The sequence below is a fragment of the Erinaceus europaeus genome, chromosome 19 (genome assembly GCF_950295315.1).
Source record: "Erinaceus europaeus chromosome 19, mEriEur2.1, whole genome shotgun sequence".
In the NCBI taxonomy this organism is placed as follows: domain Eukaryota; kingdom Metazoa; phylum Chordata; class Mammalia; order Eulipotyphla; family Erinaceidae; genus Erinaceus; species Erinaceus europaeus.
This window is the reverse complement of record NC_080180.1, coordinates 1,889,773-1,994,772: the sequence shown is the minus strand read 5'-3', so window position 1 is coordinate 1,994,772 and position 105,000 is coordinate 1,889,773. Positions and strand designations below refer to the sequence as shown.

Below are 105,000 nucleotides of genomic sequence, written 5' to 3'. Positions count from 1 at the left end.
TCTTGGGAGCAGAGCACACCTGCGCATGGAAGCCCCAGCTTTGATCTCTGCACTGTGCACGGCAGAGTCAGTCCGTGGTTCTCTCCTTCACAAATGAACGTGTGTATGAAAAATCTTTGAGAAGGAGGAAGAAACAAGTTTGTGGTTTTTAAATACTCTCATGCCACCACCTTGGTCCAGACCCCCATCACCTGTCCCCTGGGACATTCCAGCCCTCCCCAGCCTCCCCTTTCCACCCTAGCCCCACACCCCTGTCTGTCTGTTCCCTCAGAACTGGCCTAGGAGGACACACTGGGCCACATCACTCTGCTGTTCAGAACTCTGAAGTCCCCAGGCTCCAGCCAGAGTCCCCGCCTACTCCCTCTCTGTCACCCACATGCCCCAGCCCATAACTTTCACAGACATGCCCGGCCCCATCCTCTGCTCTGCTCTCCCACGGGCCCTTCAGCAACTCAGGTCCTTATAATCGATTCATTTATTAATGAGAGAGAAAGAAGGGGCATTCCTCCGGCTCATGCCATGCCAGGAATGGAACTTGGGACTTCACGCTGGAGAGAACAATGCTCTAACCACTATGCCACCTCCAGGACCACTGTGGTCTTTGTGAAGGTGCCATCTCCTCAGGCTCCTCTCCAGGCACCCCTAGAGATGCCCTCCGTCCTCTTGTTCCCTCTGCATCCTGGAGCCTCTCTGCTGGCCCTGGAGGCAGCTGAGGAGAGGCCTCCAGGAAGACTTCCTGCCAGACTGGCCATGCCCCTCAGGATGCCTGGCTCCCAGGGCCACAGCAGGAATCCTGTGCAAAGGGCAGAGCTTCAGATAGCAAGGTCTTCAGATGCTGGTCTGCAGGAAATGCAGCAGCAGAAGGTCCCCTGTCAGGACTTTCTTTCTTTTCTCTTTCTTTTCTTTCTTTTTCTTTTTGCGGGGCGTGGAGGGCGATTTTTTTTTCTTTCTCACTGCCAGGGTTTCACCTTGGCTGACTTTTGACAGATGGAGACAGAGAGACAGAGAGGGGAAGACACCACACACTGAGGCTTCCCTGGCCTGGTGGGGACCAGGCTTGAACTCAAATTAGGCACTTGACTGAGCAGGCACCTGCCCAGGAGAGCTATCTTCCTGGCCCTTGAGGAGGGTCACGAGGGAGGTCATTGGCTGTGGTGTCGCTGCAGAGAGCACCCTGCTCCCCACGGCCTCGCTGGAGACCACGGGCACCTTGAGGGCCCAGTGGGAGCTGGTTATGGGCCCTCCAAGCTGCCTGCAGAGAGACCGGGCCACCTCCGCTTCTGCTGGATCAACAAGCCCAGAACTTTCTCCTAACTCCTCCAGGAAAGTGGTTTTCCATGGAGAAAAACCTCTGGGCAGATTCTCTGGCATCATGTAGGTCATAGATTTCTCTCTCTCTCTTTCCCTGTCTACCTTTTGGAGTGAGTTCCCACTGTTTCCTCGAAAGGTCAGAGAGCAGAAACAGATTCCGTTTCGGAAGAGAGAGAGCTCAGTCCCAGTCAGACGTGGGAGCCGCTTACCCAGGCCCTGCCGGCTTACCCAGTCGCTGCTGTGGCTCGGGGTTTGAAGCCACATCTAGGAGCCTCACGGTGATGCCAGGCAGGGCAGGAGCTGGCCCACACTAAAAGTCACCCACAAAGTGTGGTCTGTATACACAATGGAATACTACTCAGCTATAAAAAATGGTGACTTCACCGTTTTCAGCCGATCTTGGATGGACCTTGAAAAAATCATGTTGAGTGAAATAAGTCAGAAACAGAAGGATGAATATGGGATGATCTCACTCTCAGGCCGAAGTTGAAAAACAAGATCAGAAGAGAAAACACAAGTAGGACCTGAACTGGAATTGGTGTATTGCACCAAAGTAAAAGACTCTGGGGTGGGTGGGTGGGGAGAATACAGGTCCAAGAATGAAGACAGAGGAGCTAGTGGGGGCTGTATTGTTATATGGGAAACTGGGGGATGTTATGCATGCACAAACTATTGTATTTACTGTTGAATGTAAAACATTAATCCCCCAATAAAGAAATTGAAAAAAAAAGTTGCCCCACACACCTGGGAAGTGAGCGGGACTCTAGCTGCTGGATGGTGAGCAGGTGGAGAGGGAGGCAGGAGACCAGGAGAAGTTGGACACCCAGTGGGTGTGGGGATGGACACGTGGCTCTGGCTCTGTCACCAATGTCCCTGTCATTGCTTCAAATTCTGCGGCCGAGTGTCCTCTGCATGGCTTGGTGGGACAGGCAGGTATGAGGTGCAAATAAGGGAAAGGGGGGTCACGTCTCACAGTGTGTGGTGTGCAAGTCCTGGGGGTGCCTGGAAGGGGAGACTGGAAATTTAGTAAAAGCAGAAACTCAGCAGCAGCATGATGAGCTGTGATGTAAGATCCACGCAAAACTCTAGAAGCACGGGGTGGGGGGGACAGGTGTTCTTGTTTGCCTTGCTTTATTTTTCCCTAGACAGAGAAAAACTCAAACCAGTCCTCATGCAAACTGTAAAAGAACTAGCTGGGCCCGGTTAGCCGAGGTCCCGAGCCGACTGAGGCGGCTGTTTTGTTAGGAGAAAAGGCCTGATGTGCATCTTCAGGCTGGTGAAACTCACCTGGACAGGGGGCAAGGTGGGAGGAGGGCAGCACAGAGCCGAGGCGGCGGGAGGCCAGGGGAGGCGGCTCAGTGACTCCAGGAGGGAGAGGGCGGCCCCTGGGGAAGCATACAGGCTTCTTCTGAGGACTGAGTACAGCACCCGCGGCAGATGAGGATTGGGGAGACAGAACGAGGGCAGTACACCTGTCAGTGTCCTTAGCAATGTCCCCCAGGGCTCCTTTTCTGAAAGACCTAGGCAGGATTTGACAGATACACTCTCCCCCACTTCTCTCTCTCTCTGCCCCAGTGCAGCACCAGGGTGCCTGCCCCAAGTTCTGGCTCACAAGCCTCTGCAAGGTTGAATCAGAGCGCACTTGCGGGGGCAGGCAGTGGTGCACTGGGTTGAGCACACGTGTCACCACGCATAAGAACTAGTGCCCATGCCCCCACTCCCCACCTGCAAGGGGGACAGGGACACTTCATGAGAGGTGAAGCAAGTCTGCAGGTATCTCTCTTTCTCCCTCTCAGTTTCTGTCTTGTCAAATAAAATAGAAGAAAGGAAGGGAGGAAGGAAGGAAGGAAGGAAGGAAGGAAGGATGGAAGGAAGGAAGGAATGGAGGAAGGAAGGAAGGAAGGAAGGGAGGGAGGGAGGAAGAAATTGGCCACCTGGAGCAGTAGATTCCTAGTGCCAGCTCTGAGCCCAAGCAATAACCCTGGTGACAAATAAATAAACAAATAAATAAAATAAAAAGAGTGGGGGTAGATAGCATAATGGTTCTGCAAAGAGATCCTCATGCCCGAAGCTTTGGATTCCCAGGTTTAACCCACCATAAGCCAGAGCTGACAAACAAGCAAAACCCACTTGAATCCACCCGGCAGAAGTGGGTAGCTCTTTGGAGTCTGACATAATGGAACTCCCCTTCCCCAAGAGGAAGCCCAACCACTAGACACAACACCGAGATTCCTATGCAGAGAGGCCCTCAGGTTTAACCACCTGCCTCCCCGTCCCCCCGGTCCAGCTCTTCGAAGTCGCACTGGCCGCTGGCGCCCGGTACCTGCTCCGTGACATTGATGCTTATTCTGACGGGGGCAAGCCTAGGCTTTCAGAGACAGTTTCTTTCCCCGTCTGCCCCTTCCCTTCCCTTCTTTCCCCTTCTCTCTTCTCCTCCCTTCTTCTTCCTACACCTAGAATCCCAGCTATTCCTCTGTTTTCAAGTCTCCATCTCTCCCCATGGTGCAGAGAGAAATGCTCCGTTCCCCTGCCCATCCTTGGAACAAGGTTTCCCTGTGCGGAGCTCATGGCTGCCAGGGGCCAGGCCCTAAGACTCTCGCTGGCTGTGCTCTGCCCAGGATTCTGAGGAGACTTTGTCTGCACATGAGCTCCTGAGAATGTTGGCGGTGCGCTTGACGGTGAGCCCAAGGCTCCCAGCCCTCGGTGGTGGTGGTGGTGGGGGCGACTCATCAAGGCCCTCGGTTGTTAACCCTCAGCTTCACACCGAGGTTGTCCTTCTTGGTGTGGACATGGCCCCTGCCCTCCTCCGATGACCAGGACGGGGGCCTTGACAGCCACTGCTGTCCTCCGAGGGCTGGGCTAGTGTGAGGCCTCTCGGCGCTCAGCCCAACCCTCGGGGCTGCAGGGTATCCAGGATGTTCCACCTGCCCCGGGTGCCATGGCAACACAGCCTGGCAGGCTCTCCTCACTCTACCCAGCCTCCACACCCTGTGCCGCACTTGGTGTCTCCTTCTCTGGGGCCTTGGACTAAGGTGCGCACCCAGGAGATGGGCCAGACTGGTGGTGCTGTGGTTCTGAGACCTGGGTACTTATTCTCAGTACCTTCTGCTTCAGCTCCACAGAACACAGCAGCATGACTGAAGGGATGAATGAAAAAGATGCCATCTGGTGCACATGTCACCATGTGTAAGGACCCGGGTTCGAGCCCCCACTCCCTACCTGCAGAGGGGACACTTCATACGTGGTGAAGCAGGGCTGCAGGTGTCTCTCTTTCTTTGGGATCACTGTGGAAATGTCCCGACTCCAAGAAATGAAAGTTAGAGATATTTGGTTTTCTACAAATGATCTCTAACAGGGAGATAAAATTTTTCACTTATCAGATGGGCAAATATTTAGAAGATTGATCTCTTCCAGTGTTGGTGTGGGGACAGTGAAGAAACAAGAGACTTCTTTATACTGCCTAACAGTTCGGACAGGCTCACACACTGGCAGGCGGAATTTCTCAGAGCCTGTGGAAGTCAAAGCCTAAGGCTTGTCTGTAGGACAGTCTGTTCAGGAGTGCACAGTCTGAATGCAATCATGTGGCCGTAGGTGATGACGGAGGAGAGTTTGTAATGACAACCCAGCAATCTAAGTCTTTTTCTAAAATTATTTTTATTTATTGGATAGAATCAGATAGAAATCAGTAGGATGGTGGGGGGAACAGAGAGCGGGAGAGACAGAGAGACACCTACAACATTGCTTCATCACCCACAAAGCTTTCCCCCTCCAAGTGGGAACCAGGGACTCAAACCCGGGTCTTTTCACATTGTAACGTGTTTGCTTAACCAGGCACCTTACCACCTGGCCCTATCTTTTTATTATTATTATTGTTGCAGTCACTGTTCCCAGTGGCCATTTTTTCTCTCTTTGGCCAATTTTCTCTTTCTTTCTTCCTTCCTCTCTCTCTCTCTCTTTCTACTTTATTTGATAGAACAGAGAGAGGCTGAGAGAGGAGAGGGAGATAGAGAAGGAGAGAGAGGGGCCAGGTGGTGACACACCTGGTTAAGTGCTCACATTACAGTGCACAAGAACGCAGGTTTGAGCCCACACTCGCCACCTTCAGGGGGAAAGCTTCACGAGTGGTGGAGGAGGGCTGCGGCTGTCTGTCTGTCTCTCTCCCTCGCTGTCTCCCTTTGCCCCCTCAGTTTCTCACTGTCTCTGTCTAACACATACATTTAAAAATTTTAAAAAGACAGAAGAGAAAGAGGGACAACTGCATCCCCTCAGAAGGTGGGGAGCAGGGGCTTGAACCCAGGTCCTGTGCAGGCAGCATGTGTGCTCAACCAGGTGTGTGTCTGCCCAAGCAACCTAAATCTGAAAGCAAAGTGAATCTAGTTCAGGAAGTCACAGGATATCCACATCATAGAATATTATGCACCTGTTAACAGGGGACCACTAGCTGGGTGGTAGAGGTGGAGACGGCACCTTTGCATGACTTAGAACAAGACACACACACACACTCTGCCTTTTGGGTGGATGGACTAGACCCTGGCATTTGAGGAATGGAAGGTGGGCTGGAGTGTCATCCCTCTGGCCCCTCTGTGCCAGGCCACCCCGACTGCTCAGTCATATGTTGACACCTGGACCCCATTGCTAGAAGGGTGCCCCTTGGTGGCTGTCACCAGGCCAGCACAGCCTTGGCGGTGGTCTCCGTGGGTTCTGGGGCCCCGACAGACAAAATGCCATGAGGTTCAGTCCAACACAAGGGGCCTGGGAGCTGCTGGGCCCTCACAGCGGCTGCGGCCACCGGGGGACTCCAGGGTCCCTGCAGCCCATCGCCGTCCGAAGCGTCACCGCGTGCCACTGGCCATTGGGAAACATGCAGGCTGTGTGTGTGAGCCTCCGCTCACAGGACGAGGAAGTTCATCTTCAGGAGAGGGAGCTACTTGGGAGAAGGTCTCTCTGATTTACTTGCCTAGTGAGCCTTCCGCAGTCTGGGAACACAAATACTGTTATTCACGCTGTCCTCCCAGAGGCCAGGGACTCGGACACCAACAGGCCCCTGACTCAGGGGCCCTGGGATGCCCACCATCGGAGTGCTGGCTAGGGCTGAGCTAGGTGTCCGGCCCGGTCTGCCTGTCTCCAGCACCGCATGCCCCACGCCCTCTGCATGTCCAGAGGGCGGTCAGGTACCCTGAGATAACTCCTGGACGCCAGCTGAGGGTGGGGCTGGATGCCACAGGACTGGCCACATCACAAGGGGGGGCACGTGGAGCTGTTGGCCTCACCCTCCCACCTCCAGGTTCAGGGCTGGGGGCCTGGCTCAGGCTCAGGTGGCCAAAGAGCCCACCGACCATGCTTCTGGGACCACCACGGCCCAGGAGGACAGGGCTCAGGTGGTGGGCAGAGGGAGACTCCAGAGAAGGGGCAGGGCCTGGGGCAGGGGCAGGGCCAGGGCCTGTCAGCTCCGGCAGCTCCTCCAGATGCTGCCCCAAGCCCCTCCCCTGTCTGCCCACAGCAGATCTGCAGTCACTGGGTTCTGGGAGGCGCTCTGGCAAATCACAGCCCACAAGCGAGAGGCCCCGGGGACAGCTGGGCCTGTGGCTGCAGTGGAAGCTGGGTGGCCGGGGTGGCCTTGGAGGACAGAGGCCCTGACCTAGGGAGACGCACACTGGCTCTGGGCACACGGTGTCCAGGTGGGTGGAGCTGAAAGACAGCCACTGGCGGGGTGGTGGGGGGCCCTCCCCCGCAGCCGGATCTGGGTTCCAGAAACACCATCTGCTCCACCTGCCTCGAGTTCTCTCTCTGCATGTACAGCTTATATGTGTCATCTTTGTGTTTTTTCTGAAACCACCTGGAAGTTGGAAATATGTCCTTCATTCCTTCGTTTCTCCCTTCCTTTCTTCTTTTTCCCTTCCTTCCTTTCTTTATTCTTTCCTTCCTCCCTTCCTTCCTCCCTTCCTCCCTCCCTTCCTTCCTTCCTTCCTTCCTTCCTTCCTTCCTTCCTTCCTTCCCTTTCTGTCATTCCTTCTAAATAGTTACTCCTGCAAGGGAGCATGGAGCCCCACTCCAGCTATCAGACCCGGGACCTCGTGCATTTTGCCCCCATGTTCCACGGTGCCACCTTCTCATCACGTTTTCCATCTCTCCATATCACAGTGGTTATTTTCAAAGAGCAGACCTTTTCCTAACACGACCGTAGGAAGACCTCAGCATTAGAGAGTTAGGAAGCCAAGCCTGAGTGCTCTGCTGTCACAGAAGCACACCCCAAGGTTACAGTAACGCTCTGGCATTCCTTTCAGCTTGGCCCAGGGTCCAAGCCGGGCCCACTCCTCCTAGGGCACGTCCTTGCTGTGTCCTCCTTGACCCTGACATGCACTAGAGAGACCAGACTGGCTTGGCTGCAAGCCCCCGCCCCCCAGTTCGTTGTCGGCTCAGGGCTGAAATCACTTCACGTTGCCAGGAGCACCACAGGGAGTGTGTGTGAGGGGAGGGGGTTTGCTTTGAACACACACTGCTCCTGTGAACGTGTGCCCCTCACCACAGAAGATCTGCCTGAGCCCAAAGCAGGGAGGCTGATTTCTCCTTGCTACCCATTGCACCACCCTGCCCTGTGATGGCTACACCTGGTGTTCACCCTGGCCGTGACCTTGGGCTTGTTTGTCCTCCCCACCTGGTCAGACATTCTCATGCTTGGGGGCTGTGTGGAGGGGAACGGGGTGCTGGGCACCAGCGAAATGAATGAGGCCTTTGGAAAAAAAGCTGCACAGCTTGCTCAGCCACTCAGCTGTTGTTGGTCACCTGGGCTGCTTCCAGGTTTTGGCTATGACAGACTGTGCTACTGAGAACACAGGTGTACACAGGTCTTTGTGGATGGGTGTGTTGGGCTCCTCAGGATCTATCCCCGGGGAGGAATTGCAGTGTCACAGGGCAGGTCCATGTCTAGCCTTCTGAGAGTCTCCAGTCTGCTCTCCACAGAGGCTGGACCCACTGACATTCCCACCAGCAGTGCAGGAGGCTTCCTTTGACCCCACACCCTCTCCAACACTTGTTTATGTTACCTTTTCGGATGTGTGACATTCTCACAGGAGTGAAGTGGTGTCTCCTGTTGTCTTTATTTGCATTTCTCTGACAATCAGTGACTTGGAGCCAATGTCTGTTGGCCTTTTGGATCTCTTCTGTGGTTAATATTTTGTTCATATCCTCTCCCCATTTATTTTTTAGATGGGAGTAAGTTTATACACACACACACACACACACACACACACACACACACACACACACACACACCATGGAATACTACTCAGCTATTAAAAACTGTGAATTCACCTTCTTCACCTCATCTTGGACAGAGCTTGAAGGAATCATGTGAACTCACATCAGCCAGAAAGAGAAGAATGCAGATGGGGCGATCTCACTCAGGGACAGATGTTCAGAAATAAGAACAGAAGGGGAGCACACAGCAGATCTCGGGCTGCATTTGGTGTGCTGCAGCAAAGTAAATTACTGTGAGCAGGGCCTTCATGTGCTAGGCATGATGGCAGAGGACCTAGGTGGGGGGTGAGAGTGTCTCGCAGAAAACCAAGAAACTTTGCACATATACCAACTACTGTATTTACTGTTTATTGTCAACCGTTGATCCCTCCTATAAAAATTGAATAAATAAATAAATAAGAAACTGCAGCTCTGGGAACTGTTGTTTTCGCTGGGCTGGCTTCACGGGTGGGTAACAGACGACCAGGGACTCATGGTTGAGCTGTAGGCAGTATCTCTTTATTCATGCAGGACGCAGCACAATCTAAGCCGAGCTAAGCTAAACTCTACTAAAACGAACAATGTTGTCTTTATAAATACTTCCCAAGTAGGGCGTGAACAGGATGTGACATAGAGAGGGTGGAGAGAAAAGTGACTGGTGAAAATCAGAGTGTGACAAGGAGAGGGGGCAGAGCAAAAACATATCATGAAACAGTGGGGATTGAACCAATGCCCTGGAGGGAGGGTGGTGCTTGTTAACAGCGGTTATGTAAATAGAATGAAGTGGTTATGTAAATAGAATAGTGTTAAGCAGGGGGGATTTAAACCAAATGAAACAGAAGGGGTTTTTAAAAGCATACCAACAGGGAATGACCGAGTAACCTTCTGGGATGTCAGCAAACGTGCCCCTGGGGGCCACAGTGTCAGCAGCCTGTGGCAGCTTCACTTCTAGGCAGGGCAGGGGGATGGGAGGGAGGGAGTGGAGGCTGGGGGGGGGAGGCTGGGGGTCACGCCCTCGGGAGGGATGGTTCTCTCAGGGGACGACGTCTTACCTCCCCCTGCTGGATAGGACCCCCCCTTCCCAGATCGCTCACAAGGCAGACCAGTCATCACAGATACACAGCATAACCACAAGTGTCTGACCACAGCCAGGCTTAGATATATTTGTATGCCTTTTCCTCCAGGGTTATCTCTGTCACGCCAGCACTATGAATCCATGGCTCCTGGTGGCCATTTTTCCCATTTTACTGGACAGGAAAGAGAGAAATGGAGAGAGGAGGGTAGACAGAGAGGGAGAGAGAAAGACAGACACCTGCAGACCTGCTTCACCACTTGTGAAGCGACTCCCCATGCAGGGGGCAGCCAGGGGCTTGAACCCGGGTCCTTACACGGGTCCTTGCGCTTAGTACTAACCAGGCGCGCCACCGCCTGTCCCCCACCCCCCAGCGTTTGATTTTTGCACCCTCAAGGGGCCTGGAGGACCCCTTCCAGAATGTTGCCATGGGCACTCAGCCTTCAGACTTGAGACTGGGCGACCTCTGGCTTGTCCTGGGCAGGGTACGCCTGCTGGGTGCTGGTACCTTCTCCCTAGGGTGAGCGGGGGTGTTGGCTTCTGTGGGCAGAGCTTCCTGATCTCTCTCCTCCCGGGGGAGGGGTGCAGGTGGGGTGGGGAGGCCTGCCTGGGGGCCCCTTCCCGCTGGCTCCCACCCCCTTGCTGCCCTCTGATGCTCAGATGCACGCTCCCCTTCCCCCGATGGCGGGCTGGGAAAGGGCTTGTTTTGGCTGCGATGTGACAAGGCACAGGTGGTTTTACCAGCTGCAAGGTCTTTAGTTCTTGTTGGCCGTCCACCAGCTCTTGGTCTTTTCACAGTTTTCTCGGCGACGCTGGCGGGGGAGGGGCAGGAAGAGATGGCGGGTCCTCGAGGCTGTTGTTCCCCTCAGCAGCTGTCCCAGGTTGGCACCGGGTCCAGAATGGCTCTTCAGGAAGGCATTTTCCCTCCGACTGTTGGTTGTCTTTTTCTCCTGCCCCCCTTCCTGGGATGAGTGGGGAGAGAGAGAGAGAGAGGAGAGGGAGAGAGAGAGAGGAGAAGGAGAGAGAGAGGGAGAGAGAGAGAGAGGGAGAGAGAGAGAGGAGAAGGAGAGAGAGAGGGAGTAAGAGAGAGAGGGAGAGAGAGACAGGGAGAGGGAGGGAGAGAGGGAGAGAGAGGGGAAGAGAAGGAGAGAGAGGGGGAGAGAGGGAGGGAGAGAGAGACAGGGAGAGGGAGGGAGAGAGGAAGAGAGAGAGGGAGAGAGAGACAGGGAGAGGGAGGGAGAGAGACAGGGAGAGGGAGGGAGAGAGATAGAGAGAGATAGGGAGAGGGAGAGAGAGAGAGAGAGGAGAGGTAGAGAGAGAGAGAAAGAGAGAGAGTAGTGTGAGGACCCGGGTTCAGGTCCCCGGTCCCCAGCTGCAGGGGAGGTTGTGCTGTAGGGGACCTGAACCCGGGTCCTCACACCCTGCAGTGTGTGTGCCACCGGGCCCTTCTCTCTTGGTCCTTGCCCCTGGTGCGGGTGTCAGCCCCGAGGGTCTCCAACAGTGAGCCGCGTTGGCCCCGGGGGCTGAGTGAGCTCTTCAGGGCGGGGCAATCCACCTGCCGTGCGAGGCCGTGCAGCCCTCTCTCACTCCTTCCTGCTTGCTCTGCTCACCTGCAAAGCCCAGCTTTTCTCTGAAGCCCAATCAGCCTAGAACGAGGTGCAGGAAGAAGGGGGAGGGGTCTTGTGGGTGCTGAGAGGACAGATGGGCCATTTTCCTGAGAGAGGACACGGGGTGTCACCGAGGGCTGTGTTTGGACTCCCAGGGTAGCAGAGACACTTCTTGGCAGAGAGAGAGGGAGACGAGAGAGAGAGAGAGAGAGAGAGAGAGACGCACCTCCTCCAGTCTGCCCTCGCAAGTCTGGGGCTGCTGGTGGCCTGGGACTCGCTGACCTCCGTTTCTCTCTTGTTCTCTTCCTCCAAACCAAGCAGGCTCGATCTGGCCAGTGCCAGCATTTGTTGTTGTTTTTTTTTTAAAAAAAACAAAGACCAGCAAGAGTTCCAGCCTCCTTGCTGAGTCTGGGTGGCCACCCCCAGAGAAAAGCCCCGCCTGCCCCCTCTTCCTTGTCCCTGGGCGGCCCAGCTCTGCTCATCTTCAGCAATATTCTTCCCCCAGTAAGAGCTCACATCCCGTCTGAATGCTAAATGATGTTGTCAGGAGGTTGCATGGGCACTGGTTAAGACCTATAATGAATCTCCCTCCCTGCAGCGGGGACCGTAGCCAAAACTCGGCAAGCCGCCCGTCCTCCAGGGAGGGATGGGAGGAGACGGGGAGATTGTGTTGGACCCCGTCCTGGACGCGTCTTCTGCGAACCTCCCCGTGCAGTCCCAGCCGGGGCTGGGCTGGGCAGGCCTGGTGGCTTCCCAGTGACAGATTTATGGAGGGAGGCCTAATTAGATCACGGCGATTTGTGGCAGGACAGTATCTCTTGCAGAGGCCTGCCTTCTGAGAAGGTGGGGGAACAAAGAGCTGAGGCCGGGGGTAGTGTCCACGGGGTGGGGGGCTCCCTTCACATGGGAGCAGCCGGCAGTGGTGCTCAGAGAGCAGGCTAGCGTTTCACACACCCCCGGGCCCCAATTTGTACAGCTTGGTTCTCTGCTGAATGTCACAGAAGCCAGAGGTAAAGACAGAATGGGGGGGGGGGCGCTCTCCCATAGACGGAGGGAAGATGGCGTCTCCTGTTGGCTCAGCCCTCCAGCCCACACCCAGATGGACCAGCAGTGTCCCCCACCCCACCCCACCCGCCCCCAGAAGTGGGTCTATGGCTCAGAGTGCCAGGGCAGGGTCCACCCTTCAGACCCCGCGGCCCATAACTAGGCAGGTAGGCTCAGGCCGAGAGTGACACGGAGTAGAGAAGCCACAGAGGGTGGGCCCAGGACATGGGACTGCACAGCCCAGCGTGTGGGGCCATGGAAGCTTCCGGCTTGCACACGTGGCTGCCTGGGCATGGGTCGGAGGGGACCCCGTGCTGGGATGGTATAGGGCTGTGGCGGCGACTGTGGGCCGCACAGCCCCACCCGGGGACCCCCCTTCCTGTGGCTGCCCTGAGGCCTGGCAGTGACCCCTGCAGGAGGAGGCAGAGTGGGTGCCCCTGTGAGGGCAGACCAGGTGGCAGGTGACCCTGCAACCAGGACCGTGTGGCCTGATGTGTACGGGGCGGGGGGGGGGGGGGCGACTCCTCATTCCAGGGGGCTCTGCCGGGGCCAGGGTTTCCCTCCCTCTGACAGACACTCTCCTCCATCTCCCTCCTCTGCCGTTTCTCTCTCTGCGTCCCTCCCTCCATTCCTCTCTGTCTCTCTCCCTATCTACTTCATCCTCTGTCTGTCTTTCCCTCCCTCTTTCTGATTCTCTGTGTGTCTCTCTTCCCGTCTGCCTGTCTGGTTTTCTTTCTTGTTTTCCTCTCTCTGTCTCCTTTCTCTGTCCTCTTTATCCTTGTGTCCCCCCCCCCTTTCTGTCTCTCTTAGCATGAATTCACGGCCGTGAGACCCTCCACCATCCAGTGCCAATAGCAGAGAAGTGTCCCCTTCTAGTACCTGCGAGTATTCCAGGTAGGGCCTGCACCCCAGGCTGGGGATGCCGGGAACGACCCCTCATGCCACAGGACCTCCATCCAAGCTGCTGCCACTTAGACCTGACCAGGGAGGGGGGTGACCTGGTGGATTTTCCTCACAGGACGAGAACAGGTGGATTCTAACCAAGTGGTCTGGTCAGGCTGTCAGAGTGGGAGGTGGGTAGCCAAGGAGACCAGGGGGAGTGGGCCAGTTAGAGCAGGGAAGGGGAGAGAGAGCCAGAGTATCCCTCTAAAGCATACAGCTCCTGGGATTGAACCTAGAGCCTCAGGCATGCCGGGCCTGTGCTGACCACTGAACTTCCCCAGCTGCCAGCTCCTCTTTCTTAGGGACCCCAGGCCAGGACACCCTCGGGACCATCTGTGGAATGGACGCTGGAGCCTGAGGGGCCCTTCCTGTGACCAGGGCTCTCCAGGGCAGCCCCCAGGCAGGTGTGTGTCGCACAGGCTGCATGTCCTCTGACGTCTGCACCCGGTGCCACTGTTACCGCCACCTACTGTGGTGGCCACCGCTGAGCCCCTGGAGCGAGAGCCTGGCCACAGGGGCGCCAACCTTGAGCCAGGCTGTGCGTGAGCCTGGTAATGTGTGTGCTCAAGCGGGTGCACCACCAGGGTGATCACTGAGCCCTGGCGCCTCCGTGACCCCATGCTCCTGGAGTGTTTTTATTATTATTACTCTATAGAGGCTGACAGGCAGAGAGAAGGAGAGACACCTGCAGCCCTGCTTCACCACTTGTGAAGCTTCTCCACCTTCAGGTGGGGCCGGGGGCTTGAACCCGGGTCCCCACACGTGTTGATGTGTGCACTCCACCGGGTGAGTCTCCACCCGGCCGCAAGGAGCCATTTCTGAGAGCTAGAATGTAAGCATCTCAGGAAAGCTTTAATCTTAGTCTAAAATATTTCTTTATGTGTGTGTGTGTTTGGATAGAGACAGAGGGCAACTGATAGAGGGAGGTGGGGATGAAGAGGGAGAGAGGCAGAGACGCCTGCAGCCCTGTTTCACCACTTCTGAAACTTTCCCCCTGCAGGTGGGGACTGGGGGCTTGAACCCAGGTCTTTGTGCACTGTAATGTGGGCGCTCGACCAGGTGCACCACCACCGGGCCCCGGAGAAAACTTTGATTTTCTGTGCCGATTTCCAGGCCACCCCCAGACCTCTCCGTGGCTGCTGGTGACTGTGTTTCAGTGTGTGCACCTGTCTGTCCTTACCACCTTCTCTGCAAGCCAACTCTTTCAAATAGGAAAAGAGACAGAGAGACAGAGAGACAGAGAGACAGAGAGGGAGACCCACCTTCGCAAGTTCCCACATGGCGCGCCGGGAATGGAACCCTGGGGCTTCGGGCCTGTACTGCTCCACCATTCTCAGTGGACCCTTTCTGGTAGAGGAGGTGGCTGAAATCATCACAAGCCTCCTGGCTCTGGGGTGTGGCGTGGCCCGCTGCAGTGGGAGGGAGCCATCAGCCAGGGAGTCACCCCCATGTCCGCGCAAGCATGCCTGGCTCTCTTTCTCTTCCCCTTCCCTCTCTACTCGCTCTTCTGTCCCCTCCCTTTTTTCTCTCCTCTCCTCTCCTCTCCTCTCCTCTCCTCTCCTCTCCTCTCCTCTCCTCTCCTCTCCTCTCCTCTCCTCTCCTCTCCTCTCCTCTCCTCTCCTCTCCTCTCCTCTCTCTCTCTTATCTCTCTTCTCCTCTCTCCTCTATCTCTCCCTGTCTCTCCTCTCCTCTCTCTCCTCTCTCTCCTCTCTCTTCTCCTCTCTTCTCTATCTCTTCCTCTCTCTCCTCTCCTCTCTCTTCTCTTATCTCTCTTCTCCTCTATCTCTCCCTCTCTCTTCTCTCCTCTCCTCTTCTCTCTTTCTTATCTCTCTTCTCCTCTCTGCTCTATCTCTTTCTTCCTCTCTTCCCCCTCGTCTCCTCTCTCTTCTCTCTCTTCTCCTCTCTTCTCTATCTCTTCCTCTCTCTCCTCTCTTCTCTCTCCTCTCTCTCCTCCCTCTTCTCTTTCTTCTCCTCTCTTCTCTATCTCTTCCTCTCTCTCTTCTCCTCTCTTCTCTATCTCTTCCTCTCTCTCCTCTCCTCTCTCTTATCTCTCTTCTCCTCTCTCCTCTATCTCTCCCTCTCTCTCTCTCCTCTCTCTCTGCTCTCTCCTCTCCTTTCTCTCCCTCCTCTCTCTTCTCTCTCTCCTCTCTCCCCTCTCCCTCTCTCCTCTCCTTTCTCTCGTTCTCATTTCTCCTTCTCCCTTTCTCTTTCCTCTCTCTCTCTCTGCCAGGATTCCACCGCTACCAGTGTTGCAGACAGATGCCCTCTCTCCAGCACCCTCACCCATTCCTCTCTGTCCCCGGACTCTGGGGTGCCTGCTGCCTGTGCTCCCCCAGCCACACCTCCTCCTGCTTGCACCAGCAGCCCCTGCCCACCCCCTCGGCCCTGCCTGCCAGCTCTGCCCCTGCCAGGCAGCTCTGTTCAATGACTTCTGCAACGGCCATCATTGCAGCCCAACTGCCTGGACGAAATTAAAATTCCCAGTCTCTGTTTTAGTGCCCGCGACCGTGTAACACAAGCAAACACGGACAACATCTGCCGGGGGCGGCCCAGGCCGGCGAGGATGCACGTTGCCGTGAAGCCCGCACACAGGCGCGGCCTCGGCCTCCCGGGGGCCCTCCGGCTTCCACTCCACCATTTGTTCAAGCGTACTTGAGCTGGGGAAGCCGTCCGCTGATGCCCCCCCTGGCTGCCGTTTGGGCTGGAGTGTCATTCTGAGTAATTGGGGGATGGCCGCCGATCCACTTCCAGGTTTCTCATTGGCGGGCGGGGAGCACTCTGGCAGCGAGGAGGACTTTGCCTGTCCCTCCCTCATGCCCGGCCACGGGGGGCGCCCAGAGGGCCGTCTCCGAGGGTTGGGGGCTGGGGTCGTCCGCAGAGGCAGCCCACGTGCCTGGGCACCTGCCGGGGGGAAGGTGGGCCGAGCCCGCTGGAGCCAGTGAGCTGTGAAAGTTTCTGAATTAGTTTTTAAAGCTTTGTTAAGACCAGAACGCACAGATGTTGAAAACAAGTTCAGATGTAGCGACAGATGGTATTTGATTATGAAGCAGACTGTTCATATAATACAGAGATGCCGCTTTTGCCCGTCGGCCGCGAGGCATTGCCGGCCCGGCGTGTGTGTGCGGGAAGGAGGGCCCAGCAGCCACCACTTTCCAGTCCTGCTCTGAGTGGTGGTCCTCCCCCTTCCTGCCCCCCACCAGGACCTCTCTGCCGTGTCTGCCTCCCCACCAGCCTCTGTCCCCCGGCTGGGAGCCTCTGGTCCCCTTTCTGTGAGCACCCTGCCCTGCCTCCCTTGCTGGCCTGGAGCATGGAGCGCGGCACAGGGGACATGGTGCATTGTGGGTACTGTGGGTCGGGGAAGCAGGTGGCGCTTGGCGACGCTTCCAAAGGTGGTCTAGGGACGGTGTCCCGTGGGTCACACTTTGCTCGGAGGATGCGGTCTGTGCCAGGAGTCCAGGGTGGCTTCTGGCCGTGCCAGCGGGGCCTGGCTGCCCTAGGGTCTGAGGGGCATGCAGGGGTGTTGTTGCCCTGCCTGACTCGCAGGGTGCCCAGAGAGCTCTGGGGTGTAGCAGGTGTCCCAGGATGGCCGAGGCCCTTTGTATGCCCATGGGTGTGGGTGTCACGATTCCCCTGGAGAGAGGGCGAGTGTAGCGTCCCCTCCATTTTATTAGGCAGAACAGAGAAATTGAGAGGGGAAGGGCGGTAGAGAGGGAGAGAGTCAGAGAGACACCTACAGCGCTCCTTCACCTCTTGTGAAGCTTTCCCCTGCAGGTGGGGAGCGGGGTCTTGAACCTGGGTCCTTGTGCTTGGTGATATGTATGCTTAACCAGGTGCGCCACCAGCTGGCCCCCACTGGGGAGAGTTTATGATGGTATCTGGCAGCAGGCCCCGTGTCCTGGGAGTCCTTTGAGTGTCAGCTCAGGAATAGGGGGGCGTAGAGAGAAGGCATGGAGGGCGGATGGGGTGGGGGGGCTGCACACATCCTCCTGGTCTGGAAGGCTGTTCTGTGACGCCTCACCTGTTTGGTGTATTTTCTTAGTCAGAGAAACCGAACTAGTACTGAGGAGATAGCTCAGCAAGGAGGGTGCAGGCCTTGCCGTGGGTACAACCCCAGGTTCATGGGAGGTGCCTGTGGTGCTGGGGGATGGCCTGGCACTGTGGTGGTACAACCTCTCTCTCTCTCTCTTTTTTTTTCTCTCTCTCTCTCCTCTCTCCTCTGTCTCCTCTCTCTCCCCCTTTCTCCCCTTCTCTTTCTTTCACAAGCTGTCTCTCTCTCTCGCTCTCTCTCTCTCTCTCCCTCCTCTCTCCCCTTCTCTGTCCCCTTCTCTCTCTCCCCCTTTTTCCCCTTCTCTTTCTTTCACAATCTCTCTCTCTCTCCTCTAACTGAACGAAAAAGTGACCCAGGAGTGGTGAAAATGTGTAAGCTCCCCAGCTCTGAAAAGAGAGAGGAAGAGGGAGCCAGTCAGCTTTGGAGGGAGTCCGGCCGGCGGGCTGCTGTGTGACAAGGACTGGGCTTCTCTCATGGGACGCCGACCTCCTCCACGTTCTGCAAAGGCGCTCACGGCCCCCCAGACCTTTATTGTTGGAGGAGGTCACCGAGGGGATGTGACAGCCTGCTGACTCTTGAGACTCATGGAGGGAGGCGGGTGGGGGACAATGGACACTCCTTCCCTGGCCCCCCACCCCCACCCGGGGGCCCTTCCGCCCCTGTTCCCCGAACAGGAGCCACTTCAAGGGCATAACCTTGGGAGAGCACTGTGTCCGTGAGACCATCTGGTCCGAGCGCACAGCCAGTCCCTTTAAGGCTTCGGCACCCACCCTTGGGATCCCGGGCAGGCAGGAGGGCGGTGTGGACATCCACAGGCAGGCCTTGAAGGCAGCCTCCCTGCTGTGGAGTGAGGGCTAGCCCTGACCGGTCTGGCGGGGGCTGGGGGGCTACTTCTCTCCTGTCTCCCCTCGACCTTGGTTTCTGGAGGCCTGTGGTCACCTCCCTCCCTCAACAGAGAAGGACAGGACACGACTGCCTCAGGAGCTGGCCTTGGACACACTCTCCTGAGGAAGCTGGGCACACCCAGGGTGGCTGCCTTAGCTGGGTCTCACAGCTGCCTCCCCCTCCCCCACATAAGGGCAGTGCCCCCTTCCCAGGGTCCTCTGGCTGGGAGACGGGCACAGCAGGGGCAGTTCTGCATGAGGCTGAGGGGACAAGCGGGTGACAGCTGCCTGTCACGGTCACTGATGGCCTGGGGTCTCCTTGGAACTTTGCTGCCCTGTACCTTCTGCTACTTTCTTCTTGGCTTTGACCTGGGAGTGAAAAAACATCGCTGATTTTTAATTTTTTTCTTTTTTCTTTTTTTTTTTAATTGGGGAATTAATGTTTTACATTCAACAGTAAGTACAATAGTTTGTACATGCAAAACATTTCCCAGTTTCCCATATAACAATACAACCCCCACTAGGTCCTCTGTCATCCTTCTTGGACCTGTATTCTCCCCACCCACCCACCCCAGAGTCTTTTACTTTGGTGTGATACGCCAATTCCATTTCAGGTTCTACTTCTGTTTTCTTTTCTGATCTTGTTTTTCAACTTCTGCCTGAGAGTGAGATCTTCCCATATTCATCCTTCTGTTTCTGACTTATTTCACTTAACATGAATTTTTCAAGGTCCATCCAAGATCGGCTAGATAGATAGATAGACAGATAGACAGACCTGAAGCCCTGTTTCACAGATTGTGAAGTTTACCCCCAGAGGTGGGGAGCAGGGGCTTGAACCTGAGTCCTTGGTCATTATAACACATGTGCTCTACCAGACGCACCACTGCCTGCCCCCCCCCCCCAGCCTTTTCACTTGGATTTGGAGTAATGAGTAACTATGGAGGCAGCTTTCAGATGCTCCTTTGCTGGAGGAAACTAGGGAGTGAGCACATGCTAAAGTGCAGGGAAGAGTTAAGAGTGAGCACATGCCAAAGTGCAGGGAAGAGTTAAGAGTGAGCACATGCCAACATGCAGGGAAGAGTTAAGAGTGAGCACATGCCAAAGTGCAGGGAAGAGTTAAGAGTGAGCACATGCCAAAGTGCAGGGAAGAGTTAAGAGTGAGCACATGCCAAAGTGCAGGGAAGAGTTAAGAGTGAGCACATGCCGAAGTGCAGAGAAGAAATCAGAGCACAGCTCCAGACCGAGGAGGGACGGTCTCACTTCTGCCAATGCCCCCCTTGGGCAGCCTCTTCGGTCTCAACCTCCTGAGTTACTGTGAGATTCTTGTATCTGTGCACCCCGTTGAGAAGGTCAGGTGTGCTGGGCTATGCAGACCAGCTGGACTCGCTATGGAAACAGACGCTGTGATTCCCATCCACAGAGAGAGTGACACCCCAGAAGACACAGGGAGGTGCCATTCCCCATCTCCCCATGATGGGTGTCTGCAAAACACTCTTCCCCCAACATGTGTCCTCTCCCACCACCTGCACCAGGACCCCAAAGCAGCCCCCGCCTGCTCCCGTGCCCTCCTCCCCCAGAGTCCTTTGCTCTGAAGCGAGGTCCCACACCCAGTGCAAACCCTGTGCTTCCTCTTCTGTCCGTGTCTCTTAAGTTCCTCCTGGGAGTGAGGTTGTCCCAGATTCATCCTCTTTTGGGCTGATCTCACTCAACACGATTACTTCCAGCATCCAGGATGAAGTGAAGGAGACTACTTCATCTTATTTATTGATTGACTGATTTATCAGCTGAGTTCGATAAGCCATTAACCCCTTAATAAAGTGAGAAGAAGAGGTTGGGGGATATTTACATTCATAAGAATTTTTTGGAGGGGAGGAGACAGGAATGGAAAGTCGGGGCTGAAGGTGGCTGAGTTTCTGGTAGTTTCTGTTGACATGGGGAAGGCCTAAGAGGGAGCAGGGGTGGAGGGAGAGACCTGGGAATACTTCCCTGGGCTGGAGCTCTAGCCTTGCTTGCAGTACTGCATCCAGAGATGGCCAGAGATCCCACGTACTTCTCATGGCTCTGTCCTTTCAAGAGGGGTGTCTTCACAGGGGCTCAGGTGGGAGATGCTTAGCTTGAAAGGTCTAGCAGATACCCAAGTGAAAAAGGGGAGAGGACAGTTGGATGGGAGCATTTGGGAGGTGACCTTACAGGATCCCCCATTTGAGAGTCATCTGTGATGAGACGCCATTCCAAACAGGGTCACGTGTGTGCTCACCTGGGATGTGCTCTCCCAGCCCCCCAGGAGTGTGTCTGCTCCTCCTGACTCACCAGTGATCCTTAGACTCCTCTGTCCAGCCAGGTCTGTTTCTGGACCCTCCACTCTACTTTCTCAGGCTGATTTTTATCAGCCCTTGTGTTCATAAGATAATAGTTCATCGGGTGTTGGGCGGTAGTGCAGCGGGTTGAGCGCACGTGGTGTGAAGCACAAGGACCGGCGTAAGGATCCCGGTTCGAGCCCCTGGCTCCCCACCTGCAGGGGAGTCGCTTCACAGGCGGTGAAGCGGGTCTGCAGGTGTCTGTCTTTCTCTCCCCTTCTGTCTCCCCCTCCTCTCTCCATCTCTCTCTGTCCTATCTAACAACGACGACATCAACAACAACAATAAAACAAGGGCAGCAAAAGGAAAAATAAATAAATATAAAAAAGAAAATAGTTCATCACTTTGAGTGTGTGTGTGTGTGTGTGTGTGTGTGTGTGTGTGTGTGTGTTTGAAACCAGGGTTAACACTGGGGCTCAGTGTCTACACTATAAATCCACGACTCCTGGCGACCCTTCCTTCCTTCCTTCCTTCCTTCCTTCCTTCCTTCCTTCCTTCCTTCCTTCCTCCTCCCCTCCTCCCTTTCTTCCTTTCCTCTCCTAATTCAATAGGAGAGAGAAACTGAGAGGGGAGAGAGAGCCCTGCAGACCAGCTTCACTGCTCATGAAGCGCCCTACTGCAGATGAGGAGCGGGCGTGGGGGTGGCTCGAACCCGGGTCTTTGCTCAGATCCTTGCATGTGACAGGTAACCAGTCTGCCACTGCTCGGCTATATTTTGTTTTTTACACCCTGTGGTGCGAATCATAGTCCAACAGGCAGGAATGTACCTAAGTTCTCCAGCTGTCTGTTGAGTGTGCTCTAGGCCCTACTGTAAGTAAACTTAGTCAACTTGGGTACAATCTTAGTTGTCTTTATTTTATTTTATTTTTTAAAAAATATTTATTTATTTCCTTTTTGTTGCCCTTGTTGTTTTATTGTTGTAGTTATTATTGTTGTTACTAATGTTGTTGTTGTTGGATAGGACAGAGAGAAATGGAGAGAGGAGGGGAAGACAGAGAGGGGGAGAGAAAGACAGACACCTGCAGACCTGCTTCACTGCCTATAAAACAACTCCCCTGCAGGTGGGGTGTCTGGGGCTTGAACTGGGATCCTTATACCGGTCCTTACGCTTTGCGCCACCTGGTTTAATCCACTGCGCTACCGCCCGACTCCCTTTAGTTGTCTTTGAAATCGTTTCTCTTTTGCCAGTATTCTCTTGGTTGGCGTCCCGTCTCCTCCTCCCCACCCCGTGGCACTAGTCCTGGCGTGCACTTCCACGGCCCCAGACCGCCCCCTTCATGCTCTGCGACCCCTGGTCTTAACGTCAACTCCAGGCTCACGCCTTGAGCCTGGGACATGCACGTGGGTTTCTTCTCTTGTCTTGAGCACTTTGTCTTCTAGGTGAACCTTGGGATCTTCTTCTCTCTTTCTGTGATACCAGCTGCTTCTGAGCAGGTACAGACTTTTAGCCCCGGGATTCTCTCCTTGAGCCCCTCTGTCCGTGAGCCGCAGGGGTTTGCATTCACCCCCGGCTTGGAGGGATCCTGGAGTGATCCTAGTCCTGTCTTGTTGCATTCTCAGGTGAGCCTCTTTGCTATTCTGAGTCGATCCGTTTAATTTTATTTATTTATCGTTTTCTTTTCTTCCAGGGTTATTGCTGGGGCTTAGTGCCAGCACTACAAATCCACTGCTCCCGGTGGCCATTTTATTTCTTCCATTTTATTGGCTAGGACAGAGAGAAATAGAGGGAGGAGGGGAAGATAGAGAGGGGGAGAAAGACAGACACCTGCTGGGGGCTCAGACCAGGATCCTTCCGAGTGAGGGTCCTCACGCTCAGCGCTGTGTGCCTGGCCACTCACATTTCTACTTCTAATGTTTTGTAGGTTTGCTTGTTATTTTCCTTTTCACTGCATATTCTAGGTGTTCATTGCTAACAAACAACAGCAGCAAAGGAATATACTTGAGTTCCGCACACATCAGGAGTAAGTGCTGCATGTGATCACTGTGTGTGTTCCCAGTGTCTCTTCCCACTGCTCCACCCAGCCTGGCTCCGGGCACACCGGGAGGGACCAAGAATGTGGAAACTCACAGAGGGGCGTGTTTTCGCTGTACACTCAGACACAACTGTGCGCTTGATATCTGTCGTTAAGCCCGTGACAAGTTTGGATACATTGAAGCATTAGCTGTCCTGGGTGATTCTTTGTCACCAGAATCTTTGAATCCTGGCAGATGACACAAGGTGGACTTTCACCATGGGCTTTGCTAAAAGCCTTTTTCTCTAAAGGCTGGGAAGCACATTTTCTCAGGGACACCTAGCAGGGAGGGAGGGTAGGAGAGAGGGAGGGAGGGAGGGAGGGAGGGAGGGGGTGGGAGAGAGAGAGAGAGAACTCAGGGTGCCCAAGAAGGGATCACAGCCTGTTAGGCTACATCTATTCTGGTGATGCTGAGAGGGCTTCCGGGATCTGAGGGAACTTTCCAGGGCCATAATCTCAAACTAGAGAGTTTGCTAGGTCTCTGGAGCGGAACACGGCAGCCCAGGCTAGGATCCAACAGAATACCGTCTCTCCCGTCAACAGTGACCCGGGGGTAACAGACACGGGGCTGACATCACAGGGAGAACACAGTGGCCCGTGGAGTGCAGAGAGGGACCCCCCAACCCCAGCCCAGCAGACATCAGCACACAGATTGATTTGCTGACTGCGCTCAGGCCTCATGGTGACATGCTGGATTCTTTCAAAGGTCCGGGAGCAACCGTGCACCACACCTTAGTCCTTTAAAGCAAACGTCAAAGACCTGAACAGGGTTCCACCTCTCCCCTTCTCTCCTCTGTCCCTCCTTGCTGCGGTGAGTCCCCTGGTGACACTGGCCTGTCAGATGTATGTGGCAGAGAAAGGGACACCCGGCAGCTGGACTTGAGCGGAAGGAAGGGTACTAAAGCACATTAATCCCATCTGAGGCAACAGGCACTGTGCCGAATGCCTTCAGATACGATACAATGCCCCTCTAATCCCCAGGGCCACCATTGTGGGGATGAATGTCCATCCAAGAAGACACAGAGGCCCCAGAGGCATGGAGATGTCACCCTGGGTCTGTGTAAACACCACCTCTGGGGCCAGGCGCGGAAGGAGTCTGGTTCTAGCTGGAACTGCTCTGTCCCCCCCCCCCCCCCAGTCAGACCATTGAGATAAGGTGGGGCGGGGTCGTAGGATCAAAGAGGAGTCTCAGAGGCTGGCCTTGGCCACGCAGCGAGGCGTCTATCTGCCCGGAATATTCTGCCCGTCTCCCTCCTGCTGGCAAGCCAGACTTCACCAGAGGGCTCTCCTGCCCCTCAACCCTTGCACTGATAGACCGACTGACCGCAGGGAGCCAGGGCAGGGACTCTGTAGGGCTGAGTGAGGCCGAGGAAGCTGTGGGCAGGCAGCGTGAGGGAGCGAGCGTTCCTTCCCACAATCCTGCAGGCCATTCTTCCAGCATACCTCAAGTGCATGCCCTCGGCCAAAGCTGATCTGGCGAGAGAGAGCTTAACAGTGATGACAAAAATAGGTCCTGACTCGATAAAGCAAACAGCAGCGGGGCCAGGGCACGAGGGCTGAGGGCCGCCCAGAGGCCCAGCCTTGGGGTCCGTCTGCTCCTCCCCGGGACGGGCCATGCGATTGCACCAACTTAAGTATTTCACCTCATGCTGACTGGAGTTCACTCGCTGCCCTTGAACTCGGTCAATATTTGCAAACCGTGGAGGCAACAAAACGAGGTTACAGATCATCTGGGGGTGGGCAGTTGTGGGGGGGGGTTGGAAGAAATGCTGGGATGGGACTGGGGAGACAGCATAATAGTTCATGTAAACGACTCTCATGCCTGAGGCTCCTGTGGTCCCCAGGTTCAATCCCCAGCATCATCTTAAGCCAGAGCTGAGCAGTGCTTCGGTCTTTCTCTCTCAGTAAAAAACAAATAAAATAGATTTTAAGGAAGAGAGAAAAGAATAAATCAGTAAATAAATTCTGGGATGTCCTGGGCACACCCAGCAGCTCCCAGCTGCCTGGCCACTGGTCTCGGGGCCTCCCCTCTGCAGTGGCCTCTCTGCGGCCGGGACAGGGTAGTGGACGGAGCTGGAACTGTCTTGTCATCACATAAAGTGTCGCTTTGTCTCAGTCTGGGTTCCCCAGTTTTCCCTCAAGATCAAGAGAAGCTCATCTGAGCCTGTCCATGCCTGGTCAGTAAACACTCTGCATGGGTCAAATTCCAGCTTGGACCCAGGCTCCGGCAGGCCCTTCAGAGCCCATTGATTTTCCCTTTCCTGAGGCTTTGTTCAGGGTGAGAGGTCAGGGCAGGCAGGGGTGCCGGCGGCCTGATCTCCCCCACCTCTGTCCACACCCAGCCCGGAGACTGTGTGCCCACGGCTTCCTGCCCTCTGCTCAGAGGCTTAGCTTCCCGTGGGACGCTGGTCTTCCTTGGGGAGACGCCACGACCACACCCCACACCCTGCCGGCCGGAGCAAGCACACACCATCTGGGTACCCGAGGTCCTGGGTGCCACCCCCACCCTTGGGTGTGCTCCTGGAAGGCAGGGTGCACATGCCTTGTGTCCTCCATTTGCTGACTCTCAGGGGTGCACAGTGAGGGTGATTTGAGCTGTTACATCAGGAGGCAACGAAGGCAGCCCTGGATGCCCGGGGCCCACTCGCCAGGCGTGACAGTCGTCCTTCCCCCAGACCTTCCTCTTCCTCCTGCCCGTCACGGAGAGTTCAGACTCGTCATTATTTATTCTGCACCTGCCTCTGCCCAGAACACCTGTCGCAAAGGCTCAGTGGGGAAGAGGGTTTGTTTGGTGAGAGAGCAAGGACTCAAGAGAGACTGACCACCAGCAAGCCAGGGCTGAGGACCCTCAGTGTAGACAAACCACTGGTCCAAATGCAGCCCGACAGTGGGGGGCTGTGCGGACACTCCCAGGCTGGGAAGGCGCTTTCTACAATTTCGTGTGTATACAATTTATTTATTTTAGTGTCTGCCTGCTAGTGGCAGGGGTTGAGTCAGGGACTTTGGAGCCTCAGGCATGAGACTCATTTGCAGAACCACTATGTTGTCTCCTCAGACTGGGAAGGCACTTCTGTCTCCTGATCTCTCTCTCTCTCTCTCTTTCCTCTCTCTCTTTTCTCTCTCTCTCTCTCTCTCTTCTCTCTTTCCTCTCTCTCCTCTCTCTTTCCTCTCTCTCTCTTTCTCCTCTCTCTCTCTTCTCTCTCCTCTCTCTCTCTCCTTTCTCTCTTCTCTCTCCTCTCTCTCTCCTTTCTCTCTCCTCTCTCTCTCTCCTCTCTCTCCTCTCTCTCTCCTCTCTCTCTCCTCTCTCTCCTCTCTCTCCTCTCTCTCCTTTCTCTCTTCTCTCTCCTCTCTCTCTCTCCTCTCTCTCCTCTCTCTCTCTCCTCTCTCTCTCTCCTCTCTCTCTCTCCTCTCTCTCTCTCCTCTCTCTCTCTCCTCTCTCTCTCTCTCTCTCTCTCTCTCCTCTCTCTCCTCTCTCTCTCCTTTCTCTCTCCTCTCTCTCTCCTCTCTCTCCTCTCTCTCCTTTCTCTCCTCTCTCTCTCCTCTCTCTCCTCTCTCTCCTATCTCTCTCTCCTCTCTCTCTCTCCTCTCTCTCTCTCTCCTCTCTCTCTCCTCTCTCTCTCTCCTCTCTCTCTCCTCTCTCTCTCTTCTCTCTCTCTCTCTCTCCTCTCTCTCTCCTCTCTCTCTCCTCTCTCTCTCTCCTCTCTCTCTCTCCTTTCTCTCTTCTCTCTCCTCTCTCTCTCTCCTTTCTCTCTTCTCTTTCTCCTCTCTCTCTCTCCTCTCTCTCTCTCCTCTCTCTCTCCTCTCTCTCCTCTCTCTCTCTCCTCTCTCTCCTCTCTCTCTCCTCTCTCTCCTCTCTCTCTCCTCTCTCTCCTCTCTCTCCTCTCTCTCTCCTCTCTCTCTCCTCTCTCTCTCTCCCTCCCATCTCTCCTCTCTCTCTCTCTCTGCCTCTAGGGTTATCATTTGGGCTCAGTGCTGACACTATGAATCCACTGCTCCTGGCAGCTGTTTTGTCCTATTGTTTTGCTTGTTTTGTTATTAGGTAGGACAGAGAAATTGAGAGAGGACAGGAAAGCAGAGAGAGGGAGAGACATAGAAACATATGCTGACCTGCTTCACCACTTGTGAAGTGGACCCCCTACAGGTAGGAGCAGGGGCTCAAACCTGGGTCCTTGAACTTGGTTATGTGTGTACTTAAACAGGTGTGCTGCCCCCGGGCCTTTATTTTATTTTATTTTATTTATTTTGGATAGAGATAGAGAAAAATTGAGAGGAAAGATGGAGATACAGAGAGACAGAGATGTCTGCAGACCTGCTTCGTCACTCATGAAGTGAATCCCCTGCAAGTGGGGAGTGCAGGCTCAAACCTGCGTCCTTGCTCTTGGTAACAGGTGTGCGTAACTGGGTGTGCCGCCACCCGGCCCCCTTGTCTCCTCTCCGTCCCCTGCAGAAAGAGATCCAGGCGGGACAGACATGGAAAAGAAGGAAGATGGAATCAGCAGCTCGCTCTCCATGTGTCCTTGCTGGGGACACTTCCCGGGGTGGTGTGGGCCTCACAGATGGTGTGTCTGAGTCTCTGTGTGTCTCTGTGTGTGAGTACGTGCACACTTTGTAGATGCAGAATGTAAAAGTGCACCAAAAAAAAAAAAAAATAATAAACAAACAACTCAGAGCTGGCATGGGTGGCTGGGTGGTAGAATATCCTAGCTGGAGACCCTGGGCTTGATCTCTGTGTAGGAATCCCAGTGCACACACAGATTCCTGCGCTTACCTTCAAAGTGTGGCATTTTATCAGGAAGAAATTCTTTTCTTGCCGCTGCTAAAGCTTTTGCCCTCAGACTGCCAGTGAGTCTGGAAATATCCCACAGATCACGGATTCAAAATACAGAGTCACAGCTCAGTCCAGAGTGTTCATCACGCCATGGAACCGCTAAAAAATTTATAACTCAAAGCACGTGCGTGCGCGCGCGTACACACACACACACACACACACACACAACTTGTTTTTTTTTTTTTTTTTTTAATCTGGTGGTACCAGGGTAAATCCTGGGACCTCTTGTATGCAAGTCCCATGTTCAACCACTGTACTAGCTCTCGGCCCTATAAATACAACTTTCATTTTATTTTATTTTTATTACTGGATAGAGACAGAAGAATTGAGAGGGGGAGTGGAAGACAGAGAAAAAGACACACAGAGAGACCCCTGCAGCCCTGAAGATGTCTCCCTGCAGGTGGGGACCAGGGGCTTGAACCTGGGTCCTTGTGCCCTGTAATGTGTGCGCTTCGCCAGGTGCGCCGCTGCCTGGCCCCCAAATACAACTTTCATTGTTTCTTTTTCTTTTCTTTTTGATCCCTAAGTCTTAAGCGCGCATGAGTCCACTGCTTCAGGTTCCTCCTCCCGCCTTCATCTTGAGAGAAAGAGAGAGAGAGGGGAAACCTTTTGGAAGGCATAAATGTTGGTGGGATTGGGAGTCAGGCAGTAGCACAGCTGCTTAAGCGCAGGTGGCGCAAAGCGCAAGGACCGGCAAAAGGATCCCGGTTCGAGCCCCCGGCTCCCCACCTGCAGGGGAGTCACTTCACAGGCAGTGAAGCAGGTCTGCAGGTGTCTGTCTTTCTCTCCCCCTCTCTGTCTTCCCCTCCTCCCTCCATTTCTTTCTCTCCTATCTAACAACTATGACATCAATAACAACAACAATAATAACTACAACAATAAAACAAGGGCAACAAAAGGGAATAAATAAATAAATCTCATCATGGGTGAGAATGGCAGGAGGGGCCTGCATTGGGGGTGGAGGACACCCAACAGAGCACACACATTACCAAGCACAAGGACCCAGGTTCAAACCCCCCGACCCCTTGCGACTGGAGAAGCTTCACAAACGGTGACACAGGGCTGCAGGTGTCTCTGTCTCTCTCCTTCTCTCTCCTGTTTTCCTCTCAATTTCTTTCTGCCTCTACCCACTAAAATAGCTTCTTCTCCTTGTTAAAAGGAGGAGGAGGAGGAGTGGCAGCAGTTCCAGATGGTATCTGGAGAAGCATTTTCCTGATCCTTTTTTGTTTATTTATTTTTATTTTCCCTTCTTCTGTTTTTTATTTACTTTTTGTCATCTCCTGGGCTTCACCACTCTGGGCTGACTTTTCCATATATATGGAGAGAGAGAGGCCACAGCCCTGTAACTCCATGCAGTGTGGTGGACTCAGACACGGGCCTGGGCCCCGACAGGGCAGGCAGAGCAGGCACGGGGAGGTCGGCTAGACTGCTGTCACTTCTCTTGCTTTTTTTCAACGCAGAAGTCTAAATTCATCTCACTTTCTTACAGCTCTTACTTTTTTTAAATTTAGATCATTTACATTTGTATTAATAGGTCTACACATCATGAAAAAAATTGGGTAGTCTACACACACATATTCAGACACAGACACACACCTCTACATGTGTTCACATAGGGATTTCTTTATGGTCTGAACTGTTGGCACAATATGGTCTGGGTTTTTTGTTGTTGTTGTTCACACTAGAATCCACACATGAAACTCTAAGGGCCAAGTGCCGTTTTCAGGCAAGGAGGCTGTTTCTGTCTGTGCTTTGAACTTTTGGGCTTAATTTCAGCTTCTATTCCTCTTTCCTCTCTTATTCTTTATAGTTCTTTTTACATTCACTTCCCTGTCACTTCTCCCTGACTCAAACCAGTGTGGATTCCACAGACTCTTGCTTATCTGGTGAAAAACAGATGGATGTGACACTCCTCCAGTGCACTAGGCTTTCTTTCTTTTTTATTTATTCATTTGTTTATTTAAAAAAGGAGACATTAACAAAACCATAGGATAAGAGGGGTACAACTCCACACAATTCTCACCACCAGATTTCTATCCCATCCCCTCCCCTGATAGCTTTCCCATTCTCTATCCCTCTGGGAGTATGGACCCAGGGTCATTGTGGGATGCAGAAGGTGGAAGGTCTGGCTTCTGTAATTGCTTCCCCGCTGAACATGGGCGTTGACTGGTCGGGTCCATACTCCCAGTCTGCCTCTCTCTTTCCCTAGTAGGGTGGGTCTCTGGGGAAGCGGAGCTCCAGGACACACTGGTGGGGTCATCTGTCCAAGGAAGTCTGGTCGGCATCTGGAACCTGGTGGCTGAGAAGAGAGTTAACATACAAAGCCAAACAAATTGTTGACCAATCATGGACCTAAAGGCTGGAATAGTGCAGATGAAGAGTTGGGGGGATACTCACTGCAGACTCTTGTGTACTTCTGCTTTCAGGTATATATTTTGCCCTAGTTTATGGAAACGTGTGAACATATGCTCTATCTCAGGGGACCTGGTCTATATCTAGGTTTTGGGACTTTGTTAGGAAGTGAACCACCTGGAATGGAATTAGAGAATGCTATGAAAGCAAAGGTCTCACCGGAGTAATGAAGCTGAAGGGTTGTCATTCCACACCTGAAGTCTCTGGACACAGTCTGAAGTGAAGCATGCTGGGGTGGCACTCGTTGTGTTGATTAGGTTGTGATCGTCGGATGCAGTATCATTTGATTTGAATTGAGAGAAGCATGCAGGAAAGTGAGCCCCACCCTAGAGGTTTCAGGACCGGGGGAAATATAGGTTCTATAGTGGAAATGTGAGGTTCCTGCTGTCTTAGGGTTCAAGAAGACAATGGATAGTTATTGTTATCATCACATTATTTGGTAATTGGGTTAACTTTGACAAGTCCCATTGTTAGGATTTTCTAATTCAGGATTTGTTTCTACAATACAGACACATGACCCAGCCTGTGTTTGGGTGAGTGACCAGGGGTCCTCATAGACCTGCCTCTGGGCTGAAGCCCAGGCTTCTCTCACCTGATCTCACTCACCGCAAGTCGCTGAATTTGTTGTGTGGGAGAGAGGTTAGGGGCTAGGGGAAAGGTTTCTCTTGGTGATCGAAGCCTTTAGGGTTATGCACAAGTAGCAAAAGCACCGTGGGTTTCTGGAAGGCTTTCCCACTGGGTCTGGGGGGCCACCAGGGGCCAGGCGTGGCTGGCCGGCTCTCTTGGCCTAAGCATTGCTGGGGCACTGCCAGCAGCTGCCACGCACTAGGCTGTTTGCACTCACACTGGGAAAAACCAAGGGCTTTCTCCCCGGATGGATTTGTTTGCAGAGACACAGGCATTTCTTTCCAGGGTGTCTGCCAAGCTCTCCCCTGAGCTTGTCCAGAAAGCACCTGGGCCACTCAGCAGGGGGCTTTGCAAATACCGCCCCCCTCCCCCACTGCCAGGACTGAGGCAGCCCATTGGGGCTCAGGGCCCCACTTGTCCGTGGGGCTGGCTCTGGGCCGGGGAGTGAAGGCAGCGACAGGGACAGTGGAGGCAGGAGACCCCAGTCCTGGAGCTCACCTGCCCCCCCAGATCTGTCTTGGGGAGTTGGGGTGGGATGGGGTGCATCTCACACATCACAGCTGGATACACGTGACTCAGTGATCAGAGCCACCAAGTGCGGGACAAGAAGGGAACCCACAGTGACTTGGGACACCAGGAGCCAGCCTCCCTGCACTGTCTGTGTGCAAAGTGACTCCTTTAAAAATATTTGGGGGGAGGACAGGGGGTGGCAACCCAGTTAAGTGCACTAGTACAAAGTGCAAGGACCTGCACAAAGGTCTGGGTTCAAGCCCCCACGCCCCACCTGTAGGGGTGACGCTTCACAAGAGGTGAAGCAGGTCCGCAGGTGTCTCTTTCCTGTGTTTGTTCTTTCTTTCTGGGGGGGTGTTGCCCTGGGGAGCTGGGGTGAGGGCGGTGCTGCTGGAGTGCTGGAGTCTGCACAGTTGATGGCTCAGGGAGACTGGTCCTCAACATGGGAGGTAGGGCCCACCATCACACACCACGGACCACACTGCTGTCCCCGACCTGCCCTGAGCCCGCACCGCCCTTTGCAGGAGGAGCAAGGCACTGGAGCACACGGCCCCCTCTCTCCCTCTCTCCCTCTCTCCCTCTCTCTCTCCTCTCCTTTTGTCGCTCTCTTCCCTTTCCTTCCATCCTTCCTCCTTCCTCCTTCCTCCTCTCCTCCTCTTCCTGTCTTCATGTAGAGATTCTCTGAGAATGTCATTACAATGGCTATCCGGATTCCAATAATCCTTTAGCTTTATTTATTTATTTGAAGTATTTTCATGTCACACGAGACAGCTCTAGTTTCACACGGCAACAGAGAGAAGCCAAAACACCACTCAAGAACACATGTTGCTGGGGGTGGAACCTGAAGCCTCGGACATGAAAGTCCTGGGCTCTGTCTCCCCAGTCACTCCCTAAGTTTTTGATAAGCCGCCCTGAGTCTCCTGAACACTCAGACAGGAAGGGTCCTACTCAATTTTCCTGGCTGGGGCATGCAACAGTCTGTAGACTTGAACCTCCCAGAGGTTCTTGGACCCACAGAACAGCGGCCTCTTATTGAGTCTTCCCCCTGGGTGCTCTCCCCCTGTGTCTTCAGCCTCACTTCAAAGGGTCATGTTTGGGGGTGGCCCTGTGTAGTCGTCTTTCAAAAAAGACATATGTATTAACAAGAGTGGGGGTGGACACAGATAGGGAACCAGAGCATCAAGGGGCTGGGTGGTGGCACACCCAGTTAGTCACACATAGTACTATGTGCAAGCACCCACGCAAGGACTGGGTTCAAGCCCCCGCTCCCCACCTGCAGGGGGATGCTTCATGAGCGGTAAAGCAGGTCTGAAGGTGCCTCCCTCCCTCCCTCTCTACCACCCCTTCCCCTCTCAATTTCTCCCTGTCCTATAAGATAAAAATAAATTAGAGAGAGAACATCATTCAGCCACATTAGATGCCAGACACCAAACACTCAACACTCTAGCCACTATGCCATTTATTTATTTCTGCTTAAAAATATTTTTGGGGGGGTCAGGTGGTAGTGCAGTGGGTTAAGCGCACATGGTGCGAAGTGTAAAGACTGGCATAAGGATCCCAGCTCGAGCCCCCAGCACCCCACGTTCAGGGGAGTTGCTTCACAGGTGGTGAAGCGGGTCTGCAGGTGTCTGTCTTTCTCTTCCCCTCTACCTTCCCCTCCTCTCTCCATTTCTCTCTGTCCTATCCAACAACAATGACATAAATAACAATAATAACCACAACAATGATTTAAAAAAATTTATTTTAATGAGATACAGAGAGAAAGACCAGAGCTCAGCTCAAGTGTTGGGGGTTGAGCCTGGGAACGTGGAGCCTCAGGTATGGAAGTTCTCTGCGCAACCTTGGTGCTGTCTCCCAGCCCCTGGTCTCTGTAGTTAACCCCAGTTTTGCTCTGACATCACCTGAGCTGTCTGAACTCTTGTCAGCTCTCGCACACCTCCCCTCCCCTTTGAAAGACAGGTGTTTCTGGACCCCGGAACTTCACCACGTGTGGCGAGCACTGGCTTTTTCTTACTGCTCTCCCTGGGCCTCTCACATGCGACCACACACCCACACCACAGCACACCTGTCAAGTTAACTGTGGGAAGGTGATGCCTTTTAGCTGCTGGTCTTCAAGGAAAACACGCGACTCATTGAAGATTCTGGGTGTAACGAAGGGGACGCTGAATGCAACCAGCTTTTCCCTTCCTGCCCGCCTTGAGGCTCCCACCTCCATGCAGCATGGGGCTCCCCTGCAGGGAGCTGAGCCAGAGAGGGGTGGGTCTGTGCTGAGATGAGAACAGTTCTCTCCAGAGGGAGCTGGCAGGCACCACGGGCAGTGCCAGCAGGGACCTGGAGCCGCGTGTGAGGCAAGGAGTCTCCTCTCCAAAGACTCCTGCCCCCGTGCAGCGTGTCAAGATTCGCTCCTACCTGGTGTGGAACACCCAGTGCTGGGGAGGACGGGGACACTGTCATTCTCTCCCTGTCTTTCCCTCATGAGCAGGCAGAAGACCAAGCCTCCACCCCTTTTTTTTCTCCCCTGTGTGTGTGAGGGGGGAGGGCCTCTGCACATTGCAGCACATTTTATCTAGGAAGAGGGATCCTCAGGGGTGCCGTCACTAGAGAAAGGCTGCAGAGGGGGCTGGGTGGTGGCACACCTGGTTGAGCACATGTTACAGTGCACAGAGGACCCAGGTTCCAGCCCCCAGTCCCCTCCTGTAGGGGGAAGCTTCACAAGTGGTGAAGCACTCTGCAGCTGTCTCTCTGTCTCTTTCCCTCTCTACTTCCCCCTGCCTCTCAATTTCTGGCTGTTTCTATCCATTAAGTAAATAAAAATAAATTCAAAGAGAGAGAGGCTGCAGACAGCAGGCAGGACTGCTTTGGCTGGCGCTGGGTTCTAAGTCCCCTGGCATCAGTGGAGTCAAGCTATGATGCTTTTGTTTCTGATTCGTTTAGGTGGAAAGACTTCTGCGACCTGCAAGAGTCTCATGCAAAGGAAAGGAAGGGAGCTGAGAGGAGCGGGTGCCGGCAGCTCAGGTAGGCAAGCATGCTTTGCTCGTTCCGTTCGTTCCAGACTCAGGGGTGAGTAGCGGAAAGAGCTGGAGGCAAAGGCACTGAAGGGAATTCTAGAAAAAGCCAGAAACCAACGCTCCTCAGATAAGATGCACCGCGAGTCCTGCCTACAAATGAGGAACTCTGAGGAAGGGTTTGAACCCGGCTTCCGGAGCCCCAGATTCCAAGGCACAGATTCTCTCTCTCTCTCTCTTAGATTGGACAGAGAGAATTTCAGAGAGGATGGGGAGATAGAGGGAGAGAGAGACACGTGCAGACCTGCTTCACCACTTGTGAAGTGGACCGCCTGCAGGTGGGAAGCAAGGACTCAAACCTGGATCTTTGAGTTTGGTGACATGAGCATTTAACCAGGTGCACCACGGCCCAGCCCCCTGACTAATTCTCTAATTTGTAATTTTGGGGTTGGGGTGGGAGGGGACAGCTGTCTGTAGTCCTTGAGTAGCTGAGGCACCAGCGACTGTCGAGATGAACTCCAAACGTTGCTCTGGGCCCGAGATCTTGTTGTGCTGGAATTCTGAGGGCTGAGGGCGGACCTGTTCCAGGGAGAAGCCGAGCGTCTCATCACAAGCGTTCCGTTTCCATTAGCCTTCACGTTCCAACTAACCTCACCCAGACAACCTCGACTAACAGGGCTCAGGCTCAAAAACAAACAAACAAACAAACAAAACAAACCGAAAACAGATGCCCCCTGTTAACAAAAGAATCAAAGGCCCTGAGCTTGTAATGTATATTTTATTTTGCACAAGCTTGCATATATATACTGCACATACATTCAGTTTGAGAGGAGATGAAAGGCACACGAGGCAGTCGGACTACTGTTCCCCTTTAGGTGTACAAAGCAAAAGGAAAGAGTCTGGAGAGAGTCATACAAAAGCTTAAAACACACAAAGGAAAACCCCTTCCCTCCCGCCCTCCCCCCAACAATGTGTTTTTTTTTTCCTTTTTAAAATTTAGCTGCCAAACTAACTTTTTTTTTCACTTTAACTTTAAAATCAATTGTCTACTGCACCTTTTTATTTCCTTTTTTTAATATGGACAGGGAGTCTCATTGTTTTTTTTTTATCATATCAATTAATATTACAGTACATCCTTGGTAATACAAAATTGTACACCTTCATCAAATAAATTAGGATAAATTAAACCAATAAATTATGCAAAGTCTTCAGAACAATAGACAACAACAAAAAATCCACAATTGAAAATTGCCTCTAGCTAAAAAAAAAATCAAAAGTTGACTTTATCAGTTCGGTTATTGTACTATATTCAAATCAAAGGGTCTTTATTACAAAAAAAGAGCTTAACAATGCTATTTACAACATATTGCTAAATAATATAAAGGCAGTGTTTGTCACGGTTCATACTATATACACACGGGAAATGGCTGGGACAGTATCAGGGAAGCCTTGGCCTTTGCTTCTCCCAGTTAGCACTGAGACCAACCCCAAACACACTGACTTTTTTTTTTCTAATTTGCATGTCAACGTGGTAACGTATGACTTTGATTTTTATCGTGATTCCTTCCTCCAGCTATGTGGAGGAAGAGAATATGGCGCATCCATCCGCCCTTCCAGTTCATGTTCTCAGATCTCAAGGGGTGTCAGATTCAAGATGGGGCTCAGTGGGAAAGACTCAAAGCTCAGACTCTCCCTCCCCGGCTCTGTTACATCCTAGCAGGGGATCTGAACAAGATGCAAAGGTGAAAAGGCCAGTGCGAGTCCCAGCTCTGACCAGGGCATTTTCACTTGAGTTTCATGGGTAATTTACAGGTCTACAGAAAACAAAACTGCATTCCTCCAACAAAACATTTTAAGTGCAACACAGTAACTGCTTATTCAGAGAAACCAGTTACATTCTTTAAGGGGGGGGGGTGTCGCGCTTTTAGAAAACCACGCTTCTTACAGCTTGCAAACACAGAGTTTGTACCAGAAGGGAACATGGGGGCTATTCACACCAAACAGATATCCTATAATATACATGGCAAAGAGGTCACTCTGGTGTTGCTCGGCCTTCACAGAGACACTGCTGCTTGCCAGGGAGTCTGGGAGTCTGGGAACCCTTTTTCCTTGGATGAAGTTATGACTGTTTCTAGGGAGCCATGCGGTCTTTTAAAGCCCCCTGAGTCTTTATGACTCAGTCTTGTGTGTGTGCGCGTGTGCGTGTGCGTGTGCTGGGAGGGGGGGGTAGATACTCAATGTCTTCATGTCCATAGAAAAGAAATTCTCATAAATATACAGAAACTACATTCCTTTCGCTTGCCCTTGACATCTGATGAAAGAGACTGTTATCTTTGAAAAGTAGAGAGTAGGGTTTCTCAAGAATGCTTTCAGCCTGTGGGTCCCGTCACTGAAGAGTCCTAATAAATGCAAAAGATGCGGTGACGACGGAGCCATTCAAACCTCGTGCCTTCACTCACACCAGCCACGAGGTCACTATATTTACATCGCTTCATCAAAAAGTCCCCTCTCGCTTTAGTGTTTCTGTTTTGTGGTGGATTTTTTTTTTTATGATTTATAAAAATGACATTCACCCACAGTTCTAGCACAGCAGCAAAGATCTACAAACAAAACACCTTAATGAAGGAGAACTCAGGGGCACGAAGCAAAGAACTTGAGGAATATGTGGGTAAGCATCTCCTCAGTGACTACACTCTGGCCTCCTCCCACTGTCTCACTGGGCGATGTCAAGCGTTCTCACTCAACAGCCAGAGAGACACAGTAAGAATTCAGTGTTTCCTTGTTGCAAATAGAACATTCTTTTCACAAAATGTAACAGATGTCTAAAATAAGTCCTTAACTCTAGATAGGAAAAGGCAAGTAAGCTTCCCACTTAACACGCACACACACATGTAGGATTTTACACACGTGCACACGTGTTTAAGCTCACACCTCCCCACACAGATATAGCACATGGCATGAAATACTGCTTCTAGACTACTTTTCATTAGGCTAAGAGAGCAACAAGGTCTGCACCACAGTTACCAAAAATCAGATTCTACAAGAACTCTCAAAACTCGAACACTGCTCTCACACAATTGAGGAAAAAAATAATTTGCGGTATCAAACTGTTCTAAAAATTCTCTTCTTCAAAAAACGTATTCTCCCGCTTAGTTTTAAAAAGACACAAAAGAATGCATAGCTATCAATGTCATGTCAATGTCAAACAGGCAGGAAAAAGAAATCTAGTGGTTAGAAAAAAGAAATCAAAGCCACAGAAGGCAGAAGAACAATTGTACTTGTGGGGAAAATACTGGTATTTTGAAGGATTTTTCTTTTTTTTCTAAAGAATCCCTTTGCTGGTGCATTTTTCAGGTCTAGGCACAGGCTATCACCTCAAGTGTATATGCACAACGTCACTTAGGATTCGCAGGAAACATACAGCAAAGTCATATTTCAACATGAAATTTAGCCTCTGACTCGTCCCCCTCCCCTCCCCACACACACATACACACTTCCCCATGCAAACTGTCTCTCCTGGTTCTTAGAAAAGTCACTCTCTCCCAAGTGCCCAGTTCCCACTGAGTGAAGTGGAGCTAAAAGTTTGAAAGCTGGTGACTGGGAGCTAACCAGTTGCACGCAGGTTGGAAGAGACTTTGGCTTCTGCCATCTAACGATGCACGGGCCGGCACGAGGTTCCAGGACTGTCAGAAGGGGAAGATCACCTTTCTGGAACAAATGGGGGGTATCCCTCCTCAACTCACAAGCCCCCCTCCGCCTCACCCACCGAGTTTGGGGAAGAGATCATTGAGATCAGGATCATCAACATTTGGCTGTGAACACACTCCTTCTCGTTTGTCTGTTCAGCGGGGAAGGTAGCCAAAAGATCCCCAGGTAGCCAAACAGGCTTGGTACCCACTCTGCAGGTGCCCAAGGCAGGAAGCTCCCAGCCAGCTGTGCCCAGAGCTACACACTCCTCAGTAGCTGGTTTCTTTGTAAATGGTAGCATGGAGCTGGTGGGATTGCACAGAACAACCCAGACCCAGAGAGGTGTGAGCAGTGGCTGTTACACTCCCTCCTTCATGCACAGCAGGGCCCAAGAGTGTGCCCACAGTGTGTGTGTGTGTGTGTGTGTGTGTGTGTGTGTGTGTGTGTGTGTGTGTGATAGCTTCCCTACCTCGTGCTGACTAGGCTGGGGGAGGGGTGGCTTGCATGTGACCCCAATGCCATGGCTGTCTGGAGAGAGGTCTTTTAGTTTTCCTCTAAGTTAGCCAGAACAAGAACAATTGGACCTGCTGGTTCTAGGGCCAGAGAGCCAGACTGTGCTCAGCTAGGCTGAAGCAAAGCTGGTAGCCTTGCTCTGTCTACACTGTGAGAGGTCCAGCCTCCAGAATGAGGCGGCATCAGGGAACTGGGCCGTTTAATTTGAAGTCAGCAGGCTTGAAGGCTTTGTGCTGACAGTGAGTGCCCCGGCCCGTCCCTGTCCATCAGCAGAATTACAAAATGAGGTCAGGTGACAAAGCACTGGGCCAGCGAGTCACAGGGGCCGGGCTGCAGGCTCTCTGGTCAAAGGCAGTGTCGACAAAAATGAAGGGAGAACGGTATCTGTGGTCCCAAAGCCAGGTCTGTCTCTGAGTGGTCTGTGGAAGTGTCTCTCAACTCACCCAAAGTTGAGGCCAGGGTCTGGGTGAACACGGAATTCTTGCTGCGTCTGCACTTGCTGTAAAAGCCGCCGACTAAAACACCCAGCGTAAAAGCTAGCCACAGGACTTGGGAAAAGCAGAGTCAAGGCATTTGTGGGCCTTTGGAAAAAAAAAAAAGGAAAAACTGGAAAGATAATAGAAGGGGAAAAAGAAAAAAGAGAGAAGAACCGTCAAGGAAAGCATGCAACAGCCACTAGGCCTCTGTGCACTGAAGTCGAGTCTGTGGGGTTAACTCCCCAGGGCTCCTGTGCCGTCCATGCTCACTTCTCATTTAGAAGAGACTTTTATCAGTCAGCACTTCACAGTGCTGGACCTAAAAATGGAGAAACACTTAGTCAAGACAGTCAGTCGGCATAGCCGCGACCGTAGTGTGGGGTTGTTTGGGAGACGAGGGTGTCCGCACACACACCTCTCTTGGGAGGTGAAGACAGAGCCAGCTCGCGGCTGTCCTGCTGTCGGCAGGAACTGAGTACTCAGACCAAGATGTCCTGTGCTCTCTACTCCAGGAAGGTACTTGGAAAACAGAAGACCTTCTCTTCTCTTTCTTTCTTTCTTTTTTTTTCTGAGGGGGGCCAGTGGGGGAAGGCATTAAATGTTGAACAACAACAACAACAACAAAAAACCAATTCTTTATAAGCATTCAAAGTTGAGCAAGGAGTGAAATGGAAATGGAGATGCCTTTTAATCCCTGAAAGGAGATGAACAGAAAAAGAGCTAACAAGATGCAGGGGTTTCTCCACAGGGGAGACCCCAACACACGCTGACCGGGAGACCAACCCAACTGAAATCTGAGAGAGAGCGACATTTCTGTTTGTTTGTTTGTTTGTTTTGAACCTCGTCTCAAAAGAGTCGGTTTTGTGCAAAACTGCTTTGCCGTCAGTAAGAAATGGGTGCGTCTGACATTTCTCTGAGAAGAGATTGCCAGCTGTTAAGCATTTTTTGTCTTTCTTTTAGTTCAGGTCTTCCCCCCGCCCCCAGTAGGTACATGTGAAAAGTTGACTCGTTCATCTGCCATTGGCATTCTTGTTAAACATTTCACCCACTGAGGAGTTCACACCCAGGACTGCATTTCAGTTAATGAAGCGGCTGCATTGAGTCTTCCAACCTTCAAGTAATGGTTAAGAGACTCCTCAGGACTCAGCGGACGGTGCACCCTGGGCCTCCCCCTGCCCGCAGCCACTGGCGGTGACCCGCCGACCAAGCAGAACCTCTTTGCCGAGAGCCTCCTCTGCTCACACAGACCACAGACCCGCGGGGCCTTCTTTCTCCCTGAAAAATGAACCCTCTGCTCTCCATCTCCGACTGTTAAGGGCCTTGGGCAGAAGCAACTAGAGGCGGCAGGAGGATAACCATCCCCTTGCAAGTGGAAAAAAAAAAAAGATAGAAAGAAAATGAAGGGACGGGGGCAAGGAGGAATCACCAGCTGACTTCATAACACCCTCACGCCTCCCAAACACATACACACAGAACCAGCAGCTAGACAGCAGCAGGACAGCCAGGGGGACGGCTGCCACCCATCCGTCGACGAGACGAGCAGGGGTTTGTTTCCTACTCGTGAAGCAGCTCTTGGAGGCAGTTAGGGGACTTGAAAATCTCAGGGACTTCACTATCCAGTTTGCAGATGACCTTGTATATGGCCTTCTTCCAGGAAGGGTCCACGTCTTTGCCCGCGATAATGGCATTGAAAAACTCCCGTAACGTGATCTGTGCAACTTCTAGGAATCTCTCTGGGACCTGCTGATACAAGGAGAGAGCGGCATTAATGGTGTTCTCGGTTTCAAGTCTCCCGCTCTTCAGAGCAAACAGAGCAGGTGTGCCCACTCTCAGAAAGGGGCTTACGTGACACTTGGAGTTTTCTGAACAGCCAGCCCTCCCTCCTCCTCGCTAAGTCAGACACAGTGGCCGGCGCACGCAGGTGTCACTGCTCAGGAGGGTCTGAGAAGGAGACCGGTGGGGACGCCCAGGCAGACCTATCGAGCAGCCAGGGTGCTCTTGGGGGGCACAAGGGAAGAAAGGGGGACCCACGGTGGGCAGCCTCTCACATCCCCAAACAGGTGTCTCCCGGGAGTAAGGCTAGCTCTTCTTCTGAGATCTGTATCCAATGTCCTTTTGATTGCATGTAGCAGAACAGAATGTGCTCCCAAGACATAGGCCAGTGAACTGGGCTTGGAGAGAAAAGCCAGACCCCCACTTTTTAAGATAAAGAAGACGGCCAAAAAGTCCTTATGCCCACCCCCACTCCTGGCACCACACGAGGGCAAGCAAGGACACCGAGGGCCATGCTCAGAAGCTCAGCACGCAGCCTGCCGGGCTGGCGATGGGCAGAGCCGGGGGAGATGGCACCCCTGCCCACCCGACAGCCTGAGCTGAGAAGCCATTTGCGGGCTCACTTCTAATAGGAAGCATGAGAATTGGGGGTGTTGGTCCTGGGTGGAGTATCCACTCTTTTCCTGTTTTGTGGCAGGAAAACGGAGCAAGACTCAGGGAACTAACTCCATCATCACATTCCACCACGATTCTTCCCAACCCCCACGTACTGATCCTTTTTTCATTTTCTCTCTTCCTTTCTTCCTTCCTCCCTTTCTTTCTTTCTTTCTTTCTTTCTTCCTTTCCTTTTTTAAAATTTTTTTCCTCCTCCCGGATTATCACTGGGGCTCGGTGCCGGCACTATGAATCCACTACTCCTGGTGGCCATTTTTCCTGTTTTATTGGATTGGACAGAGAAATTGAGAGAGGATGGAGAGATAAAGAGGGAGAGAGAAAGAGACACCTGCAGACCTGCTTCGCTGCTTATGAAGCATCCCCCTGCAGGTGGGGAGCTGGGGCTCAAATCCAGATCTTCGCATGGGTCCTCGCGCATGGCTCTGTCTGCTTGACCAGGCGCACCACTGCCCAGCCCCCGATCTTTTCTTAGCAGGCTAGTCAACATGTGTGTGCACACGTGTGTGTACATGTGTGTGCACACCTGTGTGTGTGGGCCTTTAACTGCTTATCTAATTGAGCTCTGCTGTAGGGAGGACGGTTACTGAGGGAGATGAGGCAGCATCTTTGCAAATTCCTTATGGTCGCACATGGCCTGCCTCCGTCTGCCCGACTAAGGGCTTCATAGATTTGCCCCGAGCTCCCAGGCTCCCCAGCACCGGTGGATCTTGTGCAGGGGGTCCCCGAGCACAGGGAGCGCTTCGGCATTTGGACTAGGAGTTTGGATCCGGGAGGAGGGGCAGGCCCCAGGGCCATAGGTGCTGACCAGCCCACACAGGTCACAGGGAGGCCTGTCCCCTGGTCCAGACAGGCCTTGAGCCCAAGCCAAGGGGAAGGGGCAGTGGTGCAGCTGCCCAGCTGGTCACCCCTTCCCCCCAGTCTCTCCATCTCCCCAGTGGACCCCTGCACCATGGCAACTGCTGAGGGAAACCAGAGCCCTCGGCTGGAATGCTCTGAAACATGGGCACAAGGTGAGAGAATGCTGGTTCTGGGGACGTTCACGCTCAAGCCGCCACGGTCTCAGGTGCAGTCCCCGCTCCGGTTAAAATAGTGCCCAGAGAAGACCACCGCTCCCAGCGCCCTGCCTTTGTTGTCTGTCAAGAAACCTAAGAACCCCTAGAGGCTGGGGGTGGAGAGAGCTCCTATCTGGGACTGATCAGAGTCCAGAAGAAGTGCATTTTGAAGGCTCCTCCCCCAAGCCCTCACACTGGACGGGTTATCAGGACACAGTTCCCAGAGCTGTCTGGCCAATCGTCCCTACACCTCCGTGTCCTGCAGGCATACAAACTGTGCAGCCCAGTGGAGCTGATCCGCAGGGCTCGCCTGCCCCCCCTTTAAGATAGAGATAGAGTGATGGGGGGAGGGGGGAAAGAGAGAGGAAGAGGCCACAGCACTGAAGCTTCTTCCAGCGCAGTAATGCAGTGGGAACCAGACTTGGGCCTGGCTCTCCCACCCCCTCCCCGGCCCTTTCTGGCTTTCCTTTTTTTTGCCTCCAAGGTTATCTCTGGAGCTTGGTGCCAGCACTATGAATCCACCACTCCTGGTGGCCATTTTTTCCCACTTTAGTGGACAGGACAGAGAGAAATTGAGAGGGGAAGGGGAGACAGAGTGGGAAAGAGGAAGATAGACACCTGCAGACCTGCTTTACCACTTGTGAAGCGACCCCCCTGCAGAGAGCTCGAACCTGGATCCTTGCGCAGGTCCTTGCGATTCATACTATGTGCTTCACTGGGTGTGCCATGCTGAGCCCCCTCCTCTGGCTGTGTTAATCCCAGGAGTATTGGGGGCCCAAGAGGCCTGGATGGAGGAGGGAGAACCACCCTGCTCACGGGATCTAATCAAAAAGTCATAAGGGACGTTCTGGTAACCACTGCCCCCCACCCAACATTCACCCTCCTTCCAGGGGTAGGGTGCTGTGTCTCCTTGGCTTGGGGGGCCTTCGCAGATGCTGTGAAAACAGGAGCCTTTAGTAAGCAGACAGTTCAAGAAGTGTGGTGCCCCTGACCACCGGCCACATGCCCAGCCCAGAGACCCGTGCCCCGTGAACGCTGGGGGCTCCTCCCGGTGGGGCACAGTGCCCCGAGGGCCAGAGGGCCAATTGGCAGCTGTTCTGGAGGAAGTGAGGGAAGGCAGGAAACCCTGCCCACTCCAAGGACCCGTGGAGGCCCGGGGCAGGGGCCAAGGGAGCCAGCATTGTCTATGATTGCCGGGGGGGGGGGGGGTAGGGGGCAGCGGGAAGATGCTTCTAGAATAGACCCGTGGGCAGAGGAGGGGGTCACGTGTCCCTCTGGAATCTTCCGGAGAGCAGTGGCCAGGCTTGCACATGGCCCCAGGGGACTTGCTTCTGCTGCCCAGGGGCCTCTGTTCTGGGGGTGCCCGTGGGCTGGCCCCCAGCACCTGGTGTGTTTGCATCTTGCCGTGACCTGACTTTCACCTCTGTGTCTGCCTGCCACAGACTGATCCTAAGACACATCGAGATACGAGATTTGGAGCTGGGGGTACAGTGGGGCCCGCTGGCTTCTGCTCAGCCTTGAGAACTGGCCTCCTGCTCCGCCCCCCGAGAGCCCACCCTTCTCTACCCCAAGGGAAGGGAGTTGGAAACATCCTCTCAGTGGAGGGTGAGGAGGGCAGCACCTGTCTGCTCACCTGGGAGCCTCACCTGCCCCCCCCAACTCAGACAGGAGGCATGCCTTCTCCCCGGGGTGGGTTGGCACCACTGCCGGGGCCAGCTCTGTGTCTGGGGTTACGAACCCATCATGCAACTGGGAGCTTCAGAGTCGAGGCGGGGCACAGAGCGCCCACCTCTCCCCACCACTCATCCAGGGAAGACTGGCTGTTGGCTGGTGCTCTGAGGGCAAAAGCCAGCCAGGGTGGGGTGGGAAGGGGAGGGAGCAGGGGACAATGACCCCGAGACCCTTGAGCTCTGGAAAGGCTCCTATCTTGGGGGTGACTCCCGCAGTGAAGCCCTCAGAGTGTCCAGGCAGAAGGCCACCCATGGACTCAGACACGACCCCCTTGGTGCAAAGCTGTCCCCCATGTCCAGGGTGCAGGGGAGGGGTGCTTGCCCAAGTTTCTGAGGGCGCCTCTGTCCCTCCTCACATGTCCCCCAACTGGCAGCGGGCATCTGTGTAGCAAATCCCCTGGCGACTAGTAATCCCCTATCTGGGTGTCTTTTAATAGAGCCCAGCAATCGGCGGCCGAGGTTCTCCTGGGCATCAGGTGGTGACAGTCAATCATGGCTCTGGAATGCAAGACAATGGAGGCGGGGGGGGGGGGGGGGGAGGCCCAGCCCGCGTGCCAGGGGCCCAACCACAGGGAGCCTGGGGCACCCAGCCTGGCCTGCTTCCAAGCAAAAAGGCCCCCACCCCAGCCAGGAAGCACACCTCCAGTGACCTCTCCACCATTACTTGCAATTTGGAAAAGGTCTAAGTGTGTAGAGAAGGGTCTGAGGAGACAGCACAGTGGTGATGCAACAAGATTCTGCTGCCTGCGGCTTCCAGGCCCCAGGTTCAGTCCCCAGCCCCAGCATGAGCTAGAGCTGAGCAGGTCTCTGCTAATAAATAAATAAATAAAAATGTACCGAGAGGAATTTGATCCCACTTAGCAGCTCAGTGCCTCTTGAAATCAAAGTCAGTTTTCTGTATTTGTTATGGGCACCAGCAGGTGAGCCCTGGGCCTCACAATCCCACCTCCCAGGCCCAATTTCCTGACAAATTTTCTTTCTCACTTGCAAGAGAGACAGGCTTCTTCATCCACGGAGCTCCCCCAGTGTGGTCCGCGGTGCTTCCAGGTGGTGCTGGGGCTTGAACCCAAGACCTTAAACGTGGGCTCTCCTGGGTGAACTATGTCCTACTGTGACACCACCCTCACACCCCAGCACATCATGTGATTCCAGCCGCTATCTCTGTGCCCGCATCTCCTCAGAGCAAAGAGGCTTGAGGGCCTCAGGGACATGGGAGCTGGGGGCCAGGGGTGGGATGGGGAGGTCATCTTTGGGGTCTCCAAGCTCGCACTCACCGACTTCATGCTGGACAGATGTCTGTTTAGCTCCCCCGCTCTTTTTGTTTTTTTTAATCGGAATGAGAGGCAAAGACACACTCCCCTGGTCCTCCTCCTCCTCCTCCTCCCAGCTGCCTAACCTTCAAGGATGAGGTGTTTTATCAAACAAGTGCCCCCAGCCTCTGCAGTCCATAATGAGAGCCTGACAGAGCAGCCTGCCCGCCTCTGTGTCCCGCAGACACTCATCACCAGAGTCAGGACACGCCAAGGTTAGCGGTCACCGTGAGTGTGCGCTGGCCAGGCCCTGCCAAGCGCTCTTGGCAGCTGAGACAATGTCACGGCGCGGAGAAGGGGAGTGACGAAGGTTACAAGGAAGACAGGCTCGCCTGCCTTCTGGAAGCTGGCCCATCCCTCACACCTCTGCAACGCCCCTCACTCCCCACCCCTCCCCGGCCTTCAGGCCGGCTCCCTGTCCCCAGCTCCCCCAGAAACTGCTCCAAAGACCAAGGAGATGGTGCCTTGGGAACACACAGGATTTGCATGCTCGAGGCCCCAGGTTCAACCCCAGGCACAGCAATATGCCAGAGCTGAGTGGTGCTCTGGTCTCTCTCCTTCTCAAAAACAAACAAAAACAGTAACAACAAACATCTAAAAAGGAAAAGCAGAAAAAGAGATAGACTGGCCCGCTGGTCTGATTTCACCAGTGAAACAGTCTTTGCTGAAATGGATGGAAAGTGATCACAAGGGCCTCCCTCCCCGGCCCTCCCCAGGTCCCCCCACTTTTCAGTAGCTCAGGCACCTAGGACAGCATCCTTCCTGCTGAGCCCTCCAACTCTTTCACCAGCCCAGAGACAGTGGGGCCCCAGCGAGTGTCACGGGGTCCCTCCTTCCCTCCCTCCCACCAGGACTCCAGAACTGCTGGGAGAATGAACTGGGCCGGCCAGGGTTGTGGGTCTGGGTGAACTCATTTGTGTGAGGGGTTTCCTTTCTCCTTCCTCCTTCATTCCTCTCCCGCTCTCTGTCTCTCTCTCAATACTATAAAAGGGCAATAACTTGCTGACTGCAAGAAGACACAGTCAAGGAGAAAAGGGTACCCGTAGTTTGGAGCCTCTTCTCTGCGCCTTGGAGAGAGAGTTATTCTTGTCACAAACCCTTTTGTCTGCATCTGCTGACTGCCTGGTGTAGCCAGCAGAATACTTTAACTGCTTTGTCACCCCTCCGCATCAGCTGTTGGGCTTTTGTTATGGGTATTGTAGAACTAATCCGCTGTGGCTGGTCCACTGTGCAGTAAATAAAACAGCAACGGGCTTCTCAGACAATTCTGCATGAATATTTCAGACGGGCTTTTACAACTCCGATTCACAAAATCAAATAAATAAATAACTCCTCCAGCACCCCCCACCCCTCCCCACTCCCCAGCCCCACCCCCAGCCTCTAACCACACACAGAAACAAAACCCAGCCAGCCTCCAGGACCAGACACCCCCCAAGTCAAGTGCCAGGCAGGCCGGGCCCAGCCTCCCTCTCTCAGGGCTCTGAACTTTCATGCTCTTTGGGACCAGAGTGAGACACAGCTAGGCCCCCAAAACCTGCCTAGGGAGACCTGGGGGGGGGGGGCTCCTTTCCTTTTTTGGAGGGAGGATAAAAAAATATCTAGGTAGCCAGCACCATCAGGAAGGGGGGAGCGGAGTGTGGGGGAGACCCCTCTCAGATGCCTGTGCTGCTCCCCCTGGCTCCTCGCTTCCACTCATCTGAGAAGGGTCAGGGGTTGCTGTGGGCATTGCCAGTGCGTCCCTAGAGCCTTTCCAGAATGGTCCACCTGCCTGGGAGCACAAAAGGAGAGTCGGGCTGCAGGCTGGCTTTTTGTTTAGTGTTTTTCAATCACAAGGGAGTGTCCAGGCAGCAGCTGTGCCGCCCTGTGCACAGAGTGCCGCTGGCAGGGGCGGGCTGTCTTCTGGACACTACTGAGGGGGACGGGGCCGCCCGCCCGCCCGCCCGCCCGCCTGCCCGCGCACACTAACAGACCCTGGCCTGGGAGGGCAGCCCAGACACCTCCCCAGCGACCGTCCATCCGCTCTCCTGTGCACAGGGCGCCTCTGGCCCCGCTGTTGCTGTTTGTCGAGTCAACACTGATGGCGGAAGACTGGCTGGGGGCCGGGCCAGAGGGGGCTCAGATGCAGGGAGAGAGGCTAGGCAGGCTCTGTGGGTACTGATGCGCCCTGTGGCTCCCCTCTGCTGTCTTGCCTGCCCTGAGCTCTGAGGCAGAGGCAAACTTGAGGAATTGGGGGGGGTGGGTGGGTAAAATAAGGCCCTACAGACACTGCTCACTCGCAGACCTGCGTGTCTGTCCAGGGTGAATGGGGTCTTCCCTTTTTGGAGGGGAGGGAGGGTCTGGGTCAGCCCCCTGCGTCGCAGGGTGAGTGAGGGGTCTATTCCAGCACCCACTTATCATGGCAAAGCAAAGGGGAATACAGGGGCCCTCCTTTGAGACCCAGGTTCAAGCCCCTGGCTCTACAACCATAGGGGGACACTTTATGAATGGTGAAGCAGGGCTGCAGGTGTCTTTGTCTCTCCTCCTCTCTCTAATATTTTTTATATTTTATTTATTTGTTAGATAGAGACAGAGATGAATTGAGAGGGGAGGGGGAGATAGAGAGGAAAAGAGACAGAGAGACACCTGCAGCCCTGCTTCACCACTCAGGAAGCTTTTCCCCAGCAGGTGGGGACCAGGGGCTTGAACCGTTTCCTTGGACACTGGAATGTGTGCACTCAACCAGGTGCGCCACCGCCTGGCCCCTGTCTCTCCCTCTATCTCCCTTCCCTCTCAATTTCTCTCTGTCCTGGTTGAATAGGAAAAAAAAAAAAAGGAAATAAATGGCCTCCAGCAGCAGTGGGTTCATCATGCAGGCACCCCAGCCCGGCGATAAGCCTGATGGCAAAATAATAGTAGCAGTAGTAGCAGTAACGTTGATGATAATAATAACGAACAATTTTAAAGAGGAGAATACATCTTGGAGGGCAGGAAGACGCCCCCCTCCAGGGCAGAGCTGCCTGGCGCCTTCACAGAGCACCACTTCCTGTGGTCCTTCTCTCTGGGCAGCGGTCTCCTGAGGTGCTTGAGGGAAGGGAGAAAGGACACTGCCATCCCCCCAGGATGTGCCCACCTAGGCTGGTGACCTCCACAGAGCAATGGCCAGGGAAGGTTCTAGACAGTACACAGGCCGAGTGCCACGTTCTCGGTCACATGGCCCCAAACAGCTTCTTGCTACCTGAGGGTCAGCCTGGCCACGGAGATGTAGGACCAAGAGGCGGCCCACTCCTGAGCAGCAGGACCGACTACTGAAACGTGTCCAGCACAAAACACTTCGGTGGGAAGTGGCTGGAATTCAAGGCTGTCCTTGAGTGTACACACACACACACACACACACACACACACACACACCATGTTTCCTCAGTCTGAGCAAAGAGGCACATGGCAATAACAATCTGTATCTTTTTTCTTTCTTTTTTTTTATAAACCTTCAAAAGAACAATGTTCCCTTGAGCAAAATTCAGTAGCATTCTGTAAACATTAATTTAAGGAAATCAATAGGCCCAGTGAGCTGAAGCCATATTGCAAGATAAACTGGCCAGAGTACTACTCTGTCAAATAGATTTTCGTTTTCTCAGCGAGATAAAGATGGTTTCAAAATGGGGCAAGCGTGTTGCAACCAAGGTTTGAAAAGTATGTGCGTGCGGCCTTCACACTCGGCCGGTTCCTACTGCAAAGCTGGATCAACAGACTTTAGCTGCGATAAGGTGGCAGCCAGGGCACTGTCCTTCCCGCTCCCCAGCTAGCGGGTTCAGGCCCAGGCGCCAGTAAAACCCCAGGGCAGAAAGTGTCCTGGGGAGAAAAGGTTAAATGGACTTGAAGCTCAAGGGACCCGGGAGGCCCTGGCAGTGGAGACTTGACTTTAGGAAAAAAAAAAAAAAAGAGGAAGAAGAAAGGCAGGGGAAAATCTTTATTCATGCCGGCCTGATGGGTGATGGACCCTCCTTCCAAAAACCCCAAAGCCCAACTCTCCAGTGGGTTTGGGATCAGATGTGTCAGCTGGTGGGAGCTTGGGGGGCAGTATCATGTTAATCTGGGAGGGGGGCGGGGGGCGTGAAAATGTCCCAGGATGCCTCAGCCTGGCTGGAGAGCTAGAGGAAGGGGCAGGGGACCCTGTGCCTGCTGGGGGTGACTTCAGTCAAGAGCTGGTGCCAGCCTCCATGCCCATTGGACTAATGCTTGGGGAGGGCTGTGGGCACTGACATCATGGGGTGGGGCACAGGTCCTGGAAGGGTTTCACAGAACTGGGGGAGCTTTAGTGCTGTGGCCTCTCTCTCTCTCTCTCTCTCTCTCCCTCTCCCTCCCTCTCTCCCCCCTCCCCTTCTTCCTCTCTCTCTCTCTCTTCTCCCTCCCTTTCTCTCCCTCTCTCTCTCTCCCCTCTCTCTCCCTCCCTCTCTCTCTCCCTCCCTCTCTCTCCCTCTCTCTTCTCCCTCCCTCTCTCCCTCTCTCTTCTTCTCTCTCTCTCCCTCTCTTTCTTTTTTTCCTCCAGGGTTATCGCTGGGACTCAGGACCAGAACTAGGAATCCACTCCTGGTAGCCATTCCCCCCCCCCCATTTTATTGGTCAGGACAGAGAGAAATTGAGAAAGGAGGGAGAGATAGGGAAAGAGAAGGACAGACACCTGCAGACCTGCTTTGCCTCTTGTGAAGTGTCCCCCCTGCAGGTGGGGAGCCAGGGCCTTGAACCTGGGTCCTTGCGCTTTGTACCATGTGCGCTTAAGCAGGTGCACCACAGCCTGCTCCCCCTCCCAAAAGAGTTGGTCCAGGAATGGTGACATCACACGTGCACAGACCTCTGTCACCCCGCACACACTCTGCAATGACATTGAAAATGGTGAAAGAAATGGAAGCATTTTCTGTTTTCCCTTCACAGGCAGGGATAGGTGTGGAGTTTGTGGTGGGGCCACTTGTGAGGAAGTCACCCCCCTCTGGCTGTCACAGCAGAGCCACCAGCTGAGAGGACTGGGCAGGGTGGGGACTATCCAAGGGAGAACGACCAGCCTGCCAGCCCACCAAGGTCCCCTTGGGAGCTTTCAGAAGGAGGAAAGGGTCTGCTTCACACGGACAGAGGGAGCCCAGGGAAGGGCCATGGGGAGCGGACGTGGGTCTGCGGCCTGAGCTGGCCACCAGCCCTCGGGGGGAGGAAGGGCAGAGATGGGCCCTGAGCACTGAGCCCCCCTCATTCTGAGACTCTGAGACTTCAACCTGAGTGAGTGACACCAGCCAGGCGGAGAGAGACGTGATTCCCTCACAGGCACTAGGTACTGAGCAAGTCAAGCCCCAGATGATGTCTCAGGTGATGAGAAGGGGAGGGGTGACAGCTGGGTCAGAGGCTGAGATGGGGAGCAAAGGGCCGAGAGACATTCTGGTGACAACTACACTAAGGGCGTGCAGGTGTTTCCCGCAGTGCCGACCACCTGGGACCCACGTGCTGTTAAGAGTCCAAGTCCCTCCATTTAAAAAGTGGGTACATAGAAACAACAGGTGGAGGGGCTGCTGGGCAGGGGTGTTAGGACCCAGGTTCAAGGCTCTGGTCCCCACCTACAGGGGGGAGCTTCACAAACAGTGAAGCATGGCTGTAGGCGCCAATCTCTCTCTCCCTCTCCCTCCTTCCCTCCCTTCCTCCATCTCTATTCCCCCTTCTCTCTCAATTTCTGTCTCTATCCAATACACAGTAAAAAAAAAATTGGCAGGTGGAGGGGTACAGGTGCTGAAACGGTAGGTACACTGGTGAGCTAGGCGTGCAGACAGACACATGAAAGAACATTCCAGAAATGTCGCCATTTTGCAAACTGTGAAGTCAACAACGAGAACTTTTCAAGGCAGAACATGCAGAATTCATAGAAAAATGTCGGCGCTTCTGGGAGGGCACAGCCAGACACCCTTCACCTGTCACTCCGTGAGCACCTTGGGGGCTGTGACTGTCAGACAACAGAGAGGACTGTGTTCACAGTGGCTCCACCTGCTGACACCCTCAACGATGTGAACATTCTCCACAGATGGGGGTGATGCACGGGAAACCATCGCTCCCACAGCCCCAGACATGGTCCAGTCAGTTTCCGTAGTAGACTGTGGCTCCCTGAATAGGTGGGAGAAACGTGGCCAGTTTGTTGCTTCTGCATGAGGTGTGTGTGTGTGGGGGGGGTCCTGCCGTGAGGGCAAGGAAACACTGTGGGGTTTCTAGAATGAGAGACCCCGGGCTCAGGCAGAGAAAAGATCAGGAGAAAGCACTGGGGCCGGGGCTGTGGCACATCTGGTGGAGCGCACATGTTACAATGTGCAAGGACCCGGGACCGAGGCCCCGGTCCCCACCTGCAGGGGGAAAGCAGGGCTGCAGGTGTCTCTCTGCCTCTCTCCCTCTCTGTCACCCCCCTCCCTCCCAATTTCTGGCTGTCTCTATCCACTAAATAAAGATAACTTATTTTTTTTTTTAAAAAGCATCAAGTGTGGCAATCAAGTACTCCATACTCCCCCCCCCCCCCCCCCGCAGATGCTAGGAAGACAGGTTCAGGACTTAGAAACACCTGGAAACTGATGGTTATGTGACAGCTGGGGGAGGAGCAGCAGCAAGATAGTCCCAGCACAAAGGGGGCTGGGAGCGAGCGGGGGGGGGGCGTGTGGGCAGAACAGAGACACCCCTCCCTCTCAGCCAGGTGTCAGCCACCCCACAGGCTGGGAAGACCAAGCCACCTGAGAATAGGAACCAGCACAGACACTGAGCCCAGTGGCAGGGCACTGGACACGCAGGGCCCAGAGCCCACAAGATGGAGCCCGGCCAGCAGTGCTCTGGCTTCTCCCCCACCAGGAGCAGCCAGTCTCTCAGAAACAGCAAAGATAAACACGCATGAAGACCAAGGCCAGTCTAGAGAGGGTGGTGGACAGACTTTGGGCCAGATCCGGCCCTGGGACTGAGTCTGCCCAGCTCTGCTGTTAGTGGACTCGGGGCCTAACGGCCCTTGAGAGACCAGGCTCTGCTTCTCCACCACCTCCAGCCGCCCAGCTCCGCCTGTGAGGACCATGAAGGGACCATTCGTGACCAAGGCGCAGGAGGTGGGGGCTGCCCTGCCCGCCAGCCTGCACACACATCCCCCACACCAGGCAGCGAACAACACGCTGGTCTCAGGGCTGCCCCCCTCCCTGCCTTCACCCGCCCTACCCCGGGTTCAAGGTGGGCAGTCTGACTGTTGCCACAGTTGCTGGGGGGCTTAGCCAGGGCCCAGTGGGCAGCCATGTTTGGCGGGAAGTCATCCAAAAGCAACATGGCACAAGCTCTCCAATATCGCACACGCGGGCCCAGGGCACAGATAATCCGCAGAGACGCCGGCCTTGCTGGAGAATGCGTGACGCAGGCCCTTTGCAACCTGGCTGCCCTCCCGGCCTCTGCTTGTGGTTACAGGAGGAAGAGAGGTTGGGGGCCATGCGGGGGGGGTGGCTATGGTGAGGAAGTGGGGTTCAGGTGGGACACCAAGGAAGGGGGAAGTTTCAGTCAGTGGAGCACAGCTGCAGGTGTCTCTCCTCCTCCCCCTCTCTTTGTTTCTGCCCTAAACAAGAGAGAAAACGGAGACTTGGCTGTTGGGGGCAGTGGAGTGATGGTGTGGGCACCAGTGATAAGCCTGGTGACAAAATAATGGAGAAGGAAAAGAGGGAGGAAAGAGAGAGGGGAGGAGGAGGAGGAAGGAGAAATGGGAGGAGGGAAGAGGAGGGAGAGAAGGATGTAATTGGTAAGACTTCAAAACAAGACATTGTTGGGGGCAGGTGGGCCATCCCTGCAGACGATCCCCCAACACTCCAAGTGGGTAGTGGGTCCAGGGGGCTCAGGCCTCACCCCAGCCATGGGCTCACTGAAAGACCCTCTGCTGCCTGGGAAACCTCATCCCTACTTCCAGGCAGTTTAATGGGGTCGTCCCCGACTTCTGTCCTTTGCCAAACTAGGGTGAACTGTACAGGAATGGCTGGAGCTTGGGGGCAGGGGGCTGTGGCTCCTACCTCCAGAATGGCAGGTCCTGTGGGAAAGGGAGGTGCAGGTGACCCCAGGCACCCGGGAAAGACAAGCCCAGTGACGTCTAAAAGGAGGGGAGGTTTAGAGGAGCTCTCAGCGAGGCCCAAGGTCAAGGGCTCAGTCCCCAGAGCTGCTCCAGGGCTCCTGGGGCCCAGCTGCAGGCTGCTGGCAGGGGGACATCCTTACAGAGGGTCCCTGTCGCCGAGGACCTCGAGGCCACTGCCCACCTTGTCCCCTGGGAGCATGGCCCTTCCCTAAGAGTCTCTTTTAGTCACAGACTTGAATGCAAAATGGTTGAGGTGGCCACAAGAACACAGAAGGGAGGCCACGTGGTGGTGCACCTGGTTAGGCACACACACTACCATGTAAAAAGGACCCGGGTTCGAGCCCCTGGTCCCCACCTGCAGGAGGAAAGCTTCACAAGTGGTGAAGCAGGGCTGCAGGGGTCTCTCTGCCTCTTGATCTCCCCTCCCTTCTCAAATTATTTCTATCCAATAATAAATAAATAAATAAAAAGAACACAGAAGGCAGGGTTGGGAGAGGCAGGCAGTGGTGAGCTCAGTAGAGCACACACGTTATGCACAAGGACCTGGGTTCAAGCCCCTGGTGCCTCCACCTGCGGGTGGTGGTGGTGGGTGGGCACGCTTCACAGTCAGTGGAGCAGGGCTGCAGGTATCTCTCCTCCTCCCTCCTCCCTGTGTCTCCTTCTGTTTCTACCTGAAATAAAACAGCAAGGCGGAGAAATGGCTGCTGGGAGCAGGGGAGACATGGCATAAGCCTGGTGGCAAAATAATGAAGAAGAAAAAGAGGAGGGGGGAGGGAAGAGGAGGCAGAAAAAGAGGAGGTGGAGGAGGAGAAGCAGGAGGAGGAACAAGAGGAGGAAGAGAAGGAGGGAGAGGTGGACGGCGGCAGCAGTGACAGGACACGGAAGTCAGGTGTAGGCTGTGGTCAGAGACAAGACCTCCGCGACCTGTGACTCTCCTCTGGGGACACTGAAGGGCCAGGCCACTGTGTGGCCCTTCTACAAAGGTCCACCAGCCACCCCTGGAAGGAAGAGTTTGAGTGACAGCCCTCCAAGTCAGTCCTGTCAGATGCCACTGGCCACCCTGCTCACAGGCAGGGACCCGGGTGTCTCAGCGCCCCAGTAGAAGGTCTCAGGGGCCGGGTGTGTGGACCCCCCACTTTCTGGACTGCGCCAGCTCCGGGGAAACCCACAGACAGGCCACCCGAAGACGCAGCCCGCCTCGGCGAGCAGCCAGCAAAGGGAGGAGTGACCACTCGGTCCCTAAGGTTTCTGGGTCTGAGCGACTCAGCCTCCTGGTCCCCGGGGCACCCCGCTAGGAGGTGCTACAGAGAGACGGGCCTGGGGTGGGGGGGACCTGGGGACGGAGCACCGGGGTCTCCAGGGTGGCCCCCACGCCCCAGCCTCCCCTTGGCCACGATCACAACAGCTCTGCAGCCACTGTGCCTGGTCGCACCTTCTCCTCTGGAGACACAGCAGAGCTAGGCCAGAGGCTGGGGGCCCCTGTACCCTCTCAGCACCCCCTCCTTCCTCTCCTTCCTCCCCATCCCTGGCTGCAGGCCACTTTTCCTCCTTATGAAACCCATTTTGCCTTGACTCTTGGTCCTGATTCTGACCAGAAGTCCCTGTGTGGGCCTGTGTTTGTTCTCCCGTGAAGGGTGGGTGGCGGTGGGAGGCAGGTGATGCAACCTCAGAGTCTCTGGCTGAGGCAGCCGTGAGGCGCGGGTACAGGGGTGGGGGCCTCCTCTCCCACCCAGAAAGCACCCACCTACCCTCGCCCGCTCATTCTCACTACTGTACCATCCTGAGGCCCCCGGGGTCCTCAGGCCTGGAAACCGAGGCACCGGGGCCGGGGGTGGGAGGTGGGGAGGGCATTCACACCCACGGCACGGCTGTCCCCATGTCCCCTCTCTGTCACCATCCCTCTGCCACTGTGCGCAGATGGGGTAGCTAAAGTGATCAGGGCAGCCCACTTACAGGATGCGATGAGACTTTTAAAAAAGGATTAGAGCTCCTTAATCTGGGGAGATGACGATTAAGGGGACGTCACCATCAAAGTCCGCACAGCCAGAAGGGAAAGGGAGAGTGTGGTGGTGGGAGATCCCAGGCCAGCCCGGGCGGGGGAAAGAGAGAGCCCTTTGGAGCTCCAGGGAAGTCACTTTAAGGGCCGTAAAAAGAGGAGACAATTTTCCCAGCAGGTAATAAATTTAGATAATTATTATCTTGAGGAGCGGTGGAGTCTTCGCCGGAGCAAGGTTTTAAAAAGGTCTAAGTAAACCCAGGGGTGATAAAAACCATAATGATCTAATAATGGCAGGCGGATGGAGGCAGCGGCTGCAGCCTGAGTTGGCACAACAGGGCCAGGCCTCAGCTCCGTACTGCACGTCGGGCCGGGTGGCCCGGGCCTCTCACCTGGCAGCCAGCGTGTACCCCGTGTTGGGCACCGGGCCTGGCGGCCAGGATTCTCAGGCAGGCAGGGAGGCTGCGGGCCACAGGGCCGGGGTCCTGGGAGCCACCGTGGGCTCAGTCCTCTGGCCCTTCGCACAGAAGTCTGGGCCTCCTGGCAGAAGTGTTTGGGACGTCTCCGGGGGGTGTGGGTGGGAGTTAAAAGCTGGCTCCCCAATCTACTGAGGGGGCAGACCAGGGGGCTCACAGTTAAGGGGTTGATTATACCTGTCTGAACACCACCCAGCCCGAAACCACCAGCAATCTCGTTCCTGCAGTGAGTACAGAGAGCAGCACCCCAACTCAGCTGAGTGTGTAGAATAAGGCTCTCTCTCTCTCTCTCTCTCTCTCTCTCTCTCTCTCTTTCTGTTGTCACTAGGGCTTTCCACTATAGGCTGGCCTTTTCAGAAAGAGATACAGATCGAGAGAGAGAGAGAGACATCACAGTGTGGTGGGGCTGGTCTTGAACCTGGGTTGTCTGCCTCCCCCACCGGCAAACCAAGTGCACTACCCCAGTGAGCTATCTTGCCCACCCAAGGATCATTTTAACTGGATTCCTGAACTGCCCAGGGGTCAGCACTTGCAGCTCCGCTCACTCCCCTATGGTCTGTCGGAAGAGCAGACGATACCAACCCAGCCACAGCAAAGAAAACAAAGGCCAACAGGTGGGGGCTGGGGGACACATGTCAGCACAAAGGCCAACAGGTGGGGGCTGGGGGACACATGTCAGCACAAAGGGGGCTCGAGCACCAGTTCTCAGCATCACACACCTGAAGCCCGTATGTGGCCAGCATGCAGAGTCTTGACTGGGAGGAGGCACTAATACTGAGCCATCGCTGGGGGGTGGGCAGGCTCTGAGGGCAGAGGGGCTGTGCCCAGCAGGGGTGAGGGGTGCGGGTGATGACTGGAGGTGAGCAGACTGAGGGCAGAGGGGCCTGGACCCGGCAGGGGTGAGGGGTGCGGGTGATGACTGGGGATGGGCAGACTGAGGGCAGAGGGGCCTGGACCCGGCAGAGGTGAGGGCTGCGGGTGATGACTGGATGTGGGCAGACTGAGGGCAGAGGGGCCTGGACCCAGCAAGGGTGAGGGCTATGGGTGAGAATTGGGGGTGGGGAGCAGACTATGAGGGCAGAGGGGCCTGGACCTGGCAGGGGTGAGGGGTGCTGGTGACAACTGGGGGGGGGTCACGTCTCTGCCCGGTGCACCCAACCCCATCCTGCATCCTGTGCCTTTGCTGCTGGCTCCCAGAGTTTGTGTGTGACTGGGACAGACTGGAATGAGAAGCCCGGCAGAGGGGCCCTGGGGGGCTGCTAACAGCCCCATCCTGACCTGAACCCACTCTGCCCTCACCAAGTGTCCTCCCAGATCCCTCCCTCCCAGGCAGGGGGAAGAGTTAGGGAGGTGCACTGGGCAGGCAGGCAGCCCACCCCCGGGGCCCTGGAGGAGCCGGCAGGCTGGTGGGGACAGCTGGGGACGACAGAGCAGGAAGGCGGCGGGCGGGGAGGCCCACAAAGGGTGTCTGGCGGGGAGGCCAGCGCGAGGCTAATGGAGCATTCGCGGTGTGGGCCGCCTGCCAGCGCCACAAAGAAGATGCACCGAGGCCCTGCAGATGTGCCAGGCCCCCAGAGCAAAATAATGACATCACCGCCACCAGTGTCACAGGCCAGCCCTACACAAGCTGGCAGGGAGGGGCAGGGGTGCGGGCTCCTGGGGGAGCCCTGAGTCCAGCCTGGCGTGAGCCCACCTGACCTACCGGGTCACCTGTCCTGAAGAGGCCTGGGCCGTGAGATCACTCGGAGGCACTGGGACATTCCAGAAAGGTGGCGAGGAGACACAGAGGCTGGGAGAGAGGAGGGTTCTGCTTCTGCAGTCAGCAGGGTTGGGGGTGGGGGTTGCACCTTTTGGGGGCATGGGAGGGGGAGACAGGAGGGCGGGGCCTATTCACCTGTGAGCACAGCTGTCTGCCTCAGAAGCCTCTCGGCTCTGTTAGAAAGTGAAAGTCTGAGAGAGCAATGGGGCAGCCTGGGAAGGAGAGCTGGGAGCACAAAAGACTGCCCCGTGTCCCTTTTCAGGGCACCTAATGAAAGATTCATCAGAATAACTTGAATTTTTTATGACATGCACTCCCCCACAACCCCTGTCCCCTCTCTTTTTTGGGGACACCACACACCACAGCTTTCTCCCTGAACACCGACACGAGACGTCTGTGGCAGAAGTGTCCCCAAGGGCCTTGGGGACAGTGGCCGGCTGGCCACCATCCAGGAGAAGCCGCACAGGGACGTGGGGCTGAGTGGGGTCCCCTGGCCGTGACTGCCACACACCAGGCCTGCCTCTGCTTCCCAGAGAGCCGACCCTACACGGTGCCCTCACTGTGTGCCCCCTACAAGGGGGTGGATGGGAGCTGCAGGGGGCAGGGCATATGTCTGTCCTCTGCCATGTCCCCCAAACAGCACTGACGACAGGCTTGAGGCAGCCACCAGGGGTGGGGCTATTTCTAAACTGGGTCCTCGAGGTGCAGGAAACAGACTGACTCCTGTGCTTCACTCGGAAGGGTATTTGCAACAACAACAAAGAACTGAGACACCGGCAGGGGAGGAGAGAAACAAGGGGGTGAGGGTGAGATGTCCCATCCTGAGTCTAGGACACAGGTGTCCGGGGCAGAGGAGGGGTGAGGACACGTGTGACTTCAGCAACGACCCAAGCCCGAGGAGCCCACAGTGACTGGCTGGCTGTGGGTGGGGGTTGCGTCTCCCCAAGTCTGCCTCAGTACACGGGCTGGTTTTCAAACACGCTTAGAAGTTCTGCAGACATTGCAGCAGGGACGGGCCAGGCTTTGGCCACACCTCCCCGGAGCCCCCAGCACCCCCAGCGGCCAGCGTGCAGAACTCGTCCCCTGGACCTCAGACAAGTCTTTGTGGGATGGAGGGACACCGGGAGGAGGAGAGGACGGCGTCAGACAATGGACGGGCCCAGCACAGGCTGAACTCTCCTCCTGACTGAAGGACAATTAGTTATGAAGGCCTGGGGGCAGGTCGACAGGGAATGCCACTGTCTCCCCCACCGACACTGCACCCCGCCTCCCCCGCCAGCTCAGTGGTCCTGCCTGTTCGCGGAGCCACCAAGAGTTCCCCCTCCCCTGCAACCCCGATGGGGGGGGGTGAGGGGAAGGGCAGGAAAAGATTTTTGTGTGTGTGTGTGCGTCTACCCTTGTATGATTCTATTCTCACTGTGAACTCATCCGTATACAAAACACAAGGACAAAAAAAAAATTCTTTCCAGAGGGGGAGAGAGAGGGAGAGGCAAAAGCCACAGGGTGAGCCGTGTCCGACACAGCCTCTCTGTGGTGCGTTAAAACGGATGGTCTTTTCACCAAATCATTTCACAGAGGCAAAACAGACAAACACAAAGAGAGCAGACGTTTTCTGCGATATTAAATGGAGTGACTGTGGAGGTCAGACACATGATACCTAAAGACACAAATCTGTGAACTCTTGAAGTCAAAGGGTCTCTCTGTACTGAGGGACAATCTTTCAAAGGACGCAGATCACAGAACGCCACGGATTCCGCTTTAAACTTTATGAAGCAGGAGGAGAAAAAGCTCTGAGTAGGGAAGCCTGACAGAAGAGCCTTGAACTATTTTCTGAAGGAAAGATGAGACCCTCCGTAGGCTGCCACAAAACATCTTTTTTTTTTTTTCTAAAGGCTCCTCTGAACTTTGATATGTGCAAGACAGTGTCATTGAAAGCCAGATAATTATGTGCCATGGCCACTGCAGAAAGGGCTTTGTTCCCCCAACAAAGCACAATAAGCAAAGTGAAGGCACATTCTGTGGCCTCCTTTTCTTCAAGAATGTTGATGGAGGTCAGAGGTACCATGACTAATAACGCCGTTGAGTAAGAAGGTTTGAAAGTTGCTCTCCCCGTTCTCATTGCAGCCCGAGCTGGGGGGGGGGGGGTTCCTGGGGTGCTGGGAATGTGGCAGCTCTGACAATACTGATAAACACCTTCAAGCCCCCCCTCAAAAGACTGAGCCCCCCAGCCACCCTCACCTGGGACCTGCCCGCCTCCTGGAACTCACAGCCCCACCCAGACCCGGACTGAGCCCAGCCCACCACGTGGGCACCTGTGTGTTCAGGGCACGGACATCCTGTCTCTTAAAAGATCCATTTGGCTTGTCACTGGCAAACTGGCAACAGAAGAACCAGAATGCGACCCCCCCTTGTCCTTGCTGCACCCCCCAAGTTCGCCAGGCCACTGCAGAAATGGCAGGAGCAAAGACGGGCACACTGGATGGTGCCAAGACCCGGACCATCACTCACATCTCAGCGTCTCCCAGAGCCCAGGGCACAGTCCCCAAAACCCACCTGCTCTAGTTTTTCTGGGAACGGATGAGCACACAGGGGAGTGGCTCCCACACAGACGGGGGCGGGGGGGTGACAGGGAGGGAAGATGTCAGGCCCTGTGCCTGCAGCTTTGAGCTCCAGCACCCTAGGGCAGGCTCAGTGGTGACAGAGGAAGCTCTGGAGCTGTGACGTCTCTCCCCCCACTCCGTCTCTCATCCACCCAAAGGATGAAGTGAAGGTGGCCAGTGGCAGTGAGCTAGAGGGCTGGCGGGGGACCCAGAGGTGGTCCCCAAGTCGATCTGGAGAGAACCTCAGGAGGGAACCCCTAGCTTCCCTCCTTGACACCTGGAAGGGTGAGTCCAGCCTGTCCTGTCTCTTTCCCAGGAGAGACACCCCCTGGCCCCATGGCTCCCCAAGACAGCCTGCCCAGAGCTCACACCCAGAGGTGTCCTGCCTACACCCCGGGTCTCCTTGGGCTCTCAGCACCCCCAAGGCTGGAGGTCACGGGCAGAGTCTCTGGCCCGGCCCTGAGAGGGCTTGAGGCAGCAGAGCCCAAACCCAGGTCCTGGGGGCCCCTCCCACTGCCCTCCCCACCTCATGATAAATCCTCCCCATCTGCCTGCCTCTCTGGGGTCGAGGTCAGTGGGCAGCAGTGGCAGGGGCCGGGCTGGGACGGCCATCAGGGACAGAGGCAGGGATGGAGTGGAAGGCCAGAGAAAGAGCAGGAGCAGAGGAAGAAGGGTGAGGAGAGGGGCCACGTGGGAAGGAATCCCTTCCTCTGTCCAGCCCCGTTCTCTCTGTTCCCGTCCCCAGAGCCGAAAGCTAAGAGCAGTGCTCCTCCTCCTGCTGTTCCTCCTCTTCTCCTCCTCCTCTTCCTTCTTCTACTCCTTTTCCTTCTCCTCCACTCCTTTTTTCTCTTCTTTTCTTATCTTTCTCCTCCTCCTCCTCCTCCTCCTCCCTCTTGTCATGCTCAAGTCCAATACTTTATCCATTGTGCCACCTCCCAGACCACCCTCCTCCCTCTTCTCTTTGTTTACATTAAACTGGCGAATATTGGTTAAAAGTAAAGCTCTTAAAAAGGTTTCTGGAGTGGTCCGGGAGGTGGTGCAGTGGATAAAGCATCGGACTCTCAAACATGAGGTCCTGAGTTCAATGCCCGGCAGCACATGTACCAGAGTGATGTCTCTCTGCCTACCTTCCTCTTTAACAAATAAATAAAATCTTTAAAGTTTCTGGAATGTTATCACATGTTAATATACATCAGAACCCCCTTTCTTTTCAGTTTGCTATAGTGCTGGGGCCTCACACAGGTATGGTTCTGCTGAGCGGCCCTTGTGGGCCAGCTTCCTCATTCTTTTATTTCAGAGAGAGGGAAAGGAGCAAGGAGAGAGACACAGAGAGGAGAGACACAACAGTCCCACTCCACCATCCATGGAGCTTCCTCTGTGGCATTGGTGGCGTTCCTGTGAGGTGCCAGGGTTCACATACAGCACAGTGTGTGCTGAGCTGGGCCGGTGACCTCGTGACCCTGCCTGGCTTAGTGCCGGAGACTGGTTCACGACCCCACAGGCCCTCGGGGCTACGGCTTACACCGCTGTCCTCATAGAGCATGGATCACAACCACAGTTTACTGACCAAACACCTGGCGGGCCAGCTGGAGGGTCATTCAGTGAGGGGCTGGGCTCTCTGACCAGCTAGCGCTCGCAGGGGACACGCATGGTGGGGATCTTAGGGTGCTGGAGGCATCGCCGAGATCCCTGCACCTGTCATGTCCCCTTTCCACAAAGAGCAGCTCTCTGGACACTGCCCACCCCATTGGGCCTGCAGACCCACCCCTGCCCCTGCCCACCACCCAGTCTGAACAGGAGAAAGTCAGCCAAGCAGGTGGGCACACTCTGGCCTAAGTGCCCAGTGCTCTGCTGGCTTGGGGGTTACAGCGCAAGACCAGCAGCCCCCTAAGACCCTCTCCCAGAGCGCTGACCCACACCCCCACAGTCAGGGCACAGGGGGCTTGTCCTCTGCAGGGCAAGGCAGTACATGAGCCAGCAAGAGAGAGAGAGAGAGGCCGGCAGGTGTGTGCCCATGAGGGGGTACGTGAGCAGAGCTGGAGCCCACAAATCCTTCCTCACCACAGCTCCAGACCCGGCTTCTCCGGGGGAAGGACCAGGATCCCAGTGGCTGGGCAGCCTGTGGGAGGCTCATGAGAAGGACAGACGCCTCCCCGGGCCCCCACGCCTCCACTCAGTGGTCTGAAAATAGACACTGCAGATAAAGGTGTCCTGGCCGGAAATGGGGGTGATTCACAGAGAGAAAAATATCAGATGGTAATCATATTAGGAGGGGCTCAGAGCAGGCTAAATGCAGCCACTGCCGGGCACCCCTCCACGCCAGCCTTCCCCTGGGTGTGTCGTCTTGTCTCTTGTGCCGGGGAGTGGGGGAGCAGGGAATGAAACACCCTCCTCGTAAGGCTCACACAAGGCCCTGAGAGCCCCAGAGGGCACCGTGAAGGTGTGTCCTCTTGGATGAGCTACACGGTAGAAAAGAAAAAGACAAGTGAATCATGGGTGATTCTTTGTTGTTGATGAGATCTGTTTATCTGTCTGTTTTGAGAGACAGAGACCTGCACAGCTCTGGCATGTGGAACAGAACCCAGGACTCACAGATCAAGGTCTGTGCCCGAAGGCTGAGCTCTTGGGCATTCTTCAGGGAAGCTTTTGTAACCTGTCATCAAACCAGTATCTGTGGTCACAGATAGGCCGTGACAGTCTACTAGTGTACGGTCCAATCCGCTCTGTTCAAATGGTGGAGGAGCGGACTGAGCAGCGAGGGGAGCGGAGAGGTGAAGCCCTGACGGAGGCTTCTTCCTCCTGTCTAGGCAAAGCCACACCCTTCAGGGTTCCCAGACATCTTCTAGAATGTAAACCGGCCTCTGTTAATCCTGAGACTTGCCCAGCACCCCTATGTTTCAAGTCTGCAGCCAGAGGAAACGTTTGTTTACAACACTCTTGGCAAGAGAAAGACACGGGTCTTGGAAGGCAACACTCCAACTTTCAAGGAAAAAGAAAATGCTTCCCGTCTGCTGAGCACCTGCAGGTGGCCCACTCCAAGTCAGCACGGCTGTTCTGCGCTGCCAGGAATGGGGGAGAGGTGCCTCCCAAAGAGAGGACAGGCAGAGAGGGCAGCAGGGGTCGGCCCTGCGATGGGCATGACTGGTCGGCACTCAAGGTGTCCCTCTGGCCTTCGGAATGTGCCCTTCCTGCCCTCTCCCGAGCAGGTCTCTCTCTCTCTCTCTCTCTCTGCCACAGCTACCTCTACAAGGGAGGTAATAATACAAACACAAGGTCCCTGCGGGAGGAGGCGTGGAGAACTCCCCATCCTCAGGATAACACAAGGAGGGGACGGGCCTGGTGAAGCCAGAGTCTGCCTGCCCTCCCCGTGGTGGGTGGCCCAGCTGTCAGAATCCTGGTCACACCCAGCTCCAGCCCTGGCTGCTGGGGTGCAAGTCACCTGAGTTGCTGAGGAAGCTGAGCTGACATGGCACAGCAGCCAGAGAGGAGGCCTTCCTGGGGCCCACCTGCCTCTCCCAGCTGCACAGGTGTTCTCTCTGGGCGTCCCTGACAGGCCTTTGTGTGTGTCTGAAACAGGCATGCTGCAGGTGCACGTGTGTCCAGAGGCGCACGGACAAACGGCAGTGCCCGTGAACCCAAGGCTCATGTGCAGAATGAGCAAGACCAGAAACAGCCGACAGAGAGGGCAGACCATGTCTCCCAGGAGGAGACAAGTGTCGATTCAGTAGAGGATCACCCCCACACCACCACCACCATCTGCATTTCTAGGTCGTATTTTATTTGCTTTTTGAAGAGAATACGGTCAGGCCTGCCACTGCACGGAGCACATGCCAGCCCAGTTGGCATGCCAGAGCCTCAGTGTGGAGAGGGAGGCCTGGAGCAGAGAGCTCGTCTCTGGAAAGGGGGTCCTGCCGTATCTGGGCCAGTCCCTTCCTCGTGGCTAAAGGTGAGGGCCGGGCGGTGGCGCACCTGGTTAATCACACACAGTACCACAGAAATCTCTACCCCTCCAGGTGGAGACCTTAGCCAGGCAGTGTTCCTTCAGTGCCTGGGGCTTCCTGACCTGTCCTGAACCCCCGTCCCCACTGCTTTCTGCACTTCCTGCGAGGCGATTCGACTCTTCACTTGACTCTTTGCCACCCATTCTTAGAAGCAGAGCTCCGAAAATGATGACTTTCTGTAGGATGCGGCTCAAACAAACAAAACACACTTATCTGACCCAGCTTGTAGCTCCCCTTCACTTCACAAAATAGAATCATTTGAAAGCACTAATCAAAATTGATTTCTGTAATAAAAAGGGGGGGTTCCAGGCAAGGAATGGGTAAGAGAGGTGCCATCACCTTGGGGAGCACCCAGGGGGCTCATTGCTGTTCTACCTCTAATCCCACTGAGACAAGAACTTCATGTGAGGTACAAGACCAAAGAAAGAAAAGAAACAAAAAACAACCAGAGTTGAGGACATTTCTAAGACAATTTTTTTCCTTTCATCAAAGAAGAGAAAGATGACCCAGCCAGAAGGCTGAACCCCTACCTCAAAGTCATTGGCTTTGTTGTAGTGCATGTTGAGGGCACGGTACAGCTCACAGTCTCTGGTGATGGACAACTCCTCACTGCTGGCCGCGCCGTCGTTGATGGCTTGCCGGGCATACTTCTCCATCTGGATGTAGTAGAACTCCCGGAAGTTGCTGAACCATTTGATGAGCTGGGAGGTGATGCACCTGTTGAACTGGGAAACGCCACGTGTTGGGAAGGGAGAGGACACGGCCCCTTCTGCGTGGGCGTGGGCGTGGGCGTAGGCGCGGGTGCAGGCTAGACTCATTCTCTAAGCCCCCTCACCCCCAAGTGTCCTCTCAAGATGGCCTCCCTTCTCCACCCGGATGACTCCACCGAGGGCAAGAGCTGAGGCTGCTTCCGGGGAGGGTCACACACCCACCAGCCAGGGCAACCCCACTGGGCCCTCCTTCCATTCCACACTGGGCAGACACTGGAAATCTGATGCCCTTAAGCCCACTGTCATCCCCAAGCGGCTCAAGCCACAGAATCCCAGGGGGAGCTGGCATACATATGCCTTCACCACTAGCACCATATTTAAAAGAAAAATTGAGAATGTGAGGGGGCCGGGCTGTGGCGCACCTGGTTAAAGCGCACATAGTGCGAAGCCTAATGACCCGAGCAAGGATCCCGGTTTGAGGCCCCGGCTCCCCACCTGCAGGGGAGTCACTTCACAAGCGGTGAAGCAGGTCTGCAGATGTCTGTCTTTCTCTCCTCCCCTCTGTCTTCCTCTCCCCTATTTCTCTGTCCTATCAAATGAAAAATTGAAAAAATGGCCACAGGAGCTGTGAATTTGTAGTGCAGGCACCAAGCCCCAGCGATAACCTTGGAGGCAACAAATAAATAAGTAAATAAATAAATATTGAGAATGTGTGTCACCCTGAGGCCACCTTGACCAGTGGTGACTCTGGGGATGATTTTCACACAGAGGAGGATGCATCTGGCACTTCCCTGCGCAGGGTGGTCCCACGGGCCGGGCTCTGACAGTCTCCCACATCTGCACATGGATCCCCCCACTGTCCACACACCTTTTTCAGCTAGCGCTGATAAGACAGGGTTGGTGCCCTGGGGGCCTACTCTGTTTGGGAATTGTGACCACGCAGATGTTGGAGGCAACCCATCCTCCCTTTGCCTTTCCTGCAAACTCCCAGTGGCCCCGCCAGAGAGGGCCCTCAGGCCTTGTGTCTCGGTGGCCTCAAAAATGAAGACGCCTACACCATGTTCCCCATACTTGACACAGCTCTCCTCCACGTCCTCAGCTCATGTCAAAGACAGATGCATCTAAACTTGCCGAATCAAAACCAATAAATCCATAGCTTCCTATCAGGCGGGCTGACAGACAACCCCCCCCCCACCCTGCCTTTGTCATCACTGGTCTTCTCTCCTCCAAGCCCAGCCCCCCCCCCCCCAAAAAAAAAAGATGGCCATTCATCAAACATCAACAAAGACCACTTATCAAACCCCGGCCATGAGACGCACCAGAGCCCTAAGATGACAGCCACCGTGTGCGCCCAGCCTGCAATTACAACACAGAAAGTTGTTTCTCTCCTGGCCGAGATGATCCGTGAATGAGAATTTATGACAGAGAATGGAAGGGACAAGGAAACAGAAGCGGGGCAGACTGGTGTTTCTCCCCAAAGACCAACTGGCATCATAATTGCCATGAAGTTGCAAGGGCCCTTACAGATAATTGACCAGAAAATGATTAAGTCATCAGCAAATCGCTTCTGCTTGCAAGAGTTCAAACATGTACTTAACCTATCCAAGAATTATATTTTCACTCTGTGTGTCTGCTCTGTCTCTATTCAGCCTCGCGGGGAACCCGATTAAAAAGACAACTGAAAGACCCCCGTTATCTGATCTTCTGGTTGCCGATTTCAATAGAACTTAAACCCATTACGATCTGCTGAACTTGGAGTTTTTCCATTTTATCTCAGCGGTAAAATACACTGTCCAAATTTCCAGACACTGAGATAAGGACCCCAGGCCCCCGTGACGGCTTACTGTTCCTTTTAGAATAAGAAACAAAACATTACAAAATGATAGCAGCCTGTGCACTGGGGAATGGAATGGCTTTGACATGGAGATTAGACTTCTGCATTGTTACAAGACATTGTCTCATATGGACAAGAGTACTGTAGAGGGGAAAAAAAATAGAAGGGTTTTTCTTTTTTTTTTTTTTTTTCTAGAATGGTCAGGAATGACCTAATGGGGGAAGACAAAAAAAAAAGCAAGTGCACTTGGCCATTATTTAGAAAAAGGGGGCCTAGAGAGAGATTTAAAACGTATTGTTTGAGAATGAAAATACCAGGGAGAAAGAATGGACAGAAAAAACAACAGATTCCCCAGACAGGACACAAGTGAAAGTGGTCAGCACTGCAGCTCAGAAGAAGAAAAAGAAGAAGAAGGAGAAGAAAAGGAAAAGAAAGAAAGGGAGAAAGAAAGAAAGGAAGAAAAAAAGGAAGAAAGAGGAAGAAGAGGAGGAGAAGGGGGTGTCTTCCCCCCACCAGTCCCCTGCACCCTGAGTGATCTCTGTCGCTGGCCCCCAGAAAAAGCAGACACCTCGTTTCTTTCACAGCTGTCTGGGAGGTGAAGAGATAGAGAAAAAAGTAAAAAAGGAGGCAAATTGAAAGCGTGGATTGTCATGCCCCCTCCCTCCCGCCTTGCCCTCCCGCCTTGCTCCACAGCGGCTCACAAGAAAAGCATCAATTGTTCCAGAAAGGCAAAGCAAGCTCTGTCGTGTGTTAATGTGTTCCCTCACAACAACTAATCGTGTGTTAATGTGTTCCCTCACAACAACAACTAATCACTCCAATAAAGGAGCTGGGTTTCCACAGCATGTGCGTCCCTGTGAGTCTGACTAGCGCTTCCCATGGGACACCTCAGCCTCTGCATGGGCTGAAGAGACTTCCTAAATATTCAGTGAGCATGGTCAAAAGCTGTCGAAAACAAATCAACCTGACACCTTAATCTGGCAAGGCGGCAGTGGACTCCAGGGGCGGAGGGGACAAGAAGCAGCATTTAGCGGCCGTCCCCACTGGCTGGGGAAACCCAGAGCTTCTGCTCTTCAGAACCAGGCCGGGGCCACGTCGGGCCCGCCGACCCCAGGCCTCTGTTTCTGTGGGGAAACCGGCACCCTGGGGCTCAGAGGGACCCTGCCGACTGTTCTGAAACCCCCCACGAGCTGAACTTTCATAGCCCCGGTGAGAGGAAGAAGTCGGGGAAGCCCCTCTAGAAGCCGAGCTCCTGGGAAGATGACCATTTCTCAGTGACCGCGCGGTGGGGTTGGGAGGGACCTGGGGGTGGGCAACAGCTCTGTGAGAGCAGCCCTTCTACAAAGAACAAGTGAAGGCCACCTAGCTTGACGCCAAGCCAAGGAACTAAGTTCCCCATCTTCTTTGCTTCTCTCACTCTTCCCTTTGCAGGATGAGCTCCAGGCTGCCGACAGAGAGCCTGGTGATAGAAAGAGTGCCTTCTGCTGGGCTGGGGACCTGGCCTCGGGTGCACGTGGCCTCCTCCGTGTGCACAGGGGCACTGTGACAGCTGCTGCTTGGCCCACAGGCACGGGGGCCTGTTCTTTTCAGGATACGTGGCACCGGGTCTTGCTCCTGATGGAAACCCCAACACTCCTCCTCCCCCAGTTGTGCGGGGAAGCTCTCCATCTCTGTCCTGGGTTTCAAACCAGACCAAAACTCGACCCCCAAACTGTACAGTCCTACCTAGCAGAAGGGCTATTTATTTTGGCTTTGCAGGTAAGCAGGCCCACTGACAGACCCGCCTCTCCAGAGACAGTGTGTGTTCACCTCGCAGTTCTCCTAGACGTCTGGAAAGGGCATGTGTCACCAACATTCAGATTCCAGATTTCTCCTTAAGACCAAGGACACCCATGAACGTCCTGCCACGGTCTTCTACAAGGTTTCCAGAGCGCCTGGAAACATGGGCCGTCCTCCCTGTTCTACACGTGACTTCTCACCACCATCAGCATAAGCTGGGGGACTACAGACCCACTTATGACTCGCCAAAGAACAAAAAAATATAATTAAGGTAGTGGAAAAGCTCATAATCTCTTCCGAAAATAAAAGCGGAATGACCTTGGGTAGCTTTCCGCTTTGGGATCTCTGCCTTTTCGTTTCCCCTCCATTAGAGTGGGAAATTGGGAATTAACCAGAGCCCCATAGATAGGAATGGGCTCCCCCGACCACACGCCACCCCACTCGCAAGATGGGCTAGAGAGAGATCAACCCACAGTCGGAATGTTAGATAACACTGCCCAGGTATTTAAGCATTATTGACACAGCGTGATGGGATGACAGCCGATTACTAGATGTGCGCGAGCCGGGGCCCGACAGTCTGTGGGGCACACGCACTCGCCTGCACCTGCTGGTGGGTGGCATTGACCCGGACAGGCTGCCGCCCCTCGCCGCCCTCATGGTCCTGGGGGGACTTGATTGGTGGCTGAGCACGAGCCGTGTCTGCAGTCTGGGGAGCTCTCTGGCCTCTTTCTGGATGAAAGGGGGGGAGGGTTAAGGTTCAGTCTGGGGGGACAGACATAGGGACACACATGCAGGGTGCCTCCCCTTTCCTGCATACCCCTTCCTACAACCAATGCATGGGGTTCATTTCCTGGGGAACTCTGCCAGGTCCTAGAAGCCTGTGGGGACCCCACCGGGTGACAGACTCCTTGCTCGGGCCCATTCTGCTGACCCCGCTCTGCTGACCATGGGCTCGGCCTCTCCTGTGCTGAGAGGGTCTGGATCAGCACTGACGGCCGCCTCTTTTGGTCCTTCCTGTCCTGCCACCTGGCTCGGGCACGACTTGGGAGAGAGGCGGGGAGGCAGAGTGGGTGCACAGCTCAGAACCCAGTACTTTTCTGACACAGGCCCCACGCAGCCCCAGAGCAGGGTGCGGGATGCACTGGGGGTGCGGGAGGGCCCAAGGAGCATGGAACAGGGATCACACCGCGTAGGGGCAGAGGTGGGGCCTCGCAGGGGAACAGGCTGCCTGGCTCCTACCTATGTGGGAGGTGGTGGGGGGTGGGCACAGCATCCTAAGCTAATCTCAGCTGATGTGATGTTTATGGAATTCCAGGGATAATGACGCCACGTGTGTCATTATCATCCAAACCTAACGTATGTTTTAAAAAGTTACAGGTGATTAACACAACATCAAGTTGATGTAGACGGTCGTCTGAAAAAAGGTATGTGCAGACACACGGGGACACACACAGGCACCAGCACAGACACAACATACACAGGCACAGACACACACACATAAGCACACACACACACACACACACACACACACACACAGGCACACACACAGGCACACATGAACCAGGAGGTCCCGTGCTCTGTAGAATAAGCAAGGCTGCAGCTGTGGGCCGACAGCTTTCACATCCTCATTTGAATAATGTGTCCTGAATCTGTCAGTTTACTCATTGTCCTTATGCTCAGTGTCCTCCACATCAACAACAAATTAAGTTGTAAATAAGAGACAATCAACACTTTTGTTTTTAAGCTGCTACTGCACAGAGAATCTCAATGTAGGCTCCTTTTCCACAGGCAGGAGAACCAAGTGCTAGAGTTTGCCTTCCTGAGCGCAAGTATGGGCAAGGAAGAGAAACAAAAGCAGAAAACAGTTTACTGTGGGGGACTGGTGTGTGTGTGTGTGTGTGTGTGTGTGTGTGTGTGTGTAGGGGGGCTTCCCTCAAACACATTTCCCCATCGCCAACTGAAAATCCTCCCAAGAAGTCAGCGGAGCCCAGCCTGGCGCACACCCTGCCTCCCCTCCCTTTGATCTGGGAACCCAGGAAGGACAACAGGGCAATATGGGCTGATGGCTCAGGTGTGTCCCTGGGCCGAGCCCACCCTGTCATTCACTTTAGGGAGTTCAGAGCCTGGCCCCAGAGATGAAGAAGCAAAGAAAATAAAAAGGGAAGAAGAGCGTCCTACCTTGACATCCGAGAAGTAGGTCTTGAGCATGTTGGAGCTGGGATAGCGGGTATAAAAAAACATAAGCTTTGCTTTTTTCAGGTGGTTGGGAGAGAGTCCTTCCTGCATGTGGGAGGCGGCTGGTTAAGGAAAACGGTTCTTTCAGACACCGGGACAGACATCCCACTGCTCCCTCCACTCCCCCCAAGAGCCCACAGACCCTTCCAGCAGCTGTCGGCTTCAGGGTTCGGGAAGTTTCGTGCACCGGAGGCCTTGGCTAAGTCACAGTGACCCCACCTGGCAGCAGGTGACAGACATCAGATGAACGCACAGTGGATTCTCAGAGTGAGGCCTCGGGGCCCCAGAGGGCCTCAGCCACCTGTGCGTTCACTTGTTGCTAAGGAGACAGACAGGAGCCCAGGCCCCTCCCCAGACCCCCATGCGGCCCGGCTCTTCTGGGGAGGGGTCTCCCTCCCTGGCCACGGCAGCTCACTTGTCGGTCTCTCCCTGCCTCTGCGGCTCACATCAAATTAGTCCACGAACAGGGACGGGAACATCGAAAGCACATTATTTTGCAGCCGTCAGGCGAAGCCTCCCGTTTTACCTTTTAGAGCTCATCAAATGGACGGAGCGTCTTGCCTCGAGTTCCTGATTATCCCAGCTCCTAATTGTTTCCTTTTAAACACAAGCTGAGTCTTGGGGGCTTGGGAGGGAGGGGGCTTCTACCAGAGCACAGGGAGTCGGGGCGCCGGAGAGGTGGGGGGCTTCCTTTTGTGCTGTGCTGAAGACCCAGAACCCACAGTGTGCTGGCTCTCCCAGCCTGGGGGGGGGTGCTCAAGGGACCAGGGGAGCCCAATGGACGCACGGGCGGGCCAGCGCCTCAGTGGACAGCCACCGGCCCCAAACGCGAAGGCCGGGTCCTCTGGCAGCATCGTCCCCTTTTAGACGTGTAAACAGCAGCAACTCCACCAGTCCTCGGGAGACTGGGAGGCTAAGCAGAGCAATCCGGCCGCCCGACTCCCCCCACCACCCCCGCCCCCCGATTCTTGGCACTCCACAGCAGTCAGGGCTGGGATGGCTCTGGTCACATCTGTGCCGCAGCCTGGCCCTGCCATTTCCTCAGCAAATTAATGGCTTTATAATTTATCAGAAATGAAGATGCACGTGGAGAAAAATCAATGTGCTCCCCACAAGGTCAATTAAGGGTCCTTCCTAGAAGCTCCTGTACAGAGTTTGTTTTTTCCTCTCTTAAAAGAGAGTCCGGGAGAAATAAAGAATAAAAGGGGTGGGGGCGGGGGGAGAGGGCTGTGCACGGCGTGGGTGCCTGCACACAGATCCCTCTGCTAGGCAGCAGCAACAACAAATAAAACCTCACACCGTGAGGAGAAAGGCCGAGTGAACACAGAACTTCAGGAAAGGCACAGGTCACCGGACCCCCTCTGCTGAGCACGGTGGAGTGCAGAAGTTAGCCACAGACACCTCCTCAAACACCAAGGAGCACCTGCTTCCTACAGCAGGTGTCAGACCAAAGATTGGGCCGGGAACCTGCCCGCCCCCATGCACCCCCCTCCTTAGCGTGGCCCTTTCCATTTAGACGGGTTTAAAAATAAATCAGTAAAAAAATAATAAACATTAACAACAGCCTGGCTTGTGAGTAGCGAAGTTAAATATTGGGGGATTTGTTCTGTTCCCCTGCAGAAAGAAATTCTGATCCTAGAGCGCGAAGCCAAGGCAGCTTCACGGCTCTTGTGTTTTTGTTCGAGGTCCTCCCTGATCACAAAGCCGTGATTTATGGCTGGCAGACTCCTTGTGCCAAGGAAAAGGCTGAAGGACCCTCCAGCCACCTCCATTAGAGGGACAGAGGAGACTTGATGAAGGGGTGCGGCACACTTCAGACCATCTGTCCAAATGAATAAACGGGGTAAGAATCGCAAGCTGTCTCCTTGCGCCTCCTGACAGGACTTGGAGGCATGTCCAGTCGTGGACGGCAGTCTCAGCCCTGGGTTCTGACCTTTTTCTCTCAGACAACCTTACCGCCTGGGACGTGGAATCCTTGCTGGGAGTCGGGCAGGTGTGGGGGTGCCTGCAGTACCAGATGATTTGGCTGGGCTCCTCGGACAGTTACAGAGCTACCAAACTTCCTGGAGCTCTCAGCACAGTTAGATTATACGAAGATGTCTGGGGTGTTTATTATCATTATTGTTGTTGTTGTTGTGACTTGTTTATTGAAAACAAAAGCAACAACTAAAGCCAACTGTTCAGCTTATTTTGATTCAAGCCGAGAGGCTTCCTAGTTCATGAAGGAAAAAAGAAATGATTGCCATTTCTGCTTTGTTTCCTGTTGGGAGTACTCGGAACTCATCAGCTGGAAGGGGACACGGAACCCAACCTTCCTCTCTTGGTCCTCCCTGCCGCCAAGGGAGAGTTCCCACCAAATACATGTTTCTAATAAACTATTAGCAAATAGCTAAAGAAGCCTTTAAAAGCCAACAGTTAGATAATCCTTTCTTTCTTTTTTTCCCCTCCCCTCCTCAAAAATAAATCTGAGCAGACCAATGGGTTAATTTCCCTTCTAAGTGCTTCTGCTGAAAAGCAACTGTTCTTCCAAGAAAGCTCTCGCTGTTTCCAGGGCACTTACACACGCACAGTGAGTCATGACAGGGAGCTTCAGTAAACATATACAGCTGTACTGAACACGAGCTAAGCCCCATTCAAGGCCAGCAAATAAATATTAAGGAGGTGAAGGGGGTGGGGGAGGGGGCGGGACGCAGACAAGATGGGTCCCCGACAGCTCAGTGCCTGTGCCTGGCGCTCCAAACACAGCTTTGTGAAGACAGATGACATTCAATTCTATGTGTAGATGCAAAACAGACAATACTGCTGAAACTTGAGACAGCTGCCAGGTGTTAAAAAAAGAGAGAGAGAGAGAGAGAATGATAAATCCATAAATTAATGGAAGACATCTGCTGGGGAGTATAAAAGATCAGAGAAGCAGGGGACCGCAGCCCTACCTGGAGCGGTATGCAAACAGCCTAAGCTCCCAGTGTCCTCTGTTTACCAAGCTCAGCTGAGCTCACCTGAGTGGCTGGGGAGGGGGGCCGGGTGGCAGCAAAAGGCCTGAGAGATAATAGGCCACACAGGCTGGGAGGGAGAGAGGGAGGGAGAAAAGCACCCAGCCCCCACCCACAGTGAAAGCTGAATTGTGGAGGGAGGGAGAGGGAGGGAGGGAGAGAGAAAGGGGTGACAGACTGCAGTCCCAAGCCTACTGACTTTTGCATCTCTCTGAAAATGCTTCGAGACCCCCCAAGCATTCTACTTCTCCCTGAGCTGGGCTCTTCTAATGGGCTTTCCAAGAAGCTGCTTCTCCTCCGTGGAAGCCTCAGGAGAGCAGATCTGAACTGACTCCTTAAATGACAAAAAGTGGCAGGAGGGGCACAAAGCAAGTTGTCACTGCTCCAGCCTGAGAAGTTGAATGGCCTGACGACGGGCTGGGATGTGTGGCTTACAGGATGTACTTCACCATTTGGGGGGAGTCCAGAGGCTACAGTGTCTAAAGTCCATGCTTGTTCGTAGACCCGCCAGTCACTGTGCCGACACCCCACTCCCAAGCCCCCATGGGTACTCACACCACCTAGGCACGCTCTGATTTGTTTTGATTTTTTTTTCCAGATTGAAAGAGAACACACAGAGAGAAAAAGAAACCGCAGCACCTACACTTCCCTCGATGCCTCAGGACCCGGCCTCGAATCTGGGCCTTGCGCAGGGCAAAGCAGCAAGCTGTCCTGGTGAGCTGTTTTGCTGGACTAGACTTTCTCTTTTAATGCGTGCCTTCTTCTTGGGCTTTCAAATGACCCCGTGGTTTTTCCTTTCTTAACCTCAAGCCTTCTGAACTAAGTTCTCCCCAGGGCCTGGGGGGGGGGCAGGGTACTTGTCCTTAGTCTTCTGGTTTCACTAGGGGACATGCAAATATCTGAGGCCTACCGGGGCTATTTGTCTTGAGATGCAAAGAGGGTGAGTGACAAGGAACATCAGAGAAGAAAAACAATCAGCTGGCTGTTTCTTTCATGGATTTGAATAAAACTTAGTATTTGATTAAATGGATTCATTTGCAAAGATATTAAACATATATATTTTTTTGTTCTATACCCAAGACGTGGCGGACTCCTGGGGCAGGTGCACTGAGGCTCAGTTGGACTTGCACACCCAGGTCCCTCCCTTCCGTGAAGGAAGACCAGCAGCTGGCGTATTCTGGGACACACAGCATCTATGCAAAGCAGGCTGCACTTGCTGGGGACTAGTCTGATAAGCCCCGAGGCTCCTGGTGGTTCTTATCTCGGCTCCTTCCTTGGAAGAAGCAGATGCTGCTCTTTGGAGTGAGAAAGCGTCACTCCTGAAGAATTAAATTACTTGTTCCATTTGGAAAGCCAACAGCACAGGCCAAGAGGCACAGGGAGGAGGCTTCTGCGCAGCAGGGACTGACAAGGGTGAGGACAGGGCAGGTCCAACCTCCCACTCACCCCTGCATCCCCACTGAAGTGATGTGGACCTATCAAAAGGGTGGCTTGCCCCTCTCCTGCTTAGAAAAACCACGTTTTCCCTATATCTTAGAGCTAAGGGTTTAACGGGGAGAGAGAAAGAAGCGGTGGAGGGGGGGCAGAGAGCAGAGGGTGGGACACTGAGCCCTGAGTTGTAGCAAAAGGCCAAGACAGTTCAGCCACTCAAAACAGCACCTCTGAGTTACAGCAACTGACAGTCCTCTGAACACAGAGGCTCCCGGCCATCCCTGACCACAGCCTCCCAAGGGTCCGACAAGTTATTCATCTGAGGAAGTAGCACTGGAGTGTCCTGGGGAACCTTGCTGAGGTCTAGAAATCAAAAGAACTTCTTTCAATTCAAAGCCTCAGAATTCCTCAGGGGATTTACAGAGTGAGACAATGAGCAGGGAGCCAACATTTCCAACAATCTGAAAGATTTTCTTCCTAGAAAACTCAACTTGGAAAGAAGAAGAAAAAAAAAAAAAAAGAACACACAGGCACAATTATCTCATTATGTGAAAAGTCTAATTAAAATATAAGCTGGCATCTTGAATTGAAAGAATTGAGTCAGGACTTGTGGGACTCTGTGTGTGTGTGTGTGTGTGTGTGTGTGTGTGTGTGTGTGTGTGTGTGTGAAGTCACACACGGAACTGAACTACTGTTGGCTCCAAAATTAAGTTAAGGAATCTGAGTATCTGTGAGGTCAGGAGCCCAGCATGAACTTCACAAGACAGAGGCTCTTAACACTCTTCCTGCAAAAGGGAGAAGACCACCCCAACACCAGTCTCTTCCCTCTGCCTTTACTTCCCCACCTTCGATGTTTCAGACATGGCTCCTGGCACAGCTGTGACCTGGATGGGTGCCCACCGTTGGGATGACTGCAAGGTGACAGCTGAACCCACAGTCCAGCCAGGACTCAGCTTCTATCCCTCCAGCCAGCTCTGCAGCATCTTCCTCCCCTTCACCTCGGTTCCTGCCTCTCCTCTCCCTCATGGTAGAAAGAAGCCCCTGTGTTTATCCGGTCTCTGGGCCCACCAGGAGGGCAGCCTTCACTTCCTAGGAAGTAGAGCTGGGTCTCTCCTCTTGGGAGGCAGCGTCTGGAGCTGGTCTAGGCTCTACTCATCTCCAGTCACTCAAGACGATGGCACCAACCCTCAGCTTAGCAGCAGCTGACTTAGCAAGCAGATTCCACACCCATCTGGTAACTTTTCCACGACCTCAACCCCAGAGACCACAAGACTTTAAAAAAAATACTCAAAGGACCAATTTATGGAGGGGGTGAGGGAGGAAGACCCATCAGTTAAAAATAGCTAAAGTTCAGAACAGATTGAGTAAAAGTACATCAATCACTGGCACCTCCCTATAAAAAACAGGAGAGGGGAAGAAGGAGACAGTCATTTTTCTTTTTCAAGCCGAATACAGCCGAGTTTTATATTTAATCATGCTTTCTCCTTTCCAAAATAATTTGCTTTGTGTATGTTGGGACAAAAGATTTCTGTGTATGGCTGAACAGAGGTTAATCATGCAGAGACAGCTGCACAGCCCCACAGAACAGGCCTGGGTGAACGAGAGACCCAAGTTTCCTGAATAAAACAGTACCTGCCCATGTCAAGAAAGAAAGAAAGAAAGAAAGAAAGAAAGAAAGGGAAAAAAAGAAAAAAAGAAAAGAAAAATTGTCATGGATCAAAGAGAATCTCTAACTTCCCACCCATCATTACCCATCTTTCTCCCCCCACCAGAGAGCTGTTTTCCTGAGACCTCACTGACCTGCGCACACTGACCCAGAGAAGGCTTCTGGCGGGATCATGGGAGGTGCAGGGCCCCGCCGTGCTCTTGACGCCATTAGAGCTGGCGCCATCTTTAAAAATGAAAGCTGATGGTAACCATCATTCGCAGAGGCTGCCCTCCGTCCCCCACCCCTCCCTGCGGCCACTCTTGGACCAGAAAGGAGCCAGCAGGCACTGCGGAGAGAGCCCACGTCCCCCGTCCAGCTCTGGGAGGCAGCCAGCAACTCGGGAATGTCGCAGAGACGGTGCGGTGTGACACTTGCTTGCGACGCTGACAGAAGCCCGTGGCCGAGCTCTTAGGGTGGCCCTGAGCTCCCTGAACCCCCTACACCCCCGCCCCAGGGTGGGGGAGAGGTGCGCTCTGGGTGGTGGTGGGCTTCCTCTGTCTGCCGCCCACCCCCAGTTGCAGTCAAAGGATATTGCGCTCCCCGAGTAGGGCGAGATCTCAGACATGTCCTGCAGGTCTCCGCACTCCGACTTGATGAGCGACAGAGACAGCCCCTCGGCCGCGCCGGGCGGGTGTGCAGGCGAGCAGGGGTGGTGGCTCAGGTGGTGGGATGACATCTTGGTCCTCAGACCGGCCGTCTCCCTCGTCAGGTCCAAGGATTCGGGAGAGGCCCTGTCTTTGCCCGAGAAGGAGCCGGCGGGAGCACCCAGGGGACTCTGGAACGGGTAGGCCATCAGGGGCAGGGGGAAGGGGTGGCGGAAGGTGGACGCGGTGAAGCCGGCGGTGGCCGACAGCGGCGACTGGTGCAGGGGCTGGTGGTGGCCGCCGGCGGGGGGCCCGGGAGCCGGCTGGTCGGACGAGTTCTTGCGGACCACCAGGGGCAGGGCCTCGGTCTGGTCGGCGGCGGCGGCGGCGGCGGCGGCCGGCATGGGCACGCTGCCAAAGGTGTCCAGCGTCGTAGGGAGGATGACGTCGCCAAAGCACTGCAGCCGCTGGTTGGCCGTGTGGAAGTCGTGGTGGTCACCGTTGACGGCGAAGCGGGCCTGGGGCATCTGGAGGGGCGCGAACACCTGCGGCGGCTGGCGGGCCGGCTTGGCGGCGAACACCTTGACCACCGTGTCCACCACCTGCGACACGGCCGTGTTGAGCTCCTGCTTGAGCGTCTCGGCGAGGTGCTTGCCCTCGGGGGGCTGCAGGGCGGCCGGGTGCTCCGCGCGCTCCCGGGGGCCACCCTCCCTCTCGGGCTTGTTCTCCGCCAGCTCTTGCTCGCGCAGCAGGGCCCGGGCCCGGTCCAGGAAGTGTCCGGGGTCCAGCTCGCACAGCTCGGTGTCCGAGCGGCCCACCGAGCCGCGGGCACGGGCCTCCAGGCTCCCGGAGCGCAGGCTGCCCTCCGACAGGTCGCCGTCCCCCTCGATGTCCGAGTCGCTGCTGTCGTAGATCTGGTAGAACTTCTCCTGCAGCTGCCGCAGCTGCTTCTGCATGTCTTCCAGCTGCTGCTTCAGCTGCCGCCGCTCCTCCCGCTTCTGCTCCTTGCGGGCTGACACCAGCTGCTGGAAACTCTGCTGCTGCTGCTGAGGCAGCCTCTGCTTGCGTTTGTTCTCCCGGTAGCTGTCGCGGGGGCTGGAGGGCCGCGGGGCCCCCTCCCGCTCGCCGTCCTGGCCCCGCAGCGCCACGCTGGGCGAGTGGCTCATGCCCCGGATGATGTTCTCCACGCGGGCCCGCTTGGCCCGCAGGTGCTCGTCGCAGAAGCGGTCCACGTCGAAGTGGCCCAGGGCGGGCCTGCCGAACGGGGAGAGGCACTCGGGGGGGCTGTCTCGAGAAGAGTTGCTGCACACGTCCTCCTGCTGCACCTCGGAGCCCGTGCTGGAGAGGCCGCTGGCTTGGAAGCTGGGCTCCGTGCCACCATTTTTGTTCATGTTATTTTTCAACAGCTGGGAAATGATAGTCGCTCCTGGGAAAGGCATCATGGCATCCTCGTAAGAGTTCGCCCTCTTCAGCAGCTTGCGCAGCACGTTGGACTTCTCCCCGTCTGCGTGCTGGACCACGGCGTACTCCACGTCCTGCTCCGCGCCCTGGGGATTCATGGCACCGAGGAACGTTGCTCTGGCCTTCGCGAAAAACGCAGACGCCGTCCCCACCGTCCTTTTCACTCCAATGTCAACTCTTCTCCTCTTGGTTTGCCGGCTTAAGAGGGCTGTGTTGTCATGGTCAGGCATCACTGGACAGTTATTGTGCCATCTTCAAAAGCTCGTCAGCTGGGCGCAACTCAAGAATCCCGGGACCCTGGCCAACAGAACAAAAGGACTGATGAATCATTTTCTTTAAATTTCTCCAAATTTCCTGACCTCAATCCTGAATCCAATGCAAAATGCAGAGGCTCTGGGATTTGTGGCACATTACAATTATTGCAATTTATTATGCGCTCTGCTTGAAATGAAACATTTTTAAATATTTCTGCTCTACTGCTTTAAGATGGATTAAGATTAAAAAAAAAAAAAGGAAAAACTGCTTAGGCACCAGTAATATGATTCTCCTTCACAAATGCCTAAAATGATACTGTTTATCTTCAAGAGAAACAGTAGATTATAGAGCACACAGCCTGTGACAACCGACTGATTAAATTTTGGGCATCGAGAATTCATATTACAAGAGGAGATGAAAGGACTCCAGTCTCAAGGAAGGAGTTGAAATTCAGAGGCTGTGTGAGATTTGGATGAAAAGGAAGAAAAAGGGGGAAAACATCTCTGTGTTACAATGTCTCAGGGTTGCAAAGGGAGAATAAATAGGACTTCAAAATCAGTAAAAATATTTAATACCCCTCCCTGATGGCTGGATCTTGAAATACCTGTGTCATGTGTGTGAAGTGGGAAGAAAGTGCCCATCCCCATCCCTCCAACAGTAGTGGCTAAGTTGGCGGTGAAGCCAGTGCATAAACGCGTCTCTTACCAGTCTGCTGGCTTAGCACAGGGGACATCTTTCTGAGCAAGAGGAGAGCTGGAGAGGGTATATCTGTTGCCACATTTAAATGCAAGAATGAGGTGACTTGAAAAAAATTTCACAATGTCCTTCTGACAATTTAAATTCTTATAAAGTTGGACCCAGTACAAAGAGAGAGACTGTTACAATCTAGCAAACTAATTTGGAAAACCAGGGATTATTGAGTGAGGCAAGGATACCTAGTTTTCCTGTTAAAAATCTGCCCCCAAAAGACTTCATAGAACTATAGAAACTCCTCAACACTCAGTTTGTGTATTTTATTTCATAGTCCAGATTAAAGAGAAAAGAGGGGAAAAAAAAACAAGAAGCAGATAGATAAAAAGACTAAAAGGAGATCTAGTCAGAAGACAAAATAACAATCAACTATGAGAAAAAGGGGAAAAAATGCTCTCTGCATTTGAACTTCCATTGTTTCTTGGGAACACGAGATTAAAAAAACAGGCTGAAGAGAGAAAACATCCTTCCTTGCATTTTACTGAAATAGAAAGCACTTGACATATTTTGTGACTTATTAACTAGAGATGCTAATCCCAGATTCTGTCCAAACAGAAGATATCTCAGCGTTGTGCTTACGGTAGGTATTCTATGAAGAAATGACAATGGTTTGGTTTTTTGTTTTTCTTTTTTACCTTTTCCCCAGGCAGAGCTTATCTAATATTAAACTTCACGTTGGTTTAAAAGAGCACATCTTCACAATACCAGGGGCATTGCCAAAGGCAGCCTGCGGAGTGCTTGGAAGAGCTCCCATCTCTCTCGGTTCACCTGTAAAAACATCTACGGGCTCCCTAGGACTGCATCTGCGGCTAGTTTTAAAGAATGACTACCCATGCAAACAGGCATGATTTCAGCATGAAATAATACAGAGTCAAAAATCCAGGGAATGCTCAATGCTTAGCTGGCAGCAATGCCTGCTTTTTTTATATTTTTTATTTTTTCTAAGCGACACAGATCTCATCTTGCCTGCCCGTGGCTTCTACAAGAAGGTGCATCTGACAAGGGCCTGCTCGGAGGGGCCCTGAAGGCAGGATGAAAACTTCTGTCTGTTTATAGAGATTCTCGGAAGAGAATTTCCTGGACTTGGAGTGCAAACAGAGCTTGGCCACTTCAGTGTGGGGCTGAAAAGCCATATTCAGAATGAGCGAAAGATTTCACACCTTCGTAATATAAAAACTGGTTTCAGAAGTACAAAGATGCAGTGACAAATACTCCACCAGCACACTCGAAGCTGACCCAGCAGGTGCAGCTCTCCAGAGGATGGGGGCGGGGGTGGGGAGAAGTTGGGGGGGGGGGGGCTGAGACAAATGAAAGAAAGGAGGAATGCTCCCCAAGCTCAGAGTGACCAGTATGTGGGGTGAGAGGCGAGAGTGTTGGCAAGGAGGACTCCTGTGTGGGTCTGCTGCCCTTCCTAAAATAGAGCTCACGGCCACTGTTGAAAAAGCGTCCTCTCTCTGCTTTTTGCTACACACACCCCCTACCTCCAGGATAGCACCTGGGAAGGGTCTGTCTTTTCCTGCCCAGCCGGCAGGCAGGCAATCCCCAGGGTAGGGTGGGAGCAGGGCTCTGCCACAAAGCCTCGAGAACCCCACGGCAGTGGAGGGGGCAGCACGGGGCACCCCGGGCATGGCCGCCTCTCACCTCTCTGTAGTAACTGGCTGCTCCAGCTGGGCTCACACAACAACATCTGCAGCTGGGCCTCAGGCCGCCTGCCACCCAGGGAAGAGGAGGCACCCAGAAGGCACCCCAGCACCAGAGCTCGGTGAGGGAAGCCTGCCGGGTGGGGCCTCCTCTCAGAAGAAGACCTCCACAAGCTGCTTCCAAGCCCACCCGACCCAATGGAAATTCTTTGGGTTTTTTTTTTTTGTCTTTTTATTATTATTTTCTTTTTCCAATTCTTATTTAACCAGTCCATATATGCATATATATATATATATATATATATATATTTGTTTTTTTCTCAATGAAATAAAGCTTGGTTTCTGTCTGAGGGTCAAAAAACTGGAGAGACACCCAGGCCTTGCGATGAAATTGCCCAGCTGAGGCTTAGCAGACAAAGCAAGTGTGTGTGGGGGTGGGGGTGAAATGGGGGAAATTATGTAATCTGGCAAGACAAGATTTTATATCAATCAGCACAGATAAGTGCATCCCTTTCTCTCTCTCCTTCGTGCAACCCTGGGGTGGAGGGACGACTTAGGCTCTCCACAATGGCGGCCTCAGGCAAGGTCAAACACCCCTCGCTGGTCCGCACAACCGTCAGCATCCCATCCTGTTTCACAAACAAGACCTGTGTGTGAGCACGGCCACCACGTCTGACAAGCACACTGCTGACTGATTCCTGGAAATCCAGTGGCCTGAAGAGAGTCCCCCAAGCATCCCCGTGAGCCCCCAATTCAGAGAATGCCATGGGATCACTTGCCCCACCGGGTACCCCATCCCCAATTAAGGTTCCTTAAAAAAAAAAAAACTCCTTTATTTTCCAACACGTTACAACAAAAGCCTTAGTGGGACGACCGCACTTGTTAATAATTGTCATCGTTTTAGTCTTAACACTGATTGCGAGCCTAACCATGCAGCCGAAGTCTTCTCGGTCCACACTGGCTGACAGGAGGCTCAGAAAGTATGCGGGGGCGGGGGAGGGGGCGGGTGGGAACTGAACCTCCGGAGTGGGACTGATGGGAAGCACACGCATCTGGCCGTGATGAACATGCCTACAGAGAGGACAGGTATCCGTGGGGCTATGGGTCATTGGCACTGTGAAGTGTGAAGCCCCACGACGGTTTCAGTTCCCAAACAGCGTGGGAGCATCTCCGCGTCCTCCCAGAAGAGGACCCTGTGAGGACCGTCATCCAGGGAGCATCCCGTCCGGTCCCACTGGCTCCAAGATTCTTAATTAATAGCTGAGTCCTCTGGCCTATCAGTCCCAAGGATCTGGTGAAGATCCACCGCTGGCAGGAGAGGCTCTCCAGTAAATCTCAAAGGAGCAGTGCAGTGTGAAGCGAGGAAGTAGGTGAGAGGCCTGCTTTCATAAAGAAGTGATGGGGGGCAGGGGCAGTAAGAGGTGCGACTTGTATGTATCTGTCTATCTGGAGCCCAGACTGTGGACAAAGAAGTATTCCATTCTGCTAATTATCCAGATAGTTCCGGCCGACCTGTGATGGGAAGGGGGGAGTGTGAGGTTGGCGTGGTTCCCCGTGCTCAGGATCTGGACTGCCCGTGTGGGTGAAAGTATTCAAAGAGACCACTCAAACCCAGTACACTTGACTTCTTTTAAGAAAAGCATCTTTGGGTGGGCCTCAGGTTGACTTGAGCCAGCCCGCTTCTGCAACCTCAAACAGACAGTCCCTAATGGAGTCCCTCTGAAATCAGCCTGGAAATCAGTAATCCAAAAAACACACTAATTAATTAAATAAAAATAAAGAGAAAGAGAGAGAGAAAAATCCAATGGTTTCACCTAGGTATAATCTCTGCCCCAGCACCCTGGCCCCAACCCCTGTAAAGAAACATTAGCCGTCTCCTTCAAGATAGCCAAGAGTCCATGTGTGCTAATCAGCAACTTCTCCTTTCTTCCAAGATGCCTCCGCGTGCTCTCTGGTTAGGAAGGTCACTGATGTTTATTTCGAAGAACCTGCCTAACACACGTCAGTCCTCTCGAGAGCGAGGTCTGTGCCATGAGAGGCTTCTTTCTACCAGGCTTCCAGCCTCGCTCTCAGCATAGACTTCTGACACCAGAAGCCTCTCACTTCGAATTCCTCCATCACAGAGACCCTGCACGTCGCCACCTGCCAACTGAGTGCAGGAGGTTTCCCAGACCTGCCCCCAGACCTCCGCCTCGACACTGCTGCAAGCAATGACCCCCCCCAAGTAGAAATGAAAGAGAAGGAGCCAGTAGCCTGCAGAGCACACCTTTTCCCTTCTTATAGAAAACTTAGGTTTGTCCTTTGAAGCTTTAGAATACACTAGCTGCTAGGGTTCAAGGAATATATATATATATTTCATTAGCATCCTGGAACAGTAGAGAATGAACAGCCTTATCTTCCTATTAGAAAATCAATACCAGTTTATAATTCCACTTTTTGAAATTCCTTACATAAGCAGTTGTATGAGACAATCATGAAAATAATAGAAGACATTCAAACACACACACACACACACACACACACACACAAAAGGCCCATTTGCACTTGGAGTAAATACGCAGCAAGCCTGACAGCCAGCGTATGTTTAAGACGACAAACAGTGCTTACAGAGACCACACGCTAAGAAATGAACCAAGTAACAACAAAGATGTGGGCTTGACTTTTTCCCACAAGGTGGTGATTCAACTCAACAGAACTCTGCATAATGGACATGGGAAAAATATCCCCCAAGTGCCCCCAGTACAGATAACCCCATTAAAAATCAAGCAAATGAACATATCCATAGATGACATTTTAATTATGGGAGGACTTCAAAAGCAGCCCAGGAAAGTATTGGGGGGGAACTTCAATGTCGAAAACCAAAGAATCTGTGACCTATTATCTCATTCCCATCAAACAACGCTCACCGCCTAAACAACAAGACCAACCGGCAAAGACCCTTTGCCAGCGGCCGGCCCTTCCCAGGCAACTCAAGAAGAAGCCCATTTTAAGGAGGGGGGGAAATGACAAGGGGAAGTTTGAAGCATCCAGAGGGAGCATTTCAATTCTGCCAGAGAAGCCTGCCCGGACTGCCCGCATGCACCAACCAGCCCTGGCCTCCTCCGGCTGCCTCACCGTTACATAAACACACCCGCGCCACTCGGGCAGGTTAACCCCATCCTCCTTCCTCTCTTCCTCGCCACACACAGCCCGGCTCACTTGGGAAATACTCAGAAGTTCCCGCAAGCAACTCTTCACAGAACCGCCTGCCGCCGCCAGCAGCTTGCGCGCACCAGAAAAAAGCACAGCTACCTCTCGTGGACTTGAGCTTTCTGCTTCTCCATCAGTCTAATAACTAGGACATCTGCCACATGTCTGCCACAATGACAGGCTCGTTCGGACTTCATGAGCACAGGGAACATCTGACTTGAAAGAGGGCCCCCCTCCCTCGCATACCCTATTCTTTCTGAGCAGGGAGAGAGAGCAGCGCTTAAGAGAGATAAGCTCCAACAACAGGGCACTTTCAAACTGACTTTGGTATTCTTGGCAGTCAGTTCACCATCCAGAGCTGTCTGTCCAAAGTCACACACACACACACACACACACACGCACACACGCACACACACACACACACACACACAGAAGATGGCTGTCCTAGCACCCGTCTCAGCCACGACCCGGCAGAAAGACAGAGAGGAGAAGGAAGCCAAGAAAAGGCCATCTCTCTCCACCTGCTGCCTCCGGAGCTTCTGGCAGGCAGAAGCTGGGGAGAGACAGGCTCCAGGGCAGAGGGCCGCCAACATCCTTAAGAGAAAGAAACGAAGCCACACAACTTGCCCCCTACCTCCCAACACCCCCCCCATGCAGAGAACTCACATGGCAGGGTTCACAAACAACAGCCCAGTGCCCACAGCCGCAGCCCTAGAGCCAGGGGCAGCCGGCGTTGCGGTCACAGGCCCAGCAGCGAGAACTGCACCTGTCTCGCCACACACCTGTCAGGCCCTGCCCATGCGTACTTAACACCCAGACCTCTGTCCAGTTTAGGAAGGGTTTTTTTTTTTTTTTTTTTTGAAGGGAGGATATAGGTGGGAGGAGAGAGAGAGAGAGAGAGGGAGAGAGCAGTTGAGACTTGTCGCCTTGACCCAGAGACAAGGCTACAAACAGCCAGGCAGGCTCTGTTTTTCTAAGAGCAAGGAAACCACACAGACCTTCTTGGAAAAAATGAGAGCCAGCAGGTGAGTTGGCAGCCTCCCCCGGGGGCCCAGGAGGACTCGGGACTGCCAAGAACAGAGGCACTGAGTCTCTGTCTTTCCCTGGGACCCGGGACCGACCGGCCAGCCCGGCCTCCTGTCCACAACCGCCACTCTCCCTGGCTCCTTCCCAGGTCAGAGAAGGGGCTGGGAAGCAGGGGGACCCCAGAAGCCGCCCCCATGCCCAGAGCAGACCCCCTCCTTGGTCTTCTCCGTCGACCTAGAGGACCAGCAACTTGCTGAACCGGACTTGGCCCCTCAGCCCCCTCTGGCACCCTGCGCCCACAATGCGGGGCGCTCCCTCCACTTCCCACCAGGGCCTGCTGCCCAGCGCACCCGGCCGCCCACCCCCAGGGTCACCCCGCTCAGCCGGCCTGGCCCCGCACGACAGGGCGCTCGGACCCGGGTCCCCACCGGTGCCCCCCCCCCCCCGGGCCCCGAGAAGGTGCCGGGAGCAGAGCGGCAGAGGCGGCGGGGACGGGGACAAAGGGAGGGACCCCCGGCCACACAAAAGCCACCCGGGGGCGAACGGCGGCACCCCTGCACCCCGGCACTCCGCACCCCTGCACCCCCGCACCCCCGCACCCCTGCACCGCGCTCCCGGACCCCGCAGGAAGGTGACAGTCCGCGGCGGGGACAGCGCGGGCCACTTACTGCGGAGCGCGGGGCTCAGGGACGCGGCGCCGCCGCCTGGACGCGCATCTCGGGGCGCGGGGGCCGGGGCGCGGGGACCGGGGCGCGGGGTGCAGGGCGGGGACCGCGGCTCCCGAGTCCCGCGGGGCGGCGCGCGGGGCTGCTCCGGGCGGGCGGCTCGGACCCGGGGCCGGCGGTGCGGGCTGGTCCGCTCGCGGCTGAGCTGCGCCCGCAAGATTGACTTTAAGACTCCGCCGAAGGAAACAGGAAGGCTCACGTCACAGTCTGGCTGACGTCCTCGGCCCGCCGCCCAATCGCCGGCCGGGACGCGGGGTGGGGGGGGGCAGAACTTGGAGGAAAAGCCCCTGGGGGGGGACCCGAGGGGGGAGGACCCGGCCCCCCGCGCCCCCTCCCCCGGCGACCCCTCCCCACCGCCCCCCCCCCCCCCCACGCCACCACTGCGGGCGACAGCAAGGCCACCCGGGCCCCAGCTCCTGTCCCCGAAACACTGTCCGGGGTGGCCACTGGCCCGCTCCTCGGACCCGGCTCGAAAAAGTACTCAGCTGCAAATGTGGGGGGTGGGGGGCTCGGGGGTGCAGGGGGGCGTAGCCGGGGTCCTCGGGTCTTTGCACTTTTGCAAAAGGGCCGAGGCCGTGCAGGTGGCCTGGGGACAGCAGAGGAGGCCTGGGGACCGACTGTCATCACAGGTGCCCGGGGCCGTGGCTCCGATGGGAGGGAAGCCCGGGGTAGCTGGTCCACCCGCAGGGCCGGCGGTTGGTCAGCAGGGAGAGGGGCCGCTGCTGCCACCAGGTTACTGGGGTGGGGGCGCACAGCCTTTGGGGGAGGCGGGGTGGGTGGCAGCATGGCCTTGCGGTCCCTGGTCCTCACTCACTCGCTCACCCGCTGGCTCCTGACTGAGGACACAGGCTCCATGCAGGACCCGGTCGTGTTCCCCAAACCCGGGTGACCAAGTTGAAAGTTCCTTGGGAAAGAATTCTCACGCAGGCAGGATTCCCGGCTCCGCTGGGAAGCCAGAGGGAAAGAAAAAAAAAAACCCTTTTGGTGCAGCACCTCCGGAAGGAACAGCCACCTGGCCTGGCCGGCTCCGGTCCCTGAGACTGGGTGCTGGGGAAAACCCCCGCCCCAGGCCCGAGCCCCAGAGCCCTGCCTCTGCTGATGGCTCTGAAAAGAGCCACCGCGTTGATGACTTGCCGATGCTTGTGGTGCCTGTCACAGCCAGCATCGGGGCTGTGCGTGGGGCAGTCACACCTGGTTTCCAGTGCACTAGGCTTCTTTTTTTCATGCTTAGACCAGGACATGGATTTTTTTTTTTCAGGTACCCCAGGAATTTAATTAGGTCAAAGGGTGATGTGTGAAACACAGTGTTTATGGGTTCTATTCCAGGGACACAGAGATGGTCCTACTGTGGTCTTCACCACACACACACACACACACACACACACACACCTGTACTAGAATGGCACGATTTACAATTCATAATTTCAGTCTCAAATTCACCAAACTGTGAAGAGGATATTTAAAAAAAAAAAAAATCCTGCCGGAATCAGGGCAGCTGTGGTGCTGCGACAGAGTCTGTCCCTAGCTGGGAACTTTCCCGGCCAGCTCCTAACACCCCAGAGGAGAGAAGGGACCCGAGCCCCAGCCACGCCAGCCTCATTGCCCCACGGCCGCCCCCAGACGTCCCCACCTCCCCCCCCAGCCCTCCATCTCCACTCACACGTGCACAGGCCGGTTGCCCTGGTACCCACGGCTCCCGTGGAGACGCGACGGTTCTGGCTGGAGCAGAAGCTCACTGCCGAACACGGCTGCCGGCCAGTGGGAATGACGCTCCCTCCCATTGGTGGTGCTCCTTCGAGGTAAGCGGGCGCCCAGTAGGTGACTCCCGGCCTGTGCCCAGAGCCAGGATGCCCCCCCTGCCCCTTTCTTCCCTGCAGACCCCACCTTGCAGCCGTGCCGGCGGCAGCCCCCAATAAACTGGCGGCGGGGGTGGGGTGGGGGGGAAGGACGCGGCGGCCACACCTTAGAACCATCTGCTCACTTGGACAAGAAAAGGGAAGAGGGCAGCAGAGGGAGAGAAGGAGAGGGGCGAAGGACGGGGCCGCGGCGGGCGGGCGGGCGGACGGGCGGGCACCCAGGCTGGGGCAGCGGGTGGCGGGAGCCTGGACCCCAGGCTGCAAGCTGCACTGGGGACACCCCACTCCCAGCACCAACAGCTGCAGAAGCCGGGAGGGAAAGTTCTGGCGAGTCTCAGTCGGGGTTGGGGTCTATGTCTTTGACGGGGGGAGGGGGGGCACAGCATGAGGCCCCTTGTAGGCCAGGTGGTCGGGCAGCCCGCTGGGCACACTAGGAATCGCCCCCCTGGAGGGAGGCTCAGTGGTTGGACCGAGCAGGGAGGCACCATGCCGGCGAGCTTGGTGGAGCCCCCTGTGTGGCGGCGTCTGTGCTGTGGACACCCTGGTGGCCATCTGTGCCGGCGGCCATCCCTGTGGCCGGCTGCGGACACCCTCCCGGCCGGTCCCCTGCTGTGGGGGCCCCAGGAGAACCGCCTGCTGCCCAGCCCTACCTTGGGGGCTGGTTCCCAAAGCCTAGGGAAGCGCTGAGAATGGCCCCATCTTTATGCCAAGGCCAAGCTCAGAGCCAGCCCCTTCTTCCACCGCCTGCCACATGGTGGGACACACCCCACACAAGTTCAAAGTCCCCTCCTAAATTCTGGTGGGCAGTCTGCCTTTGCTGCTTTCTGTGAAGACCCTGAGAGTCCGCAGCCATGCTCTGGTGGATGTCAGGGCTTTGGGGTGAAGGGTCTCCCTGGGTATTTCTGGGGGTGCCCCACCACCACCCACCCCTCCCAGGCTAAGGGGAGGGGGTCCCAGGGAGGACTTGGAACAGGAACTTCAGAGCCTACAAGCAAAGGTCTGCAGACCCTAAACCTATGGGTTCTGGGAAATTCAGGCAGATTTGTGTGTGTGTGGGGGGGGGGGAGCTGAGTCGGGCAGGTGGGCCTGGGCTTTCAGAGGGGGCTTCTAGGGAACCCCTGGACCTCATCAGCCAGCAGGAGAGGGGAGGGAGAGAGGGAAAGGCCCTCAGAGCCCGGCCTGCCGCCCAGGGATGGAGGCCACTTTCTCTGGGTGGGGGGAGGTGGCCTCTCTCTGCCTCCCCTCCCCCTCTTGAGCCGCCCCCATGAGTTCTGGAAGGTGAGGAAGGGTCAGTGAGGGGGGGGGCTCGAAACGCCAGGAGAAGAGCAGCAAGTGGCAGCTGCTGGTTCTCTCCTGGGAGCTCCACTGCTTGAAGCCTCAGCAGGGATGTTTGTTTAACCAACAGCTTTCAAAGTAAACAGAAGCGGATCACTCCAAAGAAGTAGAAATGAAACCCTTACAAGAATTAGAGGGGGGGGGATAAAGTAATTTTGAAAATGATCATACCTTCCCCCTCGCCCCCCTCCCAGTCTCAGGGTTCCACACCCTTCAGAAACGAAAGGAGCTAAGCTGTCACAAAAGCACTCAGCTGAAGTGTCTTTGAAAATGAGGTGACTTAGAGGGAGACCAACCCTTCTGGCCCCCACAGACCCACCTCCACGGGGTGGGGAGGAGCATTCTCTGTTGGGGACTGCTCAGAAGAGGGGGCACTGTTCCCTGGCTGGGGGTTGCGCCAGCCCTGGCTTTGCCTGCAGAGTGAACTTTCCAGTCCTGAGATAGTAACAGATGGCAGCGGCCTCTCCTGCCCAGCTCATCCCCGGGTGCTCCAGCCCCCCAGCTGCCTGTAGAGAGGGGGTGGCGGGGGGGGGGGCGTTGCATCCGACAGACACACCTGATGCTTTTCACGCCACTGCAGACAAGAAGCTGTAGCCCCTAGCTCAGAGGGGAGACAGGGTGTGCTCCCCACAGATCTGGGGGTGCCTGGAGTTCTCCCCTCCCTCTCTGGCTCAGACCAGCTTGGCTCTGGTGGCTGACAGTCAGGGTGGGAGGCCTGCTCAGGAGGGTAAGGGGCATGCACCCCTCCTCACTCCAGCTCTGGGCTGCTGCAGCCTGGTGCTGTGGGCCACCTCCCCAGCGGCCATCCCTTGGGCCAGGGTCAGACTCCGGGACCACCCAGATGAGCGCACACGCGCACGCGCACACACACACACACACACACACACACACACAGACACACACAGGGCAGGAGACGGGCGTGTGGGGGTCTAGGCCTGGGTGGGGTGAGGGGTTGGGAGTGGGGGGTAGTGGGTGTCCCTACCCTGCCTTCTTGCTACCTGCACTGGGTATCCTAGGTGTCTCGGCCAAACACTGAGCTGGAGGTGAGTTCCAGACTGGCCGGCAGGGCAGGGAGTGGCCTCATGTCAGCACCCTGGGGTGGGGGGCTGCGGTGCCCTTAGACTCTCTGCTCCCAGTACCAAGGGCTGGATCTGCCAGGGGCACTGCTCTGTCCAGTCTGTTCATGATCCTGGGGTCAGTTTGGTCCTCAGTGATGGAGAGGGTGGGGTTGGGCCCAAGAGAGGGGCTCTATGGGTGGGAGGGGGCTGCAGGAAAGGGGCTCCCCTTCTGCCCACCCCCTTTCTTCTGCTGAATAGTCCAAATGAATTGACTTTACCTCCTTCCTTCTGGCTCTCAAGTCCAGGGTATGATGTATGTGTGTGTGTGTGTGTGTGTGTGTGTGTGTGAGTGTGTGTGAGTGTGTGTATGTGTGAGAGTCTGTGTGTGTGAGTGTGTGTGTGTGAGTGTGTGTATGTGTGAGTGTGTGTGTGAGTGTGTGTGTGTGAGTGTGTGTGTGTGTGTGCGAGTGTGTGTGTGAGTGTGTGTGTGTGAGAGTGTGTGTGTGAGTGTGTGTGAGTGTGTGTGAGTGTGTGTGTGAGTGTGTGTGTATGTGTGTGAGTGTGTGTATGTGTGAGTCTGTGTGTGAGTCTGTGTGTGTGTATGTGTGAGTGTGTGTGTGTGAGTGTGTGTGAGTGTGTGTATGTGTGAGTGTGTGTGTGTGAGTCTGTGTGTGTGTGAGTGTGTGTGTGTGAGTGTGTGTGAGTGTGTGTATGTGTGAGTGTGTGTGTGTGAGTGTGTGTGAGTGTGTGTGAGTGTGGTGAGTGTGTGAGTGTGTATGTGTGAGTGTATGAGTGTGTGAGTGTGTGTGTGAGTGTGTGTGTGTGTGAGTGTGTATGAGTGTGTGCATGAGTGTGTGTGAGTGTGTGTGAGTGCATGTGAATGCATGTGTGTGAGAGTGTGTGTGAGTGTGTGTGAATGTGAGTGTGTGTGAGAGTGTGTGTGAGAGTGTGTGAATGTGAGTGTGTGTGAGAGTGTGTGTGAGAGTGTGTGTGTGAGTGAGTGTGTGTGAGTGTGTGTGTGAGTGTGTGTGAGTGTGTGTGTGAGTGTTTGTGTGAGTGTGTGTGTGTGAGTGTGTGTGTGAGTGTTTGTGTGAGTGTGTGTGTGAGAGTGTGTGTGAGAGTGTGTGTGTGAGTGTGTGTGAGTGTGTGTGTGAGTGTTTGTGTGAGTGTGTGTGTGAGAGTGTGTGTGAGAGTGTGTGTGTGAGTGTGTGTGTGTGTGTGTGAGTGTGTGTGTGAGAGTGTGTGAATGTGAGTTTGTGTGTGAGTGTGAGTGTGTGTGTGGGTGTGTGGTGGAGGGCTGTGGGCGGAGCTTGGAGAGAGAGGGGCTCTAGGTCTGCCCTGAGAGGTTTTTCCTGGGGGAGGGCAACTGAGCAGAAATGAAGTCTGTCAGTGCGGCAGAGAGGAAGAGAAGGGGTCCGTGGGGCGCTGGAGCTCTGCATTTTGTTTAGTTTAGAGCAAGGCCAAGTTGAAAGGCAGGTTTCCATAATTTGGGGGTGCTGTTTCTCTGCCGAAGCATCCGTGTGTCTGATCGCAGTCATTCAGAGTTGGAAAGCAGAACCCTGTGCTGTGGAGGCTCCTGCAATCACTGTCTGAATATGAGTCAGGTGCCCATCCCACGTGCAGCAGGCACTGGGCCGAGGGCTGGGGGTCCAGAGGTCTGGCTGAGCCTTCAGAGCCCCCCAGGGCGGGTGGGGGGGAGCCCTGGCATCAGCAGTGCCCGTGGCTAGTGCTGCTCTCTGTGACGGTGGGGACAGGCCGGGGACCCTCGGCCACCTCCAGGGCCTGGCACAAGGTGACCCTGCCTTCACTCCTGGGGGGGGCAGAGACTGAGGGGGCTCTACAGGAGGGAAGGGGGTGTTGGGTGGGAGTGAGGCCAAGTGGTGGGTGGGATGTGGGGAGGGGAGGGGACAGGGTATTTGGCAGAGCTGGTGGATGAGGGAAGCCTAGTTGCGGTGAGGGGTGGGGTGAGGGAGTAAGTATGCAGCTGGGGGTGCAGGTGGCCTTCTGAGGGGGCACAGAAAGGCTGGGTGTGTGGGAACCCCCCCAGGCAGCCTAAACACTCACAGATTCAAGGCTGGCAGGAAAGCCAGGCCCATCACAGGGTGAGTGCCTACCGCCTGACCTCTCCTCAGGGCCTGGGGTGAGGCAGCAGGACTGCCCAGACCGGCCTCATGTGGGGTGCCCCCTATGCTTCTCTTGGAACTCCAGATCCTTCCCCTTAGCCTCCTTCCACAGGGTCACCCCTTCCCCTGCCCCCAGACACCCCCCACCCTCAGGCCCCACACAGCTGGACCCCCTCTCCTTCCAACCTCAGGGGTAGTTGCCCCCCACTGCAGTGACTCCCCCTAGCACCTCCTCTATCTCCTCCACCCCCAGGAGGTCCCCACACCCCAAGCACCCCCAGATTTAGACTGTCAGGACAGACTCCAAGCCCCCAAACCTTGTGCCCCTGTCCTGTCTCCTCACTGCTCTGGGGGTGGAGGGCAGAGGGCAGAGGGCAGGAGAGGTGCAAGACCGAAATGACAAGAGTCGCCCTTCGGCAGAGAAGCACTGGTGGCCAGACCCTCTCCAGGCTGCTGGAGATTCCTGGGGACAGAGAATTCCTAGTCCTTGCCCGCCTCCCCCATCCTACTGTGTAAGCTGAGGCCAGGTGGGCTGGGAGGCCTGGTCAGACAGAGCTGGGCTCCCCACCAGTCGGCTCCCCACCCCTGGCCCATGCTTGCTGACTCTTCCATTAACACTCTTCTCCTCACCCTCTGGGGACAGTCCAGGCCTCTCAGATGTCAGATGCCCAGGCCTCTCTCTCCAGGGTGGGGCCATAGGCAGTGGTGAGCCCCAGGACCCTGCATCTCTGCAAACAAGAGTCCTAGCAACTGGAGGGGGGCTGGGGTTGGGTGGGTGGAGAGGGGAGTACAAGGACCTAATCCCATTAAACACGGCCCCTTTGTGTGGGAGCCCAGAGATTAGGCCTGGACCCTGGGACCCACTCAGCTTCGCTAAACTAATGTGACAAGGTGTCACCGGGAATTTTTACAGCCTGTGGAGGACGCCAGCTGATGGGAAGCACAGGCTCTTCAGTAAGCTCCTTCTCCGCCTGCCTCGCTCACCCAGGCTGTGGTCAGCTTCTGGGTCCCCTGCAAGTCAAAGCATTTAGCTGCCTCTAGTCAGGAGTGCACTCTGAGGAGGAAGCCTTGACCTCCAGCTGTTCAGAGAAGGCCGGAGGGTCTGTTCACACACACTGAGGCGCACTTTCAGAGCACTCACACAGATGCAGGTACACACAGACACTCACACACACACACATACGCAGGTACACACAGACACTCACACACAGACGCAGGTACACACAGACACGCACACTCACACAGACACAGGTACACACAGACACGCACACTCACACAGACACAGGTACACACAGACACGCACACTCACACAGACACAGGTACACACAGACACACTCACACAGTGACACACAGAGATGCACTCACATTCACACACACAGCTACACTCACACAGACACTGAGTCTCTCTCCCTCTCTCTCTCACGCACACACATATGCACTCACATTCACACACAGGTACACTCACAGACACAGACATTGAGTCTCTCTCTCTCTCTCACACACACACACAGATGCACTCACATTCACACACACAGGTACACTCACAGACACAGACACTGAGTCTCTCTCTCTCACACACACACAGATGCACACACACAGGTACACTCACAGACACAGACACTGAGTCTCTCTCTCTCTCTCACACACACACACAGATGCACTCACAGTCACACACAGGTGCACTCACAGTCACACACAGCTACACTCACAGACACTGAGTCTCTCTCTCTCTCTCTCTCTCTCACACACACACACACAGATGCACTCACAGTCACACACATAGACACACACACACACAAACACTGAGACATGCCAACACACAGGCGGTCATTCATACACTAACACACACACACACACACACACACACACACACACACACTCACACTTGCACCTATGCTCAGAGACCCGAGCTACAGATGCCAGCTTTGGGGAAGGCCCTCTCTACAAATGTCCTGCTCTGCCCTCTCTCAGGCTGACTCTCCTCCAACCCCCTTCTGCCCCTCACTTTGTCTGTCTGTCCTGCTTTCCTCTGGGGACAATCACTTCCTAGGATTGCTTGCCCTCTTCTGCACAGCGATGCTGCCTGATTCTTCTTCCCTTCAGACAGGTGGGCTCCTCTCGGGCCCCAGTGGGCTGTGCAGACGAGATGTCCTCTGAGTGTCCCTGGGACCTCCCTGGGTGGTCGGGGGCAGGGTCCTGGGGAGGGGCCCTGGGGACGCTCAGGGATTCACCTTGTCTCCTCATATGGGGGAAGCCAGCAGGTGTCTGACTTGTTTGGAACCCCGGGGTAGGAGCTGCCCCCACCACCACTGGCTTTGCTGACACCCCCCAGCCCCCAGCTTTCCACCACCAGAGCAGAGATGTTGAGTCAATGGAAAAAACAGGCCTCTGGACATGAAAGGGAGGTTGTTTGGGAAAGGAAGGCCCAGCGGAGGCCAGCGGAAGCCTGTGCCGTAACACGGCCACCTCTTATCTGGGCAGCTGGGCGGCCGCCTGCCCGCGGGCCGAGGCTGAGGACTGAAGACCTGCCTGCTCCCTACCTCCCCCACCCATGAGTCGGGCCTTGCAAAAGGCGGAGGGCAGGGGGGCGGGAGGCAGGCCCCTCTCTGGGGACACTGCCCGGGCACCCCCACAGGGCGGGCACCGTCCTTGCTGACCCGGCGTGAGGTCTGGGGAAGGACAAGGAGAGTGAGGAGGCACGTGGGTGGGACCCCAGCCGCAGAATGCTCACGTGGGGCCGCCACTGCTGATGGGGAGATAAGGTAAATCCCTAGTCAGTCAATAAGTAACCAGAGCCCATTAACGCAGGTCAGCCGAGTCCTGCTGACACCTCCAGCTCTGCTCCCAAGAAGGTGACAGAAAAGTCTCTGCCCCCAGGCTCATGGGAAGCACAGGAAGGGAAGAAGCCAGCCAGACTGCTCACTGGTCTGGGTGCCAGGCTGGCATCACGCAGGGCCCAGGCTCAAGCCCCCGACGCCCCACGTGGGTGGGTATTGTGGCACCGGGGGACAGTGAGGGGCCTGTCTCTACCTGAGAAACGTCGGCTAGATCAGAGAGATCCAGTATGTGCCCAAAGCAAGCACAAGGGGTGTGTGTGTGGGGGAGCAGGCAGCTAAGCTTCTGCTCAAGGACCTGGGTTCAAGCCCCGCTCACCACCTGCAGGGCAGGGGGATGCTTCACGAGCGACGTAGCAAGTCTGCAGCTGTCTCTTTCTCTCCACCTCCCCCTCTCTTCTCAATTTCTTTCTGCCTGTGCAATCCCACTGCTCCCAGCAAGCCCATTTTTCCTTTTTAAAAGTTTCAGATAGAGACAGAAAAAGAGAGAGAGAGACAGACACAGACACAGACACAAAGAGAGAGAGAAGGAAAGAGAGAGAGATGCAGAGGGGGAGACCCCACAGTACTGCTCCACCCTTCAAGAAGCTTCCTGTGTGCATGGTGCTCCCATGTGACTCTGGGGCCTTGGACCTCTGATCAAGCATGCTCCCTACCTGCTGGGCTGTCTCCCGGCCCTGAGCATGTCCTCCCTGAAGTTTTCTGGGGCACTGTGTTCCTGGGCTTTGCGGTCATTGCGCCTGGCAGCTGTCGGGCTGTGTGAGCTTAGAGGCACAGTGGCCTGTGAGAGGAATCAGTGTGTCAAGTGCCAAGTCTGCCCAGGGGCAAGCTGTGATTCAGGGGCTCCGGAGGCCCCTCCCCGCACTTCCTGTCTAAGGCAACAGCTTCCAGGTGACTGGAGTGTGGGTGCAGTCTGAGCGTGCCCCTGCGCGCCACAGGACACTGTCACCCATGCCACCCAGCCTCACTGTGCCAGCCGCCCGGGGTCAGCAAGTCTCTCGCCACCAGGTGGCCCTGGCCGTGGACAGGTGTGGCTCTGCTGGTCTGTGACAGCCTTTTCTTTCTTTTTTAATTAGTGATTTGATATCGATACACAAAATGATAAGATGACAGGGGTCTGATTCCACACCGTTCCAGTTCTTTGTCCCCATCCCTCCTTGGAAACTGCAGTGGTTGTCCCAAGGTGTCAGATGTGGGTGCACTCTTATTTCTATAACTGTCTCTCTCTCCCTCTCTCCCTCTCTCTCTCTCTCTCTCTCTCTCTCTCTCTCTCCATATATATATATATATATATATATATATATATATATATATATATATATATATATATATATGCTTAATCCCTGGGCACCACAATAAGCCAGAGCTGAGCAATGCTCCAGTCCCACTCTCTTTCTCCCCCTCTTGTGAAAATAAAAACCTTTTTTTAAAAAAATGATACGCTAGGGAGTCAGGCTGTAGAGCAGCGGGTTAAGCACACTCGTGGCGCAAAGCGCAGGGACTGGCGTAAGGATCCCAGTTCGAGCCCCGGCTCCCCACCTGCAGGGGAGTCGCTTCACAGGCGGTGAAGCAGGTCTGCAGGTGTCTTTTTCTCCCCCTGTCTTCCCCTCCTCTCTCCATTTCTCTCTGTCCTATCCAACAATGATGACATCAACAACAATAGCTACAACAACAATAAAAAATGATAGGATAAAATTAGAAAGCCTTTTGATTCATTTATTATTGGATAGAGGCAGAGAGAAGTTGAGAGGGGACGAGGAGGGAGAAAGGGAGAGAGACAGAGAGACACCTACAGCCCTGCTCTAGCACTCATGAAGCTTTCCCCTATAGGTGGGGGCCGGGGGCTTGAACTCTGGTCCTTGTGTGCTATGATGTGTGTGCTTATCCAGGTGTGCCCGGCTCCAGAATAAGAGATTTTTTTTCCAACGGGACTGGCATTGATTTCCCAGCAGATGGCGAGGCGTCTGAAGGTTCACACCTGAGCCCAGGAAGCCTGGGCCACAAAGGGGGTCCCTCTTTGGGAACTTCGTAAGGGAGAGAGCACGCAGCCTGCTTCCCTCAGGGGTGTGTGGAGGAGCGGGACCACCTAGCGGCCCTTGTTCTGTGAGGAGTGGGTGGGCGTGGGGGGCTGGTGATGGGACCCTCAGGGAGGACCCCCTGCCTTAGGCTCAGAGTAGCTCAGCCTCCGACCGCATGTGGTCGGGACTGAGCCCGGGCTGACTAAGCACCATCTCCTGGCTTTTGAAGGGAGCTGAGCTTTCCCGAGTGGTTCTGAGGGGAACTCTTGAGCATCCCTGTGGCCGTGCACAGACAATGGCGTCTCTAGCACGTCTCTCGTTCCTGGGACTGTGAGCTCTCTGTCTCCAAGTGGGACAAGAACTGGATTCCCAGTGATCCAAGAAACTGATTCCTGGGGAGTGAACCATGTGGAGGGTGGTTGTGGGGGAGTGAAGTGGAAATCTTGCTACTGCCAGCGGCAGTCCCAAGTTAAATGTATTATTTCTTGGAGGGTGTGTGCGCCTGTGTGTGTGTGTGTGTGTGTGTGTGTGTGTGTGTGTGTGTGTTCGCACACGCTTCCTAATGAAGTTTTCTCTCCTAAATATTATTTTAAAATTATTTTTACTGGGAGAGAGACCTGAGCACTGCTTGGCCCTGGCATATGGCTATGCCAGGGCTTGAACCTAGGCATGCAAGGCCTGAGCTCTGAGCTAGCTCCCCTGCCCTGGGAGACAGAGGGAAGGGGTAGAGAGCATAATGGTTATGCAAAGAGACTCTCATGCCTGAAGGTCCAAAGTCCCAGGTTCAATCCCCCGCACCACCATAAAAAACGGGAGCTGAGCAGTGCTCTCATAAAAAAAATAGGGAGGAGAGACAGAGGGAGACAGAGAGACACCTGCAGACCTACTTCAGCACTCATGAAGCACCCCCCACTACAGGTAGGAGCAGGGCTCAGACCCTGGTCCTTGAGGATGTGTGTACTTAGCCTGCTGTGCCACTGCCCGGCCCGCTGAAGCAGGTTTTCTTACGGGTGTCTTGGAGTTGGTACTGGCTGCTTTGGGCGTCTTTCTCCAGCCATTCATCCGTCCACAAACCCTGGGCCACACCCTCCTGGGCCACCTGGTCATAAAGACAAGCTGTGGGAAAGTGGGACCACACCCAGCCTGGACTAGGGTTTGAGCCCTGGGGTGTGTTTCTGCGGCTCTTTGAGTAACTAGGGGGTTTCAGGGAGGAGGGCAGCCCAGCCTGTAGGGAACCGGCCTTGAGTCTGGGCGAGGAACAGCGAGTGACCCTGTGTCCCTGTGGTATGGGTAGCTGGAGAGCTTGGAGAAGGGCAGCATTCTGACACTCCCTCCCAGCCACCCAGCAGATGCTCTCTGGGGACCTGCCACAAGCCACAGCTGAGGGCAGGACACCAAGCTCGTCAGGAGGCCTCTGGTGAGGGACAGAGGGACAGGCAGACCGAGAGACAGAGGTGGAGGGACTATGCCGTGTCCTTCACTTAAGCGCCCACAGCACACTTCCTCCTCGGGAGCCCAGGGGCACCCAGGATTCCTGGAGGAGCCCCACCAGAAGGAGCTGTGTGCCCAGGGTGGCAGGAGGCTCGGCTGTGGGTCCAAGGCACCCTTGCCTATTTCTTTCTTTGCCTCTGAGCCCCTGCCCCCAGCTGCCCGGGCACGTCTGGCCTCCAGCTCCCAGGCCCCTTCTCCCTCCCACCCAGGTGATCTCAGGATGCCCAGGCTAAGAGGCTCACCTTGGGGCTTGGCTGAGAGAGGCTGAGAGATTCATGGGGTGGACTGCGTCTTGCTGTCAGCTAGAGTGTGTGTTCTGTGTTTATTTATTATTGGACAGAGAGACATCGAGAAGGGAGGGGGAGATAGAGAGGGAGAGAGACAGCCCTCCACTCGTGAAGCTTTCCCCCTGCAGGTGGGGACCGGGGGCTTGAACCTGGCTCCTTGTGCACTACAATATGAGCACTTAACCAGGTGCCCCTCCACCTGGTCCCTGGCATGTTCTTGAACTTTGCCCTACGAGAGAGGCTCCTGACCAGGGTTCCAGTCCCCAATCTTTTTGTCTAAAGTTTAATATTTTTATGTTTTTCCATTTTTTAATTTTATTTATTCATTTTTTTGGTTTATTTAGAGACAGAAATTGAGAGAGGAAGGAGAGGTAAAGAGAGAGAGACAGGGAGTCGGGCAGTAGGGCAGCAGGTTAAGCGCAGGTGGCGCTAAGCACAAGGACCAGCGGAAGGATCCCGGTTTGAGCCCCCGGCTCCCCACCTGCAGGGGAGTCGCTTCACAGGCGGTGAAGCAGGTCTGCAGGTGTCTGTCTTTCTCTCCCCCTCTCTGTCTTCCCCTCCTCTCTCCATTTCTCTCTGTCCTATCCAACAACAATGACATCAATAATAACTACAACAACAAAACAACAAGGGCAACAAAATAAATAAATAAAACAAAAAAACCTTAAAAAAAGAGAGAGAGACAGTCACCACTCACAAAGCTTTCCCCCTTACAAGTGGGGACCGGAGGCTTGAACCTAGATCTTTACACAGTGTAATGTGTGTCCTCAGTTCGGTATATCATTGCCTGGCCACTAGTTTTTCATTTGATTCTTCATGACTAGTAGTAGGTTAAAGGGTTGTAAGATTACAGGGTGGATGAGAGCCATTCCACACTGCACCCACCACCAAAGTTCTCCCATCTTGCGGAGATAACCACCGGAGTTCTCACAAAGACCAAGAGACTGTTTGCTTTTGTTATTTTGTTTTTCTTTTTCAAGTTCATGTGAACCAGATCTCGAGGTTTCACACGAGTGAAATCATCTGGCAGTTGTCTTTCTTATTTCGATAAGTATCATCACCTCCAATTCCACCCATTTTGTCCCAAAGGACACGATATCATCTTTTTGATGGCAGAGTAGTATTCCATGGAATGCATGCCCCAAAACATCTTTAGCCAGTCATCTGTGGTTGGACATCTAGGCTACATCCACTCTTTGGCTGTTGTGAAGAATGCAGCTATGAACACAGGTGTGCAATGTCCCTTTGAGTTAGTATTTTAGTGTCCTTTGGATAAATGCCTAAGAGTGGGATTGCTGGTCATAAGGTGGTTGCATTTCTTTGTCTAAGGACCGTCTAGACTGTCTTCCAAAGGCTCCAGCCGTCAGTCTTGAAGCTCCCAGGCTCTGTGTCCCTCGTCCTCTTGTCATTTCACCTCCAGGAGCTTTAGAGGTGGAGACGCCGAGGGCAGGTGGGACACTCAACAGGAATGTAGCTCAGACAGGACCTCCAAACACCTCAGGCTTCTAGAAAGTTCCAGCACACCCAGCACACCCCTCCTGAGCCAGAGTCTCCTTAGTTCCAGGAAACCCAAAAGAGTGACAGCAGGGGGTGGGACAGGGCTGGAGGTGGGAGTGGGGGGTGGGCAGGACAGCTGTGCCCTGGAAGCAGAGGCATCTCTGAGTCACCTCCAAGGACAGTGCTGCAATGGGAATCCATGCGGAAAGAATTCCCCGGGAGTGGGTCAGGGTCACGCCGTGGGTGCAGTATTTCTCCGTTCTAACCATCATTTGATCGATCGCTGCTATTTATGTATTTAGGTAGTCACAGTGCCGGCGGCTGGCGTGCGCACACCACCAGAGAAAGCAGAATGGGGGAGAGACACCGCAGCACAGCTCCGTCATCCACCCGCGGCGCACGCACCCCGCTGCCCCTGGGGCTCCCTCCCGTGTGGTAACAGAAAGCCAGGGCCCTTCACGTGCTGAGCCGGAGCCTCGGAGCCTCGGGGCACGCTGGCCTCTGCTCTGCAGCTGGCTGGCAGTGGAGGAAGCCTTCCTGTGCTCACCACTGTTCTAACCAGCTTCTATTTATACAGATGAGCAACGATTTCTCGGTGAGGAGGAGGATTTTGGGGGTGATCGTGCTTGTGACTAATGGAGCCAATCTGGGCCTGGCAGCCCCACAGGGACTTGGACAGACGTGGTTGCCAGCTCTGAGCCCCTCACTGGCTCCTTGGGCTGAATATGACCCACCTTGTTCTGCTTTCTGCCTCCATGTAGCCTGGGCATGTGCCTGTCTGTGTGGTCCTTGCATCTCAGTGGTTTCCTTTCTCTCTCAGAGAAAAAAGAGAGAAAAAGAGAGAAAGAGAGGTGGGGAGGAGGAGGACTAAGCTCTGTCTGCTGGTGGTTCAGGGAGTTGAACTTAGGACTTTTGAACCTCTTTTTTTTTAGAGTCTTTTTGGAGAGCCATGATGCTGTCTCCTCCCGCCCAGCTTTTTGACACAGCTATTATTACTTTGCCACCAGGGTAAGAACTCTTAGTAAGAGCTGGGGAACCAGTGTCCACATGATGGCTCCTCCCCTCCTGGCAGGCTTTTTTCTTCTTTTTTTTTTTTTTCTTTCTTCCAGGGTTATTGCTGGGCTCGGTGCCTGCACCATGAATCCACCGCTCCTGGAGGCCATTTTTCCCCCTTTTTGTTGCCCTTGTTGTTGTAGCCTCGTTGTGGTTATTATTATTGCCATTGTTGATGTTGTTTGCTGTTGGATAGGACAGAGAGAAATGGAGAGAGGAGGGGAAGACAGAGAGGGAGAGAAAGACAGACACCTACAGACCTGCTTCAGTGCCTGTGAAGCAACTCCCCTGCAGGTGGGGAGCCGGGGGCTCGAACCAGCGCTGGTTCACTGGTCCCTGCACTTTGTGCCACATGCGCTTAACCCACTGCGCCACCGCCCGACCTCTTTCTTCTTCTTTTGAGAGAAAGAGAGAGGGAGAAAAACAGAGAGGCATCTTCGGGGGCTGGGCAGTGATGCACCAGGTTAAGCACAAGGACCTGAAAGGATCTGGGTTCGAGCCCCCTCTCCCCATCTGCAAGGGGAAGCTTCACAAGTTAAAGCAGGTCTGCAAGTGTTTCTCTTTCTCTCTCCCTTTCTATCTCCTCCTCTTCTCTCAATTTCTCTGTCCTGTCCAATAAAATGGGGGAAAAAATGACCACCAGGAGCTGTGGATTCACAGTGCAGAGATTGAGCCCCAGCAATAACCCTGGAGGGAAGAGAGGAAGGGAGGGAGGGAGGGAGAGAGATAGAGAGATAGATAGATAGATAGATAGATAGATAGATAGATAGATAGATAGATAGATAGATAGATAGCATTGCTACACTGGCTATGAAACTTTTCCCCTGCAGGTGGGGACCAGCAACTTGAACCCTGGTTGTTGTACATGGTGACTTGTGCACTCTACCTGGTAAGCCCCTGCCTGACCTCTGGGCTATCTTTCTTAAAGAGTGTTTTGAAGAGGGTCATTCTGACCACACTGGGGCTGGAATTTTGGTGGTGGTTGTGGAGAGTTAGACACATTTAGGCGCCAAAGTGAACTTGAGAGAGAGAGAAGTGGTGGTAGGGCGAGTCAGAGACTGATCAATGAAACTGATCGAAAAGGATAGAATTCCTAGAACTCATCAGTCAAACAACAATATATCAGAGGGCTGGGGAGAAAACCGAGTGTGTTGTAGCACAGGATTTACAAGCCCTAAGGCCCCAGCAGCCGTGGGTTTGATCCCCTGCACATGGGTTCGATCCACAGGCCAGAGTCATTAGCCTGATTGTGCTGTGATGCGTGTGGAGCCTGTGGGCTGGAGGCTCCTGCTCTCATACTGATCTTCCTGGGGTTGGGCTACGCAGCTGGTGCTAAGAATCCATCAGAGCTGAGAGCCTCACAAACTGGGTCCACTCGTCAGATCTGGGGCCCTTGGGATCCACACTGAGTGGGTCCTGCCCTTCTATGGGTCCCAGCACGCTTCTGTGGCAAGAGTCCCCTTGACCTCTCTGTCCTTGTGCCGTGGACCCCCAGCCCTGACCCATCTCTCTCTCATTCTTCTTCTAGCGTTTGCCCTTCTTCCGTAGCCAGTCAACAGCGTCAGGTGGAGCCTGATGTCAAGTTTCGAGACCTCCTTTGAATCTGGAGAGGTGGCAGTTGTTGACTATGTGGGTCATAGTCTGTCTGGAGCCGCAGGGGCAGTTCAGGTCGTCTCTCTAAGACACAAGCTCTCACCCTGCCCCAGGCCTGCACCCCCCCTCCCCTGCATCCCCCTGCTAATCAGAGGGGCAGGACACCTGGGCGGAGAGAGAAGCAGGAGAGGAAGCCCCCACTGCCATTTCACTCTGCCACTTGTACACACACACACACACACACACACACACACACACACACACACACACGTGTGCGGCTTTGGACATGCTCATGACTTTCTCTAGCTCCAAGGCTCAGGAAGGCTGGGACCCCAGTCTGCTTTGCTGTTCACTGGGTGCTGGTCCCAGTATGTGCCCAGTGCCCCAGGGAGCTGGGAGACAAGCAGACAAGCAGAGAGAGAGGCCTCACAGGGTGGCCTCAGGGAAGGGGAGAGGAGGACGCAAGCAGTGTGGGTGGGTTTCCTTTCACTGCGGGCCAGTAGGCCTGGCCAGAGACACTCAGTGCATAATGTTCACCATCTTTAGTCTCTGCAACCAAGTCAGGACACAGGCCTGGCATTCCTGTCCTTGTCTTTTGTGAAATCTCTCTCTCTCTCTCTCTCTCTCTCTCTCTCTCTCTCACACACACACACACACACACACACACACACACACACACACACACACACACACGTACGTCAACCCTTGGCATGAGACACCAACCAGATTTTTTCTTTGTCTCCAACAAAGCTCAGCTGAACCCCAGACTCCTCACCCGCACAACAATAATCAAAGGCTCCCAAGCCCTCAGCTGCTTGGGATGATGTCACAACCCCCTGAAGAATGCACTTGGCTGGGCTGGGCACTGGCCAGCAGACAGCCCCTCCTGCCAGGAGCGGGGAGCTGTGACTTATTAGGTGGTCTTTTCCCATTCTCCTCTCTCTCCTTCGCTTTCATCCCCTGAAAAGACAGCCCCGTTTACCTCTAAGCAAGACATTAGCTCTGGCTGCCCCAAATAGCATTTTAATTGAAGCCTCCGTCCAAACAAACGCCTGGCCTCTTCATTAACCTCATCTGTGTCATTTTTCAACCCAACACTGATTCAGGGGGAAACTGTCTCACTTAAACGGCCGTGTGGCGGAACACGGTGCTTTTCCTCAATCAGTCTCTTTTCTGACCTGAATTTGAACCTTAATCTCTTTTAACCATGTTCTCCTGAGTCGAGAGGCTCAGGCCCGCGACACAAGACTCATTTTCCTGTCTGAGACGGTCCATTCACGGAGGCTTGCACTCTCTCCCTCCGCACCACAAACTGTGACTGGAACTTCACAGACCTGCTAGGAGAAGGAAAGGCAACCCGTGTTTTTAAAGGGGTTCTTCTTTTTCTTCTTCTTTTATTTGTCTAGCCAGCTGCGTTGCATAATCATCTGTAGGCTTTTGGGGGCGTGCGCTTGGAAGGGACCTTGTGGCTTAGTGCCTGTGGCCCAAAGGCATAATTTTCATTCTCATAAA

At 54.7% G+C, this 105,000-nt stretch overlaps 1 protein-coding gene across 3 annotated transcripts; it reads right to left on the bottom strand.

Moving 5' to 3' along the window:
• Window positions 1–34,654: 34,654 nt before the first annotated feature.
• Window positions 34,655–86,599, bottom strand: PROX1 (prospero homeobox 1). 3 transcript variants are annotated; one of them, XM_007534399.3, is made up of 5 exons: window positions 86,287–86,599; window positions 77,246–79,055; window positions 70,525–70,632; window positions 64,554–64,748; window positions 34,655–40,311 (listed from the first exon to the last, which is right to left on the bottom strand). In XM_007534399.3, the coding sequence occupies exons 2-5, from the start codon at window positions 78,986–78,988 to the stop codon at window positions 40,126–40,128; spliced, it is 2,232 nt and encodes a 743-aa protein (XP_007534461.1). In that variant the 5' UTR covers window positions 78,989–79,055; window positions 86,287–86,599; the 3' UTR covers window positions 34,655–40,125. The 3 variants fall into 3 exon arrangements, with proteins under 3 accessions (XP_007534461.1, XP_060034412.1, XP_060034413.1); XM_060178429.1 differs by lacking the exon at window positions 86,287–86,599 and adding an exon at window positions 84,695–84,783; XM_060178430.1 differs by lacking the exon at window positions 86,287–86,599 and adding an exon at window positions 82,333–82,351.
• Between the last annotated feature and the right edge of the window lie 18,401 nt (window positions 86,600–105,000).

What these genes read in the sequence shown, in the direction of transcription:
- PROX1 (XM_007534399.3), bottom strand. Translation starts at nt 78,988, where the DNA reads ATGCCTGACCATGACAACACAGCCCTCTTAAGCCGGCAAACCAAGAGG. An exon ending in CGCCCTACTCGGGGAGCGCA is followed by an intron (nt 70,633 to 77,245) that starts ATATCCTTTGAC and finishes GCCGCCTCCCAC; the next exon opens with ATGCAGGAAGGACTCTCTCC. An exon ending in CCTACTTCTCGGATGTCAAG is followed by an intron (nt 64,749 to 70,524) that starts GTAGGACGCTCT and finishes GGCGTTTCCCAG; the next exon opens with TTCAACAGGTGCATCACCTC.